Source organism: Cryptomeria japonica, chromosome 2 (genome assembly GCF_030272615.1).
Source record: "Cryptomeria japonica chromosome 2, Sugi_1.0, whole genome shotgun sequence".
NCBI lineage: Eukaryota > Viridiplantae > Streptophyta > Pinopsida > Cupressales > Cupressaceae > Cryptomeria > Cryptomeria japonica.
Genome location: NC_081406.1, coordinates 137,816,116 through 137,960,294, shown reverse-complemented (window position 1 = coordinate 137,960,294; position 144,179 = coordinate 137,816,116). Strand labels below are relative to the sequence as shown.

Sequence of the window (144,179 nt, the reverse complement as noted above, 5' to 3'; positions counted from 1 at the left end):
ACATGGGAAGACCAATGATGAAATCAATGAATATAGTATCCTACTTCCACTTTGGTATAGCATGAGACTGGAGTAACCCACCAAGATGGTAGTGCTCCGCCTTGACTCTCTGACACTCAAGGCATCAGGCTACTAACTCAATGATTAGCTGCCGCATACCTGGCCAATGATATAACTGCCTCAAATTTGCATGCATCTTCTTAACCCTGGGATGCACTACATAAGAAGCTTTGTGAGCCTCCATGACAATTAACTCTCGCAATCCCCCGGAGAAGGTACATAGCTGCGCCCTCTATGGCATAATAGTCCATTGGAATCTAAAGAGTAATCCACATACTTCCCCTCCAGGGTCTCCTGAGATCGAATCCTCTGACAAACCTCTATATACCATCCATCCTCTGGCAACCACTGTAATATATGGTCTCTCAAATCTATGCTCATAGATATGGAGTATACCTCATGTCGTCTCCTACTCAAGGCATTTGCGACTACATTCTCCTTCCCTTTGATGTAAATTTTTTAAAGTTTAATGATTAAATTTAAATCAAGAGGTAATTTAAATGTAGAGGAAAATTTAAATCAAGAGGTAAATTAAAAGGGTTATTGATGGAGTTGTTTTAAAATGCTCTAATAATTAATATTAATACATTGAAATCATGTTAATATTGAATTGATAGATTTAAGAATTAATTAAGTTATAAATGAAGGGGTTATAATATCAATGTATTGGGGAATACTTGATATTCCTTTACTTGGATGAATAATTATTGAATCAAGAAAGTATATTAATGTCTATGTAGTAGAAGTTGATCTAAATAAGTATTATAGTTCACAACAAAAATTGAAAGGGACATTTGAGTGAATTTATTATTGTCCTTATTAAAATTAAAATTGTCCTGCTTGATAATAGGAGTTATCATAATTGTTACGCAAGTAATATTCTAATTCTATCATCTAGGAGTTTTATCGAAACCTAAGGCTTCTAGTTAAATCTTAATTCATTGCTCACTTTTGATAACCCATTTTAATGTCATTTAAGTTTTCATTTGGGACAACTAGTAAGTTGTCACAACTAAGTAAGCATAGGTTGCATAAAATTAAGTGTTCAAAAAAAAAAATTGTTGATTGTGTTTTTGCCCAAAAAAATCTGGGCATGACAGGAATCCACAAAGTGGCCCATAAGGCTTTTTTTTCTTTTTTTTGTACTAAAATCGGATATCCGATTTTAGTGTATAAATTTGTGGTCCCCAAAATTTTTCCCGTTGCTGCCTTTTATTTACTGAACTGCCACATTAATGGTGATGGGAGAAATCCGATATTGAATTTTATTAGTCATATTTTAGAGAGAGGGGGAGAGAGGGAGGAGAGAGAGAGAGAGAGAGAGAGAGAGAGAGAGAGAGAGAGAGAGAGAGAGAGAGAGAGAGAGAGAGAGAGAGGTAGAAAGAAATAGTGAGTGAGAGAGAGAGAGAGAGAGAGGAGGAGGGAGAGAGTGATGGAAATGGGTATGGGATAGACTAATCTAGTCTATGCTCTTTGATCCTTTCCTTGGATCACCAGGTGTTCTAACCACCCCCCTAGGGTCTCTAGGACTTCCCTTGCTTGTGGAATCCCCTGACCTTGCCCAATCCACCCACCAAGAACTTGCAATACTTCTCCTAAGGTCTCCCCTACTCATGAGATTCAAAAGAATTCTTATTTAGGCTCATAAGGGTTTGGCTTATCCTACACCTTCTTAGGTCCTACCAAGGTTAGGATAGGTTCTAGGAATGGTTTTCCAACCATTCATGTACCCCCAAGTGATTTAAGCCTCCCTATCTATTACCAATCTCACCATTTTGTCTCTATCTTGCAAAATAGGGCTACAAGGAATGAGCCCAATTAGGCCTCCATTCCGGACTTTTAGGGCTTCCTCTTGCAAACGATGACCCAACTTGTGAAACTCCCCAAAAGGATTGATGTTCAATTGGAAAAAGCTCAAATATTTTCTAGGTTTTAGGCCTCCAAGTGTCTGTACACTACCTTGGGTGAATTTTGGGGTTTTTAAGAGTTCTTAAGAGGGTTTTTAGGCCTACCAAGGTCACAGTGAAGGTTTAGTGTTTCTACAACCTTGTCTGGATTGATGGAAGCTCCTCCTTCTCACCAATGGTGCTCCACACATCCCTCTACAACTCCTCCAAAGGGTGCATCCTCCTCTGACCTTCCTTGCTTTCACAGACCTCTGCAACCTTAACCCTTCCTAGCCGGGCATTGTCCAGTCTCACCTAGGAGTGAGTCTTTGGATGGCTTCCCTACATCTTCAAGGGCCCTACTTGCTCTGAAGTAATGTACAGGGTCTGCACTCCTATTCCCCATGGTTTCATGGTGATTCTACAATGGGGATAGGAGTTGTTAACCCATTGACACAAAATAGTCCAAAACTGGACAGTGAATGAGTGTTTTACAAGATAATTATAAAAGACTCAAGACCTGCACAACACACTATAACTAATTGCTCAAAATGGAAGAGTAAACACAACACAAATTTTTCAACATAGTTTAGTCTGCAAATCAATCCATTATCACCCTGTGATGCTCCATTTGTGCCGACTGGCAACAAAATCACAGTCACAGTCAAGGTCTCTTTTCTTGGGCCGTACAAAAACTAACATTTGACCCATCATTTTAGGGTTTGTAACTATTTATAGAATCCTTTCCTTAGTTTGTGTACCACAATTAGGGTTCTCCATGCTAAGCTAAGGTTTTTGACCTATTAGGTGGAAAAGTTGCTTGACAACTTTGAAAAGTTGTCATGCAACTTTTTGCAACTTTTGAGCAACTTTTGCAAAGTTGCTTTTCTTGACTCCTAGGCCTACATTGGGCTATCCTATGGACACTACCATTCTAGAAGGACCCCAAACTCATCAATGGCACACATAACCTCTCCTCCACAAGAAATGAGAACCTAGGACCTAAATTAGGACCTAATTAAGACTAATGAGCTCATGGCTCTTATTACATTTACAATGGCTTCTTAAAGAAGCAAAACACTAACAAAAACCAAAAGGAGGAAGACCTTGGAAGGGTGCTCCTGTAGCATACTCCCCCTCTACACAAAATTAAAGAACTAAGGGAGAAATGAGAGCTGGGTCAATACCCAATTTCTTGAACCTGCCCTCTTCAACCCAAGTGGCTTTAGACTCAGGTTGACCTGCCCACTTCACCAAGTGTTCCATATAGACCTAGTGTCTAGTAGACTTTTTCACCCTTGACTCCAAGATCTCCTCTGCTATGGGTTGCTTCACTTGAGGTAAAGCATTCACATCCAAGTCTTGTAGTACCTTGGCTTGATTCTCAGTTTGTCTTTCTATTTCACCCTTGTATAGTATCAAGTCAACAACATTAAAGACTGGTGATATAGCCAAATCTGAAGCAAGATCAACCTTGTAGGTGTTTTCACAATATTTTGACAGAATCCTACAAGGTCCTACCCTCTTCATTTGCAGTTTAGTAGGCTTGCCACTTTGCATTCTAGCTTTGCTCAGATGGACCATCACATGGTCACCCACTTTAAATTGAACCTCTCTCCTTTTCTCATCCATTTTAGCTTTCAGTTTTTGAGTAGACTCTAGGATGGCTCTCTTCACCTGTTCTTGGACCTCCTTGATGGTTTGAGTGAAGTCCTCTGCTTGGCCACTCTTCATCTCCATGGAACCAAGTTCCCTTAGTTCACACACTCCCCTTGAATGTCTACCATAGACAACCTCAAAAGGACTCCTTCCAGTTGTCCTATTTACACTATCATTATAGGCATAATCTGCTTGTGGAAAGACTAGATCCCATGTCTGCCCATACTCCTTGGTTAGAAACCTCAACAAGTTGCCTAACACCCTATTAATGACTTTAGTTTGACCATCAGTTTGTAGATGGTAAGTTGAGCTAAATGATAAATTAGTCCCTAATCTTTTCCATAAGGTTTGCTAAAAATGGCCCATGAACTTGTTGTCCCTATCTAAAACAATACTCAGTGGGAGTCCATGAATCCTTACAATCTCCTTAAAGAAGAGATGCGCAATGTCATGCCCAACCTTTGGGCACGAATGGAATAATTTTTTTTTTTAAAATACTTAACTAATTAACGGCTTACTTAACTAATTTAATACAGCTTGGACTGGTCATAACTATATTTGTGTAGAACGGGTAATTAAATTTCATTGGGTAACAAGGTTTACTAAGTTATCAATGAGCTAATATTTCTCCAAAAGGGGAAATCACTAGGCTTCATCAATAAATAATTAAAATCTCAAGTATAACGAAACAGTCTCAATTTAAATGATCTAAATATTTTATTATCTTTCTTAACCACCTAGGTACTTAAATTTAGTTGACCTCATTATGAAAACACCTTATTAAAAATGAAAACCTCGTGAAATAAAAATACTTGATAACCTTAGACTTAATTGGCCCTCTTGGCCCTACAAATATTTTTGTGTTTACACCCCTTTCTTCTTAAAATCTAATCTACCTAAATATTCAAAATCTTCTTATTAAAATTCTTCTTCATTCATTAATAATTTAAAAAGGAAAAATAACATTACTTAATTCTAAAATCAAATATATGATTCCAATTAAATAAAGGAGTTAAACCTCTCAAGGAATTAAATCCTCTTTTATATATAAACAGTTAATTAAGGGCTCATAAGATTGTTTAAATGAAAAAGATGTTTATAATTTGTTTTACTAACTATCCCCTTCCCCCCCCCCCCACACACACATCTCCTAGTTTAAAACCTAAATATGTTTGCCCTAACCCGAAAATAGGGTTAGGGCATATGTGAACAACATTCTTACCATTTTGTGTGTGTGGGTTGTGTGTTTGAAAACCCTTCTTTTTTTCTTTGTTTCTTTTATTTACTTGTGAGTGTGTGCAGGTGAAGGGGAGTCGGCTGCCATGAGAGGCAGCGCACAGGGCGGACCGAATGCCAAACGCCCCTTTATTTTCTTGCAAGTTTTAAACTGGTATTGAGCGAAGATTTAAGTTTTTTTTTGTTCTTTTTACACGGCGAATAGGGGGTGAGCGGAGCGGAGCGGTGGGGGGAAATGCCCGCAGCGCAGGGCACCGCCGGCTGCGGACGGCGCCGCCCGCAGGTTGCGGCTCCCGCAGGCTGCGGACGTCGCCGCCCGCAGTCTGCGGGTATCACAGGCTGTGGCCGCCGCCGCCCGGGTGCCACGGCCCCCGCGATAACAACGCACAGTCTCTTTTTTTTTGTTAAACGTTTTTTTTGTGTTTATTTCATTTTTTAAGCAAAGTTAAAGCATTCGAAATTTTATAATATGTTTTTTTTTTTAATAACATTTATATAAATATATATATATATATATATATATATTTATATGTATATATAGTTTGGTAAAATAAAATGCATAAAGTTTTCTGTTTGAAACTGGCAGATTTCTCATAAAAGGGATATATATATATAATAAGGATATATATATATATATATATATCCTTATTATATATATATATTGAAAGACTTAGCATTATATCAGTCCCCTCTCTTTTTTTTTTTGTATTTTCAGAGTTGTAAATATTCTCTTTTTTTTTTTTAACCAGATTTTTAAAAGGAAATGAATAATATATATATATATATATATATATATATATATATATATATATATATATATATATATATATATATATATATATATATTTGTGTATTACCATCTTCACTTATTTAAGTATCCTTTGAAAACATGTAGGACCTTATGATTTTTATTGCAGATTGAGTAATGAAGAAAAACATATTTTTTTTTGTAGGCAAATAAACTAAGACTAAATGCTAATCCTTTGGAAAGAAATAGACTACAAATACTAAGATTTCATTTTCTGCAAATAATGGGGAATAAATGACTGTTTTTAATTAAATTTACAGCAGCATATTCAACTTAAAGAAATATGGAGTAACATCTAACTTGAAAATTTTAGTTTACTCAAAAGTGCATATATTTCTCCTTTTTTTTAATGTAAAACATGAAGATCTAGATGCAAACTAACATTTTCTTTTTCTTTTGCAAAACTACCAAAGTAGGGAAAAACATGTGTATTCATTGGCAAATGTAGATACAAAATAGATATGGATACAAAGGAGTATAAAAAAAAACTCAACAATGTTTCTTTTCTTCCCATGGTAACATGAATGTAATGCAACACTTTCTTTCCTTGAAAGTAAATACAACAAAAGCTCACATTAATTCTTTTATACAAACTTCAACTCTAAATCTACCCCTTTCTCTTTTTTTTTTAAAAACTCTTTTCTGCAACACAAAAAAAACAGCAACTTAGTTCTTCAATCCTTCTTTTCCCATCCCATGCAACCTGCAATAAAACACATCTTGGACCATGGAGAGCTCACCTCCCAGCCTAGGCTTACTAGAAGCCACCCCCGAGCTTGGAGAACCAAGCACTAGACGGGTTACAAACAAGCAACTCCACAACAAACATAAGAAGACGCTCACATACAAGTTTCCCATCCCAAGCTACACTTTCACCACATTCATGGTGACTCTTCCATGGGTGGAAGTGGACCAAGTACCTATGGGGAGATTTGCAAGCCAAATACAACACAAGCCACCTCATGGTAATACAAATGCAACAAAATACTTCCACAATCCTTATGCCCCCCAAAAAGGCTCAAGGCCATATTTACTCCCCTTATGACCCCCAAATGCGTACACAAGGCTATGCAACAAGGGCCACAAAGGACACCCTTGAGATCACTCTCCATAAGGAGAGCCTCTCACCCAAGGCTGTCATACTCCTTCCACCCCAAGATCTTCCTACCCTCCCAAGAGCTCCCAAGAGTAGGAGATCTTGGACACTCCCAAAAACAACAAGAAACACAAAACAAAACACATAGAAAAGAAAACTACACATTCTTTACTTCAACAAAAACTTCATAAAACACTTTCTTTACAAGCAACTCTTTTCTACTACAAAACAACATAAACTAACTCATACAACATAAACAAGAGGAGATAAGAAGAAACCAACCTTATTCTGCCAATAGGTATGCTAAAATTAGTTGGGGATGAGCTGCCCAATTCCACACAAACTTTTCTCCAAATTCCTCCAAAAATTCTATTCTCCTACTAAATTTTCAAATCAAAGCATAATCTCCAAAAATGGAGAGTGGGTGATTACTCACTAAGTCTCCAAATTCTTGCCTAAGAAGGCCTCTCACACACTTCCCAACCCCTTGGGTGAGGTGTGAGTTCCCATTGGTTGCCCTTCCCAAACTCTTACACATTACCAAAATTGGAAAGGGAAAAGGTGGAAGAAGATGGGGAAGAGGGTTTGACATCAAAAGAGAAGGTTGTCTATCCTAGGAGGAACCTTCTAAGTTGAATTTTCGTTCATCTTGGAAATATCATTTTTTGAAGTGACTACATAGTCACATGGGAGAAGCCACATGTTTCAAAATACCCCTAACCCATAGGTATACCCTTTGGACCTTTGGAAAAGCCTTAAAAATTACCCTAGGAGTCCATTAAACCCTTTGGAAACCCAACTGAAGTTTACCTACGGGTCAAACTTGAATTGACCACTCCCAAGACTCCCTACCCAAGGCAAGTTTGGGACCACACTCATGTTTTTGAATGGCTTTGGTAGAAACAAAACTCCCTCCAAGAGACAAGTCACAAATAAATGACACTAATCAGCACATGTGTCAAGTGACACAATAAAAATACAATATAAAAATCACACATGGAATTTGTCTCTTGTAGGTTTACACATATACATATAAATAAATTTTTAACACTCAAGCATTATACACTTCACAAATAAAATACATTACAATGGGGTGTTGTCTCTCCAAATAGACAACTCCCGACTTAACAAACGCACAATGGTCTAGGCTTGGTTCTCCATATAAATTCCATGGTCACATGGATAATTTTCCTGCGCATCTCAATTAACACATTAGTAATTCCAAATAATCACATTTATACATAATCAAATACATGGATTCCATTGCACATCAAACACTCATACATTTGGCAACAATAATTCAATATCTCATTTGTTTCACATTCAATTTCACATAAGCAATTAACATGATTTCCCAAAATTGAACCACTCATAAATAAGTATCATTTTTCTATCATCAAAATGAAGTCCTGCAAATTTCCAATAATGACATTCACCATCATAATGTAATTCTATTCTACTAACATATCTAAAGTTTCATAATCATCATGCGTGAAATAAAGCATCAACATATGTCAGTGTGATCCAAATCATGGAATCATATAAGTTCTAAGTCCATAAAGCATAAAATAAAGCATCCATAATAGTCTCAATATGCAAATAACTGAAAATGTCAAACTGAATCGGGGTAGGGCCTCACACGCAACATAGCTAGCATCATGAGTAGTTTTACATGGAATGAAATGGCTCATCTTAGAAAACCTGTCTACTACCACATAGATGCTATCCATACCTGTCTTTGTCTTGGGGAGTCCTACTATAAAGTCCATGCTCACACACTCCCAAGGCCTATTTGGGACTGGTAATGGTTGATAGAGACCTGCATTACTTGATCCTCCTTTTTCCCTTTGACACACACCACATTGCTCCACATACTTTCTCACATCTCTTGGCAACTTAGGCCAATAGTAGTACCTCTGTACTAGATCCAAAGTTTTGTTGACTCCAAAGTGTCCACTTAGACTACCATTGTGTTTTTCTTGGATGAGGTTTTCTCTCATGGATCCTCTAGGCACACATAACTGATTACCTTTGAACAAGAGACCACCTTGAAGAGTGTATTCTGCATACTCACCATGAAAATGATTCTCAAACTCCTTGCAAACCTTGTAGGCTGATGAAAAGTCTTCATATACTTCATAGAGGTCCTTGAAACCTTCTATTCCTATGCTCTACAATTGTAACTCTTGGACAGTCAACAACTTCCTGCTTAAAGCATCTACCACCTTGTTGAGTTGCCCCTTTTTGTGTTTGATGGTGAAGGTGAAGGATTGGAGGTATTCCATCCATTTCAAATGTCTATTGCTAAGCTTCTCTTGAGTGTTAATGTAACTCAAAGCCTGGTTATCTGTGAACACCACAAATTCCTTTGGGAGTAGGTAATGCCTCCACTTTTTGAAAGACTGAACTAGTGCATACAACTCTAGGTCATAGGCTGAGTACTTCTTCTTTGCCTCATTAAGCTTCTCACTGAAAAATGCCATAGGCCTTCCCTCTTGACTCAAAACACCCCCTACTGCAATGCCACTTGCATCACATTCCAATGTAAATAGCTTGTCAAAAGTAGGTAAGAGTAGGATGGGTTTTGTGGCTACTTCTTGCTTCAATAATTGGAATGCTTTATCAGCCTGTTCAGTCCACTTGAATTTGGTTTTTAGGCCTCCTTTTATGGTGTCAAGTACTGGTGCACATATGCCACTGAAGTTCCTCACAAAATTTCTATAAAATTGGGCTAAACCATGGAAACTCCTAACTTCAGTCCCTGTTTTAGGAGTAGGCCAATTCAAGATTGCCTCCACTTTGCTTGGATTCATTTTCAAGGTTCCCTTAGACACCACAAATCCCAAGTAGACCAACTCTTGCTTCAAAAAGTCACACTTCTCTAAGTTGATTGCCAACTTCTCTTCATGCAACCTCTCTAGGACTAACCTCAGATGTTCTAGGTGCTCCTCTTTGGTTCTGCTATAGATGAGTATGTCATCTAAGTACACCACCATAAACCTACCTGTGAAGTCTTTCAACACCTTATTCATCAACCTCATGAAGGTTATTGGGGCATTAGTAAGTCCAAATGGCATTACAAGCCATTCATACAACCCTTCTGTGGTGTTAAAAGTGGTCTTCCACTCATCACCCTCCTTAATTCTAATCTGGTGATAACCACTTTTGAGGTCCAACTTGGTAAAATACATGGCACCTCCTAAATAGTCCATCAAATCCTTTATTCTAGGAATAGGAAATATGTACCTTATGGTGATCCTATTGATTGCCCTTGAATCAGTGCAAAGTCTCCACTTGCCTCCCTTATTTGATGCAAGCACTACCGAGACTGCACATGGGCTGATGCTCTTCTTGATCATTCCTTGATCCAACAACTCCTGCACTTGCCTTGCCACCTCCTTTTTTTCATTAGGAGTGAGCTTATATGTAGCTTTATTGGGTAGGGATGCATTGGGAACAAAGTCTATTTGATGGCTTATAGACCTTCTTGGTGGAAGTGTTGTAGGTGCTCCATCACTCACTATGTCCTTATACTCTTGCAACATTTGCTTCACCTCCTTGGGTACCTCTGTCTGCAACTTGTCTTCCTCCTCCTTTGGCTTCACAGAGATGGCACACCTCACTATCTTCTCCTCATGTAGCAAGTATAAGAACTCTTTACCAGTAGTCAGTAAGACACTAGGTGTTATTGAGGTTCCCTCATCATTCTCTGTCAGAGACTGAATCTTAAAGGTTTTGCTATCCTTCTTGAAGGAAATGGAGTTCTCCTCTCCATCATAGATCACCTTCCTATCAAATTTCCAGGGTCTACCTAGCAGTAGATGACAGGCATCCATGGGTAACACATCACAAAGGATCTTATCCTTGTATCCTCCAATATAGAACTCCACCCAAGTCTGTTCATTAACAAGCACACTCTGCTCTTGATTCAACCATGTCACCTTGTAAGGGCTAGTGTGGGGTATCCTTGTGAGTTTCAACTTCTTGGCTGCCTCATCTGACATGATGTTATCAGTTGACCCTGAATCAACTATCACCTTGCAAACTTTACCAAGGATCTTGAATCTCACCCTAAACAATGCTCTCCTATGCTTAGGTTCATCCTTAATTGGCTGTCTTATCAAGACTCTATTGAACATCAGATTTTCTCCAATCTCTAATTCAATATGGTCCACCTCAAGTGTCTTGTTGCTTGATGTTTCTTCATGAGCATAAGCAACCCTCTTTCCACTATTTGATGAGGTAGGCTTGTTAGGACATCTATAGGCCGGGTGTCCCAATTGATGACAATTGTAGCATTTCATGGTTGCAAAGTAGGAGTTACCCTTGCCCCTCTACCCCTACTTGGACCCCCTTATGCACCTCTTCCTCTAGTATGGCCTCCTCTAAGATTGGTTTCACTACTATGTTCAGTCAACTTGGACTCTCCTTGATTCCTATGCTCATTTTCTTTGCTTTGGTAACCACCTCAGTGATTCATTTGATCTCTACCTCTACCTCTACCCCTGTTGTTAGAGTCTCCTTTCCTTTTGTTCCTCTCTTCTACCTTAGCAGCAAGCTGATGACACTTTTGAATAGTGGTAGGAGTCCATAGGCTTATCTCCTCTTGGATGTTCCACTTTAGACCACTTAGATACCTAGCCACCTTGATAGATTCCTCTTCTTGGACTTTTGATCTAAGACAAAGCTTTTGAAACTCCTTTGTGTAGGAGGTCACATCAAGGTCTTTTTGCTTCAATCCCTATCTCTTCTTATGAAGTTGGACTTCATAATCCTCTGGTTAGTAGTTCTCCTTGATCTTACTCACCATGACCTTCCAATTTGCAATAGGTAGCTTCCCCATGCTAACTCTCTCTTCTTGCAGATACTTCCACCATGTCAAGGCTGCTCCCCTTAGTCTTGATTTGGCAACCTTAACCTTTTGAGCTTCTATCACACCTTCACACTCAAAGTGGTTCTCCATACCCTCAATCCATTCCATGATAGTGTCAATGTCCATCCTTCCACTGAAATGTGGCAATCCTTCAAAAGCTTTGGTATTCAAAGCCTTAATGGCCTTTACAAAAGGTTCTTCATTGATCAAGGGGTCTGGTTCAGGTATAATGTCATCTATGTCAATAGTTTTCTTACCTTTATCCTTCGTGTCCTCACCCCAGGGTCCATGTGCCCTCTGATCAACCACTTCTTGCAGCTTGTCCCTTATCTCACTCATAGCTTCTTCAAGGAGTCTATTTTTCTCCTTCTACTCTTCCACCTCCCTACCCAGCTCTGCATTAGTGACCATTATGTTCACCCCTACTGATTCACTAGAATATAGAGACATGCATGGTCCACCAAATCTTTAACTAGTTCTGATCCCAATCTAATGGAAATGGGTATGGGATAGACTAATCTAGTCTATGCTCTTTGATCCTTTCCTTGGATCACCAGATGTTCTAACCACCCCCCTAGGGTCTCTAGGACTTCCCTTGCTTGTGGAATCCCCTGACCTTGCCCAATCCACCCACCAAGAACTTTCAATACTTCTCCTAAGGTCTCCCCTACTCATGAGATTCAAAAGAACCCTTATTTAGGCTCATAAGGGTTTGGCTTATCCTACACCTTCTTATGTCCTAGCAAGGTTAGGATAGGTTCTAGGATGGTTTTCCAACCATTCCTATACCCGCAAGTGATTTAGGCCTCCCTATCTATTATCGATCTCACCATTTTGTCTCTATCCTGCAAAATAGGGCTACAAGGAATGAGCCCAATTAGGCCTCCATTCCGGACTTTTAGGGCTCCCTCTTGCAAACGATGACCCAACTTGTGAAACTCCCCAAAAGGACTATTGTTCAATTGGAAAAATCTCAAAGATTTTCTAGGTTTTAGGCCTCCAAGTGTCCGTACACTGCCCTGGGTGAATTTTGGGGTTTTTAAGAGTTCTTAAGAGGGTTTTTAGGCCTACCAGGGTCACAGTGAAGGTTTAGTGTTTCTACAACCTTGTCTGGATTGGTGGACCTCTGCAACCTTAACCCTTCCTAGTCGGGCACTGTCCAGTCTCGCCTAGGAGTGGGTCTTTGGATGGCTTCCCTACATCTTCAAGGGTCCTTCTTGCTCTGAAGTAATGTACAGGGTCTGCACTCCTATTCCCCATGGTTTCATGGTGATTCCACAATGGGGATAGGAGTTGTTAACCCATTGACACAAAATAGTCCAAAACTGGACAGTGAATGAGTGTCCTACAAGATATTTACAAAAGACTCAAGACTTGCACAACACACTAGAACTAATTGCTCAAAATGGAAGAGTAAACACAACACAAATTTTTCAACATAGTTTAGTCTGCAAATCAATCCATTATCACCCTGTGATGCTCCATTTGTGCCGACTGGCAACAAAATCACAGTCACAGTTAAGGTCTCTTTTCTTGGGCCATACGAAAACTAACATTTGACCCATCATTTTAGGGTTTGTAACTATTTATAGCATCCTTTCCTTGGTCTGTGTGCCATAATTAGGGTTCTCCACGCTAAGCTAAGGTTTTTGACTTATTAGGTGGAAAAGTTGCTTGACAACTTTGAAAAGTTGTCATGCAACTTTTTGCAACTTTTGAGCAACTTTTGCAAAGTTGCTTTTCTTGACTCCTAGGCCTACATTGGGCTATCCTATGGACACTACCATGCTAGAAGGACCCCAAACTCATCAATGGCACACATAACCTCTCCTCCACAAGAAATGAGAACCTAGGACCTAAATTAGGACCTAATTAAGACTAATGAGCTCATGGCTTTTATTACATTTACAATGGCTTCTTAAAGAAGCAAAACACCAACAAAAACCAAAAGGAGGATGACCTTGGAAGGGTTCTCTTGCACCAGAGAGAGAGAGAGAAAGAGAGAGAGAGAGATTATGGGAGAGGGAGAGGGAGAAAGAGAGGAGGAGAGAGAGGGAGAGAGAGAGAGGGGGAGAGAGAGAGAGAAAGAGAGATTAGGGGAGAGGGAGAGAGAGAGAGAGAGAGAGAGAGAGAGAGAGAGAGAGGAGGGTCATATGGTGTCCTATGAACCCTTATGACCTCTTAGGACACCATATGACCCCTAATGACCCCATATTGGGTCGCTTTGGGTCGTGTGGTGTCTTACAACCCCTTAGGACAACATATGACCCGTAACACACAATTTGGTGTCTTAAGGGGTCATATGGTGTCCTAGGACACCATATGACGCCTATGGACACCATATGACCCCTAATGACACCATATGGTGTCATAAGGGGTCGTATGTTGTCCTTAAGGGTCATATTGTGTCCCATGAACCCTTATGACCCATTAGGATGCCATATGACTCATTATGACACCATATTGGGTCACTTTGGGTCCTAGGTGTCTTAATCTCTCTCTGTCCCCTAATCTCTCTCTCCCTCTCCTTCTCTCTCTCTCCCCTAATATCTCTCTATCCCTCTCCCCTAATCTCTCCATCTATGTCTCTCTCCCCTAATGTCTCTCTATGTCTCTCTCTCCCTTCCCCCTCCCCATCTTTGTCTCTGTCTGTCTGTCTGTCTCTCTCTCTCTCTCTCTCTCCCCTAATCTATCTATCTCTCTCTCTCTCTCTCCCCTAATCTATCTCTCTCTCTCTCTCTCTCTCTCTCTCTCTCTCTCTCTCTCTCTCTCTCTCCTAAGCTCTCTCTATCCCTCCCCCCTCCCTCCCCCTCTCTCTCTCTCTCCCCCCACTCCCCCCTCTCCCTCTCCCTCTCCCTAATATCATATACTAATTTATTTATAAATTAATAAATTAATATATTAATAAACAAATCTAGTTAGAGAATTTACTGATTAAAATCAGATATCCAATATAATCAGATATCCGATATAATCGGATATCTGATTTTTGTAGTAAAATTTTCAAATTTCAAATTTCGGCTTGGGTATGCTTTGGTATTTGGCTTGGAAGTGACAAGCCTGGAAAGTCAACTAAAAAAACGTGTTTTTCAGTATTCCTTGATTTTTCAGACTTTACACTGGTGGCTGACAACTTTTTTTGTAGCCAAAATTGATAAAACGAAAAGGGTTTTTTAAGGACATTCCCAGCTTTCCAACAATATAAGGCTTGTCTTATTTTAACTTTAATAAATAATTATTATTTATTTTCTAATTGAATTCTAACAATAGTCCTGATTGATATACTGATTGAAAAACACTCATAACTTTCAAATGGTATAACATTTTTTGAATCTGAAACATGCATCACATCCTGTGCTTCGTCTACTATAGGGAAAAAAATTTTAAAAAAAAAATTCATAAGGTTTTGACCAAGTTAAGGTGGTCAGACGTAGGAGTTTCTGAATTTCTGAAAAGCTGTAGTAAAAAATTCATAAATAATTATTTACTTTATAAAAAAATTAAAAAAATGTGTGTCACATCCGGACATGAGTCTAATACTTATAATATATATATTATAAAAAAATATTATGATTTGATTGTGATTAGGGTGGTCAGACATACATGTACTTCTTTTTTTTTCCTGAAATTTTAGTACCACTGCATTGAAATTTGAAATTTTCATCAAATAGGATTTTTTTTTTCCAAAAAACAACTAGTAGCTTAGAAACTACATTAAATTTTCTATATATTCTCTTCTTACATATTTTAAAAATAATGTTCACAACCTATTCAAATTTTCATGTCAAGTTGCATAACTCTGATTTTCTGAAATTTCATTGCCACTTAAGGGCCTGTTTTGGCACACCATGATCCCGCACATACCCAGTTTACCCTTTGTAGATGCAATCATTTGTAAGAATGTTTGTTTCCAAGCTTCAACAAATTTGTCCTTAGCCTCAATTATTGAAATTTTGAGCAAAGAATCATAGTGCTTAAGAATGAAATCAATTAAATCTTGTAGTTTACTGGATGAGGTTGCACTCTCCTGTCCCTAGAATTTAGGTACCAATTGGTTCAAAACTTCAAAAATGTGCTTAATCAACTCCTTATCCTTAGATTTGTCCTGGGCCAACTCATCAGTTTCTTGGGCCTGGAGTGCTATTGTAGCCAAAAATTTCTGTAGCGGGGACATCTTATGGTAAGGTTTGTCAAAACTCATGGAAAGTTATGAAAAATTACCTTTGGCAATGGATGTAGTGTCAATTGCCATTCTGGTAGGAAGATCTATAACAATTTTCTTCCCTTTGTCTGTCAAATATTTCTTATCCATTGAATCCTTTGTTTTCTATGCATCAGTGGCTCTACCACTTGGTGTCTTATACTTATCATGTACATCCTCATCGGCTTTATTGTCAATACCCTTAGCTATATCTTCCTTTGTACCCTTTTCTTTCTCATTAACCTCTATATCCTGTACATTAACTGCCAATGTATCCTCTGCTAAAAAAATTAACTCACTAGCCGATACAGTGGTATCTAGTGGAGTGCTAGCCGGTTGATCTCCTTTTTATCCTTTTCATAAAATTTATTAAAGAATGTAGAAATGTTCTCTAAATTTCCATCATTAATTATTTGATCAATAATTTCTTGAGGACGTCATTTCTTCTTATTGATTCTTCTTTTGGTGTCTAGTTTATCCTGCTCATCTGACTTAGGGTTTTGTTTATGTACAATGTGATTTTAGGTTTTTGACAAGGCTCCTTTGCTGATTTTGCTTTTCGTTCTTCCTTCTTCTCTCGTACTACCCTTGCAAAAATGCCTTTGTTCTTTACAGTAACCTTGATTTATTCATATGATTCGATCTCCTATAAAGAAACTATCATATACTATCACATTGCCTTTTATTTTCTCTTTACTTGCTCAATCAGCTTAGGACTGACAGGCTCAATAGATGATGCTTCCGATTTCTTGGAAGATAGAGTATGTACTAGGACCACATTGGGTATGGCTTGAGCTTCCTTCTTGGCTTCCCTCTCTTCCTTTCTTTTCTGTTTCATTTCTTCTCTTCTCTGGGCTTCAATAATTTTAACTTATTCTTCTATCTTTTCTCTATCATGCCCTTCACTTATTAAGGTCTCAGCTACAACCTTGGTCATTTTCTTTCTGATAGCTAGTGCAACCTATTCATGGTGAACATTTAGACCTTTCTCCTGGGTTGTGCCAAATTTCTCCTCTTTTTCATCAACTGGTGCTCATAGTAGATGTTGAGAATAAACATCTAGCGTGGCCTCATTCACCTCGTAAACCATAGGCATAATCCAGACTGTCCTGGGTTGGACTGCTTCCATCATGCATTCATCCTTATTCACCATAAAACATATTATATATGTATAATTTTCTACTATGGATTTAGGAATCCTAGACTTATTCTTCATTTCCTCCTAAAAGGTTTTGAAAAATGCCCATGAATTTTCCTTTTTTAGCTTATCCCCTTGACTATCCAAAATTTGGGTTATTGGGGCGGCTACCATGCAATCAAAAGCCCATTATATCTTCCCATGATTGGGAATAGTACCGAAAAAGTAGAATACTAGGCAAATGACAAAAGAACCATACCATAAGATGTTTTTCTTATCTTGCTTGAGTTTTTCAAGGTTTGACATCAACTCCTTTAGCATCACACCACAAAGATTGTAGTGTGTATCCTCCTTGACCATTTGGTGAGCAATAAAAATGTTGTTACCGGAGACATAGTTCAGTCAGTTTGACTGGTAATCTTTGTATCTGATTACCATGGCAGCAAATTTTACATCAATTTATTTAACATCATCAACTCTCATCGAATGACCATCAAAATTTTCACTGGTGTGTTTGCAAAGTTTGGAGTTTGAGAGTTTTCACCTAGGGCGAGATAGACCTCCAATCTTGTGCAGGTAAGTGCTGTTCTTGATCACTTCCTCCATGATTTTATAGGGCTGGTCCAGCCAGATAAATTCACCATGAATGCGGCTCAGAATGTAATGAACCCATTCTGCTTCATCAAATGATGGAAAATCCATGAATTGAGTGAAACCCTTCCTCTGCAAGTGGGATTTCATCTGGTTATTTGTAATGAGGTTTTTAGTGAAAATGCGGGATAACTCATAATCTCCAAGCTCCTCGATGTCGTAATGAATGTATGTCCTAATGTCTTCATTGTGAAGAACACCATGGTAAATGCTCGAGAAGGCTTCCAAAGGTTCATCCAAAAGAGATTTGAAGGGGTTCTTTTTGAATTTAGGACGAGGGCAGTTCTTGATTTCCACCACCAAAGGAATATCGACGTTGGATGAAGAAGCCATGATCAAAGAAGTGTCGAAACTAGGGTTTCTGCTAATGGTAAATACCTCAAGAAACTGCTGGAAGATGAAATTGCTTTTGATAGAAAATGCTCGCACAAATTGCCTTGAACTCTTGAATGCTCTAGAAGTCACTCTTCTGAATGCTTGATCGTTGTGTGAAGAAAATGACTTAACTTTCCCCTTTTTATCATCGTTAACCTTAATTTTTACTACCATAAATACTACCAGGAAGTTTTACCAGGTCACCTAGTCTATGAGTAAGTTCCGGTAAACACTTGAAATTTCCTGAGTATCCGTCCACAATCAGAATTCTCTGAGTACAGATCCAGTTCAGGGTATTTTCATGATTTTCCTACCCCTAAGGCAGAGTGCCTTAGTTACCGGTTGTTCTTGCTTTCGGTGCAGGACCTGATGACTCTATTGGGCATTCTGCTAGTTGTGTATCTGATCTTCTTACCCATCTTTTCTCATGTTGTTTTCTGATATCTTCCATCTTTGCCTTTCATTTCTCATCTGCATTTCCATTAGTTACTGATGGGTTATTACTTCTGTAGTATTTAGCATTATATCAAATTTTGTTGCATGCATAACAAACAATATTTTTCTTCTGAATTGCTTTGTTAAACCCTTGATTTCCTTTTTATCTGCATTGGTTGGCTATATGTCCAAATCTGCTACATGCATGACATCTTACATTTTCAAGCCGGTGAATGATGAATTGTTATAATTATTTCCATTTCTGCACTGACTTGCCATATGACCATATTTATTACAAACAAAGCATGTACCATTGAATTTGTGAGTATTAGGCTATCTTACTGTTGATTTCTAGTTTTGGTTGTTGGCATGATTCTTCTTCTGACCGGATAATTGATCTTGTTGTGTAGTACCAAAGCTTTCTTTTTCTTCATAACCAAGACCTCTCTTGTCATTAGCATTTATCTGACTCTTCAGTAATTCATCAATTTTTTTAGAGTCATCTTTAAACTTGTCCTTGTACTCATTTGCAGTGACTAAGTCATCTCTCATGATTATAATCTATCTCTCAAGTTCTCGTTCATTGTTCTAGGACTGGGTCAACTCAAGTTTTAGCATGTCATTCTCATGTGTCAATCTATTGCATTCATCAGATCTACCCTTCAATGCTTGAGCTAGGTTTTATTCATTCTTCTTTCTATCTTCAATCTCCTTGCACATTCTCATGGTTAGGGCTTGCATCTCATTCTTCAAGATATTGTTCTCCTGATTGAGTTTCTGACATTGATCCTCTATAGCATCTTTCTCATCATTATTTTAATTTTTTAGTTGATCACAGAGTTCCTTCCTCTTAGCTTGAACAACTAAGAGCTTTCCTTGCAATGAAATGATGTGTTCCTTGTCTTGCATTAGTTCATTCTTCAATTTACTATTTTTCATCTGCTCATTATTAAGATCCTCAAGAGCAAGTTGAATTTGTTGTTACAGACCAGTTTCCATTGATTCCAAATTCCAGATCTTCCTTGAGTTATTAAACTTCTTCCGAGGAACTAGCTCTGATACTAATTGTTTGAATCCAAGAACACTAAGAGGAGGGGGTGAATCAATGTTCTACCAGTAATATTAATTTTGAACTTATTGCTTCTGAACTAGTTAATAGTAAACAAAGTTAAAGTGCATAAAAAAAATAACACATAAAGAAGCAACACCATAACACCAATATTTATATGTGGAAAACCCTACAAATAGAAAAACCACCGTGGGGCTAATACCCACAATATCTATATACTTGATCAAGGTATACAAATATTACATTGAGCGGATTGCACATGCAATTAGGCCAACTACCTAGAGCTCACTGCTCAAATAGAAGTCTCATTGACTTACACAGTATTACAAGATCATTACAAACAAAAATGAACTTATAATATGCATCTAACCATGCTGGACAAGTTCTGGTTTAAGCTTTGTTAACACTTATTGCATATCGATTTTGTTGACGCTTTTCTTCTACCCTATTCTGCTACCGGTTTAGACTGTGCACATGAAACTAAACATAAAATTTTCCTTTCACTGACCAAAAAACATATCATCGATCTTTGAAAGATTCACAACCAAAATCACATCCCAAAACTTATGTAATCCATCGCTAAAAGATCTCCTTAAATACCATTCTAACTTTTTACCATGTTGGCTTCAATGAAGAATATAATCCTATTGGTTGTCAGGTCATAATGTATTTCATACTTAATCCTGATAACCATGTCATCCTTCACATGTTAGCAAAATTCCTTGACAAAAATTATGGGGTCCAGAAGATCTCTTAGCTGAGTCCTATCCATAATCAAGTTTCAAATACACATTACTAGAGAGATGACTTAACTGGTTGTGAAGAAAAGTGAATACTAGTTGAGTTTAGTGAATATTGGTTAACCCAATCAAAGCAAAATCATATTAATTAACCTTGATAAAGAATATCAACACTTGGATATTAATATCAATCACCTGAAGATGAGTTGTCATCAATGACAACCCAAAATGTGTTAGACAGTTCAAATAACCAGAGGACAACAGAGAGGGGTGGGGTGAATAAGTTGTCAACATATTACTAGAACCTTAAGCAATTAAAACTTTATTACTAGAATCTGAAAGAGTAATATTGGAATGCATAAACCAAATACGGAAATAGTAGATATACCAATTGAGCTCAAGCAATAATCAGAGAATAAATAACATCCACAAGACACCAAAATTTGTACATGGAAAACCAAGTAAAGATAAAAACCATGGTGGGAAGCCTACTCACAGTCAAATAATACTTCTCCAGTAAGTATGTGATTACAATTGAGGGGCCTGCACTTGTAGGAAAGCCAACTGCCTGGAGCACACTGCTCATAGCAAAAGGAGCCTCATTGACTGCATAGAAATACAGGAAACAATCCGGAAGACTAAATCATCTTAAATAAACCCAACTTGATCTCCAATGATTGACCAAGTCCTTTTCCTGAATGATTATTACATTATTCACACAGACAATCTCATAATCCCATAACCCATATATGATCTACAATGAGATCTTACATCTATATATACAGACCCTTGACCATAAACAATTAGGTCGGCCACTAGACTATAAACCAATTACATAATTATAGAAAATGTTGGCCTTAGACAAAAGAAATAATATCCAACACATAAGACATCCCAGAAACACATCAAGAGGACCAATCCACATGTCACATTAAGCCGAATCATAACCTAGATATACCGAGACCCAATTTAGGTCCAAACATGTTGAAGCAATAATTCCAATCAGCCAAGCCTCGAATACACCATCAATATCCTGAAGCTTCACTAGAAGCTGCACCCACATCACTTATGCATATCACCAAAGAGCTTCAACAATTCTCTATCGGTGAAACCCTCACGGGAACAACAAACCAATCTTGCTAGCATACATGAAAGCATCCAATCAGCAAATCAAAACCAAATGATTGAGCATGAGTCAGAGTAGCATTTATACTGGAGCATATCAGATCATCATGATCTAATCCAACCAAAAACCAAACAACCTATCGGGATTATAAAGATATCAATAAAGCAACCAAAATAGCTAGTGTTGACATCAATGAAAAAACATCAAAGCAACAAATAATCAATTCCACCAAATTGCCAACAATCTCCCCCTTTGGAATTGATGGCAACACTAGATGTGAAAAACATTCAAGTGCCAAGAAATGGCAAACAAGTCTCTCCCAATGGAATACATCCAAAAGACTCTCCAAGATAATATGACAATGAAGTTCTGAACCAAAAACTCCCCATGTGAATGATATCTCAGTAAAGCTCTTTAAGCTCTATTTTTCACAAATATCTACCTCCCTCTTTGACATCAATGCCAGAGATTTGACAAAAATATCAAAGAAAAATATATAAACCACTGAATCACAAGGCTAACTACTCCCCCTGAGTAGTAGCATCCCCAAATCAGTTTGCAATTAGTATCTCTGATAATGCATACATGATTGATGCCAAACCACATCAATCGAGTCTCTACCGAAGGGGTATAAACTCCCAATCTATCTTTGAAGTACTCAAATGATTCCTTAGGCAAAGATTTAGTGAAGATATCTACAATCATCTCTTTAGTGTTCTCATAAACTAGTCTAACTTCATTTCCTTCCACCTTTTCCTTCAAAAAGTTGTACTTGATAGATATGTGCTTTGTCTTAGAATGAAATACCGGATTCTTTAATATATCTATTGGAAACCAATAACAATGAGAGGGGGGGTGAATCATTTTTATACTAGAATGATTAATTTTAGCCTTATTAAAACATGCATACACCAACTGGTAAACTGGTACATACAGAATTGGAAGAAGTAAAGTAACCTATAAACCAATCACATGGTGGGAATTGTGACCCACAATATCAATCCACTAGCAATATGAAGAGGTATTACAAAATATGAGGGGCCTACACTTGCAAGAAGGCTTACACCCTAGAGCACACTGCTCAATCACAAAAGAAGCCTCAGTGACTACATGAAAATCTAGACTACAATCCAGAGAAGTGTGAACTGTTAAGATAGCATCGTGTTTGCCAGAATATAGTCTAGTTTATGATCTGTTTGTTCCAGTCAGAAAACCCTAAACCCTTTACTAGAATAACCCTTATTTGAATTTCCTTACATACATAATCTCTCTGATATATTTCACATCATATTACATTCGCATATCCATAATCTCTTATTTCATGTCCATATTAAAATGATCTAATCCAACTGACCTATATACCCTATACAATTTATCATGCCTTATGTCGGTTTACAAAGATATATACAATATCAAATTACATGTTGGTCAGATAACATAAATGCATAAATATTAAGACCAATTGTCAATGCTGGATCCAAGAGATGTCGGCCTCCAATACAAATAACCTTTTACTAAACCATGTCGACCTGCATTGTTGGTAACCAAAGAAATCCTTTTGTCCTGCTGGTGCCAGTGTCATATCTATGAAGTGTCTATCGGTACACAGCTGAAACAAAAACATGAAGCTAGAACACAATACCATGTTTCCATCAATGATAACATAGTGAAACCAACCAATTGAGTGTCAACTGCAAACAGTATCAATAGCAGTAGAGTTATCACTATGAATAACTACTGGTTAATTACAATCTACCTTTATATACTTTGGCATTTGCTTCATCCATAGAACTTGTGTATAGTTAGTAGTAACTGCAACATACTCAACTTCAATAGTAGATAAAGAGGTACATTACTTCTTCTTGTTGATCCATGAAACAAGTTTCTTTCTAAGAAAGAAAGCTCCACCATATGTACTTTTCCAGTCATCAACATCTCTAGCCCAATCAACATCTCTACATACACATAAAGTAAAGTCATCATCCTTAAGGTGCTACAAACCATATTTTGATGTACCTTGTAAGTGCCAACCTTGCATACCAAGCTCTAGGTGCCTGTTTTAATCCATTTAAATATTTTCTTAACCTACAAACCATGTTTGTATCATCTGATAGTGAAAACCTGCTAGGTTTCTTACTATAAACTTCCTCTTCAAGATATCCATTTAGAAAAGCACACTTAACTTCCATCTGATAAACCTTGTAGTTCTTATGTGCAACATAAAAAATAAAAAATCTCACAGCTTCAATCCTAGCTACTGGTGAAAAGGTTTCATCATAATTAATTCCCTCCTTCTGAGAATATCCTTTACAAACCAATCTAGCTTTATTCCTTACAACTTGTCCATCTTCATTTAATTTATTCCTAAAAACCCATTTAGTTCCAATAATATTTTTATTTTTAGGTCGGGGAACTAAAGTACATGTGTTATTATTTTCTATCTGATCTAATTCTTCTTCCATAGCTTTCATCCAACATTCATCTTTACATGCTTCAATTACTGATACCAGTTCAATTCGAGAAATTAAACATACCTCATTAGCTGCCAACCTCCTTCTTGTCATCACTCCTTTATTCTTATCTCCAATGATATGATCTTCTGAATGAGTCAACCTCAAATACCTAGGAGTCTTTTGGTTTTCTGTTTATCTACTCTGTTCTTCAGTTACTATTGAATTTTCTGATAGTGCCATAGTAAGTGGTTCAACATTCTATTCTAGTGTAGGTGCTACTAATTCAGTTATGATCATTTCCACTGCCAGTTCCTTCTCATAAGCTCTTAGTTGACTTCTATTATGCTCATCTACCTTGACATTAGTGCTCTCCATAGTTCTCTGCAATTTTTTGTTATAACATCTATATGTTTTGCTTTCATTAGAATAACCAAGAAATATTCCTTCATCAAATCTAGAATCAAACTTTCCAATGGAATCATCTCTTTTGATATAGAATTTACTACCAAAGATTTTGAAATACTTTACTATCAGTGTATGACCAAACCATAACTCATAAGGTGTCTTACGAGTTTCTCCTTTGATATGAGTTCCATTGAATGTGTATACCGTCGTGCTCACAACTTCTCTCCAATAGAAATGAGGCAGATTAGCTTCCACCATCATAGTTCTAGCTACATCCAAGATAGTTCTATTTTTCCTTTCCACAACTCCATTTTGCTAAGGCGTCTAGGGTTCAGACAACTATCTCCTTATCCCATTCTTCTCATAATAGCTGTTAAATTCACCGGATGTGAACTATCCACCATGATCTGATCTTAAACATTTAATCTTCAAACCTATCTCTGTCTCAACTTTAACTTTAAAGATTTTGAACTTTTCAAAATCCTCAAATTTCTCTGTAAGAAAAGTAATCCACATCATTCTATAACAGTCATCAATGATTAGCATAAAATATCTATCACCTTGAAAACTTTTGATTCTAGTAGGGCCACACAAATCAATATGAATAAGAACAAGAACATCATTAGATTTGTCTTGTATACTCCTAAAATAAGTTCTGACTTGTTTACCCATTTGAAATTATTTACATACCGGATTATAGGGCTTCACAATCTTAGGTATATCTCTAACTACCTTAGTTGAACTGATCTTCACAATGAAATCAAAATTCACATGACATGACCTTTTATGCCATAGCCAACTCTCATCAATTTGTGCAATCAAACATGTCTTCTCACTAGAATTCAAATGAAATATTACCTTTTGTCTGTGTACCGATTTCAGTCTCCAAACTAGATCTGTTAATGATTTTTCATTTTCCATCCTTGAACTATAATTGAAATCCCTTATCCACCAATTGTCATAAACTCAAAATATTATGCCTTAAACCTTCAACATAATAAAGATTGTCAGTATTACTCTTACCATCCAATGATATCATTCCTTTTCCTTTGATCATACATGCTTTGTCATCTCCAAATATAACCAGACTGCCATCAAATTCTTGCAAAGATAGAAACTTTCCTTTATTTCTAGTTATATGATGTGAACAACCATTGTCAATTACCCATTCATCCTTGTCTTCAATTTTAGCAGCAAGTGCCTTGTCTTCATGTACATGCTCTTCTAGTACTGAAACATCTTCCTTGATAGCCAGGAACACCCATTCCTTCCTGTTAACATTTTTTCGGAGTTGTCCGCAGGTGGCATTTTTTATCTTTTGTTGGTCCCGCCCGTTTTGTTTTTTCATCTTTCCCTCTCGCATGCATCAAGTGAGATAGATGTCAGCTCGGTGGGGGTTCTGGTCGCTCGCCTTTATTTTTTCACTTTTGCAATAGCGTCGAGCTACCACGTGGCATGAGTTCTCATGACATGACATCCCTCTCGGTCCCACCACCCATCGTTTTTTATCGCTACTCTCTTGTCGTGTGTTTGTAGAGGTTAGCAGAGCATCATAGGACTAACAACTTCAGGGGCAGTTTGTCTGGTATGGCCTGTAGGCATGCCATGACATGTGTAATGGAAAGGCGCTGGAATCTGAAAGTTTGTTAGTGAGCTTGAGGCTCTATTTTTGTTAGTTTTTTCCCTGTTGAAGGGGTTCAGAACTTTTAAGAAAAATAATTAAGTTTTCTTAGTAGAAATTTTCAGCCTTTTGAGTTGTTATTGTTTTCTGAAAGAGATTAATTAGATTGTGCCTTTGGCCTTTGTGATCTCTCTTTTCGGTATACTCTGATGGTTTTTTCTATGCTTTCTATTAGGATTTCAATAACTTTGGAAATATATATCTAAGATTTTGTCGATTAAACTATGTTTTGCACTTGTTATCTGGTAGATGCATGATGGATATTTCTTTATGTTGCAAGCAAATTTGATTGTATCTTAGTTGTGTTTCTGATTCAGATATATAAATATTGAATGGGCTCAAAGACCATATGTATTTGGGTTTTTGTATACTCATGTCTTCTTAGAAAATTCTTTGGCGCATCGCCTTAGTAGTTTAGTTTTATTGTTTGGATTGTTTCCTTCTTTTCCCTTTTCTCAAAACCACAAGGAAGAGTTGTCTTCTCAATCCTAGAGGTCATTCAATGAACCCTACGCAACTGGTCCCCCATCACTGAATTTCCCATAAGGCTGTTTGTTTTCCAAGGTAAAATTGAGAGTCAACAGTTCTTTTTCTGACACTCTCGGTGGAACACTTCTCGAAATTCAAGCCAGTATATGAGCCACAGACCTGTTACTAGAAGCTAGACAACTTTAAATCCTAGTTTTCTCTTTCCACCCTTCGTTAGCGTTTGTTAATCTGTTTTCTCCTCTTCTCAGAATCCTCCTAGTTCTTCTGCGGTCGTTCCCATTATAGTAATGGCTCAAATTCCACCTAGAAATTTTGTGACATGGGATAACGGAATTCCTCTCATTCCTCTAGTCTTACCTGCCATATGGGCCCACCAAATACCCTCTGTTGTGCTGAAAGCAGTTCCTAAGTTTACTAGAGAATGTTCTAAAACTCCTAGAGAGCACTTGCAAGATATAACCAACATCTACACAGTCCATAGTATAATTGAACAAAATGTATCTTTGAGACTGCTCGTGGCATCTTTTAAAGGAAGAGCTCTAAACTGGTACAAATCCCTCACTCTGAATTCTATAGGCAACTGGGATCAGCTAGGCGACCATTTTTTCCAGAGATTCTCTGACAAAGAAGATAGGTCATCTTTGATGCATCAGTTGATTACGATAAAGAGAGCCCCACAAGAAGCATTAACAAAGTTCAATTTGCATTTTTAGAGGACTTGGGAGTGAATACCTCTATCCGCTCATCCTCCCACCGACATGGTGTTTGTTTTCTATCTAAAGGCTTTCAACTCTGACATATCAGTGATGATTCAATCTTTAGGGGGTAATACTCTCCCTCAAGATTTCGACTTAGCCATCTCCATAGAAAATAACCTAATTGATGCAGGGAAGCTATTGCCATAACTGCTTATGCCTATCTTTTCAGATCTATCCGATCAGCCAAATAGCCTAAGTGCCTCAGAACTAGCTATTGCCAGTTCATCCGCTCCCCAATCTATGTACACCTACCCCAGACCCCAACAAGCAAATCTTTAGCTATAGAGGTTAGTGATATGAAAAGTTTGCTAAGATCCTTTTCAAACGAAATAGTCAATATGAAAAAATCTCAAATCCCACCAACTAGACCCCCTTTCCAACAAAATTATCAATCTAATAAACCTTCTTACTAACAAAACTAGTATGCGAACAATAAAGGTTCTCCAAATCAATCAACTAGTCAGATAGTTCCCATGCCCAATCCATTGCAAGCGGTCTACCCTAGCACTAGTAAAGAGTTGACAATGGGACAAAATAATTTGGCGGACGATACCAACTCTTGGTGTTTTCCTTGTAATAGTGCACACACTTTGAGAAATTTTTTGATAGGTAATCTACAACAAAATCTTGCAGAGCAGCATTGCCAAGGCATGGTGACTGATGACTCATCCTATGCGGCCCCTAGCATGGGTAATTCATCTTTCATTGCATAGATGCAAGGCACGTCGATGGTGCAGGAAGTAAAAATAGCCCCAGATCATGCACTTTTCTCTTGGATGGAAGAAGAGGATGTTGTGATGACTAATAATGTGACCTCATCAGGCTCAGGGGCTCCTCAAGTACAATTAGATTATAATCTTAGATCAAAGAGGTACTTTACAGGAGAAAATGTAAACATGCAAGGGAAGTTCTTTGTTGACAAAGTTCCCGAGCAACTCGTAGCCGCTGTTACTTATCTAAGGAAGGATTTTATTCCTTATAAGCCTAGAGAAACAAAGGTGTTGTTGCCATCATTGTTGGACGTGGTGGAGTTGTTAAGGAAAGCCCCGACTAACGTATCTTTATGATATCTTCTCTCTATCCCAGAGAGAAGGAGTCATTTGAAGAAAGCCTTGTCTGAGGAGGTTAAACCCCCTATTGGGAAAGCTGCTACTTCTCTGGCGGTTAGTGGACAAGCTTCTCAGCCTCCCGTTTATAGATCATATTCACCAGTGGCATTGACAAATCAAGACATTCTGCTGAAATCAAAATCAGAAGGTAGGCCTAAGCCCAAGCCTTTTTATTTGACCCTCATAGTAGGGGATAAGCTGCTACATAACTCTATGATAGACTCTAGTGCTAGCACTACCATCATGCCTAAGCAAATCGCTGAGGTGTTGAATATTAAGTATGAGCCACTAAATCATGGTGTCATGTAGTTAGATGGAAAGAAGGTATAGACCATGGGCCTCATTAAAAATCTTTCGCTAACGTTGTTCGCATGTCCTAGCATCACAGTGTCTCAAGAAATAGTGGTTATCGACATTCCTCCTGTTTTTGGCCTTTGCCTCTCTAGAGATTTTACTGCTAAGATAGGAGATTACCAGTCCTTAGACTAGTCTTGCCTTATCCTCTATAGAAAGTGAGGCACCAAGCTCAAAATCCTCTCAGAACCCCTCCATGTTGAACATGTTCCAGATCAAGCTATGCTCAATTTTGAGCCTACTCACACTTCAATCTTTGGCGAAGAAAGAAAGATGGTAGAATTCATTGAGGATGAAGAAATAACAGGAGAGAACTCTCCAGGACAGGATGTTTTTTCTTGAAGAATTCATTAACTCTGACCCATATTCAAATTATCACGCCACTGGTCTTGGTACTTACTGCATTTTTGATGAAGGTCGAGTTATCCCAAAACTAGTTAAAGATCCCTTTACCCAAGAAGATTTATCCTTTATACTCTGGACCCTGCATTTTGATGGTGCAAGATGCAAAGTAGGCTCAAGCACTAGGATTTTTTTTAATTCACCTTTGGGTGAACAGATTCTAAAGTCTTTTTGCTTATAGTTTGCATGTTCCAACAATGAAGCGGAATACGAAGGACCGATTCAGGGCTTGATGTTGGTAGAAAAGATGGGTATAAAGAAATTGAAAGTTCTGGGTGACTCTAAACTTGTCGTCAATTAGATTCAGGGAATCTCCAACACAAAACATGTCTGTATGAGGTCTTACCACCATAGAGCTTGGGATTTGATCAAAAGCTTCGATTCTTTCAACCTCCAAAGAATCCCCTGCAAGGAAAACGCATCCACTGACTGGATGGCCACTAGTGGGTCGCATTTTGATCCCACTGTGGATTTTCTAGTCAACCCCCAAGTGATTGGCATCATCGTCTGACTAGCTATCCCTGATAATGATACCCACTGGTAGGTTTTTGAGAGTGATGAGCAAATTTCTTTGTTCATTCAGAACACAGGAGAATTTATGGATCAGTTACCGCCTAAGGTTAAAGAAGCTTACAGGGATCAAATCATACAGTTGAAGTCAAATAAGCTCCCTAATGGGTTAATCAACTTAGAAAACCTTTTCGACCATGATGATGCTAAAAGTGATAAGTGGAAGCTTATGACTGATAAAGGAGACTATACCAAAATGTCGGTAGGTTATGGTAGGATCCTCAAAGTTAGAGAGGATATTTGCCCCCAAGACCGAAAGAATTTGGCTCAATACTGCGATAAATATGAGGGTGTGCTAGCATGATCTTATGAGGATTTGAAAGGATACAATCCTGATATCATTCAGCATACTATCAGACTCACCGATGGAGCCAAACTAGTCTGGCAGAAGAAGAGACCTGTTAATCTAAAATTTGAGTTACTGATGGCCCAAGAATTAAGAAAGTTGATAGAATCAAGAATAATCTATCCTATCAAACATAGTACATGGGTATCCAATCTGGTGCCCGTGAGAAAAAAGAATGGAGATATCCGGCTATGCATGGATTTTAAGGACTTAAACCAAGCATCCTTAAAAGATTACTAGACTTTGCCATCAATGAAATAGTTGTTAAGCACAGTGGTAGGATCAGAAATGTTCTCAATGCTAGATGGTTTTTCAAGTTACAATCAGGTTCTGGTAAAAGGGGAACACTAGCATAAGATGACCTTTATGACCAAATGGGGAACGTTCACCTATCAAAAAATGCCATTCGGTGTCGAATGCCAACGCAAATTTTCAAAGGGCCATGGCCTGGCCTTGAAGGAGATTATTAACAAAATGATCCTTATATATTTGGATGACCTCACTATGTTTTCAAAGAAAAAAGAAGACATTTTGATCATTTGGAGTTGATTTTCCAAAAGTGTTTAGAGTTTGGAATTTCTTTGAACCCGAAGAAGTGTATTTTTGGCATCCCACAAGGCAAATTGCTTGGGCATATTGTATCCAAGGAAGGAGTCTCCATCGATCCTGATCAGGTCAAGGTGATAAAACAACTTCCCCTTCCTATCAATAAGAAGGGAGTCCAGTCTTTCCTGGGCAAGGTTAACTTTATTAGCCGCTTTATTTTGGATTTTATAGGAATGGTGAGGCCCATCACCCTGATGCTTAAAAAAGAAATACATTTCAAATGGACTTTAGATGGAAAGGATGCCTTTGAGAAAATCAAAGAAGCTATTTGCTCAGCTCCTGTGCTATCCAATCTCATTATGATTAAAGACTTCATTATGTATGTTTTCTCTAGCCCCTATAGTATTGCTATGGTCCTAACCCAAAAAGAGGCGGAGATAAGGGGTGAGCACCCTATAGATTTTCACTCCAAGACTCTAAAGGAATATGAGGCTAGGTACAAATTCATCGAAAAATAAGCTCTGGCTGTAGTCAAGGGCCTTAAAAAGTGTAGGCATTTCATTGCCTACAACAAGACCATGGTGTATGTTGCTCATCCTTCAGTCAAAGAGTATATCATGAAGGGTAACGTCATTGAGAAGAGGGAAAATTGGATCACCAAAATCTTGGAGTATGACGTTGATGTCAGACCTACCAAGATAGTCTATGGCAAACATTTGTGTGAGTACTTAGCACAGGATCTCGGACCCGAGACCCTGAGGTAGCCACAAACGAATCTGTTATGGTCACTTCAGAACCAGCGGAAGCATACTGATTGGAGGAGCGGAAACATTTCATGAAGATAGGAAATTTTCCTGAGGGTCTCCCCTGGGGAAAAAGGAGGTTCTATAGGTTGCAGAATAGTGGCTTCCGATTGATAGCCGAAGTCCTTTTTAAAAGGAATTTTGACAAAGTCTTGCTCCACTATGTGAATCAAAGCCAAGCTGACAATATTTTACATCAATTTCATTACGGTTCATCAGGAGGTCACTTCTCGACACTAACTACCATTATCAAAATCACACATGCTGGATATTTCTTGTCATCTATGTTTAAGGAGGCACACACCATGGTAAGAATGTGCAAGGAATGCTAGTATTATACTGGCAAATGCAGGAAAGCGGCAATGCCACTTCAACCCATAGTGGTGGAGGAACCCTTTGCACAATGGGGACTCGACTTCATAGGAATGATCAACCCCCCAAGCTCAGCTAGGCACAAGTGGATCTTAACGACCACGAGTTATTTCACTCGATGGTCTGAGGCCGTCCCTTTAAAAAAAAATTCTGTGTCCAAACTCTTAGCTTTCCTAGAAGATCTAGTATGTCATTATGGTCCCGCAAAGACCATAGTTGTAGATAATGCACGTGCATTCGTAGGCTCACGACTCACCCAGTTCACCCTCGGCAAAGGTATTTATCTAAAAACCTCCTCAAACTATTATCCGCAAGGAAATGGACTCGCTAAGTCCACTAACAAGAATCTCGTCAGACTCATCAAACAGATAGGCTCAGAACACAAAAGGGAATGGCATCAACATTTGAGGAGCGCATTATGGGCAGACTGGATAACACTGAAGTAGGTTTTTAAGACCTCCCTGTATAAACTAGTCTATGAGAAGGACACATTGTTCCCCATATCCCTGGAAATCCCAGCCTTGCAACTACTTAAGTCTTTCAAAGTCGCGGAGAATGACCCCATGGACGTGAGGTTAGCTGAAATCATGGAATTGGAGGAAGAAAGAGAAGTTACGTTCACCTATCTCCAGACACATCGGCAAACCATCAAAAAGTGGTTTGACAATCAAAAAAGTAGAACTCCGCAATTCCACACTAGTACATTCAGAGCTGATTTCCGATGGCCGTTTGTCGGATTTTCGATGAATTTTTGTCAGAGTGTCAACAAAATCCACCATCAAAAACTCGGCATCAGATTAGTCGACAATGCCATGCCCGTCGAAAATTCAACAATCCAATAGACTCTACCGACAGTCAAAGAAGTCGTCGGTCGAAAGCTTGGCATTCGTCGTAATTCTGACGATGATCATTTTTATAAAAAAAATAAATATAAAAGAGCCATCGAAGGAAGGAAGTTATTTCAATTTGTTTTAAATCCTAAGGGGTTCAGGGTTTAGGTTTTAAGTCGCTTCAATACCTGAGAAAAGCCCTTTTGGTTTCTAATTTGGCATTACTATATTCACTTAAGTGATGGGTCCATTTATCATAAAAGTGTTCTCCCCTTGTCATTTACCTAAGCAGTCCCTTTAAATATTTTATTCTTGCTCACTTTTAATTTGCCTTTTCTAATGTCCATTGGGCCTTATAAGTATCATGCGATTTTTTGTTGATTTGACGACCCACGTTGATTCACGACCAAAAAGTGCTTGAAACTTAGTTTCCACGAAGTAGTGAAAGGCGAAGGTGGACCCGGCATATAGGTTTGGACCAAAGCTAAACACCGATCAAGTTTCATCTAATTGGATGGACAACGTGGTTTCGTGAGATCAAGCTGAACGTGTTTTAAGCTTCGCAAAGTGCCGAAAGGGTTTGGCGGGTCCCAGATTTAAGCGGTCTTCTTTGGTTAAAGAATGATCAGGTTGGAAAAAGATCAATGGCTTCTCGTTGTTTCGTGGCCGGGAGATGCACGAGCTATACCTTCAATGAAATAGCAAAAAGGTGGAGGGTCCCGCTAATAGTGGTAGTAAATGTGGTAACCCCAGTTGGCGATGACATGGCGGTGACAAGGCCCTGAGTTGGCGATATGTAGTGGGTCTAGGCAAGGTTGTCATAAAAAGAGTAAACAATGAGCAAGTTATTGAGATCTAACAGCTCGCGTGAATTCGCGAAGATAAGATGCTAGCAAGTTAGTCATTGTGAAGTGGTGAAAAGGCCGATGGGCCCAAGGGACAAGCATGGCATGAAGTTAAAAGCAAATCGGGTCTGTTTTGATCTAATCGTTCTCATGGTTTCATGGCTGCAAGACAAATGAAGAATAATGTTCATGAAGTTGTGAAAGATAGGTGGAAATCACATGGAGGAGTGATGTGGCATAACAGCTACCGCCTTTTGTAGAGCTTGGAAAAAGATCAATGGCTTCTCGTTGTTTCGAGGAGATGCATGAGCTATACCTTCAATGAAATAGCGAAAAGGTACAGGGTCCCGCTAAGAGTGGTAGTAAATGTGGTAACCCCAATTGGCAATGACATGGTGGTGACAAGGCACTCAGTTGGTGGTATGCAATGGGTCTGAGCAAGGTTGTCATAAAAACAGTAAACAACGAGAAAGTTCTTGAGATCTAATGACTCGCGTGAATTCGTGAAGATAAGATGCTAGCAAGTTAGTCATTGCGAAGTAGCGAAAAGGATGATGGGCCCAAGGGACAGGCATGGCATGAAGTTAAAAGTAGATTAGGTCTGTTTTGATCTAACGGTTGAAGAATAATGTTCACGAAGTCGTGAAAGACAAGTGGAAATCACACGGAGGAGTGACGTGACACATGGTTTAAAAAAATGGTTGAGGGCCTGCCTAGGTGTAACCGGCAGTTATGTGGGAATAGTAAAAGGGAACACATGGCGGATTAAGGGTGGAACCAAAAGGAGTTTCCAGGGCTAATGGCCAACTGCCATGTGGCATTTATTAACTGGATAACAAGTGGGGTAAGTAATTCCTGGATAAAAGGCCTGCTTAAAAGGCATTCATCTCAAGATTGATCCAATGCTTCTCATTGTTTCATGACCCGAAGATGCCCGCAACTTAACCTCAGCGAAATGGAAAAAATCATTAGCCGTCAAGATGAGGCGTGGTTAGTTAAAAGGATTGACGGTCTTAGTTGGAGTTAACGGCCAAGTGATTTGAGTTTGATCTAATGCTTGGCATGGCCTCGCAAAGGGAAAGTGCATGACTGTTAAACTCTGTGAAGTGGTGAAAAGGAGGTAGGGCCTGACACTAAATCAAAGAGATTAAATAGAGATAAAGGTGATGTAAGTTCTTGAGATCCAACGACCAGTGTTGTTTCACGAAAGAAAAGAGCACGGGTTTTATGTTCTACTAAGTAGTGAAAAAGCGAAATAGAGGAAAGACTTAGAGAAATTATGACCCGTTGGAGCCAGTTTTGAATTCAATTTGGCGAATTTAATTCTGAAAAGAAAGCTGAAGCATGCGGAGTTAATTTCTAAAAAATTAAATGCCAACTTGCCCTTTTCATTTTGCATCCACTTGATTACTAAGTATTGTTTCATTGAAGTTTGTTGTAGAGTGATTGTCTTTAGGCGAATAATCAGGTTTCTTGTGCTTTTCTTAATAACTCTTGGTTTGTTCTCAAATACTGCTATGTGAGTTACTTCATTAGAGGTTTGTGCTAGCTTCTAGTGGTATAATTGTTTGACCAGAATGGCACCTAGAAGAAAATTTACAGGGAAAGTGAATTACGAGGACCAAAATATCTGTGATGATTTTTTAGAGCAATTAACCATGTCCACCAATGCTGGGGCTAAGGCCAAAGAGCAAGTACCTAAGAACCCTCGTCTAAAAATTGGAGATGGCCTTTATGATAAGGGTAATTGGTTGAGGGACCCTGAAATAGGATTGTCAGGCTTAAAACTCTTCAAAGTCGGTTTTGGGCAGAGGAATTCCCTAGCTCCTTTGAATGGCATATGGGAGCAGGATGTAGGAAAGCTTGTGGTCCTAGGTGTTTTTATAGATGTAGATGTGTTAGCCCTGATTGCATAGAATTATGACTCTGTGATAAGATGCATCAGGAACATAAAGGGATCAGCCTTGATTGAGATAAATGAAGATGAATTCAGGAAAGTATTTAAACTCAGTGAGTCCTCCAATTTGTTATAACCTATTGACTTTGAGTCGTTAGCCCAGGTTTACAACACACAAAGGGATCATCTTTGAAGTGACCCATTGAAAGAATTATTTGTAAAGATAGGGGGGTTAATAGTTGTAGGCCCCAGCACAATGGAACCATTCTCTTTCAACCTATTCACTCTGAGAGCTAAGGGTATGTATTGGGCATTATGCTAGATTTTTGGAGAGGATGCTGAAAAGAATATGCCAACCCATTATATGTTAATGATTGCACAAATTCTAAACCCCTCCCTAGCAATAACATTTGATTATGCCTCATACCTTGCTAATGCAATTCATAAAGGGCTAGTAGGAATCAAAAATGGTAAGGTGGATAGGCCATTTGGATGGTACTCCATGTTAATGCATATGTTCCTATTCAAAGGGGCTGATTATTTTGGAAAGGAGATGGACCTGATTAAGGTCAAGGATAAAGAGGAGATGCCAGTGCAATTGTGGAGTACTGTTCTATCTTGGGATAGAGAAGATGGAAGTTATTTAAAGTTTGATAGATACTTTGCATCTAAAATTAGGATTCTTCTATGCAGAGAAAACCCTAGAATTCCTAAGGCTCTTTTGGAGTTTCTCAGACCAAAGGAGTTTGCAAAGGATATCAAGATTGTTCACAATTGGGGAGACATATATTTGTACCCTGTGTCTACTATTTTTAGAGTGTTTGGAGTTAGAGGCACCCCCTTTTTACTACCCTATCAGGTCCCATTAAAGATAGGGATTGCAGAAGTCCTGAGACAAATTGGGGGAGTACAAGAAGCAGAGCTAACCAATAGAGGTAAAGGGACTATTTTCCCAACTATTACCATGGCTCACCATTTTGTGATCACTAAGGGTGGATGCAGATTTTTTGAAGAATTCTTTAAGCCATATAGGCTGTCTACTGCAGTGTCAAGATGTGTAGACCTCAAGGATTTTTTCAATGGCATGTTCAAAAAAAGAGCAGTGTACAGAGGTAGGCCACATCAATTTCAGTTCCCAGAAGATCTGATTAGAAATGAATTCATCTTAGATGAGCAAGAACTGAGGAAGGAGAAGTGGGTGGCATATAAGAAAGCCCTTGATTTTATCCATCAATTTGACACTGGCTATGACCCCCTTTCTAGCTTCAATCCATTTGAGGAGAAAATAAAATTCCTAATTCTTTATTTTGAAGATCTCATGCAGACCTTAAAAGAAAAGAGGGAGGCCATAATGAAAAATGAGCCTGATAAGGCTAAGAAGGTATTGGCTAAGCCTGCCTTTGCTAGAGATATCCCACGTGGTGACTATGTAATGCACAAAAGTTCAAAGTACACTGTGATAATGCTAGTGATAGGTGAGCCTTCCACTTCAAAAGGGAAGAGGAAAATTGAAGATGTCATTGACATCCATGATTCCCCTAAGAAGAAGAGAGTGGGAAAGGAAATTGAAACTGATGAGCCTCAATATTCTCCATCTCAGTCTCCTATCCACATTGGAGATGAACAAGCTGTGGCTGAACAATTATTGCAGTTAGGGAGTCTCGGTGAGATTGCCTATACCTATGAGGAGACACAAGAGGGGATGCCCAAAGAGCCACCTAATGCTGAAATGGATTTGATTGATGGTGAGTTAAAGGGCCAAGAAATGGACCTTACTGTTAAGCAAGCTAGTGAAGAATTCCTAGCTGACAGTAATTTTGTCATATCAGGAGCTTTCATATAGTTTCTATGGAAGAAAAATATTGATCAATTCAAGACTAGATGTGAATAGAGGAAAAGTGAACAACCTCTTAAAAATATAACTCAGGTAGAAGAAGAGGTTAAGCAAGAAATGATGGAGGAGTTCAAAGCAATCACCCTTGAGAAAGGAAGACAAATGGTAGCAAAGGCTGGTGTGTTGATTCTCCCTGAATGGGATATAGCTGATTCCTTAGTGCTTGATGCAGTGAGGAAAGAAACAAAGCCTATGGAAGGAGTGACATTCAACAAAGATAATGCTGCTCTTGTCATGTGGTCTTTAAAGAAGGATGAAAACAAAAGAAGGAAGGATGCATCAGATTCTAGCCTCTTAGGAGGCATGATAGTTAAAAGAGTTCAAGACACAGGGGTAGTGGAAGCTGCAAGCACAGTCCTAGAGACTTCAAAATTCAATGTTGCAGTGGCAGAGAAAGAGGCACAAGAAAAGGCTAATCTCCAATTGAAGCTGGAGACTATTTTAAAATCTTACAATGATGCTAAAGAAGGAATAGCCAATAGAGACAACATAATTGCTAGACTCCAGAGTCAACTGGCAGGTCAATATCATCCTGGTGAATCTTATACACTCATGATAGCCTCCTCTCCAGCAAGACCCCCTCCTACTAGTCCCATCATTGAATGTCCCCCTTCTCCTATGCCTTCTAGTTCCCAATTACCTGAAAATGTTGAACATGAGTTGGAAAAATTGAAACAAGCTCAGACATTGTATGAAAAAAAATATGAGGAGAAGGTGAAAGCCACCATCTTGAAGTTTGCTGACTCAGTCAAAACATCCAATGTATACATAAATATGAAGAGGATTCTTGATATTTTGATCAAATTGAGAGAAGAAGAAGCCACTTTGGAACCAGTCCTGAATAAGTGGGTCCCTACAGGTAAAGAGTTAGAGCTCATGTGTTCTTCCCATGTAGATGCAAAAGAGAATGACAATCTAAGGTCCACATGTGAGTTTATAAAAGAGATGAATATTCTTTCATTGGAAGGAGCATGTATAAAAAGAAAAGCCCAACTTTATAGGAAAGAATATTCAAATCATAAATTTGAAATGTTTCCAAGAGGTTTCATTGGTCCTGTTTAGCTAAAGGAAGAGAAGACTTGGTTAAAGGAGGTAGACCATAATTTGTCCCTAAGGATCAATCAGATTATTAGTACTGATGACACATCCTTATTTGTCCAAACAATTGAGGAAATTGAAAAAGTGAAATCTCATTATGGTTTCATAGAAACAGAGATTGGGCATGTATGAGTCACTTGGAAGCGACTAGAAGACATGAAACAGAAGATTGCTATTTTTACTTGGCCTAGTGATGATGTGTATCAGGAGTGGAAAGATAAGTATATGGGACAAAAAGAAGATTCTCGGGAGCAGTTACAGGCGGTTGCAACAGAACAACAAGTAGAGGAAGCTGCAGATGCTGAAAAGGACTTATAACCGCTTCTTGAAAATGACCAGTTGTTTGTAAAAAACTTTCTTTTGAAGGGTCCAAAGCTTGTATGCATCCATACTATTATAAATGGATACCAGGACTCCTAAAAAAATGATCGCAAGTAATTGTAAGAAAACGTTGCAGAAATTTATCTAAGTTTTTTTCTAGTCTTATGGAGAATACTCTGAGTTTTGTAATATTTTCTCAAAATTAATATCAATATACAAACTAGAAATAGTGTATATACATAAATGTGCATAGTAGTCATAGTGCAAGTCATGTCAAATTTGCAACTCAATACAATAAATAATCTTAGTTTGTAGCCCTATAGCATCATAATGCAGTCCTTGACCAAGTATGCATACAAGAAACATCTAGTTCTATTAAGGCACAAGCATCAAAGTCAGAGGTTATAACAACTAGTGAAAAACATCAAGAACAAAAAGTTTAGTCTCAATAATTAGGAGTTGTAATAAAAAAAACTTACAAGGATGAGGCATATTCATAACATTTGTAGTCCCACCTTGGATATCAACACTAGAAGCAACTCATATTGTTCGTGTATAGACAAGACAATATGGGAGTTCATTATACCCAACAACTCATGGTGTTGTTGTTCATGTTGGCTCTGTTGGACCCTGCAATTAAGATTCAATATACATTATTCAATAAGATTAACTGTGTAACATAATGAAATATTGAAAAGTGTGTTACCTTGTTGAGCTTCACTTGGTTTCGAGAATAGTTTAATATTCTCTACTTAACAGGGCCAACCACATGAAGGTGGACGCTCATTTGGCCCCTCCCCCCCCCCCTAACATCACTCTAAATTCCCTGTTAACATCTTATAACATTCATTCATTAATTCTTTCTACCATTAATAAAATATAGCATTCATTCATTAATATCACATAACGTTCATTAACACATAACATTGATTAACATTAATTAACATGCAACATTCATCAATATTAATTAACACATATCATCCATAACCATTAATTAGCACATAATTACATTCACTAACACATAAAAATCAGTCATTATCAAATAAGTTAGATTACAATCATTTCTTTCTTTGTTTTTTCTTTGAAGCTATGAAAAGACTAAGTGGAACATCAGTGTCTTCATCATTTCCCCCCTTTGCAGATGTTCCACCAACTGCTTGTGATCTCAATGTATGCCTAGTCCTATACTGAGGACGAGGACACTGAAGCGAAGGGGGGTCCTCTACAATAACAAAGAAATGGGTTAAATTCAAAACAAAAAAATTATTATTGTTACAAGTATTTCATTAATTTAGAGAACATAATTGTTGTGCTCTTTACTTGATGGGGCCACATCATTTTGTGTAGCCTCAACCTCAACATGCTAAACACCATAGTCCTCTTCACCTGAGTGGGGAACATCATGTTCTTCAGGTTGTGTACCTAGATCATGCTCCACTTGCTCACCACTGACTACATGCTCTAAAATATTAACAAGAAAGGTTACATTAATTACTACTCTAATTACAAATTAAGATGTTTAACTGTATTAATAGCTAAATAAATCAATTTGAATAGCAAATGAATACCTCCACTACTGGGATGCACATCCAGACCTTCATGTGCAGGTGGTGTTTCACAATTAGCAGGCTGCATTTCAATGACATGCACATTGTTATCATTGCTTGCTTATTCAAAACAAATATAGTCACTTTATATTGGAACTCAACATCAATTAGATTATTGGTAAAGTATTAAATTTGAAACAACTTACATTTACCATATTTACTTGTGTGACGGATGCACTCGAATGTTGTGTATGCCCACTCAATTCTCGTAGCCGATCAGCCACGACTGAATAGCCTTGCTGGTAGCAATTCTCTTGTCATCTTCTGTGGGTGCTCTATTGAATTCAGAGCCCTGCATTTTTGCTTGGTACCGTGAATTTTGCTTGCATTGTTTGATAAAAAAAAACATTTGCAATTTATTAATATTTTGAGACAATATGGGAGTTTACATGAGATACTTACAATTCGTGCAACAAGTTTCATGTAACCACTAGAGCCAAGTTTGTGTTGCCCGTGCTTTTCTTGCCTTGCCTTGGTTGCCTTTGACGTGTCACTTAGTCTATAAAAAGTTTGAAATATGTTAGATTATATAAATATAAAGAGTAATTAATTAGTACATAATTACATTCTTAATAGTATCTTGTACCTTCTTCTAGCGTCTACTGGTGTATTTCCTTTTTTTCTTTCAATTCTCTCCTTGGAATCCAAAATCAGGTCCTTCCACTCCCTCTCTAGAATCATGGGGGGATGCTCGTACTTTAGGTTCCTCTCCAAACGGGTCTTGTATTGGTCCCTCACATACTTTAGATATGTGCCAGATTTTTCAAGGAGCTTGGTTTTGTCAAAGGTGTCATTTCCAAACCACTCAACCATTTGGTTTGTCAATTCATCTTTTAACCTTTTTTCTTGGTCATTCCACCTTTTAAAGCAAAAACAAACCTGTTAGATTTAGAAATGAACTGAAGCTACATTTATTACACTTCAAGAAATGGATCAAAGGAAAAGTATTCTAGCAATGATATGAAATCAAAAGTGGATAAGGGTTAGTTCATATATGATGTACCACCTTTTACGTATGGTGGGCCCAAATATCTGCAATGCAATGTCACTAAGCTATTTATAGAAAATATCATTGCCTGCAAAAAATTCATGGGATCAATATTAGTCCAAAATGAGTGATCATAAAGTAAATTACAATTAGAGTATATATAATAATAATTTTAAAGTACCTGGAACCTTTTGTATCTTTAAGGGAAGCATTTCTTTGTCACTCACCACGAATGTGGCCTGCAATGTTCCCGTACTAGCAATACGAGAAGATCTAGGAAATGATGCTATGTTATCAGCAATAGTTGCCTCTGGCACATCCTCACGTTCATCTCCTCCTGCAAAAAATGAATCCACTATGAAATGGCATTACAATTCAAGAAAGAATGCTTGAAGGGAAATAAACACATGACAGAAGATAGAGCAAAAGAGGGATCTACCAACAGTGGGTGGGCCAATATGACGTGCACTAGAGGATGTCTGCATGCTACGTGTTGCCGACATTGCAGTCAACAATACAGGTGAGGGTGAGCTCCGATGAGGCGGCGTTGGCATTTGGATAGTAACATTGACAACACCTAAAGAATATTACATTAAATATATCAAACATTAAATATATGAAAAGTGCAAGAATTGTAAACAAGGATGAACCTTTATTTTGAAAATTGACAGTATCAAGTATGATGTGTTTTGGGTACTCAGAGTGATAAGCCAAGCAAGTGATAATACAAGAAAATCATCATCACCTGATCTTGCAACACCTTGATCCTAGGAACAACTTTCATGAGGGGGGATAAATTGCTGTAAAAACAATACGTACATATTTTAGTTAATGACATAAAAAGAGAATAAAATATAAACCATTATTGAACTTTTTTTATAATTAAAGCTTTTATTACTACTTACTTGCAAGTTTTCTGCTATCTTATATAATAATTCCACCCTCTGTCATATCTCATTAGTGGTAGGATGCATGGCTGCCAAAGCAACAATCTCTTTTCTAATTTTTATAAGAGACATTTTAAAGAATTTCACAAGGTCTGTGGGATCTTCAGGGTCAGCATTGCTTAACCCTAATGATTCCACATCCATAGAAAGGTGCTCAAGTACTGCAACTCCCTTTCCCTTTCCCTGAACATCCGTCTGTGTCAAGAATATCATTAACAATTACAAAATTAGTATAGATCACTAAAAATAAGAACATAATAATGTAACAGTTTGCTTCTACCTAATTTGTACAATTAATGAGGTTTACCTACTTGGTAGAAGTGTCGCAAGGTACATCTCTGTCTGCAATATGTGATGGATCCATGTCGGCCTGTGACAAAGAAAAAATATAAAAAAATGTTAGCAAAATTACATCATACACAACATGAACAACATGAACTTTGTAGACAAAAAGAGTATTAAATAATAAAAAGATGTTGTCATCAAAATCAATGTAAATTTTGTAATTCCTTACCTTTAATTTATGTAGACTATGCAGGATCCTCAACTAAATGGTCACATAAATAGTCACATAGTTAATAAACAATCCAATTTCCATAAATAAACATAGTTTAAAAATTGTCACATAAATAGTCGCACCCCCTATCTCCATCTCCATATTAAAAGGTGCATCATGAATTAATTATGTAATGGCATTAGAATTCAAAACAGAATGAATTAATTATGTAAAAAAACTTCTATCAAGAAGTCAATATTCAATAGATAATATACTAATCGCATTCCTCATACATTTCATTCCTCATCATCATGAACATCAAGGTCATCATCGCCATCATCATCATCATCATCATCATCATCATCATCATCATCATCATCATCATCATCATCATCATCATCATCATCATCATCATCATCATCATCATCATCATCATCATCATCATCATCATCATCATCATCATCATCATCGTCGTTGTCATCATCATCATCGTCGTCATCATCATCATCATCATCAACATCTTCGCCATCATCATCACCATCATCACCATCACCGTCATCATCATCATCATCATCATTATCACCATCTTCTTCTTTTGTTTGTTCTTCTTCATCATCATTGTGAAACTATCGATCGTGATCATCATCCACTTCATCTTCTACTTCTTCGGTATCTTCTTCTTCCATCACATTATACTTTATCGGCCTTCCTCTTGGATCATGTCTAACAACAAATGACCAACCCGGTTTATGTGGAACCTCTGAGTAAAATACTTGCTCACATTGGCTTGGAAGAACATAGGGCTCATCCCCAACTGGTTCAAATGATCTTGTATTTAGCATTATAAAATCATTATCATGTTCAATAATAGTTCTATTAGGATCATTTTTATTCAATCGTAGCCTGTACCATTTGACAATGAACAAAACTAATTTGAAGGAATTAAAGTCACACTCAAGTATATCATCCAAAATGCCATCGTATCAATTTTGAGACTATTGAGGATGAATGTCATTTCTCAATGAAATATTTGTCACCTCAAAGACTGCAGTGATGCCAGAATCACAAGTTTTCTTCAAGTCATCCAACTTTTTTATGTTAAATTTATGACCATTGCAACACATAGCATTGTGGTGTTTGACCTGCGATATGTCAAACATGTAAAATTTATTGCATTGTGAGTTGATAAACATATGGGTGATTAATAAATTTATACGTACCTGTTTATCTCTTAAACCATATGCTGAATCAATTTCCCTTTGCGTAACATTGGAATCTCCATTATGATGTGCTTCTTTAACCAATGAAGCCACACCTTCCTATGTTGACATGCATCCAGAATGTTGACAACGTTCAATCCATACCATCATCCAATCAAGATTGTTTGCAATATACAAATGTAGTGCATCCCACTCTTGACCAACTGTACAAAAAATAAATAGACATCTTACAATTGATTTATTTTGAAGATTAAAAATTAATTAATTACAATAACATCTTATAATTACCTCTCACTTTCCTCAATCAGCCTTTCCCCATCAAGTACTCCCCTTCGAATTTGTTAATGGTGTTGGGATCCCAAATGCGATCCATGTGGATATTTGCTGCAAACTTAGGAAGATATTCAGAAATGTACACCATAGTCTGGTATACCATATATCCCTCCACCATAGAACCCTCAGGATGTGCTCTTTGTCGAACCAAAGCCTTCAAAAATTTCAAGTGCCTCTCAACCATCCACATTGACCTAGTGTGTATAGGTCCACACAATTCAATCTCCTCAACTTGGTGTATGAGGTAGTGTTCTTGTGCATTGAAAAAAGATGGAGGTAGACACTTTTGCATTTCACACATTAAATGAGGAATTTTTCTCTTCCAATATTTTATATCATCTTTATGGATTTCTTTACATGACAACCACCTACAAGGTATTCAAGATGCAAAAAAATATATTACATAAGAAGTAAAACAAATCCCAACAAATATCACTACTTACCTTATGTATTTTCCAAGATCATATATGACTTTCTTGACATTATTGTCGAAGTCGTCTGGGAGAGATAGAGGTAGAACGTACTACAACAATTATAAAATTATCTTTTCAATTTTTTGTAACATAATGAAAAGTACACATATGCTCAGTACTTAAATACATACTAAAAACACAAGAACATGAATTACCTTAATGAAGGTATGCCAATCATGCATTTTCATCCCTGGCCCAAATTCACTTTTCTTTGATATGAGATTGTTTATGTTCGCAGCAAATCCTGTGGGAAATCGAATTTTTCGTATGACTTCTTTTATAGCATTGCTTTGCTGGTCCGTTAATAACCAAGGAAGCTCACTTATATTAATCTGGTCTCAATGGCTATTTGATTGAATGACATTTATCATTGCATGATTGGAATCTTGAATGTCACTACATATTTTGACAATTTTTTCTTTGTCATGCCTTCCATCCAATATTTTCCATAATGTCTCCATTATATTCTTTCCAATATGCATACTATCAAACAAATGAACAATTTGTAACTGCTTGTAGTAGGGTAACCTACTAAATTATCGGGGATAACTTTTTATTCCCTTAGGAAGGTGGTCATTTATGCCTTCACGACCTTCATGATCATCAATCACATCATTAGTAAACAAAACAAAATAGAAAAGATGTTTTATGACAAACCAATAGATGGAATGGCATTACCTTGACGATTAATTCTATTATATTCCAACTTCCACAGGTGAGGTGTCACTCTTCGTGGCTTTGATGTATTCTCTTCTTTCCCATTGAAAAGATGTTTTTCAGTATTTCGATACTTATGATTTTTGTGGAGAAAGTGCCTATACTCATCAAACACCTGCTTTCCTAAACTTTTTGAATGATGAGATTTCATCTTTGGACCACAAATAGGATATGCAAATTTTCCCTTTGTTTGAAGACCTACAAGATAATGTATAATTGGATTAAATATGATATTTTTTTGAATTATAATGTTCATGCACAACTTAAACACTATAACATACCACAAAAATGTGTTAGCCCCGGGGCATCGTGTATTGTCCATAGAAGCATCGCACGGAATTGAAATTGTCTTTGTCCTATTGGTCTAGAGACGTCATACATAGTGACACCATTCCATAACTCCAACAACTCATCAATAAGAGGCTCGATATATACATTCATATCTTTAACTTGGTACTTACCTAATCGAATGAACAAAAACATTACATAATTATTATGACCATTTTACTGCAATATTTATAATTAAATTTAGACGACTATATTTAAATGATAAAATACCTGGAACAATCATTGCCAACACTATGTGCTCCCTCTTTATTGACATCCATGGAGGAATGTTATTGTTGATAACAAGAATAGGCCACACTGAGTAAACAGATCTCATCTCTCCAAATGGATTGACACCATCCGCTGCCAATGAAAGCCTGAGATTACGAGGTTCTTCTTTAAAGTGTGGCCACTTTTCCTCTATGTCCATAAATGTTGAACCATCCACAGGCATTCGAATAATGTCATCTCAACTTCTATTGCATGCATGGTAATCCATAAATTGTGCCAAGCTAGTGCACTTGAATAATCGTTGCATATGTGGAATAATGGGAATATAGTGAAGAACCTTGCGAGGAACCCTTTTTGTTATTTGATCTGTTCAATATCTACTGATATGAAATTTAGGGCATTCAGTTTGAAATTCATGTTGTTTGTGATATATAATATGATCATTGGGACAAGCATCTATTGCTTGATACTCCATTCCAATATCTTTCATAACGGCAAATAATTCTCGGTATGAGCGACGTAGAATATTTGATGGTGGTAACAAAAACTCACCTATCAATCTACAGCAACAAAATATAATTTGTTATAATAAATAATATTAATGGTATAGCATGATTCACAGTTTATTATGACATATATGACATGCCTTAACATACGAGACATTGTTATGTTGGATAAACCATTCATAACCTTCAAGTTCACCAACAACAATACAGTGGAGAGAAGAGTTGCCTGCGAGCCTTCATAAAGGGCCTCAGATGCCTTCTCAAGTAGAGGGACATCATGAACAACATCAAGGTCATCTTCATCATCATGATCAGCTGCGCGAGTACTAAATGAGTCATGGATCAATGTATTTGTACCATCATCTTCAATTGTGTTTTTTGGCTCATGATCATCATCTTCCATGGGATCATTATCTTCAGCTTCGATATTCACACCTCCATGTTCATCCACTTTGAAAACCATATTCTTAGGGTTGTGTTGATCCATACCATGTGCTTCGGGGTGCTCGACCTATATAAAATTGATATACATAAATAAATTGTGATCATGATCTCATCATCACGTGATTTAGTATGTATATAAATTGTCAAAATGATATAATGAAAAACTTACCAATGGATGATAATCATGTCCACCTTTAATGTGACCATGCAGCCTACAATGTTTCTTTGTTGTTTTGATTAGAAGTCTTCTAGTCTTTAACCCCTTACAAATTTTGCATGGACAATAACATTTTCCATCACCTTTTCTTTTCAAGTTAGACCACAATCTAGCAATTGTCTCCTTATTTTGTTGTTCGTTGATATTGTTTGACATGGTCTTTCTTCACAGGCAAGAAAATAGAAATTATTGTTTGACATGGTCTTTCCCTCAGGAGCTGGTAGATCCTGCTTCCATACTTTAATTCTATTTTCTCAAAGGACAATCCTAAAAATCCATGCATTGCAAACAAATTTTTACACCTTTGTTGGTTGTGGTGGCGTCACAGAGAGTTTACATCAATAAATGAAGAACATGCCAATGCTTTTAATGCAGCAGTAGAAGTATATCTCTTATTCAATATCTCTAGTGAAACCCCCATGATCTTTTGTTGGAGTAGAATTTGTTATATTCTAGAAAGGGTCTTGTCCTTTGTTGATGGGATATTCATCTACCTCAAGAAATAATTGTTCTTTTCTCCAACAAGAAGTGGAACTAAATGAAGATCTAGCACCATGAAATTAATCCTCAAAAGGATTACTATAGTTAGTTTTGGTAGATAATGATCTGGGTAAAATACTAATGTGGCTTTACGAAACATTATGTACTAGCTTAGCATACTCTAACAAATTTGGTGCAACATGCTACATCCAATTAAGTCTCCATCGGTATCTCTATTGTGTTTATGGATTGGGATTCAATGTACTCTTTTTATACACAGATTTTACTTTCAACTGAGGAGGTTTATATGTACTTACTTGTCTTTCAATTGTATCCCTATTTTAAGAATTTCTTCTATCAACAAATCATTTGTTGTAAGTTGTACAAGTGGAAGCTTGAACATGCCTTCCATGCTAGCCTTGTTGATACGTTCAACACCATCTTGTGCAACAAATCTTTAGAACTCCATTTTTTCAAATTGAAGAGTGAGTAGTAGGGACAATCTAGGACACTTACAGAGGTTTTGCAAGAGAGATAAATAGACCTAAATATTATGGCTTAATAATGATCAATAGGTAAACAGATAAGAAACTCTCAATATCAAAATGACTTTCTCAATTGTCTTTACTAGAAATGGATAGATCTGCTAATAATGGTTTTATGACTGTATGTCAACTTTAGACTCAATCCAAGAAGATCTATAACTAATATGCGATATCTAGATTTATGATCTCTATAATATAACAATCCCATAATTATGTTTCCACGCATCTATACCACAACACAAACATCATGCTAGTGTTCAGCCATAGCAATTGATATCCTAATTATAGAATGTGAAATATGCACATAACTATGAATAAAGATTAAGAAAAACAAAGTAAGATGCTTATTGCAAACATAAATGACTAATGAACAAGAATTGAATTCATTGTAGATAGTTTTGAATATCAAATTCACTTATTTGTGTGCATTTAGTAACTCATGTACTTGTGGCCAACCATTTATCTCTTTCATAAATTAAACACTTATTAATAACATTAAATGGCTAAGTAATTATGTTTTAGTTGAAATTGAAAATAAAATATTTTATTTCAGGACAGCTCACACTATTACCCTATCATATTTTAGACTCTCGGTTTTGTTAGTAGTGGTCTGATGTCTTTGGAGCTGATCATTGCATTTCTTTAGTTATGTTTGCCAGCCTACTCCCAGCCTGTGCCAAAATGGGAGCTTTGGAACAGGGTATGGACATCCATCAAAGCATAAAAGATAGAGGAATTTTGTCAGATGTAGTTGCAACTACACAAAATGGATTTGTTGAGAAGGCTTTAGAAAATTTCAAGCAAATGCAATCGGTAGGTGTAAAGCCAAATTCCATGACCATTGCTACTATCCTCCCTGCCTGTGCCGAAATGGGAGATTTGGAACAGGGTATGGACATTCATCGAAGCATAAAGGATAGAGAAATTTTGTTAGATGTTGTAGTTGTAACTACCTTGGTAGACATGTATGCAAAATGTGGAAGCATAGATAAGGCATGTGAACTATTTGATAGAATGCCTGAAAGAAATGTTGTCTTGTGGACTGCAACGATTGCTGGCTATGCACAAAATGGATTTGTCGAAAAGGCTTTAGACACTTTCAAGCAAATGAAATTGGAAGGCATAAAGCCAAATTGCACAACCTTTGCCAGCATCCTCCCTTCCTGTGCAAAAATGGGAGCTTTGGAACAGGGTATGGACATCCATCAAGGCATAATGGATAGAGGAATTTTGTTAGGTGTTGTACTTGCAAATGCCCTGCTTGACATGAATGCAAAATGTAGAAACATGGACAAGGCTCGTGAATTGTTTGATACGATGCCGCAAAGAGATGTGATCTCATGTGAACAAGCAACACCCACGTATACGAGAGGAAGGGATTGCTGATACAAAATTGAACGCTCACTCCTCAATCACAGTTCTATGGTTTTATGAGATTAAACTAGGACAATTAACCACCACATGTATATTTTTTGCAACATGAAATTAAAAACTAGGGCAGTTTGAATCTACCTCCTGTGTGGGATTTCCTTCAACGTGGGTTTGATGTTCTGGGGGGTTGAAGTCGCCATGGACGCCTACGCGGGATTGCAATTCACAAATGAATTCCCTACCTCTTTTTTTATTTTGTAATGGCTGCTATCGTCAGAATTACAATGAACTCGAGCACTTTTTTGAAAAAAAGAAAATTCTCATTGCTAATGCCTTCTTTGTCAAAACCAAATGGGTAATTGTTGTCGGAATTACGATGAATGCGGGCATTTTTTAAAAAAAATAATCAAATTTGGCCACAATATACCTTCTCCATTGGAAACCTCAGTCAAAAATCTAGTCCAAATGTATTAGTGCCAACAGGGCAACCTGGTCCTAAAGTTCAATGAAAGGGCCGCCAAACTCGACCAACATGCTAAATTTGACGGGTTATGGGAGGGTCCTTTCTGTATAGTGAGTTGCAAAGGTTACAATTCTTTCAATCTAGAGGATATGCAAGGGGACCTTCATACGATCCCAGTCAACGGGTTCCACCTAAAACCTTTTCATTTGCTTTGTGCCTCTAATGTACATAATGTAAATAGTGCTCTTGTGTGCTTTTATTTATTTTATTGCTTTCTCCTAGGGTAAAGTTGCCAATTCAAATATGCCATTATTAAGGAAAAGAGAGAGAATTTCAAATATGTCATTATTAAGGAAAAAGGAGAGATTATCATATTTCGAATAAGTCTACAGAGATTTATAAAATATAGAGGTGCCTCTGGCAACATTTGTCAAAATAAAAACAAGATAAGTGGAGGCTATCTCTAACAAGAAGCAGGAGAAGAGAAGTGGAGGCTATGATGTAGTAGAGCCATCTTCATCATCTTGCTCCCCCATGAGGAAATCAAAGTCTTCAATATCATCTGTTGCATCATCCCCTTCTGACCACTCATGATCTGAAGCAATTCTAGACTCTTCAGCCATGATCACGAGGACCAGGTCAAGAGGAATGTCTAGCATAAAAACCCATGGGAATATGTAGTCCATGAAGTCAGTGTACCATTCGGTACCATCTGGAACAAGGATGATCAGGTAGATTTGAAGGAGGAACTCCACAGTAAGCTCCATCCAAAAGCAATGAGAAGATAGTGACATAGTCTGTAGTCCATCGACAAGCAGATGCCTGGTCACCTCTTCTCCAGATGTGATGAACCTCTATAGGTCCGATGCTAGAGGTAAACCCCTGAAAGGAATGTAGTATGCTATGACCTCTTCCAAACCTCTGAGATAATCTCTTGGGAAGAGAGCTCTCATAAGCTTTGTGGCCTCGTACCCACCAATTCTAGCATCTAGCAGGGAAGCTACGAAAGGCGAGTAAATGTTTGAATTTACTCGGTAGTGATCTACATTATCCATGAAGTCCTCACCAAGAACCCATTTAATGGCAGCGATGATCAAAGGATTCTTCCTCCTCATCATCCTCTGCAGCCTCTGGTCGGAAATGTTGCCAAGGAAAGCAACTTGCGCCTTACTGCTGACAAGCCTAACAGGGGTATCCATCTTTGAAAAACCTCATCGTTGAAGTTGATGATGTAAACAAGAATGTCCGGAAAGACATATTTATAAAAATTCTCAGCTCTAGGTGACGACTAATGACAATGCCAGTGCTCCTGATCTCCAACACACTTGCCATTCTACATCAATTTGCATAAGTGAAATGATACCTACTGGTAGGTTTTTAAAAAATGACGAGCTCCCCGACCGGTACCTCGACTGAAATGGACATATCCCTGAGTGCCACGCATTTTGTTAAGGTACATCATTTTTAAACAGAAGTCCCTACAGGACTGCCTCACCTTGTGGCAACCTGGTTGGCGCAAGATTTTCTTCATTAAGGGAGAAGTCCTTCATACAAGAAAATTGTCTCAAGTGGTTTCGACTAATGACGGACAGCACAAGCATTCTCTTGGGAATCGTAAATGGTGGTGCTCATCCTCCTCATGGTTATTCTCAACCTTAAAAAATGAGTTGGCATACGTGCAAAACGGGTGTTCATCTTTAAGTACTTTTCCTTCATGGCGATCTAGGCATGCCATGCATTAAAGAAAGAAGGCCGTTGGATTTTCTTTCATTTTATTGGCCTTTCCTAGCTAGAGCTAGGTGAAGAATTGAGAAACAAATTTTCACAGTAAAAGATGGAAGCAAAAGCTACCTCTTCGGCCCCTTCTTAGGGAGGATTATGGGTTGATGTATTTGGAAAACTTTCATATGCCTCTCATTATTTTCTGCCCAAGAAAAAATATCCGAGGACCAAGGTTAAACCAAAGATAGTTATTTGCAATACCGTAGTAGTGATAGATCCTTTCAAAGATGTCATGGAACTAGAACTCCACAAGAAGCCTAAGAACCTAAGTGAGGCTACATGCAATAGGATGATTCACCATAGAGCAGAGCCACCTTCTACGACAACCCACTTCTGGCCAAGTGGTGCTCCCCAATTCATAGTCCCAATGGTCTCGCACTGTCTAGAGCTTGTGACGGCGATCGCCAATGGTTTCAACCCCATTTCCTATTCTATCAGTGGGTCTTGTTTAAGGATGGTCATATCACTGGATGCCATAAGGGACATGATGTACTGTCCTATTTTTGAAGCAATGGAGGTCTTCTTTGATGCTAACATGGAGGAATACTAGAGCTCGAGAAGAGATATAGTCTCTTTCTACAACGACGCCTTGAATCGAAGCTAGTCAGTCGGTCTCCCCAAGCTACCCTTGTCCTATAGTGATTTAAGGCATGAAGACCTTAAAGACATTTCATCCATTCTCGCCTGGTTGTGCGGTCATGAAAATGGCCGGGAGATTATGGCTGCTATGATGGGTTTTCTATTTAAATGCAAAAAATAGAAAGAGACTTTCCATTTTGACTTCTTTGTCCTAATAGCCAGAGAAATGATAAAGAAGTCATTTAAGTTCCACCAGTTTTGGCATTTTAAGTTCTCCTCAGTTTTGGTTCACCTACTCCAGCATCAGAACAAAGTTTTCTTCAGCTAGTTTATGAAACTAGTTAGCTGCAATGAATCAGGAAAATGAACGTTAGTTTTAGTCTGGATGCCCATTCTATTGTCCTCCTTTGATGCTTACCAGTTTTCTGATTGCTTCCTAACTCCCACCTTAAAGGATTTTAGCACCATTCCCAGTGAGCCACTTTCTCGCTTTTCATAGGTCCAGATGAACTGGATGTATAATGAATGACCCCCATGTGACTAGCTCATAAGTAGCGATTTCTCTTTTGTTTGAGTGCATGGTTTCTTTGAGGAGCCTTTCCATTTGCCCACTTCTGTTATAGAGAGGACTCTTGCTCTTGAGATTGTTCGACAGCTAGTAAGGGTGGAGAGAGCTATAGGGTCTAGAAAGCACGACACCTCAATCACGGAAGACAACAAGGCTATCGGTCCCATCACCCTAATTCAGAGAAATATCATAGAGAACATTCTCACATCAAAGCTGGTGTAGCTTGGGTTGTTGGTGATTGACGAATTTTGGAGTTATGACCTAGATGGGTGCCAATTCTACAGAAAGAATGCAGTTAAGCATGAGCCGCGGAGCATAATGGAAAGGTGCACTAATCCATAGGTGGATAACCCAAGCTTGTATGTAGGTCTCAATGATTTTCTCATGCTCAAGTGCCACCCCAGTTGAGCTTTTACTCTATTTTACAAAGGTACAACCCCGCAAAGCCCATTCCTCAGGCCATGCGTGAGACCATGGTGGCAAATGCTTGGCCATGGAGAAAGCAGGAGGATTTCTGGATTTACCGGCACGAAGTAAGTCGGCCTAGAGTGAACATTGCAAATGCTCCTTTGGATGAGCGTTTTGATCTTGAATGGTGCCAGTGAAATGAATCTGATGAGGGGATAGGCGATAGCTCACCATGTGGGCATTCATCTCCCAAGGTTTCTCAACAATGGGATATTGAGATTATAAGTATTGAAGAGAAGGACAGTGAACCTAATACTTTCCTCCCTCTCGGCGTTTCTGCTCGTAGGCCCCACACCCAGGTGGTTAAAAGATAAGTTGAGAAGAAGCTTTAGGAAGGCCCTCCTAGAAAAAAGTAGTTTCTGAGTTTTGAAATGAAGAGTTCATCCTCTCAAGTCCCAGACAATCCCTCAGACCCTTCACAGTTGATGACTTGCATGATTCAAGTATGCTCTTCCTTACCATTTTCCTCTGCTCAAGTTGATATTTTTTTTGCTTCCCATTTCACAGAAATGCATACTAAGATTCCCACCACCCTTACCCTAGCACCAACTAGGACACCAGTTGGCCCACATGATGAATTTCAGCAGGTTTCAATCCTGCTTCAAGCCCCAACCCTTATGCCCGTAGCCTTTTCCACCCAAATGTCTGAAACTGCCACCATCTCACGCAACCTTGCTTTTGGAGAGTCCACTCCTCCCCCAAATGTTGGAGCAACGTCTATCGATCCATTTTTCTCAGGAGCCTCCCCTTTTATCTCATTATTTTCTCTCACCACACTGTTGTGCCCTATCCAGACCACTTTTGGTGGTCCCATTTCCCAGTTTCCCTTTGCAATTCCCCTGGTGTTGCATTTGCAGGTCAAGCCATTGCCAACCCAGATGACTACCAATAGCAAGTTACTTATTTCAAGACCACCTGTATTGGAAAAACTGGTTAAAAAAAAGAAAAAGAAGGTACCAAGCCAGCCCGTCCACACCTGCAAACTCATTTCAGTGAGGAGAAGGATGGTCTTTTCTTTGCAACTATGTTCCCCAAGGTTAACAAACCAGAGTCTGAAATGAGGCCCAATGATTATGCTCTACATGCTATCGGTGTTAACCTCTTGAATTCTACGACATTCGATAAGGTCAAAATGATGGAGGAAACATCAAAAGCTATCTCTTTAGATTTCATCAAAAAGAGTTGGTTCTTGGACAAAGCACAAGCAGAGAATGTTAAACTCTGAGAATCTTTGACCTAGCAGAGAAGAGAAGACAAAGCTCAAAGTGTTGAGATCAATCATTTGCAGGGATTACTGACACAGGCCAATGCTGAAAAAGGGAAGTTGCGATCTGCCCTCAATAATATAAGTTCACAGTTGAAAGGTCAGGGGGCAACCAAAAATGTGGCCTTGAAAGAATTATAGGAGAGAGATTAAGAAATTCAGCAGCTAAAAGCAGCTTCTAGAGATGCCATGCAAATGCAGGCACAACTGCGTGAGGAGATCCACCTAAAAGAGGAATATGCTCGATAATTGAGAGATGCCCAAGTTATGCTCTCGGAAGACAAATCAAAGTTTGAAGTAGAGTTGCGCAAAAATGGGATTATCCTAGAGCTAGCCGAGAAGAAATTGCAAGATATGGATGTTTTGTTGTGTCAAGAATAGGATTGTGTTGCGCAACTCTGACAAATGATGCAAGTTGGAAATGCAAGGATCCTCGCGTTGGAAAGCCAAGTGGTCACCAAAAAAAATAAGTGTAGAGAGCTGCAAGGTGAAGTAGAGACAAAGGATGAGGAGGTCTCACGATTGCCAAATATTCCTCCCCTCGTTGAGAATTCTCAAGACTTTTCCCCTATTTTAACAGATTTATATGTTTCTCATTGGGCAACGGTAAAATAGTACTGCCCTTTGCTGCAACCTGTGCTAAGATTCCTTAGTGAGGCACAATCCCTCTATGCCAAGGCCAATACCCTCATTAACAATTCTATGCTTGTCATTGGTCTTAAACTTCTAGTGGCCTAGGATCTTATCCATTTGCTGTACTCTACTCGAGATGAAGAATTAAGGGAAAAGGAGATTGCGGACCGTCGGCAATTGATCAAGAGGATGAATGTTTTCATCAACTGGCATAGGGTAGTCATGCAGGCTTCGATAGCTCTTGCACCCCTACAGTTTTCAGCTCCAGACATCAAGCAACGTATAGAGAGGTTTGTTTCATTGGGTCTGCCTTCTCTTATTCCCACGGATGGTACTGTGTTAGTAATTGATCAAATATTAAGATAGGTTGAGCATTTACAACAAGATAGAACTTTCCTGCAACGCCTAGGCAATCCTATTTTGATGGATTAGGTTGAACATCTTTTACACCCTCTGGCCCCAACTCTTTTCTCTCCTAAAACTAGTTTAGGATGAACCTACACCCTTGCCTTTTGACGAAGTGATTTGTTTGGATCATCATTTCCAGAATTTAGAGGCGTAGGTTTTACCCCCAAGGATGAATGGTTGCCATTATAGCAGGCCTTCGATCTGCTCCATCCTGTTTCAACATGAGGCTTGGTCTGCAAAACCAAAGTTTTTGGGTTCTAGCTTTCTGCAGACAAAATTCCCCTTTTAGTCACCAAGAAATGTTAACATTATTTCGTAGTTGTACGTGGGTGGCATTTTCTATCTTTTGGTGGTCCCACCCTTTTTGTTTTTTTAGCTTTCACTCTCACATGCATCAGGTGAGATAGATGTTGGCTCGATGAGGGTTCTGGTTGCTCGCCTTTCATTTTCACTTTTGCAATAGCGTCGAGCTACCACGTGGCATGGGTTCTCATGACATGGTATCCCTCTCGGTCCCACCGCCTACCATTTTTTTATCGTGACTCTCTTGTGTGCATTTGTAGAGGTTAGCAGAGCATCATGGGACTAACAACTTCAAGGGCAGTTTGTCTGGTATGGCCTGTAGGCATGCCACAACATGTGTAATGGAAAGGCGGTGGAATCCAAAAGTTTGTTAGTGAGCCTGAGGCTCTATTTATGTTAGTTTTTTCCCTGTTGAAGGGGTTTAGAACTTTTAAGAAAAAGAATTAAGTTTTCTTAGTAGAAATTTTTGGCCTTTTGAGCTATTACTGTTTTCTGAAAGAGATTAATCAGATTGTGCCTTCGGCCTTTGTGATCTCTCTTTTCAGTATACTTTGATGGTTTTTTCTATGCTTTCTATTGGGATTTCAATAACTTTGGAAATATATATTTAAGATTCTGGCAATTAAACTATGTTTTGCACTTGTTATCTGGTAGATGCATGATGGATATTTCTTTATGTTGCAAGGAAATTTGATTGTGTTTTAGTTGTGTTTCTGATTCAGCCATATAAATATTGAATGGGCTCAAAGACCATATGTATTTGGGTTTTTGTATACTCATGTCTTCTTAGAAAATGCTCTAGTGCATCACCTCAGTAGTTTAGTTTTATTGTTTTGAGTGTTTCCTTCTTTTCCCTTTTCTCAAAACAACAAGGAAGAGTCAGCTTCTCAATCCCAGAGGTCATTCAGTGAACCCTGCGCAACTGGTCCCCCATCACTAAATTTCCCATAAGGTTGTTTGTTTTCCAAGGTAAAATTTAGAGTCAATACTTCCCATTGTCAGAACCACTAGCAAAGTCTTCTATCAGTTCATCATCAAAATCAATAGTGCCTTCCTCACCCGCTATGTAGAATGATTTGTCTCTATTTTTCCTATACTTATACTTGTTCTGATATCCAGGGTTAGGCTTAAAAGATCTTCTAAGTCTTTCTTCAAATCTTGAATTCCTTTCAAGACATCTAGATGCAAAATGGCTAGTCTTATTACATGCAAAACATTTAAAAGGTGCTTTTCCTTCATAGTTACTTCCTACTAGTCCTTTAGGTACTCTTCTAGCACATAGTGCTTCAAGTTGCTCAAAATCATCATTTTCTCTCTTCATATCATCCAATTCCTCGCATATAAAGCTTTCCAATATTGCTTACCAGTTGTTGATACAGATGCATGAAAAGAAGGTTCACTCATCACAACTCTAGAAGGTCCAAATTCTTCAAGCTCAAAAGAAGATAATGTACCAACCAAGGTATCTCTATTGACAAATGTATTAGCCATTGTTCTCAACTCATTAATAGCAGTAGCCTTCATCTTAAAAGCTGCTGGTAGGGATCTCAAAACTTTAGAAACAATTTCATCTTCACTCAGAGTTCCACCACAACATTGAATTCTCATAACAATCTCATTTACCCTTTCCATGAATGCAGTAGTCCTTTCATCTTCTTCAATCTTTAGGTTTTCATATCTCACCCAGTAACCATCAAGTTTAGAAATCTTCACTATAGGATCACCTTCATTAAGAGTCTCCAACTTATCCCATATAGCCTTTCTAGATGATTTGTTAGTCAATCCCATTATTTGTTGATCAAAAAGTGCACACAAGAGGGCTTCTCTTGCTTTAAAATTTCTCAAGCTCCTTATCCAAGTTTTTTGGAGGAGGATTTCCAGATGTCAGATTATGAGATGTAACACCATTATGTGTGATCTCCCAGATCTCATTGCCAAGACATCTCAGATGAGTCTCCATCTGAATCTTATGTATTGTCTACTTTATTCCATCAAGCCTAGGGATATCTCTTCAAAAGATAGCTCTAGATGAAATGGATGAACTTGAACTATTAGTCGCCATAGGATCTTCCTCAAGTGGTTAAGGTTTCTGCAGAGAGTGTAATGCCTCGTCAGGAACCCTAAAGGAAAAACATGATAATCTATGAAACTAAGGGTGAAATAATTTTTTTTTTTAAAAAAAAAAATTAAGTGCATGAATTTAAACCCTAGCACACCTAATAACATAGCGGAAGTCTAACAGCTGAAATTCCTAAGGGCTACCAACGAATATTACTTCGTAAATTAAATATTTAAGATAAAATTTCCATAATGAAAGAATCTAAAATACTTCAAGTAATCATATATTATATACAACAGAATTAAGTAATTGAAGTAGCATACATTAAAATATTTCTTTGCTTTCAATATTCAAAAATACATGTTTTCAAAAAGAAATTACATCATGAGCTAAAATGATACAAAATGAAAGTTACATATAGTTTCTTTTCAAACCTCTAGTTTTCAACTGAATAATGGATAGGAACAAGAGTCGGTACATGAATCACGATCCAAGAACATCGGCGAAGTCCTCCCTCGCCTGAAGATACATACCAGAACATCCGATGGGAAGTGACACTACCACCCAACCATGTGATTCCGAAAGGAAACCACCCCACCGTGCTGGAGATAGTAGATAACCCTCAAGCAAGCAAAATGAAACAAGAACGAAAGGACTACAAGACTCCACTTACAATCATGTGACCCAACTCACAAAACACTAGTGACTCTAAGGAGAAAGTGTCATCACATGTCTTACGGTGGATACCATGGTACAGCCTCCATAGGTCTTGGCCCCCATCCTGGGTTATCCTGGTAACCTCTCCCGAACCTCCGATTCCAACTAAGACTCATGCGGACCTTACCAATCCTCTCACGAAGACAAGGTGGTAAGTTTTCCATTCCAGGCCTTCTCACTACATTATGAGTCCTGTACTAGCACTCACCTATGTGCGAGGCACATTGTTTTATTTAACTTTTATTCTACCCTTCCCTAGTCATTTATTAGATTTTCACTTTCTTAACCAACTTCCAACAGGTTATCCTGTCACCACTTTGGGCACGGCCCCCGCTCGAAAGCCACTCTCTCTCTTAGGACACTATGGGTTAGTTCTTATCTACAGAACTCTATGGTGACATAGACAGCCATTCCCAATCTTGACCTACCTCGAATGAAAGATACATAATTAATAACCTAAGGTTGACCATTACGAACAACTCACAGTGGCTCATCTCCTTAAGGTTATACATCTAAATAACTGGCCAAGACACAGTACACAAGACATACTGACAACATGACTTAATGTACTTAGTTGTGACCACCATATGAAACAAGGTAATCTTACGTACCAACACCTGTCACAAAATTAACTTGCAACATGAATATACGTTGTCAAGACACGAAGAACAATATGGTTGGTATAACACATAATTTTACACTTATTGACAAGTTTAAGAGTTCAATTACTCTTGTTAACTACTATAGGTACGCCACCTTAATAATTTCCGTTTATACAATAGACGATGATTAAAATAGATATATATATTTCATCAAGGAAGTCTTACAATAAGACATAATACATTTCTTCATAGAATAATGTCTTTATTTTTTTTATTTTTTTTTTTTATTTTCTTTACACTAGAGTGTTACATCATTCTTCTGGAAAATATGGAGAAGTGCACTCATCAGACTCTACATGATCTAAAGGAGTATATCCTTCAGATTTGCTTTCACTCAGGGGAAAGTACCCCACAGACTCATTATCACTTAAGGGGGTATACCCCTCCGACGAGTCAGAACTTATAGCTATCGGCTTTTCTGGCGAGCACTCTAGCTTAGGTTCTTTCCCTTTTCCAATAGTAACTTCTTTAGTTGGACTCTGAGTAGGACCTTTATCAATCTCTTTTCTCTCTTCAGGAGTTGGGTTGTCCTCCACAATAGGCTTGACAAGTGTCAAAGAATCTTTCTTGACTTTTAAGTAGTGAGCATAACCTGCTACGGATTTGCGAGCTGTCTATTTGACTCGCACCATCTCTGTAACGTATCAATAGTAAACTATTACTTCCCTGACTCTCCTAGAGCAACGTCTAATAAATCTTAATAACTAGGTTTTGAACGCAACCATACATTTCTTCCATATAATAACAAGTGTGAAATTTGAACTTAAACACTATTCCACTTCTATAGTCATAACGTATTCACAACTTCTATTATATGATTTTATTTAACAATCCCTAACGATAAATAAAACATAACCATAACTATTTCATAAGAAAGACAATAACATGACATATAACAGAGATTGTAAATATTAATGAACGTAAACTAAGAAATTCCTGACCTATTTGAAGTGTTGATCAATATGCAAGACCTTAACGCCCTCTTGCTGATAAATGCGCCTTGCTTGCGATCCTTTTCACCAATACTTTCCAACTCTATCAAAGAATCAGACAAACAACTCTCTTGATACTATCAAACACTATCCTTTCTAAACAACTCTCTCTTGATATTATAAAAACACTATTCTTTCTAAACAACTCTCTTGATACTATAAAAACACTATCCTCTCTAACTCTATTCTCCTTTCTACTATCCACCGTCCTTCCTTGGATGCCACAAAATGACTTCTCTCCCTTTCCTCTCTACTCACACCCTTATTTATACTAAAAATTACTCATCGCTCCTCCTAAATCTGGGGCTTAAGTAATAGTTATTAACTAAGAGTCTTTTACCTCCAACTCTTCTTGCTCCTCCACGTAAGGAGTCCATCTCCAGTTAACTGCAGTTCTTTGTGCTCCTTGATCATGGATATAACAACTATCGGCTGGGTGGAGAGATCGATTCATTACTTCAATCCTGATGTGTTTGCAAACAGTGACTTGTGCGTTTAATCTGCCAGGTCTGGAGTCAATTAAGGTTTATGATCCAGTCTTCACCTTACGTGCCAGTCCATTCTCCTCCTAAACCGGCCAATCTACAGTTGAAGGAAATGGATTGCAGCTCGTGGAAGAGTTCGGACGTGGAGAAGTGTTTGTTTATCACTTTGGACTGCTAGAGGTGTCATTCATTACTCGCTGACTGAAGTGTAAATGCAGGAAACCTCACCTCGCTGGCTGGCTGCAGTGTTTATGGCAGAAGAGGGAGACGTGGTATGTGAAGGAGGAGGGTAGTCGGTGGTAATACCGACCCCTCCCTATATTAAGGGGGGTGGTCGATATTACCATCGACCACCATTGACCAAACTATGATCTTTAACCCCCGCCACCTCCTATAAAGTCGACTCTGATTTATTTGTTTGCTTTAATATAATTTTGTTATTATGTTTTAATAATTAATTAATAACCTTAAATTTAATATTTAAACATTAATCTTCATAGCAAATTTACTTTTAAATATATAAATATATACTTTAATTTCAAATGCTTATAACTAGTGATTTTTTTTTTTTCATATGGATTTATATTCGAACAATCGAATTATATATATATATATATATATATATATATATATAAAACTCGTTCGAAAAGGTTATTAAATATAATATATTTATAATTCCTAACTTTATACATGCATAATCCAGAAACACAATAACCCGATGGGCGATATCAACTACTGATAATATGATCACCTTATCTTAACTCCAATAACTACTTATAAGTGACTATTGCCTTTCGAGTATATTATGTCCTTACATATATTCAAACGATCGAATTGCAACCATCGAGCTAACAAGTTGATAAAATTCATATCAACTCATACCAAGATATTAATTCGTCCTTTATAAACAATATTAAGTCACTAGATCACTTGATTCTTTTTCCTCCAATTACCAAAACTACTCTTTACTCTTATAGACGTAATAAATGTAACAATTACCAATTACATACAAAAATTGGGAACACTGGACACGCAAACTGAGCAAGCATCATGCGACTTTTATAAAGATCAAACAATAAAATATGAAGACCAAACCAATTGATAGAACGACTAACTGAAGGCACTCACCCGAGTGTAACTGACTAAAAATAGGGTCAACTACTATCTCCTTCACTTCCATCAGAAAATATAAGGCACGCTCAGACCTGTGTAGCTAGGTGGAGACGATACCCCGTACCTACCCGGTACTTGTACCTGCAACATCCTGCATCACCGACCACACATGCATATATACATATATAGAAATTTTAACATACACATCGATGAAGGAGATTCATGACATTCCCTGTCTCACCGAGATGAGTGAAGGAAAAACATCCCCATGCATCCCATACACTCGCAGATACACAACACACAGTGCATAGATGAAGTAAAGCGTCAATACATAGCAATGAACCGTATAATGCCATAAAACATAAGTACATAAATACTGCAAATAAATCATATGTCTCATAATTAGATAAAACATGGAACAATGTTGTACAATTCTAAATAACCAATGATAATGTATCCACTGAGAATAATAAGAACAAAATATCAGTTCAAACGAGTAAGGGTACTACAAAGAGGACCAAAGCTCTGATACCAATTGTTATACAATTAAGAGAACCAGAAGACAACTAAGAGGTGGGGGTTGAATCCGTTTTTCAATAGATTACCATAACCTTAAGCAATTAAAACTTTAATACCAGAACCTAAAAGAATAATACCGGAATGCATAAACCAAATAAAAAAATAGTAGATATACCAATTGAGCTCAAGCAATAATTACAGAATAAATAGCATCCACAAGACACCAAGATTTGTACGTGTAAAATCCGGTAAAGGGAAAAACCATGGTGAGAAGCCTAGCCACAATTAGATAATACCTCTGTAGTAAGTATGTGATTACAATTAAGGGGCCCACACTTCCAGGAAGTCCAATAGCCTAGAGCACACTGTTCATCACAAAAGGAGCCTCATTGACTACATAAAAATCCAGACAACAATCCAAAAGAATGAATGAACTGCAATGATAGCATCTCCTATGCCCAAGTACAGTTCCGATTAAGCTCAATACCAAAAGACTAAATCCTCTTACATAAACTCAACTTGATCTCCAAGGATCGAACAAATCCTCTATCTAAATGATTATTACATTATTCGTACAGACAATCTCATAATCCCATAACCCATATATGGTCTACAATGAGATTTACATTTATATATACAGACCCTCGACTATAAACAATTATGTCGGCCACCAGACAATAAACCAATTACATAAATAATAAACATGTCAGCCTTAGACGAAACAAATAATATCCAACACATAAGAAATCCCAAAAACACATCAAGACGACCAATCCACACATTACATTAAGCCAGACCATAACCTAGATATACTGTGACCCAATTTAGGTCCACACATACTAAATAAATGATCCCAATCAGCCAAGCCTCAAACATAATCACCATCAACATCTTGAAACTTTACTAGAAGCTGCACCCACATCACTTATGCATATCACCAAAGATCTTCAACAAGGCTTTACCGGTGAAACCCTCCCCTAAACAACAAACCAAGCTTGCCAACATACAGGAAAGAATTCGATCACCAAATCAAAACCAAATTACTGAGCATGAATCAGGGTAGCATGCGTAAGACGATTCCATAAGCCAAACATATAGAAGCATATCGGATCATCATGATCTAATCCAACCAGAAACCAAACAACCTACCGGGATCAAAAGGATACCAGAAAAGCAACCAAAATAGCTAGTGTTGACATCAATGACAAAACATCAATGAAATACATAATAAATTCCACCAAATTGCAACCCTTACCGGATGAGTGTCAATTGCTAACACCCCAAAACTAAAACCAATTTCCACGTGGTTGATCAAACACCAAAATATGGCTAGGCATAATAAAAAAACCCAAGCCGACCAAAGTAACATGAGAGCTCAAATTACACAGGAAAAAGAATAATAATAAAATAAATAAATAGGTATAGACTAGGAATTAATGAAAATAAAAAATGTTGATAAATACCCAACCTATCTAGACAACAATGAGAAAAACCGACCTAGAAATGCTACATTCCAAGATCTGAAAACAACCTCTACAAGTTCAAACCAAATCTCCAATCCTTTGTCCAATCCATCCTCCAATATGCTCCAATTTTCCCCAATTTTCTAACTCTCACCCAGACAACCCTTCCTCTGCCAAAATTTTCCAAAAAATCGCTAAAAAGAAAAAACAGGAAAAAATCCCCTCTGCTGGAATTTTCTAGAATTCAAATATTTCCTTCCATAATTCCTCCTCTCGTGAAATGGAAGCTTCCTCCTTAAATTATTACATCCACAATAGTTTAATATTTATTTCTATTTTTTTATTATTATTTAATAATTTTTTATTATTATATTATATTTATTTAGTTTTCATTATATTTTTTAATTTTTATTATATTTATTTAGTTAATTGGAACAATAATATCAATTTGTTAATTAATTAATAAGTTAAAACTATACAAACACATACACACACACACATATATTATTAAATTTTTTATACACACAAACATAAGATTAAATTATTACAAGTTCAATACAACCTTATGATAAATATTTTCTAATTAAAATTTATCAAAACAATATGGCAAAATAACCAATAAGCAACACAAACACATACCCATAAACAACATGACCAAGGTCATCAAATCTACCTATGTGGCATTTCGATCAGGTAGACACTAGACAAGAGACACTTCTCTAATACCAAGTAATGGCTAAGGGTTTGAAAGATGAGCCTTATGTTATCTCCCGCAACTTCCATCAGGGTTATGTAGGCATGCTCAGACCTATGAAACTAGGTGGAGTCGATACCTCATACCTGCAACCTTGCATAACACCAAATGTTTGCAAATACATATACATATATAAAAACACTCAAATAGGTGAAAGAGAATCACAACATCACATATTTCTCACAAGTGAGTGATATGCCATCATCCCATTCACCTCCATACAATCATAGAAGGTATATAACATATAGATATTATTGAACATCATATTCATTTAACACAATCGTGAAGTAAAGGTTATCACAACACACAACATCATATTCCAAAATAGTAAATCACACCTACTAAATAACATGTAATCATGAATGAATTGGCATAAAACTCTAACATCATGATCTTGTCCTAAATATCTCATGATCCACTTTAGGAGCATAATGTATTAAATAATATCATAAAATATCTCAATCAAGAGGAATTCCATCATCAATAAGGAAGTCAAAACCACACATGAGATTCATTAGCATCTAACATAACTATCATAAGAATGATTCCTAAAGGATATTCAAATCTCTTTTTGTGATTGAATAAATTTTTACCCTTCTTTTAATTAAAAAGGTAATTCTAAAATGATTATAACTGAATTTTATAAAATAATAAATTACTTTGTCAAAACATTTATTGATATCACTAAATATAATTTCCAATAAAATTGATGACATACTTATAGGTTACTAATTCTACCAATATTAATTGAGGAAATTCATGCACCATCTTCAAGGCTGAGAGACGAGTAATCCTCCATGATTTGTACTTACACCTAAAATTCCCTTCCATATTAGCGAATACAACAAGAAATCAGAAACCCTATTCCACTAATGAGGAATATGAGTAAATGAGAGAGAATTGAAACAATAAGAAATCTAATGAATTTGGGCAACCAAGGATGAAAGTTGCCAACAAGAGCTCGTAGAATATGGATTCGAAAGGAAAGAGACCAAACTCAATGAATCAAGCTCACAATATCATGATTTCAATTTAAGACAAGAGCTCATTGTAAGGCAAATAAGAGAGCTTGAGCTTCCATCTCATTGTCTGTCCCAAAACCTATTCCCACTGTAAAAAGGAATTGCATAGCACCAGTATGGTCCCTACCAACACCTCCAATTCCTACAGATCTAGGATTTCCATGAGAGGACCCATCGGTGTTGATCTTAAGAACATTGTGAGGAAGAAGACTCTAGTGCCCATACCTGTTAATCCAAGAGGATGAATGGTGGAGAAAAGATCAAGAGTGAGAAGAATTTTTATGAAGAATATTTTCTAACTGCAACTGTTGAATCACCGTAATATCAACAGGGGTTAAATCCTCATCAAAAGAGAACCTAGCCATAAGAGTCTCCTGCAGTGAATTCAAAATTTTGTACGAAACATAATCAATAAGGTAACTTGATAATAAAATTTAGGAATAGATAAGTGTGTAACCCGATAATAAAATTTAGGAATAGATAAATTACGAGATATATATTAGTTTAGAGACTATGCTTCTAATAGGAGATATAAGAATGGTGACCATAGTTACATAAGAGAAGGATATAATAGAGATAGAAGACATAAAGGATAAAGGAGACGTAAGAAATGTACATTGCATATTGAGATAATAATATAAAGAGATCTATTTTACTATTCTAATATTGTGTTTTGTTTCAAAGAATTATTTAGGTTCAAGTTGTTCTTTTGTTTATCTATGATTATATTATATATATAGACTATTTTTTTGACTATATTATTGGTTGAAAACCTAGTAGACATTATTGAGTGTGTTTTGTTTCAAAGAATTATTTAGGTTCAAGTTGTTATTTTGTTTATCTGTGATTATATTATTTTGGTAATGCATTATCTCATTAGCAAGGTTAAATATTTATGGTTATAAATATGAGATTTGTGATTCCTTAGTGAATAGTAATTTGTATGGTTACATATTAGAATGCCCTCCATGCATTAATTTTGAAGGTTTACCAATTAAGCCTCTCATTATGAGTATAATGGCTTTGATTTTTGAATTTTCTTTAATGGTTTTGATGATGAAAATATTGATATAGTATTTAAAATATTTTTATTTCTATTATTGTTTTATTTTTCACCCTAACTTAGTATGGGTGGTGAATGTCTTGTTAAGCAAAATTGTATATTTTTGCTTTATTCCCTAGCTCAATTTAGGTGGAGGATAGTTCTTAAATAAATTATGTTATTATAATATGTGTTGGATGTTTAATTATATAGTGAGAAGACTATATCAATATTATATGACACCAAATTAACATATTTTTATTGATTAAATTAGTTAGCATTAAGGTAACATGTTTGTATTAGAGTAGGAGAAATTGGGCATCCCTATTTAGGATAGATACACATTGGAATCAATTTCTCTACTTATGCCTTGCACATCCGAAGATCACTCTACCCTTAAGTAAAATTGCACAAGAAATTAAAATTCTCTTCTTGCCACACACTCATCACAAGCTCTAGTGCTCTTCTCGACATAGGGTCCACATTCTATATTATACATTAGTGATCACCCTCTGGCACTAGATATGGGAAGTTCTCTATATGAATGTCTATGGCATATGGTGTGCAACCTATTCCACTTTGTGAGGTGTTCTTTATTCATTGTTATTCTTAGATTTATTTCTCATGTGAGTTAGTTGTTATATTCATACAATACATAGTTGGGAGTTGATATCTTGGTACATCATGAGTCATTTAAGAGTGTTCTCTAAGGTGGAATTATATTGTGATATTTGTATTAAAACCAAAAAATATCAGAGAGTAGAATGGAAGATAGGAACGACATAATATTTCAATATATTATCATTAATAGATTACACATATACAAAAAATTGTAAAATAGGTCTATAGTTCTTATTTTAATCATATTCAATAGTACATTATCATTTGGATTCCTATTTGATTTTTTTCTCTTGCTTGAAGGATTATATAAAATTGTGAAATCTTATTAATAAGACATTTTTCTAAAGATATTCAAATACACACACACACATGTATATGCATATGTATGTATATATATATATATATATATATATATATATATATATATATATATATATATATATATATATATACGTATATGTATATGTATATGTATATGTATATCTATATGTATATGTATATGTGTATGTATATGTGTATGTGTATATGTATATGTATTTCTATTTTCTTCCTATATGCAAGTTATATGCATATTATGTAATTTACAGTAATGATTAAGATAATGTACCTAGCCCTAGTAGGAATGATTGAGGGGTCTCAATGATTATCTAATCGGTAAATGATATCTTTAGTTCATTTCTTACTTTACTTGAGATTGTTATTTTAGGGCAAGAATTAGGGTATTGGAAAAGGTGAAATTACAACCATAAGAAATTTTACAATCTATATATGTGGATGATCATACAATAGTGGGTTACAATAGGAGATCGAGGACATGTTCATCTAAACTCTTCATCTACAGACAACTTGTAGAATGCCTTGGAATTGACCACCATTTCCAAATTGAAATAAAAGGAGGTCTTGACTATGTTTACAGGTTTTCTTGTTTCTTCAAGTTAATAGTTACAACTACATTGTAGAGTATATTTGTAATAATATTTGTAAATTTTTTTTGAATAGCAGGTATTGGGATAATATGAATGGTATTGGGTGTGGTAGAGAGAGCCCTTGCACAGATCTGAACACCATAGCCTTGGGTTTTCAAATTATTCGCCTAAATAGATATGGTGTCTCTTTAGGTGATATATGAAATCACTAAATATGAAAACATTTACATTAAATATGTTTGGAAAATGGTAACATAACTATAATCATTGTTTTGTTCGAATATATTATTTTGAAAAGGGTAGAGGGTCATTGTTATAATTTAACTTTCAGTTTTGGTTTCAATCTTATAAATTGAATTTATAAATAAAATCAATTTTATATCTCTAGAAATACCAAGCATTAATATTAGATATACTTTAGGTTATATTAACAAGGATGAAGTTGTTTCTAATTTAATATCATAATAGACATGTTGCAGAATTTAAATATAAAGATGGACAATTATTGTACTCAAACAATCAATCAAATGAGAAGGAGATTAGAAGCATTTTAAATTTATTTAGAGCTTCACTCATTGCATTTCCTCATGAAGAAGCTTTGGATGATGTCAAAGCCTTTTCTATTACATTTTTAAAACAAGCTCTACCAGTGATTAATAATACTAATCTTTCAAAAGAGGTATCTAGACTCATTAATAAAGAGATAAACTTTAATCTAGAGTATGGTTAGCACACCAATATGCCTAGGTTGGAAGCAAGGACTTATATTGACATATATGGAGATGCAAAGAACACAAAAAAGTAATTTTTATAGCTTGTAGCATATATATCTCTTCCTTATTCAAAACCTTAAAAAGTTTACATAAAAGATATTTTTTATTTAAATAAAACATAAAATTGGATGTTTTGAGTATGCTTGAATATCTTTCTATTTCATTTTTCCTCTCCTTGTAATTCTTTTTCATCCTAATGATGAATCACATACTGTGAATTGAAACGTTGATGGGAAAAAAATACAAACAATCGAATCCAAAAAAATTCAAAAGAATATCTTTAAAATATTTTAACACTATAACTTTGGAATTCCTGTAGTATTTTCAGTTCAAAGTTTTTATAACTAGCAAATTTGGACTTCAATATGCTCTAGTCAATGCAACAACAAGAGATTCAAATTCTCTCAAGGTAATTTTTTTCTGGTTATGCAAGATATTCTCTTAGTCTGAAGCTTAAATGATCTAAAATATACTCTATAGTTGAATAATTATAAAATCGTGTTAATTGACCAATGTGTCTACATTTTAGATGGTGGATAGAGTCTGGTCTAGCTAAACTAGAGTTCTCTCCCCTTCGTCATGTGGAATATTACTTCTCCGTAGCTACAGTATGTGTTGAGACTACATACTCAAATTTTAGAATTTGGTTTGCAAAGATGTCCACATTTGCCACAATTTTGGATGATATTTAGGACACTTATGGAAATTTAGATGAAATTAAACTCTTCACACAATCCATTAAGAGGTATGTATTTAATTATATTGGTGAATTTGGATGAGTTAAAGGAAGATAGTAAAAGGTATGCATGCTAAAAACATAGTTATTTTATGTAGACACCATGGTGTCCATCTAAACAACTAATAGATTGATGAAAACATATCATATTTTTTTTTAAATAAACATTAATTGATCTAGCTTTCCACATTTCTTATATAATTTCCAAAACATATTTCTTTAGACATCAATAATGTAAATGTTGTTCAATTTACAATTCAATATGCAAGATGTATTCTAATTTGTATTCTCTATATCTATGTATTATCTATCTTTATTATAAATCTGACTATCTTCTTTGTTTGACAGGTGAGAGAAGTATTTATCGATTTCAATATCCTCTTCACAAATATCAATTGATATATATATGCAAGAGGGGAGGATCAAGCAGTGCCTTGACCGGTCATGTCTTATGGACATGACCGATCAAGACACTACTTGATCGCACCCTTTGATATATACTATCAATCAGTGTTTATTTAATTACCAGCCTGATACTAATCGGGTTCCACGTAACTTAGTGTACATAGCAATTGGTATTCATGATGTATGCCAAACAGTGTTTGTGTGGCATATTAACTGATGTAAATTGGTGTCTAAGTTAACCGACATTGATCACTAACTAAAGGTTATATATGTCAAGCGGTGCATACTTTGCCACTCGATAACAACTCGATAATCATTAATTGTTAATTGCTGGGAACATATCCGATATAAATCAGAATACATGGTTAACCCAATAACCATTGGTGATCACCGATATGCCATGCTATAATATGATTATCGATATTGATCAACTAAGTAGATTTGATATATAAATGAGGAATGATTATCAAATGAAATAGCTTGAAGTTTTCTTGATGGTTTATTGATAGGATAAATGATTGAATGAGAGACTTAATTTATCTCTCATTCAATCATTTATCTTACTGAAGCTACCATGCATTAACACTCCCTCTTAGCTAGGTAAGATAAATGAGAGCAGTGTATCAAGCAATACAATTCAAATGATAGTCAACATTCTTTACACAATCTAACTTTCTAGGAAATCATATCACCTAATCACATGATATGAAGTATCACCTAAACATGTGATACAAAATGTCCATCACATCAATCTTGTGATGATAGGATATCACCTTAGCATGTGATATCAGTATTGCCTAAGCACACAATACTTAAGGATAATCATATGAGAAAATATTCAATTCTCATCTTTATCCAAGTTGTGGTAGGTGCACTAACATCTCATATAAATATTTTACCACAACACAATCACGGCTAATCCATGACACACCAGAGATCCTACATGATAACTGGTTTGGACATTATAAGATCCTCACCTTATAATGTCTCCATACAAGTGTTCATTATCTTGAGAGATCGTCACCTCTTAGATATGAACCTAGGGGATAAAATTCAAAGTGTCCTATCATGACAAAGAAGTTTACACATTAAAAATCTTATTGATATGTTAATACAGATTACAAAGAAAATTACCTTTCTATCATACCTAAACCTTCTCTGAAGTGATCAACCTTCACTCTGGAAAGAGATTTGGTCAGAATATCTGTCATTTGATCTCTTGTACAAACATATTCTAATTGAATCACATTTCTATCTATCATATCTCACACATAGTGGTATGGGATCTCAATATGCTTGGATCTATCATGGAACACTCGATTAACTAAAAATTTTATGCAGATCTAATTGTCCCAATGTATAATAGTGGGTTTCATAGGTTCTCCAAACAACCCCACAAGCAACTTCCTAAGCCATACTACCTCTCAAGCAGCCATAGAAGTTGCAATGTATTCTGCCTCGGTGGAGCTTTGAGCTATAGAGGACTGCTTCCTGCTAATCCAAGATATCATGGTTGAACCTAGACTGAAGCAACACCCTAAAGTGCTTTTTTCGTCAGTTACACTTCCATCCCAATCTGAATCAGTAAACTGATGTAGGTTTATATCAACTTTCTCATATTTGAGACCACGGTCTAGGGTACCTTGTAGATATCTCATGATGTACTTTACTGCAACTAGGTTTATCTCATTAGGTTCACACATGAACTAACTTAAGGCATTAACTGCATAATAGATATTTGGCCTTGTATTCACCAGGTACATCAGGGACCTAATCATCTGTCTATATTGAGTAGAGTATGTGGGTTGTGACTTTGGTGCTTGTTAGGTACCGGAGACAACTAAGAGGGGTGGGGAGGGGGGGCGTGAATCAATTGTCCAATAAATTCAAACCAAAATTAACTTAACCAAAACTTAATTCTTAATACCGGTAAACCAAACTTTATGCCAGTAGACAGTTTATCAGTTAATTGCAGTACCGGTAAAGATTAATGCATGAAACAAAAAGACAATGACATCCACAACACATAACACCAATATTTGTACATGGAAACCTTGTAAGGGGAAAAACCATAGTGGGAAACCTTACCCACGATTAGATGATACTACTGCAGATAGTATGTGTGTACAATATGGGGTCTGCACATGCAGAAAGGCCAAGCGCCTAGAGCTCACTGCTCAATCACAAATGAGAGTCACATTGACTAAAGTTGGATGATAAAATCCAATGACAATGTACTACTCAAAATAGCATCTTCTTATGCTGGATTCAGTATTGGTTTAGCTCTGATATGCCTTCTTCAAACCTTCCTTCAATCTTGAACGATGTCTATGTGTATGTCTCTGCTAATATTCACATATACCTTATTACAATTTATTCCTTGCATATTGATCTCACAAATGAGACCTTACATTTATACCATAACCTAAGACCAATTGAGTAGGTCGGCTCACTAAAAGATATTACAATAAAATCAATTACAAATGAAACAATATTCGATGCATGATGTGGGCTTAATGCATTTACAATAACAACAAATCATCTCCATGACGTGTCATGCTGATCTGGAATAGATAAGTCTGTCGGTGTATATCCTGGACCTATTTGCCGGTAACAACAAATATGAAAACTCAAATATACTAATGAACAAATAACCAAGACAAAGTATCCAAATGATGTCTTCGACATAACCAAGTATTCTCCAAGTGATTCCAAGTGTCGGTGAGTAATATATCCTATCGATGAGCCAAATACCAGTGATTGTGCATAAGTCACTTGCTTGCCGGTGAACATAACCAAATCTCCAAGTTCTGACAAGTAATGATAAGTGTTGACATCAATGACAAAACCATATCAACATATCCAAAATACCAACAATCTCCCCCTTGGCATTGATGGCAACACACGATGGAAAAACCATCAAAGTGCCAAAACAGAAATGCCAAAAACCAAAAACCAACAATCTCCCAAAGAGATCATAACCAGAAATCATAATATCTCTCCAAAGTAATAATCTCTCCCCCTAGGAATAATATGTGTTTTCAAAAGTGTTTTTCCATATCTATCTCTCCCCCTTTGACATCAAATGCCAAAGCAATACAAAAAATAGGTTCAAATACAAAATACCAACTCAGTACAAAATACCAACTACTCCCCCTGAGAAGTAGTTCTCCTCATCAAAGATGGAATACAATATTTCTTTGTTAATTATGTCGCTTGATGACAAACATCAACTGTCTAAGTCTCTACCAGTGGGGGTATAACCCCAAGCTGATCTCTGAGATATTTAAAAGTCTCTTTAGGAAAAGGATTAGTAAAAATATCTGCAATCTGCTCTTTAGTATTCACATAAACCAACTTCACTTCTTTTACTTCAACATTCTCTTTTAGAAAATTCAATTTGATAGAAACATGTTTAGTTTTAGAATGTAGTACCGGATTCTTAGATATATCAATTGTTGTTGCATTATCACAGTAAATAGTTATAGGTTTCTTGCATTTTACCTTTATGTCCTTCAACATTTTCTTAAGACATAATACTTGTGTGCAATTAGTTGCTGCTGCAACATATTCTAATTTTGTTGTTGATAAAGATGTGCAACTTTGTTTCTTACTCAACCAAGAAATTAATCTGCTACCAAGAAAAAATGCTCCTCCGATGGTTCTTTTTCTGTCATCTACATCTCCTGTCCAGTTTGCATCTGTGTATGCACATAATTCAAAGTTTTCATCTCTAGGATACCATAAGTCAAGATTTGTAGTGCCTTGTAAGTAGCGAAAAATCCTTTTTACTATTGATTCATGATTTTCTTTAGGATTACTCTGAAATATTGAAACAATACATATTGTATTCATAATATCATGTCTTGTTTGTGTCAAATACAGTAAACCTCCTATCATAGACTTGTACCTAGTTGGATTAACAGGTATTAATTCATCCCTTAGTGATAATTTGTCAGTTGTAGTCATAGTTGTGCTTACCGGTTTAGAGTTATCCATTCCAAATTTCTTTAGTAACTCCTTCAAGTACTTAGTTTGACTCGAGAATATACCTTTATCAGTCTGTGAAATCTGCAATCCTAAAAAGAATTTTATCTCTCCAGTCATAGACATTTCAAATTCTTGTTGCATTTAATTAGAAAAGTCTTTACATAATCCATCTTCACCTTCAAAGATTATATCATCAACAAAAACTTCTATAACCAAGATGTCATCATTAGTCACTTTGTAGTACAAGTTGTTGTCGGCATTACCTTTAGAAAAGCCAATCTTCAAAAGATATTTATCCAATCTAGCATACCAATCTCTTGGAGCTTGCTTCAATCCATACAAAGCTTTCCTTAACCTGCAAACCATATCTTTGTCATCTGCCAAAGAAAATCCATCAGGTTGTTCAATATAAACTTCTTCTTCAAGATCTCCATTCATAAATGCACATTTAATATCCATTTGATATACTTTATAGTTCTTGTGTGCTGCAAAAGCCAAGAATAATCTGATTGCCTCAATTCTAGCTATCGGTGCAAAGGTTTCATTATAATCAATTCCTTCTTTCTGTGAATATCCCTTACACACTAGTCTTACTTTGTTTCTGATTACCTTACCATATTCATTAAGTTTGTTTTTGAATACCCATTTTGTTCCAATTACATTTTTGTCTTTAGGCCAGAGAACTAATGTCCATGTGTTATTCTTTTCAATTTGTTCTAATTCTTCTTCCATAGCTTTAATCTAGTGTTTATCTTCACATGCCTCATTAACTAATGCTAGTTCAATTTGAGAAATAAGACATACCTCTTCATTTCCCAGTCTTCCTCTAGTCATAAATCCTTGATATTTGTTCCCAATTATCTAATCTTCAGAGTGGTTCAATCTTACATACCAGGGTGTCTTTGTTTGCTACTGTTCCTTAGTTACTGTGGAATTTTCAGATGATACCAGTGTAACTGGGTCTTCATTCTGTACCGATGTGGGTTCATTTGTCAGTATCTCTATTGCCGGTTCAGAGTCTAAATACCTTGAAGTTCCTCTAAATTGTTCATCAATCTTCACATTTGTACTCTCAACAATTTTCTGCAATCTCTTGTTAAAACATCTATATGTCATGCTCTTAGATGAATAACTAAGAAATATTCCTTCATCACTTCTAGGATCAAATTTTCCAATATACTCATCTCTTCTAATATAGCATTTGCTTCCAAATATTCTAAAATATTTAAGAGTAGGAGTAATGCCAAACCATAGTTCATGAGGGGTCTTATCGGTTTCACCTTTGATGTGAACTTTGTTGAATGTGTAGACCGTTGTACTTACTGCCTCTCTCCAATATACATGTGGTAGATTTGCTTCTGATAACATACTTCTAGATGCATCCAGGATAGTTCTATTTTTCCTTTCTACAACTCCATTTTGCTGAGGTGTTCGGGGTGTTGATAACTATCTTCTGATCCCATTCACTTCACATAATGTATTAAATTCCTTAGATGTGAATTCACCTCCTTGATTTGATCTCAAACATTTAATTCTCTTACCGGTTTCATTTTATACCATTTCCTTGAATAGTTTGAATTTCCCAAGTGCTTCTAATTTCTCCCTGAGAAAAGTAACCCAACATATTCTAGAATAGTCATCAATGATTAGCATAAAATATATATCTCCTTGTAAGCTTCTAGTTCTTGCTAGACCACATAAATCAGTTTTAATTAAGTCAAGAGCATTATTGGATTTTTCTAGAATATTCTTAAAAGATGCTCTAACTTTCTTTCCAAATTGACATTCCTTACATACCAGATTGTGAGGTTTAACAATTCTAGGAAAATCCCTTACTACTTTAGTTGTATTGATTTTCACAATGCAATCAAAATTTACATGACAGAGTCTCTTATGCAATAACCAACTTTCATCAATATGTGCAATCAAGCATGTCTTTTCACTATTATTCAAATGAAAGATATTACCTCTAGTTCGAGTATCGATCACAATTTCCAAACCAGTTCTGTTCATGATTTTGAATTTACCATTCTTGAATTGTAACTGAAATCCTTTTTCAACTAATTGACCAACACTCAAAAGATTATGCTTTAAAACCTCAACATAGTAAACATTATCAATATTGTGCTTACCATCAAAATATATAGTGCCTTTTCCTTTGATCAAACAAGATTTATCATCTCCAAATCTCACTAGACCTCCATTGTATTCCTGAAAGTTTAAGAATTTACTTTTATCACCAGTCATATGATGTGAACATCCTGAATAAATGATCCATTCATCCTTATCTTCAATTTTAGCTGTCAGGGCCTTTTCTACGGGTTGAACAGTAGGTGTCGGTTGATCTTCTGTTATAACAACAAAAACCCATCCATATCAAAATCATCAGTGACTCCTTCATCAGCAAGATAACAAGATTTGTCTCTATTCTTCTTGAATATGTATCTCTGATATTCAGGGTTAGGCTTGTATGTTCTTCTAGCTTCTTCTTGCAATCATGCATGTCTTTTAGGACACCTTGATGCCATATGACAAATCTTATTGCAGTTAAAACATTTAAAGGGTGCTTTACCTTCATACTTACTTCCAACAAGACCTTTAGGCATTTTCCTTGCAAATAGTGCTTCAAGTTCTTCAAGTTCTTCATTTGCTCTCCAACTTTCTTCAAGCTCTCTTGCATAAAAGGCTTTCCAATCAGATTTGTCAAATGATGATGATGATACAGATGATGTTGATGCCTTAAAAGCCAAGTCTGTCTTTATAGTAGCAACAAGACCAAATTCCTTAATTTCAAAAGTTGAAAGTTTTAATGTATCTCTAGTTACTGATGTATTAGGCATTTCTCTTAATTCATTTATAGTAGTAACTTTCATTTTATATGCCGGTGGAAATCCTCTTAAAACTTTTGAAACAATTTCATCTTCACTTAAGGTTCCTCCACAACATTTAATACCCAAAACAATTTCATTTACTCTTTCTCTAAAAGCAGAAATCCTTTCATCTTCTTCCATTTTCATATTTTCATACCTGACCCAGAAGCTTTCAAGTTTTACAATTTTGACTGTGGAATCTCCTTCATTCAATGTTTCCAAATGGTCCCAAATAGCTTTAGTAGTAGACCTATCTGACAGTCCCATGAATTGCTGATCTGACAATGTGCTCAAAAGTGCTTCTCTTGCTTTGCAATCATTTTCCTCATCTTTGGCTATATTTGGTGGATTAGGCTGACCTTAAGTAGGAGCATTATAACCATTCTTTGTAACTTCTCGGATGTCCTTTCCAATGCAATTCAAGTGATTCTCCATCCTGATCTTCCATATGCCATAGTTGGTTCCATCAAGTTTAGGATTGTCTGATAGTTCTAATACTTAATGTGAAGTACAGATGCCAATAGCTAATAATATGAGAGGAGGGGGGGTGAATCATAAAAACTTAAACTTCCATAACATCAATAGATTCAACCTCGGTAACTTATACTTCAACAGCTTAACCAAAACTGCTAAACATGCAAGCTCATAAACACATAATCATCATAACACTCATAACGCTAGATTTAACATGGAAACCCAAATAGGGAAAAACCACTGTGGGATTTCGGACCCCCTAAGAAATATACTCTTCTAGAGTATGCTCAGTTAAAAGAAAATCCTGTTAAAGATTACAAACACATTGCTAGATGTGACCCGGTTAAGGGATTTCCCTCAGACCTGTTAGGATATTCACTTTGTTAGAAGTGACCTTGTCAAAGGATTTCAAACACTCATTTAGAATGTTACCTTGCTAGAGGGTTTACATATAAGACTGTTAAGTCCACTCGGTTAAGAGATTTTCTGTCACTTACAAAATAATAGTAATAAAAATCTATCTGCAACTTCACATCTAAAATGCTAAAGAAAATTATTATTTGCTCAAAACAATCTAGTCATAGGACTTATCTTGTCCCTCTACTGGGCTCTCTACTCTGTTATTCAAACAAGTCTTCAAGCTTTTGTTCTCGGTAATCACTATGCAGCATCCATGTGCATACACTTGCCCACATATATTGTTTATTAACAATTTCTTATTTATAAACAATTGCTAACCGCTTAATCTCCTTGATCACATTTCCCATGATCAATCTTAGCCATCAGATCTTCAAACTTGACCAGGTTCAATGTATCCTTCGATCTGAAAATGTTTTACCTTACCTCAGGACTTGCATTGCCTTCTTGGAACTTGCATAAGGTTATTGCAGTTCAATCTACACTGTAGATCTTCCTGCCGATTTTTCTTTACCATAGATCCTTAACAAACTTCATGCGCGGCATTCCAATCATTTATACATCTCCAGCTAATCATTGTCCTTCATTAAATAATGCTTTTATCCATCCCATGTGCACTGTCATAACTCGGTTGCAACTTGGTAAATACTAAACTTTACTCGGTAGACATTCCGGCTTCATTAACCGATATCGATAACCTTAGGGTTTACCGACTAGGTTCCTCAGGGTTTACTGACTAGGTTCTTTGCTCGGTAACATAGTATAGTATAAACCCTACAATCAATCAACATATGTAGAATATCAAAACAATCTAAACATCATGATCTCATCATTTTCTAACTCGGTAATAGTTGAACATTGAATAACTTATTCCTCCCTTTATTCATCACATTCTTTTTGTGTCTTTTATCGACATCTTAATTCTCTTCTAATCAATCTTCTCAAGATATGGCAACATCATACTGAATCAGATAATCAATTTCTTGACATCAATGACAAAATAATGTTATAAAGATAGTTATCATCCTTCTTCAGTTATATCAATAATCTCCAACAACCTTCTCAATATCCTTATTGAATATCAACAATCTCCTAATATTGAAATGCCAATAATCTTTCTTACTGTAATGCCAACAATCTCCCCCTTTGGCATTGATGGAAAAACCAACTTTTAAATGGTAATACCAACAAGATATTCAAATTGATTCGGATTCAAATTGTTGTTAGACTTCTCCTATTATCCTTGAGCTATTAAAATCTTCTGAAGTCTTCTTCCTTCTTCATTAGGCTTCTGAGTTGTTGACTTGCATTTAGTCTTCTCCATTTTTGCAATCTTCTCCCCCTATCATTAATCTTCTTTTATTTTCATCATTCAGGGCTTTACCATTCAGTCAACCATTTAGTCTTCCAGCCAAACCATTTATAGTCTTCTCCTGCTTTGACAATAATGCCAAAAAAGTAAAAAGAACTAAATCATGATTGCTTCCTCTGTGAAGTGATTTGCCTTGCTGTGTAACATCTTAGTCTCAGTCAGATCAACTTGTCTCTATTCAAAATTTCCTACACAACTTTAGAAAACCTTCTAAAGTGCATAAATCAACATCAATCCACACATAATATTCTATAGATTCATCGAATTGATGCTTTCACTGAACTCGGTCAGTGAGTAGAAGATAGGGGTAGGACCCCTAACTTGCTTCTGAGATACTCAAAAGTGTCCCTTGGCAATGGCTTTGTGAAGATATCTGCTAATTGCTCTTTTGAACTGATATATTCTTGCACAACTTTCTTCTCTTGAACTTCTTCTCTAAGATAATGATACTTTATAGATATATGCTTTGTCTTAGAGTGCATCACTGGATTCTTTGAAATGTTAATGTCACTAGTATTATCACAGAATATAGTTACTGGCTTGGTAACTTTCTCATTTATACCTTCCAACAATTGTTTTATCCATGCTATATTGGTACAGTTGAATGCTACAACAACGTATTCAGCTTCTGTTGTTGACTATGAAATACATCTTTGTTTCTTGCTAAGCCAACTTACAAGTCTTTCTCCTAAAAAGAAAGCTCCACCACTTGTTCTTTTACTGTCATCTATGTTGTCTGCCCAATCAGCATCAGTATAAAATTTTAAATCAAAATTATTCCTCTTTTCATATACTAAGCCATAATCTTCAGTGCCTCTCAAGTATCTGAAAATTCTCTTGATTGTTGTCATATGTGTCTCCTTGGGATTTGCAAAGAATCTTGCTACAATACCTACTGCATGTGCTATATTTGGTCTACTATGCACAACATATTGTAATTTTCCAATCATAGATCAGTAAAGTGTCTCATCAACAGATGCAGATTCATCATTCTTTGATAATTTACAGTTAGTAGTCATAGGAGTACTTACTAGTTTAGAATCCTCCATTCCAAATTTCTTCAAGATTTCCTTTATGTACTTGGATTGAGTAATGAAAATCTCATCTTTCATTTGCAATATCTGTAAACCTATAAAATACTTTATCTCACTGATTAGTGACATCTCAAATTCTTTGCACATTTCATTTTCAAAATTCTTGCATAAGGAGTCGTTACCACAAAATATAATGTCATTAACAAATATGGCTGAGATCAGTATTCCATTGTCCTCGTCTTTCTTCATGCACATATTTTTGTTTACACTTGTCCTTATAAAACCAATCTTGATTAACTAAAAGTGCAGTCTTTCATACCATGCTCTAGGTGCTTGTTTCAGACCATATAAAGCTTTGTTCAATTTGCATATTGTTAGGCCCAATATGGAAAGCTAATGTACTGAGAGGGGAGGGGTGAATCAGTACTCCAAAACTTTTCTTTTATAATAACCTTACTGTTATGCATAAATAGAATAGTGCAGTAACATAAAATAAAGTTAAAACAAATAGATAACAATCATACATGATTCACTCCATACAGAGAAACTCTTGGTTAGACAGAAAAACTATGTTGGGGATGGCACCCACAACTTCACTACTGCAATAATAAAGATGCTCGGTTAGAGCTACATGTTTAGCTATTTATGATAGCTTACCCTGTTAGGAGTAATAAGATCTATTAGATCTACCTTGCTAAAGGATTTCACAATATTATTCTGAATGCTGCACTTGGTTAGAGGCTTTACAATTTATAGACTTGGTTAGAGTCTTTTACCCTGTTAAAGGTTTCTCTTTCAACTTCACAATATTACAATAAAATCATTACAAACATCTGAAATGTTATAGCAGATTCTATGTGCTCAGAATAAGATTACCTTGCTTATAGCATACCTCAGTAACCCATATAGTAACTCGGTAAACCCTTATGTTTACTTTGTTCTTTGACTGTTCTCTGAAAACCTTCTCGATGACCTTTGTGTCTCTGTAACAGTCTTCCTTCATACATATATGCACACACCTTGTTCTTAATCCATGTTATATAAATAGATCTCTTAAAATGGTGATCCAATTCATTGCTTTGATCTTACAAACAAGATTCCTCAAATGAATAACTAAACAAAATATTTCATTGGTTAGATTGTCCTTGTAATCACACACAATCTTCTAGTGCAATTTCCAATGTAATAATGGTTCGATGTGCCTCGATCTTGTAACATGTTTTCATATGCATGTCCAGGTTCAATGTATCTAGTAACACATTTCACTTGGTGAGTATCAACTTGGTGTGTTAACTTTACTGCTCAGTAGTCTCAAAAAGATACTCGGTAGACAGCTTCGATGTATACTGTGTTCTGTGACTGCTTTCTTCTGTAACCAACTAGACTGTGCATACTGACTTCTCTGTTTATACTGACTGCATGATTTGGTAGTGCTAACCAACTAGAATATATAGTATGACTTTGAATGTATAAAAACTGATGGCAACTTGATAAGTAGTAACAATCTCCCCTTTTGACATTAGTTGAGATGTTTGACAAAAACTACTTTCAAAGTCATAACTCAAAAATCTATATACTTTGCAAAATGACTAGACTTGAAAATATATACAATAGTCAATGAAATAGTATATGCAGATATACTCCACTTATCATTATTCTATATATTACTCGGATTTTGCATGCTCGGTTCTATTTTGTGCTTGTGTGCTCTGCTAGCTCTACATGCTCTGCTTGGTATACTCCCCTGTATACAATACTCAAAACTGTATTACCAAAACTGTATTAGTCTCCAAATATAGTATATTACTCCCCTTATGCAGTATCCTTATGTAGTATTACTCCCCTTTTTTGACAAACATCAAAAACTTAATTTCCATCCGGGGGTGGTAACTGATCAAAAATAGATTTATACTTGTTCCGGGCATCGGTGAGTGTGACTGAGAGTGCATCCTTTACACTTTCCATTAAAGAAGTTTATGCTTGAATATCAGCCAATAGTGATATTAAGCTATCAAGAGTGCTTCCCTCGTGTGTAGTAGAAAGGCATGTAGCCCGGTGAATCTACTCTTGAATTGATGAGAGATGAGGAAGGAATAATGTCTGGAGGGTCATTATATCCATCCTAATCTTATGCTCTTCATTTCTGAGTTCTAACTGTTGAGCCATGAGCTATTGAAGCTTGGTATAAAAATTCTGAATTGAATTAGGCTCGGTGGTCAACTTAGTTGAGAGATTGGTGATCTTTTTCTCAATTGCATCAGTTTTATTCTTGATATCTTTAATGAATAAGGAAAATGTACAAAGTTTTTGAAATAAATAAAGAATATGCTTGAGTTGAGGGGACAACTCAGCAATGAATTTGACAAGCTGTACTTTTCCTATAGTGAGACCTTTTTGTACCTCTTCTGTCATCTTTGCAGTAAGCTCTTTATCTTTTAGCTTGCTCAAGTACTCAGATGCATCAACTCCAGATGTTTCTATTTGAGTAAGGAGTTCATCCAGTTGAATGTGGATGGCTACATCGGTTGACACTATTGCTGAAGGTAGCATATCTGTTAGTAGTGTCTTCACTTTCTATAGTACTTTATTCTTCTTTTGAATGGCCAATTGTTTTTCTTGTTCGGACTTTACTTTGCATAGTTCATCGAAATCAGTAAAATGCTTGCCCCTTTAATTTTGAAATATCCACATTGGGCAACACTATCAGTTTAGTTAAATCAACTTTGAAACTATGCTTTCTCACCTTCTTCTCTTTACCTTTGGTCGGTTGCACTAAGACAAGTTCTTGTGAGGCTTGCTGACCCTCGGTAGGTTGCTCGATAGATGCAACACTTTGGCCGGTTCCTGTAGCCGTTGTGGTGTCCTTGGGTGTCTCGGTACTAGGGGTCTTAGTTGTAACATTTTCAGTGCTTGACGGTGCTTGAGACGTCTGATCTTTAGTAGTATCTTCTACTGCTTCAGACTTGTGACCTTTGGTGCCTTATTCTATATCCTTAAGAGCTTCGGTAGAGACAGGTGGCTTGACTGGCAGATAAGGCTGAACTTGTTCTAAGATAGATTCACTAGATACAAGTTTTGCATAGGTAGTGCCTTCTATCATTTCCTGCTCCGGTGCTTCTGCATCCATGACATCTTCATCAATTTGAATAGTGTCAGCTGGGTCTTGCTTGGTAGCATCAGGACCTTGCTCGGTGACATCAAGATCATGCTCAGTGACATCAACAATTTCAATTTGAGATTGTTCATCGACATCCTTTCGTTTGAAGATATCTAGCCATTTGGCTTTTGTCTCATTTTCTACATCAATGTATAGCCCATTCATCAATTTTAAGGCTCTTTGTTTGACAAGAAATTTAGAATTGCATGTTGTCAAATGCTCCTTTATTTCTGCTACAGACATATCAAGAAATAGATGGACTAGACTTCTTTCTCTAATTTGTTTCTTTGAGTCCATTGCATATTTCCATCCGTTATCAATATGTAAGTATAATTCACTCGGAAGTGACTTTACTAGTTCTAATGGAGCTAGCCGAAACTTTAGAAGTGTGCAAATGATAGCTTCTTCAATTTGTTGCTTCTCATCATTATTCCTAGTCTCATACTTGACATATCTAAATCCTGCAAATCCACCATATTCTTTAAGATTGGCACAAAAGTTTTCAACACTATGAATATTTACCTTCTTGCTTTTTACAATCTGAAATTTGTTTGCATCATCGGATTTTGTATCACTAGACTCTTTTGCCAAAATGAGTCTCCGAGTAGATTTCTTGTAGGTTTTGGTTACCTTGGGAACATTAACACTCTTTTGTTTCTTACTCGGTGATGCAACTAATGCTCTAGTGTTGGGTCTCTTTGTTGGTGGAGTCGGTAGGGCCTTTGAAATGTCCCATTTCTTTCTTTTCAAAACTTTACCCTTAGGCAACTCAGTACTTAATGTTATTGCTGCCTCTTGAGCTTCTGATTCCTCTTCGGTAATGGCAAGAGTGCCTTTGATAGGTGTAGAGGAGGATTCTTCTCCGAATTTCTCAGATAAAAACTTTATCATCTTTGTAGCCTTTCTTGTAGCTTTAGGTACTACAATGCTCATTTTCACTTTTTCTTTAACTTCTTCATAAGCTCCATATCTCAGTTCGGTAGCATGCCTTGGCAATGAAAGATAGGCATCAATTTGCTATTGTGTAATATCATAGTCAATCTCATAACCCATAGGTGGCAAAGATTAAGTCCTTGGTTCAACAACATTCATATAACAGTAATCGGTGTCTACCTCAAAACATATATCATCCTTATATTTCTCTACCAGCTGTGGTGGAATCTGGTACATGTTGTGCATCTTCTCTTGAAATTTGCTGAAATAGTCATCCATGATATCATTAAAATTATCTCCCAATTTCTTGATAAAATCATTGATTTGATGGGTGATAGGTCGGTGTAGCTCCCAAACTACTTTACCGACTGAGGGAAAGAACTTTTCAAAGTAGAAAAACATGCATACAAGAAGTGAACCAAACTTCAGTGTATTTGCTGAGTTGTTCTTCTTTGGCTTCCTTATTGTGTTCAGGTTCTCAAACAAGTTCTTCAGTAGCACTTCACATAAATCTACTTTCATTCCCTTTTTCACTATTTTATAGGCTAAGTCAACTACTGCACATGGTATACTATTTTCCCTTGCTGATTGGAAGAAACAGTAACCAATTACTCTAATTGTAAACTTAAGTTCTGCATCAGTGACATTGTTCAACTTTAGTCCTCGGTAATCAGATTCTACTCCAGTTAGACTGATTAACTCCTTCTGTGATATAATTTTCTATGCTCGTGCATGATCATAGATAGGATACCCGGTGATCACATGAATGATTTCCTTAGTGATTTTGAATGGTTGCTCCTCTAGCCACATAAAATCATCATGAACTCTGCTTAAAACAAACTTAACCCACTGGGGTTTGAACACACGGGGATAGGCTAGGGCTTCAGTTAATCCCTTGATTTTGATATGCTCGTACTTGCTATCCATTTTCCCATCGGTACAAAGTTCATCATATGTGTCACTAATCTCAACATGACCGAGTTCTTCAACACGACATTTGGTGAAGAATCTAACATCTTCGACTAACAAGACTCGATCAAGGATGAGTGAAAATGCAATTTTGTCATCCAGTTCAAAGGCGACTTTAGGAGTCAAAGAGTACTTCAGCGAGGGCTTCTCCACATTCTTGACAACTATGGGATCTTGGATCTTGGGCGCCATTGTAGATTTTAGGTAAAAACTTAGCAAACTATCCTTAGGGTTTGACAGTTTACAAACGACTGACGCTTCACACTTGGTAGATAATAGCAATTGACAAGATCAGAAACCAGCTTAACAATGTGATGAGATTTGATGTAAATACCTTGAAATTTGCTCTGAATGAAGTTTGATTGCCTTGATTTGCTCTACTCTGCTCTCTTGAAAACTTTGGTGAATGAAAATGACTGCAAAAATACCTTTAAGTACACAAAATACCTTATCGGGCTCTGTGCGGGTTAGGTCAAAACATTAAATGTACTCAGTTTATCTTTAACCAATTTACTCATTTTTTTTCGTTTTAACCGAGTAACCAAATTTCCTTCATTTACCAACTTTACAGGCTTCCTGTATACACCAACTTGACAGGTTTCCTGTAAAGTACTTTTGATAGATTTTCAAACTTACTAATGCATCTTAACTATGTAGATTTTGAATTTTGTACATAATAGAATAGGAACTGTTATGATTTAACCTTTAGAGAATGCAGTCCCTTCATACCTTTGCTGATTAATTTGGAATAGGTGCACCTAACCCAGTAGGTAAGGTTCTTTCTTCATTTGACATGATTTCCTTCTTTTTCCAAATCATCTTAAATTTTTCTTTTATCTCTTTAGTGTCTCTTCTAGGTTGATCTCTGCAATCTCCAACTAAGTGTCCAACTTTGTGACAGTGAAAACATGCCATACCAAGATTTTTCCATGATCTTCGGTTGTTCATTCCAAACCTTATAAAATAGTTGGCACTAATATGTCCATATCTTCCACAACATTCACACCATATCCTTGTATTGTAATCCCATGGTACTATTGCATATTGTTGGTAAGGATCTATGTGAGTTCGGTAACCTCTAGTGTTTCCTCGGTGTGCACACCGCATGTGATTCTTTTGCTTAAACCAGCATTTCTCGATACTATGTCCATATCTATTGCAGTTTTTACAAAACCCTTTGAATTTTGCCTTCTAATAGTTGTTAATAGACTTTGTCCTACATTGATTAGATGTGTGACCATATTTATTGCAATTGTAACAATATCCATTGGACTTAGTGATATTCGGTTGCTTACCTTTTCTAATCTAGCATATGTTGGTAGTGTGACCTTGATTTCCATGGTAGTAGCAAATAGGCTTCTTCCTTTTGATGTTATTCTTGTTTCCAGCTTGCTTTGATGATTCTCCTCTCTCGGTAGTATGAATTCCTTTTTCAGTAGAGTCTTTTCCTTTGTAACTGAGTCCTACATCTTTGTTGGGTCTTCTTGTATTCAGTTGCTCATCCAACATCTTTGATGCATCATAACTCTTCTTCAATGTTTCTTTGGATTTCTTCTCTATTTCAAGTTCATCAGTCAACCTTGATACTCCAAGTTTTAATGCTTGATTTTCATCATTCTTTAGAATTGCTTCATGATGTGCATAACCTAGTTGATTTGTCATATTTTGTTGAATCCCAGTCAACCTTATGATTTCATCATTCTTTTCAGATACTAAGACTTCAAGTTGTTGTTTCTCTCTTTGCAGATCTCTTGCTTTATCCTCAGCTGTCCTCAATGCATCTAGATTTTCAGTCGTCTGTGTACTGAAATTTTCATGTTCTCTTTTCATTGCTTTTAGTTGATCAGCCAATGCTTTGTTCTTTTCTTTCTCTCCAGTGTCTTCAGATATACTATTCTTAGATGATGTCTCAATTTTTTCCACTAACTCTTGAGAATCATGCAAGTCATCAGATAATATTCTTCTTACTTTCAGAGATTTTTGCATTTGCCTTTGCATGTCTGCAATCACTTGGTTTGCATGATCCAGCTCTTCTTGCAGACACACAATCCTCTGAGATTGTTTATAGCCTTCCATTGATAAGATCTTTCTCTTTAGGTAGTTAAACCCTTTTCCAAGATTGAAGCTCTGATACCAATTGTTAGGCCCAATATGGAAAGCTAATGTACTGAGAGGGGAGGGGTGAATCAGTACTACAAAACTTTTCTTTTATAATAACCTTACTATTATGTATAAATAGAATAGTGCAATAACATGAAATAAAGTTAAAACAAATAGATAACAATCATACACGATTCACTCCATAACACATATATTTTGGTTACGCAGAAACTCTTGGTTAGAGAGAAAAATTGTGGTGGGGATGGCACCCACAACTTCACTACTGCAATAATAAAGATGCTCGGTTAGAGCTACATGTTTAGCTATTTCTAATAGCTTACCCTGTTAGGAGTAACAAGATCTATTAGATCTACCTTGCTAAAGGATTTCACAACATTATTCTGAATGCTACACCTAGTTAGAGGCTTTACAATTTATAGAATTGGTTAGAGTCTTTTACCCTGTTAAAGGTTTCTCTTTCAACTTCACAATATTACAATAAAATCATTACAAACATCTGCAACTTTACATCTAAAATGTTATCGCAGATTCTATGTGCTCAGAATAAGATTACCTTGCTTATAGCATACCTTGGTAACCCATATAGTAACTCAGTAAACCCTTATGTTTACTCTGTTCTTCGACTGTTCTCTGAAAACCTTCTCAATGACCTCTGTGTCTCTGTAAGAGTCTTCCTTCATACATATATGCACACACCTTGTTCTTAATCCATGCTGTATAAATAGATCTCTTAAAACAGTGATCCAATTCATTGCTTCGATCTTACAAACAAAATTCCTTGAATGAATAACTAAACAAAATATTTCATTGGTTAGATTGTCCTTGTAATCACACACAATCTTCTAGTGCAATTTCCAATGTAATAATGGTTAGATGTGCCTCGATCTTGTAACACGTTTCAAATGCATGTCCACGTTCAATTTATCTGGTAACACATTTCACTCGGTGAATATCAACTCGGTGTGTTAACTTTACTGCTCGGTAGTCTCAAAAAGATACTCGGTAGACAGCTTCAGTGTATATTGTGTTCTGTGACTGCTTTCTTCTGTAACCGACTAGACTGTGCATACCAACTTCTCTGTTTATACTGACTGCATGATTCGGTAGTGCTAACCAACTAGAATATATAGTATGACTTTGAATATATAAAAACTAATGGCAACTTGATAAGTAGTAACACATACCTGATCTTTACTGTTGTCTTCAACAAATCCTTTAGGTTGTTCAATGTAAACTTCTTCTTCTAGTATACCATTCAAAAATGCAGATTTGACATCCATTTGATATACCTTGAAATTTTTGAAAGCAGCATATGCCAACAATGTTCTTACTCCCTCAAGTCTAGCCACAGGTGCAAAAGTCTCCCCATAATCTATTCCTTCTTCTTGAGCATAACCTTTGCAAAATAGTCTTTCTTTGTTGCGAATAACCTCACCTTTCTCATTTAGCTTGTTTCTAAAAATTCACTTTGTACCGATTACATTTTTGTCCTTTGGTATTGGGATTAGTGTCCATGTGTCATTCTTCTTGATTTGATCAATCTCTTCTATTATAGCATTTACCCAATCTTCACTGTTAAATGCCTCTTTCACTATTCTCGGTTCAAATTTAGATATTAGACATGTGTTCTATCTCATCTTGTTCCTTGTCATCACTAGATCATCCTTATCTCCTATAATTTGACTTGATGCATGATGTCTTCTAACATACTTGGCTAGTATAGGCTCGGTAGGCTCTGTATGATCTTCTTCATCACTCGGTAACTGGACATTATCTTCATTTTCTTCAGCAGCTTTCTCGGTAGGACTTCTTAGTTGAACATAAACAAATTCTTCATAATCTTCTAGTTCTTTGGAATTTCCTTCATCATTTCTTTCTACAAATTGATCAATTTTCACATTTGCAGTTTCCACTATTTTGTTAGATGATTTGATCAGACATTTAAATGCTTTACTTCTAGAAGAATAACCAAGAAATGTTCCTTCTTCACTTTTCTGATCAAATTTTCCATTTCTGTCATCTTTGTGAACATAGCATCTACTTCCAAAGATTTTAAAGTAACTTACATTAGGTTTCTTGTCATACCATATCTCATAAGGTGTCTTCATAGTTCCTTTCTTCAATTGAACTCGGTTCAGGGTGTAAACTGTAGTGCTGATTGCTTCTCTCCAAAATGTTTGAGGTGCCCTCTTTTCTATCATCAGGGTTCTTGCACAATCCACAATTGATCTATTTCTTCTCTTGGCTATCCCATTTTGCTGAGGTGTTCTCAGTGCAGACACTTGCCTCTTTATACCATGATCATTGTAGAATAAGTTAAATTCATCAGAAGTGAATTCTCCTCTATCAGATCTAAGACATTTTAGTTGTCTTCTTGTTTCATTTTCAACTCTTGCCTTGTACCATTTGAACATTTGAAAAGCTTCCGATTTCTCTTTTAAAAACATGACTGACATCATTCTTGAGTAATCATCCACAAATAATATGAAATATTTATCACCATAATAACTTTGAACTTTCATAGGACCACAAAGATTAGTATGTACTAGATCTAAAATTCCTTTAGAAGTGTAGGACTTACTTGTAAAGCTTGATCTTGTCATCTTACCCATCTGGCATCCTCGGCACATAGCATTCTCAGGTTTTTCAAGACTCGATAGACCTCTTACTCGGTGCTTATTACTTATTTTGATCAGATTATCAAAATTTACATGACAAAACCTTTTACGCCATAACCAGGTATCATCTATCTTTGCATAAAGACACTTGTTCCTAGTTGAGTCAAGATGAAATGTATTACCTTTTGTTTGTATCTCGGTAGCAGCTAACTTTCCATGCTTGTCATGAACTTTGACAATTCCTTTCTAAAATCTATTCGGTATCCTGTATTGTTTCACTGTGCTACACTCAACAAATTATATTTCAAACCTTCAACCCAGTATACATCATCACATTTAGCATTGTCAAGAAGTGTTATAGATCCTTTACCTTTCATCGGACATGGTGCATCATTACCAAATCTTACATAGCCTCCATCATAGTCTTCTAATTTAACAAACTTGTGTTTATCACTTGTCCTATGATGTGAGCATCCACTATCTATCATCTAAGAATCATTATTATTTATGTGAGATATTAGGGCTTTTTCTTCATACCTTTCTTCATCAGATCCATCCTTAATATCCACATAAACAACTTCCTCAGTATCAGTTTCATCAGATTCATCATCATTGGATTCCTCATCTGCTATTAGAAATGTCTTTCTATCTCTCCTTCTGAAGTCTCGATGTCCTCTGTATTGGTTATCTTTCTTCCTATTGTCTCGGTATTCTCTCTTTTCACTAGATTCCTTGTCAGGGCAGTTAGAAGCCATATGTCCTATTTTATCACAATTGAAACATTTTAAAGGTAGCTTTCCTTTATACTTACCTTTTCCTCTCGGTAACCTTCTGGCTAATAATGCTTCAAATTCTTCTTGCTTCTTGATTTCCTCATACAATTTGTGCACTTTTTCCATGTTCTTGCGAAATCTTTCACTTGCTCCACTATGATCTCCTTCAGAGTACTTACTTATTCTATCATTGTAATCATCAAATTCACCAATATGAAAAGAACTGAATGCAGATTCTACTTTATTTACCAAAGACCCACTGTTATCAAAATTACTTAACTCAAATGCATGTAGCTTACCAATAGTAGCATCTAAATATACTGACATGTTAGGTACAAACCTCAACTCATTGATTGTAGAGACTCGAATAGCATAAGCTAGTAGAAGGGTTTTCAACAACTTGTTATATCCTTTTCTTCAATAGTTCCACCTGCTCCTTTAATTTGATTGACAATCTCCTTTAGTCTTGTATTGTATTGGGTTATGTTCTCACCTTCATTCATTTTCATGGATTCAAGTTGTCCTCTTAGACTATCTACTTTTTCTCTTTGAACATGTTCATCACCTCCATACACAGATATGAGCTTAGTCCACATTGCTTTTGCATCATTACAACCTTCTAGATCATTAAACTCTGAGTCAGTCAATGCTGATGTAATTTCAATCATAGCTTGAATATGTTCTTGCTTTGCCTTTATCTCTTCCAAGGTCATAGGGTTGGTGCTCGGTGCAATGTAATCATTCTCAAGATAATATGTTGCATATTCTCCAATTCCTGATAAATGTAGCTTCATCCTTTTCTGCCATGTGGAGAAACTTGACTTGTTTAGCTTCAGTGCATCCCTTTTATACATCTTTGGATCTTTGCCTCAAGTACCTTTAAACTTTTCTTCCAGAGTCCAGAGCTCTGATACCAATTGATAGTTTTGATACTTAATGTAAAGTACAGATGCCAATAGCTAATAAGATGAGAGGGGGGGGTGAATCATACAAATTTAAACTTCCATAACATCAATAGATTCAACCTCAGTAACTTATACTTCAACAACTTAACCAAAACTACTAAACATGCAAACTCATAAACACATAATCATCATAACCCTCATAACACCAGATTTAACGTGGAAACCCAAATAGGGAAAAACCACTATGGGATTTCAGACCCACTAAGAAATATACTCCTCTAGAGTATGCTCGGTTAAAAGAAAATCCTGTTAAAGATTATAAACACATTGCTAGATGTGACCCGATTAAGGGATTTCCCTCAGATCTGTTAGGATCTTCACTTTGTTAGAAGTGACCTTGTCAAAGGATTTCAAACACTCATTTAAAATGTTACCTTACTAGAGGGTTTACATATAAGACTGTTAAGTCCACTCAGTTGAGTGATTTTTTGTCACTTACAAAATAACAGTAATAAAAATCTATCTGCAACTTCACATCTAAAATGCTAAAGCAGATTCTTATTTGCTCAAAACAATCTAGTCATAGGACTTATCTTGTCCCTCTGTTGGGCTCTCTACTCTATTATTCAAATAGGTCTTCAAGCTTCTATGCTTGGTAATCACTATGCAGCATCCCTGTGTATACACCTGCCCACATACATTGTTTATTAACAATTTCTTATTTATAAACAATTGCTAACCGCTTAATCTCCTTGATCACATTTCCCATGATCAATCTTAGCCATTAGATCTTCAAACTTGACCAAGTTCAATGTATCCTTCGATCTGAAAACATTTTACCTTACCTCGGGACTTGCATTCCCTTCTTGGAACTTGCATAAGGTTATTGCGGTTCAATTTGCACTGTAGATCTTCCTGTCAATTTTCCTTTTCCATAGATCCTTAACAAACCTCATGTGTGGCATTCCAATCATTTATACATCTCCAGCTAATAATTGTCCTTCATTAAATAATTCTTTTATCCATCCCATGCACACTGTCATAACTCGGTTGCAACTTGGTAAATACTAAACTTTACTCGGTAGACATTCCACCTTCATTAACCGATATCGATAACCTTAGGGTTTACCAACTAAGTTCCTTAGGGTTTATTGACTAGGTTCTTTGCTCAGTGACATAGTATAGTATAAACCTTACAATCAATCAACATATGTAGAATATCAAAACAATCTAAACATTATGATCTCATCATTGTCTAACTCGATAATAGTTGCCCATTGAATAACTTATTCCTCCCTTTATTCATCACATTCTTTCTGTGTCTTTTATCAACATCCTAATTCTCTTCTAATCAATCTTCTCAAGATATGGCAACATCATACTGAATCAGATAATCAATTTCTTGACATAAATAACAAAATAATGTTATAAAGATAGTTATCATCCTTCTTCAGTTATATCAATAATCTCCAACAACCTTCTCAATATCCTTACTGAATATCAACAATCTCCTGATATTGCAATGTCAACAATCTTTCTTACTGTAATGCCAACACTGTCCTTCCTGAAATAGTTTGAAGATATTGGATCTCCTCAAGCTGTTAAACTTCTACAAAAAGATGACTAAGCTCTGATACCAATAGTTAGGTCCCAGAGACAACTAAGATGGGGGGGGGGGGGGGGGGGGGGGTGAATCAGTTGTCCAATAAATTCAAACCCAAATTAACAACCAAAACTTAATGCTTAATACCGGTAAACCAAACTTTACGCCATTAAATAGTTTATCAGTTAATTGCAGTATCGGTAAAGACTAATGCATGAAACAAAAAGACAATGACATCCACAACACATAACACCAATATTTGTACGTGGAAACCCTGTAAGGGGAAAAACCATGGTGGGAAACCTTACCCACAATCAGATGATACTACTGCAGGTAGTATGTGTGTACAATATGGGGTTTGCACAAGCAGAAAGGCCAAGCACCTAGAGCTCACTGCTCAATCGCAAATGAGAGTCACACTGACTACAGTTGGATGATTAAATCTAATGACAATGTACTGCTCAAAATAGCATCTTCTTATGCTGGATTCAGTACCGATTTAGCTTTGATATGCCTTCTTCAAACCTTCCTTCAATCTTGAATGATGTCTGCATGTATGGATATGCTAATATTCGCATATACCTTATTACAATCTCTCCCTTGCATATTGATCTCACAAATGAGACCTTACATTTATACTATAAACTAAGACCAATTGAGTAGGTTGACTCACTAAAAGATATTACAATAAAATCAATTACAAATGAAACAATATATGATGCATGATATCGGCTCAATGCATTTACAATAACAACAAATCATCTCCATGATGTGTCGTGCTGATCTGGAATAGATAATCCCGTCAGTGTATAACCTAGACGTATTTGCCAGTAACAACAAATATGCAAACTTGAATATACTAATGAACAAATCATCATGACAAAGTATCAAAATGATGTCTCCAACATAACCAAGTATTCTGCAAGTGATTCCAAGTGCTAGTGAACAATATATCTTGCCGGTGAACCAAATACTGGTGACTGTGCATAAGTCACTTGCTTGCTGATGAACATAACCAAATCTCCAAGTGTTGACAAGTAATGATAAGTGTTGACATCAATGACAAAACCATATCAACATATCCAAAATACCAACACTATTGCTTCTTTAAGTTTATCTAAATTGGTTTCCATAGGAGAGGCCATGGGCCTATAGTTTAGCATTCCGAATCTCTTCAAAATATATAAGGTATACTTCCACTAGTTTAGTATAATGTTGTCAGAATTTTGCCATACTTCCAATACTAGGAAGTAATGAAGGAGTCCTAATTCCTTCATATCAAATTCTTTGGATAGATCTTTCTTGCATTGATCTATAAGATGATCATTTCTTGTGATTAATAGGTCATCAACATATAAAATCAACATTAGCATATCACCTTTATTTATTTTGTAGTAGAGATTAGGATCTGCATCATTTTTAGAGAAGCCTAGTCCTAAGAGATAGGTGTCAATTCTTTCATACCAGGCCTCAGGAGCTTGTTTAAGCCCATAGAGAGCTTTCTTGAGTCTACATACATGAGACACTGCATTATAAATTTCAAACCCTTCAAGTTTTCATACCAGGCCTCAGGAGCTTGTTTAAGCCCATAGAGAGCTTTCTTGAGTCTACATACATGAGACTCTACTTTATAAATTTCAAACCCTTCAAGTTGCTCTAGGTAGACTTCTTCTAAGATCTCACCATTTAGAAATGTTGTCTTAACATCCATCTGGTGTACCTTCCACCCCTTAGTTGCTGGAATGTCTAATACAACTCTTACTAATGTATATTTGGCAACAGGTGCAAAAGTTTTTTCATAATCTATTCCTTCCCTTTGTGCGAAACCTCTAGCTACAAATCTAGCCTTGTGTTTTTCAATACTACCATCTACAACATGTTTGATCTTAAAAATCCATTTAGATGAAACAACAGATTTCTCAGTTGGCCTAGGAACAATCTCCCAAACATCATTTTTCATAATGGACTGATACTCTTTAGACATGGCATCCTTCCATACTTGATGTTCAAGAGCCTCTTATACATTGTTTGGTTCAACTTTAGAGAGATCATTCATAAGGGAAACATAGCTAGTAAATTTGTTAGGCCTTTTGCTTTCCTTGAAGGTCCCTGAAGGAGCAACAAACATCTGAGCTTCTACTATAGTCTTGGTGGCCCATAGTGGTCTTTTCTTGAGGTTTTCTCTAGGTGGACTTTAAATTTCACTTATAGTTTCCTCAGGATTCTCTCTCTGAAGCTCAGGAGTAGGGTCTCTATCTATACTAGGGGTGGGGATATAAACTTCAAGGTCTAGAGAGCTTTGGACTCTTTTGAATGCTAAGATCACATCCCTACTTAGTTCAATATTCTTTTGACCAGGTATATAGATCCTGTAAGCTTTGGAGGTTTCACTATATCCTACAAAGATTCCCCTTTTTCCAGAAGGCTCTAATTTTAATCTTTTCTCCTTAGGTACATGAATATAGACAGGGCATCCAAATATCCTAAGATGGCTAATATCAAGTTTTGATTTAGTAAAGACTTCCTCAAGGGTCTTATCTTCAAGACGAGAGTGGGGACATTTGTTTTGAATATATACAATAGTGCTAGTTGCTTCTGCCCAAAGATTGACATTTAGATTCTAATCAAGAATCATAGCTTTGGCAGCTTCAATGATTGTCCTATTTTTCCTTTCAGCTATCCCATTTTGTTGAGGGTTATAAGGTATTGTTAACTCCCTCTTAATCCTTGAATTTTTACAAAACTCTTTAAATAATTATGATGTGTATTCCCCCCCATTATCAATTCTTAGGGTTTTAATTTTATTTCCTGAGTAGTTCCCTGTTAGTGATTTGAATTCTTTAAACCTATTAAGGATCTCTTCTGATTCTTTACATTTCAGAAAGTAGATCCAAGTTTTCCTAGAGTAGTCATCAACAAATATTACATAATACAAAAATCCCCCCAATGAACGTACGGACATAGGTCCACATACATCAAAATGAATTAACTCTAAAAGTTTACTTGTTTTCCTAGTACTGTTCTAAAAAGCACCCTTAGGATTTTTACCTAGGGCATATCCTGTGCATGCCCCTGAATGATATTGCTTTAACTTAGGTAAACCTGTGACAAGGTCTCCCTTTGATGATAAAGCTCTAAAATTTAGGTGGCCTAGTCTTCTATGACAAACTTCATTAGCATCTGTAGTTTCATGAATTAGGGCTAAGTTGGGATCTATGCATAGCTCATACAAGTAGCCTTATCTTTGACCAATTGTTTTATCTTTCCTGATGGATGAGTTATTTGGCCAAGCAAATACTTTGTTGTCCATGAAGGTTACTTTGTATCCATTTTCCTCCAGTGCTGATATTGAGACTAGATTTATTTTGATGCCTGGAACATATAGTAGTCCTCTAAGTTGTAATGATACACCCAACTTTAGTTTGATGGTGTAGGTTCCAACTCCTTTGACTAGAAGTGTAGAGTCATCTCCGATAGTTACTTCCTCATCATTCTCCTCTTTCATGGAGTCTAGTACTTCTCTGAATCCTATAATGTGTCTGGATAAGCCACTGTCGATCACCTAAGAGTTCACTTTGTTTGATGCTTGGTTTTTGAGTGTTGAATAGAGTACATACTTTTCGGAGTCCTCTCCCCTTTTAGATTTTCCTATTTTGGCAAATGTGGCTTGCTTAGCTCTTTCTAGACATTTGGCAACATAGTGCCCAAATTTGTCACATTTGTAACATTGAATCCAAGAAAGGTCCTTCTTGAAGGTGTTCTTGCCATGACAACTTTTTCTCTTCCTGAATTGCTTCTGCTTGCTTTTCTTGTTTGAGTTCATATTTAGAACTTGAAGATCTTCATCTATATTTTTCTGTTTGATCCCTTTCTTATTTTGCCTTGATTCCTCTTGGAGATAGTCAGCCTTTAGCCTATTAAATTTTGGGAATTCATCCCTTGCACTGATGCCTTGGAGGAATGTTTCCCATATGCTAGGCAACCCATCTAGAGCAATGAGGATTAATTCTTTGATTTGGATCTCAAATCCAAGGGTTTCCAGTTCATCCCTTAGGGCAGTTATTCACATGAAGTAGGCATTGACTAATTCTCCTTTTATCATGGCTATGTGATTTATTTCTCTTTTTAAAGCCAAGGTTCTACTGGCATTAGATATCTCAAAAGCATCTTCAAGTGCTTTTAAAATGTTGAAGGTTGTTTCATGTTTCCTTATGATGGGCATAATATTGTTTCTTACCCCATCAACTATGATTTTAATAGCCTTTTCATTTCCTTCTCTCCAGTTTGCTTTGTCAGCTTCAGTCTCAGGTTCTGTAGTTTCAATCTTTACAAATGATTCGACTTTATTTTCTTTTAGAATCATTTGAATTCTGAATTTCCATATGGAGAAGTCATCACCTCCTCTGAGTCTATCTTCAAATCTCATAGCGCTAGCCATTGAGAGAATAGTGATGTTGAATATATGCTTGATTTGAATTTTTATGTAAAATTGAACAACCTCAGGTTCAATTTAACTATAGCTCTGATACCATGTAAATGTTGTTCAATATGTAAGATGTATTCTAATTTGTATTCTCTATATCTATGTATTATCTATCTTTATTATAAATCTGACTATGTTCTTTGTTTGGTAGGTGAGAGGAGTATTTATTGATTCCAATATCCTCTTCATAAATATCAATTGATATATATATGCAAGAGGGGAGGATCAAGCAGTGCCTTGACCAGTCATGTCCATACATGACCGATCAAGACACTACTTGATCGCACCCTTTGATATATACTATCAATCGGTGTTTATTTAATTACCAGCCCGATACTAATCGGGTTCCATGTAACTTAGTGTACATACCAATTGGTATTCATGATGTATACCAAATGGTGTTTGCGTGACATATTAACCGATGTAAATTGGTGTCTAAGTTAACCGACATCGATCACTAACTAAAGGTTATATATGTCAAGCAGTGCATACTTTGCCACCCGATAGCAACTCGATAATCATTATTTGTTAATTGTCGGGAACATATCCGATATAAATCTGAATACATGGTTAACCTGATAACCATCGATGATCACCAATATGCCATGCTATAATATGATTATCGATATTGATCGACTAAGTAGATTTGATATATAAATGAGGAATGATTATGAAATGAAATAGCTTGAAGTTTTAATGATGGTTTATCGATAGGATAAATTATTGAATGAGAGACTTCATTTATCTCTCATTCAATCATTTATCTTACCGAAGCTACCATGCATTAACAAATAATATACAAAATAATATTTTGATGTATTGATAGATAGAAGGATAGGCATGCATTATGGTAACATATTATCTTATTCTTTCTGAAAGGTGGGATTTAGCATCCATGGAAGGACTTCCAAAATTTATGAGAGTAGCATTCAAGGCCTTTGATGAGGGTGTGAGGGACATGGCTCGATAGGCTGAAAGAGGTCAAGGCAAAGACACACTTGACTATGGATGTAAATTTGTATGAATTTATGCTTACTTGTTGATATGTGTAAATAATATTATACTAATATAGAATGTATCAACATGAAACTTCATTCTACTAAGATATTTATTTCACTAATTTTTTTGATATTAAATGCATCTTCATTACTACTTATATCTCATTTATAATTCATTAAAAGTATAAATCGCTATAAAAAGGGAAATATTTTTAAATGTGCTTTTTAAATTTTAAAAGGAAATAAATTATAACATAATTTATGTATACCATTTTGATTATTTTTTGAATTATTGACCTTTTCTTTCCTCATATGTAAAGAGAATGCTTTGATGTATTAGCTAATTATATATATATATATATATATATATATATATATATAAAACAAAAGTGGCAAGCCACTGATATATATATATATATATATATATATATATATATATATATATATATATATATATATATATATATATATATATATATATATATTAATAAGATAACCGATTCAAGAGATCAATAGGGAAAGAATCAGGAAGAAAACCCTATATCCTTGCTCAGATACAATGAACAAAGAGGAAAATAGGCTTTGAGAAGGGCCCCCCCAAAGATCTGAAGAGAGAGATAGGACCTACCCATAGAAACAGCCTCTTAGAGGCAAAATTTAGAGTAGCAGGTTGGGACAAGTCCAGAAGAAACCTTAAAAAGCAACCCCCACAACTGGTTATCATGAAGACTTAGAAAGCGAAATTCTGGTTGTCGAAACACTGTATAGCTGCCATGACTAGTTACCAGTTGTGTTAAACCGGAACTTTTATATCGGTATGTTGTCCTCTTCACCGATTCATAAAAAGGCCTCCATTATCAGTACTAGGCGGCAGGCTAAGAAGATGACTCCGCTACCGGTTCTATTATACCAATGGAAATAAATAAATAGACCAACACCAATAATAACAAGGAGCAGCCGAAAAATTTCGGGTCATACCGATTGCCATTAGATTTTCTTACACATCAAAATGGAGCCAGAATTACTTTACTTGTCCATGGCTGCATCCTCCTGGGTTTGAATTTCAGGGGCATCGAAAGAGGACTGAGAGGAGGTAGCCCATCCCAAGGCCTCATCCTGCACTAGTGCGTTGAGGTCTCGAACCCTATCTATAACTCCTCCCCTTTCCACCGGTTGTGAAATCAGCATACTGGGATCAACATTTTCTATTTCCACGATCACCATGAGAGCCCCAACTTAGATTCTGACTCTGTGCACAATATGCTCATCCAATTGTCTACCAAATTGTTGTAGGCCCTTCTTCACATGGTGGAAATTTTGCCGTTCAAGGGTATGCTTTATTTGGTCATAAAGCACCATGTAAGCATGGCTAGATTGAATAAAGTGTCATGGAAAAAGGTCCCCAAGGAGAGTTGAACCCTGCCATAGATTATAATTTACCAGGGCTTCATGGAACAAGGCCGGTGCAAGCACATCATGTCTTACCAACTTAAAGGATACTAGTTCAAGCAGAGGAATCGATTGCAAGAGATCCAGAGCATTGGACATAAAAGATCTGAGAAGTTGATAGGGATAAATAATTCTTTTGGCTTGAGGGGACAAAATCTCCTCACCAATGAAATCTTTGACAACTCTTCTTAGTTGTGGGTTGTGCAAAAGAAAAATTTGGTCGAGGTACCTGTCATTGATGTGTCCATGAAAATCCATCGAGGGTTCTAAAATTTGCACTGGAACCCGGTTGTTCTATGGCATATACTCCGAATGAATTTTCCTACACCCTTCGCAAGAGCCATTCTCCATATTGCAAAGCACTGACATACTTCAAAAACAAAAAAAATTCAAAAATTTCTGTTGAGAACTGTGTATATAAAAGTAGACAGGTTTCCATTTATAAAAAAAATTAACATCTCGAAGTGCAATAATTAATCGGACTTTAAAATCAAGTTCACAAGTTCTTGCATTAATTTGTGACCATAATGCAGTCAGGAGGATGTGTGAGAGGCAAAAATCTATTTTGCCCCGTGTGAAGTGACATCACAAAAATCCCAAATTACTCGCACTACTCTTTCATTCATACCATCCACAAACTACATTTAAATGCATAAATGATAGTGTCCTGTCAGTCATCATGTTTGCAGGCTTCAGGTTAAATGCCTGCATGCGAGTACTTATTAAGTAATAATTTGTGATTAGAGTGATATACTTTCCTTTTGAACCGATTCAAGCAATTTGGGAAAAGAAGATAGTTTAGTGGGAAATGCAACCGACTCAACTGAAATGCCATCGTAGCCCATATTTGCTAACATGTCAGCAATGGAGTTGCCCTCTATTAATGTGTGGCTGACAATGTAATCTAAAAAGTGTCAAGTAAATCCAAGGTATGCTTTAAAACATACGATAGGTGCCAAGTCTTAGATCTTTTTGAGGTAATTGAATTAATAATAACTAATGAATCCTCTTCTATATGTATGTTGGAGAAACCACACTTCCTTGCTAACACTAGGCCAGCTAGTAAGGCATTTGCCTCCACCAAGTTATTTGTACCCAGAGGAATGGGTGAAGCTTGGAAAGCACACATTTTGCCAAATTGATCTTGAATGCAAACTCCAATCCCCGACTTCCTTGGGTTTTCACGGGAAGAGCCATCGAAGTTGATCTTAAAGAAATTAGGTGCTAGGGGTACCCATTTTATGGAAGACCTATCTCTCACATGGGCTAAGGACCAATTTGGGGGAATCCCTATTAGAAAAATAATACCATTCCATGATTTTGCAATTACCTTATCCCACAAGGTGAATGACTGGATGTCCTTGGAATTAGTGAGAGAAGAATTTATAATTTCTACAATCGAATTTTCCAAATTGATCAAAACTTGATCCAGAGAAGAGGATGTTATTCTGAAAATTCTTTTGTTCCTCTCCCACCAAATGGCCCAAATAATATGAGCAAGAGAACATTTCCAAATGTCTGAGAAAGTTGATGAAAAAAATAAAAGAGGCCAAGAGTTAAACATATCCCATAGTGATTTCGGGAAGGGCATCATAACTTGGAGTTTATTCATGATGAAGAACCAACATTGGGAGGCAAAGGTAAAGTGTAAAAATAAATGATCAACTGTTTCTTCCTCTAAGCCATAAAATACACAATTAAAAGCTTGTGAAATGCTCAATTTTACTAGTCTATCTATTGTTAGGATTCTTTTGTTCAACGTTAACCATGCAAAACAACCTGCTTTTGGTAGAACAATGTCATTCCAACAGAATGAGTATGTCTGACTACTTACCTTACTGCTGCAACCCTGTTGTAAGGCTTTGTAACCTTCTTTAACAGAATATTGCCCTGATTTAGAAGCTTCCCAAATTAACACATCTTCTTTGTTACACATGAGAACTGTCGTATTCAATAAGATAGTTTCCAAGGAGGAAGATTGCTAGGTGGATATTGGGAGAAGAGTGGGATCCTTCTAGGTTATTTTTCTTGAAAATATTTCTACAATAGACACATAGTCACTCAATTTTGTACCCCAATGAGCTATAGCTATATTCATAGTATCTTCCATATTATCCATTTGAGCAATTAGAGGATGCCCACACCATGAGTCTGTCTAGAAGTTAGCATTGAGACCATTATTGATTTCTCATGAAACATACTTAGATATTAGATTTCTTGAATCCATCATAAAATTCCAAATAGCAGACCCCTTTAGAGGATCCAAAATTATCAATACTCTAGATGGTTGAGTGTTGTCCAAATATTTAGCTTGCATAATCTGGCACCATTTGGAAACAAGATTAGTGTACATTTTCCAAATCAGTTTCCCTCCAAGAGCCTTGTTGCGATGCTTTAGATTATGAATACCAACTCCGCCTTGGGATTTTTGACATGACATATTTTCAAGAGAGGCTAAGGGGATTTTCCTTTCATTTGTCATATTACTATTTCATAGAATATCTCTAACAAGTTTCTACAATTGTTGAATGACAGATGAGGGAGCTTTGAGAACAGACATGTAATAGTTTGGTATTGTTGTTAACACTGACTTAATAATAAGAATTCGACTTGATAGTGAAAGCCACCTTACTTTCCAAGCTGAAATTTGCACCTTGATTCTACCAATAACAGCAGACCAATAAGAAGATTTGTTTGTTCCCATAAAAAAAGGGGATGCCAAGGTAAGAAGATAGCAATTGATCCATTGGGAAGCCCAAAGTCTTGGATATTCTTAGTGACAAGATTGAAGCTCTATTGAAGATGAAAATCTTAGACTTAGCAGCATTAATTTTCTAGCCTGAAGCAGAAGAATAGATTTCCAATGTTTACCTGATGAGCCTGGCTTCTTTTAGAGAAGACCTACCAAATAACAATGTATCATCAACAAAAAGAGAGTAAATTATTGCTATTGAAGTACCTGGAAGACTGACACCAAGCCAAAGCCCTTTTGAAGATTGAAAATTTATGTATCTGCTAAAGGCATTTGCCATGAGAATAAAGAGAAAAGGTGATAAAGGGTCGCCTTGTCTTATTCCCTGTGTACCCTAAAAAAACCCCGAGGGATGTCCATTTATTAGAATAGAAAAATGTGCACCTGAGACACAAGTTTTGATCCATTTTCACCATTTGTCTAAGAAGCCAAATTTAGATAATACCTTAAAGAGAAAATCCCACTTAACCCAGTCATATGCTTTCATCATATCAAGTTTGACAACAAAATTTGCTTGTTGGTTTTCATGGATAGAGTGTAAAACCTCATGTGCTACTAGGGCTCCTTCCATAGTCTCCCTACCTGGGACAAAGCCCCCTTGTTCTTGCGAGATGATCCTAGGTATGAGATAATGCATTTTGAGGTAAATGGCCTTAGTTAAAATCTTGTAGATTGTGTTATAGAGTGAAATAGGTCCGAACTCTGTGAATGTTGATGGAGAAGGTGTTTTTGGGATGAGAACAATATTTGTTGCATTAAAACTTTTTAGCATTGCTCCCCTTTTCTAGGATTCTTCCATTACCACTAAAAGGTCAAAACCAATCACATCCCAACACTTTTGGAAAAAGAGGGCAGTGAACCCATTCGGACCTGGTGCTTTATCTGGGGAAAGGGAGAATACCACTTTGTGGACTTCCTTTAGAGTGAAAGAGGCGAGTAGGACTTTGTTATCCTGGTCGAAGATCAGAGGAGGGACAGATTACAGTAGAAGCTCATCATTATCCTTCAAAGAAAGATCTAAATTAGAAGGTGTAGGGGCTAATAGGTTCTTGAAGAACTTTAATCCTTCATCTTGAATGTCTACTAAATTATTAATCAATACCCCTATGTCTACATGCCTGATTGAGAATATAACATTTGATGCTTTTCTTTATTTTGTGGATTCATGAAATTATTTTGTGTTCTTACCTCCCTGCTTCAGCCAGAGCTCTCTTGATTTATGTGTCCTATATTCTTCTTCTCTCTTACAAGCTTCTTCCCACTCACTTTGAAGACCCTTCTATGTAGAATGCAGGAGCTGATCCAATCCTTGGAAATTATATTTTGGTTAACTTCTTCCAGTTGTTGTGCAATGATATTTTTTTGAGCAAAATCATTCTTAAAGACTTTTCTATTCCACTCCTTAGCCTAAACCTTAATAAACTGAAGTTTCTTAAAAAAATGGAACATCTTTGTTCCACTACATGCAGGGGTGGATACCCACCATTGTCTTAATAAAGCCTGAAAGTGTGGATATCTAAACCACATGCACTCAAACTTGAAAGAAGAACCAAAAAATGGCACGGGGTTCTATTTGCCATTCAAGGATAATTTGAACTGGGAAATGGTCTGATTTTGAAATAGGAAGAATGTCTGAATAATAACTGACCTGATTAAGGTGCCATTCCAAGGGAATGAAAAACCTGTCGAGTCCCTCTGCAATCTGAAGGAAGCCTAATCTCCTGTTATTCCAAGTGAAGAGACCATTATTGGGAATCACATCCAATAAGTTGTTTTCTATGGTGAAACTTAAAAAATCCCGCATAGTTCGTGGGGGTGGGTAGATTCCTCCTTGTTTCTCCTTATGAGACAAGATTGCATTACAATCTCCCCTGATGATAAAATTTATAATAATTTATATTATTATTGGTAGACTTAATCTTTTATTTTAATATGATTTATGTTTCTATAATTTTGATTTTTATAAATTCCTAACCATATATTTTGATGTAGCAAATGATAGTTTTCTTTGAGTTTCATATTGATTATAGAATTTAGGTGTATAGAACATAAGATTTACAATAAAAATAAATTAGCACATATGCATGACCTATACAGATGTAATTGATTAAAACATAGAATTAAATGAAACCAACCAAAGTAAGGAAAACACCCATCCCATCTCTAAGAAGATGCTAGTACACTAGGAGTAGGTAAACACCAATATTCACTAGGTTAGTAATCAAATCAAAAAAATAATCTTTGAAATGACTTTACATATTCCCATGATAACTTCTCATAAGGAATATAATGAGGAAGTAATCCATCCCCTCCACTAATCCCCTCCACTAAGCAGCTAACAAGAAACAAATCCAATTGTGTGATTGCCTCCATTAGTCATAACATGATTGTAGCATTCCTTGATTAATATACTGCTAAGTGTGAAAGTAACACTTCCTAGTATCACTTCTTAGCTTTTTGACTATATCGTACAAGCACATAAATATTCTAATTTAATTTTATTCATAAATAAATACATATAGAAATAAAGAAAAATAAGAATGTAAGAAATTTTATTGTGAAAATAAAAGCTAGAGAATTCATAGTAAACATAGCATAATCTCTATCCTTTTATAGTTTAAAAAATATATAATCTATTTATAAATTATAAATTATAACAATGTAAGTAGGCCATGGTCATGTATATCTATATCAGTAGACCATTAGTAAAGTAACCTTATATTAGATGGATTAAATACATAGTAAATACACTTCAAATCAATCTCTAAAACGTGGGCAAGTCCAAGATAGGTTTTTTAATAAATCCAAGTCTTAGTAAGCTATATAACTATCATCACCCAAACCAATTTTTTTATATTTTTATATTTTAAGCTATATCTCTTAATGGACTAGAAACCAAGAAATATAAGAAATCTTAGTATTAGGATGGCTCAAAAAGATCTTTATTTTATGAACCCAAGTGAAAAAGAGGCATTTATTTTACATTAGCCCCAACTTATAAAGGATGTAGAAATAATGATCAAGAATATTTAGAAAAAGGATCATGATATATTTCCTAGATTTAGTGTTAAAATTCTACAATTACTGTAAAAATAATTCTAATGTTTTATTTCAAAAATAATCTCTAAACACTTTATCAAAAATATATTTCAAAATAAATATTTAATTTTGGACTAGAATAATTAATACACTTAATTTAGGATCTATAATTAGTATCTGATTAAAAAAACATGTTTCTATATTTCAGCATTTTGTTTCTTCTACATCTTAGTAATCCTAGCATACAAGGTGGAATTATTAATTCATATTATGCACCTTAATATAAGAATATTAGTTATAGTGCTAATAAAAATGATTTTTGACATGTTAACCAAATATTCGAAGCTATTATGAATGTGTTATTTGAAAGACAAATGCGATAAAGTTCCAATCATCAGCAACGATCATGCATATGCGCTATCAAGAGGTGTTCAAATTTTATACAAAGAAAGAGATGGATTTAGTATCTCAAGCATTGAGATAAATAATCTTATTAGCAAAACCATGATGAACCTATACTTATGTGACTTTTTAGATAGGTTATATTTAAATTAACAAGAATCACTTTTTAATAGGCCATCTCTTTGTGTCTATGGTGGTTGGTTGGTTATGGTGTACATCTAGGTAGTTTCGGCTATTGGTTATATCTTTAGTCCTTTTAGTGTTTAGTGGTATTTTTCTATGTTATGTTTTGGACTCTTTTTGCTAGGTGTGCACTTCTCATGCACCCTAGGTGATGCTTTGTAGTTGATATGTAAAGGTACGAGCCTATCCAAATTTTTATTAATGAAAACAAGAGTGGTATCCTTTTATATACAGGATCTATAATAATGAATCTAATTTACTAATTTTCTATGTAAACAGTAGTTGTACACAATTGTGTAATACTAAAATTTGAAAGTTTTCTTGAAAATAAAATATACTCACAATTTTTATAGGTATACTTTTCATGTTATTGGTATCTCATTCATAGTTTTGTTTGAATATGTGTGGATATGATTAAAATTGGCTTCTCATAATATTTATATTCGTAGGACATTTTAAATCATATATAGATTTAAAATAATATATATTAATGTCACATCCCCACTTTCACCACATCTATTTGATATGCAATAAATTATTATTTTATTGGAGCTCCAAGATAAGAATATTAATAATGGTATACAAAAATACTGTAAATATTGATTTGCCATATGCAAGTCCATATCAGTCATTGGATTGAAGTCCTATAAATTGGAGTTAAGAGAAATATCATCCTTGCTCAAAATAATACTATTAGAGAGCTAATGAAATTGGTACCTGGTAAGCATAAAGTGAACTGGAAATGAAATTGAAGGAAGCAATGGAAAATTAAATAAACGTGTAGGAAAGAACATCAAAACTTGAAGACAAATAGTGTTTAGAAAAAATAATATAAGGATTTGTAAAAAATGAAAATAGTAGGGATTTGTAGAAAATGTGAGGGTTTGTAAAGCTGAAAAGGAAATGAAGAGGAAGGAAACAATAAAACATAAAATGAACATATTTGAATGAAGAGGAAAACATGAAATGATGAAAACACTAAGGCAAACTTTGAGAAAAGGAAATATAATGAACATACATAGGGTTCAGTACAAATAAAACACTGAAGGTTAGATGAAATAAATAAAACATGACCAATTAAGAAAATGAAGGCTTTAATTTGTTATGCTAATGGGAACAAAATGAAAAACTGTAAGTATTGGGTGAAGGGAACTAAATAAAACATTACAATGTAAAATGGTAAGGGTAAGTGTAAACTATATAGGCAATCAAAATGAAGGAAACAATGGAACATGAAATTAACATGTTGTAAAGAACATCAAAACTTGATAATAGATAGGGTTTACAAAAATGAAGATAACATTTGTCATGAACATTTCACTAGAACAATGACAGTTTAAGACACTAAATACACCATGGGTAAGTAAGAAGAATGAACTCTATAAAACGGAAAGTAATTGATGAAGAGAACTAAATAAAGGAAAAGGAAATGAAGTGAAAAATCAACCATGATGATGAAAAGTAGTAAGGGTTTGAGGGGAAAGAAAGGGTTTAAAAATAAGAGAAGTTATAAATTGGAAGAAAATAAATACTTAGATGGTTGTGTCTTCTTTGAATTGTTCGATGCCTTTTGTGTCTTCTTTGTGACTCCAATAATCTAATTTCATTTCTGGTGCAGGGGAACCTCATGACTAAGATAATCAGGGCAATGAAGGGATCACACATGAGAATGTGATCTTACAATCTATGTAATATGATAGTTTAGTTTGTTTGATTTTTGTAATAAACCCCACTTTGTCACCGAATGACATGGATTTGGCAAGTTGATAAGCCACCATGGGCATATGGGCCTAGGGGTATTTAGTGAGTATTTTCTAGGTTTTCATGTGTTGTAGATTTATTATGAAGGTTTAAGACATGTTGGAACAACTCTAGGTATGTGGACTTAACATGTGTCAAAGTTGCTAAACCATGACAACTTTTGGTTACAAAGAGCAACTTCTTTCCAACAGTCACCGAAGTTAAAAAGGTGGTTAATAACCATTTATTAAGTTATAAAATGTCATTCCCAATCATCATTGAGGAGGGAGAATCTTTTTGTAAACAATTGGCATCATTGGAGCAATAAAATTTTGAGAATTTCCTGCAATTTTGTTATTTTGCATGGTGTACCGTACTGTATGAACATTTTGGAATTAGGAAAATGGTGGGATGTGTTAGAGTGGCCAATAAAATTTCATATGAATCAAGTCTAAGGTCCTAATTCACCAAGAAAAGGGAGAAACCTACAAATTTCTGGAAGTAGTCTAGATTTGACAGTTTTACCTAGGGTTTCACAAAGAAATGACCTCATCTTGCTGATTCTTCATTGGTGGTCCATGGATCTGGAGGAGATGCAACTATGGCCAATTTATTTTAAGTTTTTGAAATCCTTTTGCAAGTTAGGACCGGTTGGAGCAAGGGTTTGATGCATTAAGGTGGGCAACTCCATGTGGCCACCGTGCAAGTGCAAGCAAATAGGTCTCGCTTCAGGTGTTAGGGGTTTGATAATTGTCAAAAAATTAGGAATTGGTGGATTTACCATGTCCTAAGAGTGTTCCTTGTGTTGGGCTGACAAGATAGGGCTTGTGCCTATCCTCTCCTTTGTAAAATAGGCCCAATTGGGGCAATTAGGTCTCCTAACGAAGATAGGGTTTGGACCATTTTATTCCCAAACTTCTAGAACCCTTTTGACATGTTTTGTAACTCATTAAAGGGTATCCAAATCTGGAATTATTTGTCTAGGTATTTTGGAGAAATAAGGAGTTAATTATGGAAAACCGGTCTGGCAGGGCTACTAGGATTAGTAGGCCTTATTGCAGCAATTGTCACAAACCATTAGAGGGAACCTAAATTGGTGATTGAAAAGAGTCTTCCTGACCTAGGGGACTTCAACCCAAGACCTAGATAAGCACTGATGAATTGGAGAGAGGACCAAACCTTGATGGGCTATGGGGTCCTTAAGAATCACTAGAAGACATTGTGAAACACTCAAGGTAAGTGACCTTGTGGGAAATAATTTAGGAAAGTAAGGATGTGGGACTTGTCAAATTGATCTTTCTATACCCATAAGAGTCTTTTGTGATTGCTAGATTCCTTGGTTTGTTCTTGGATTGGAGGAACCTATTCAATACCTACACTAGGGCTCTGCATCAATTTCTCTTTGTATGATTTAAATGTAATACTTGTTTGTGTGGCCTCTTTAATGTCTATACCCTTTCCATTTCAAATTTTGATTCCGGATTTCATTTGTAGTGCCCATTTGATATCGCCATTTATGTTTGAGTTGATTGTTTTTTAATGGAAAATGATGGCCTTACACAATTTTTGAATTGTGGATGCAAGTGGGAGAGGTGGTGAAGTGACCAGTAGATGTGCATTGAGGTGACTAGTTGGTGTGTTGTAGAGCTAGACAGATGGGACAAAGAGCTCAAAAATATGTGGACTTGGTCATCTTATCCTAGACAGATGTGGTCTTAGTTGTAGGGTGTAGTTACCTATGGTCACCCTCTTTTGTGTCAATGGTTGTTTACGTAGTAGTCTATTTTTGGGACTTTGGGCTATAAGTAGGGTTGTAGGCCTCAAATGAGCATAAATCTTATCCTTACATTTTGCTCATGTGGGCATGCATAAGTTCTGCATGGGGCCCACTGTTGCGCACATCAGAATTTGTCATTGTTATGAACAACTAGTGAATGATATATCCGTACTTGTTTGACTCCTTTGTTTGGTACTTAATATATATATATTTCAATCAAACTTTAATTGGAATGTGGCCAAATTAATGCTAATTCATTATTGGGTTTTTAAAAAATGGGTATTTGTCAAAATTTGGACATATACTAGGTTATTGGAGGTGCCTTAATGGGACCCTAACCATCCACATACTATATAATGTTTAGGTCCCCATACACATATTGACACCTCTCCCCTATATATGTATTTTTGGTAATTATCAATTTTAAAATAAGAAAAATGTTAAACAACTATCAAATGTGAAGGACACATGAATCTTTAAACAAATTAATATACCAAAGATTTTTATAGTTTTTTTCTTAAACTATACTTGATTGATAGTTGTGGAAAGATGGTAAGAGGCTATCACATGGGTTGTCTTGCTTTTCCAAGACATGTCAAATTAGAGGCTGCTCGAATCTTATTGGAGATAAGGAAATAATTTAGAGGAAAAAAAGAGTAGGTATAATGGGACCACTTCCTATTATAGACTACTAGAACTTTATTAAAGATATAAGAAAATGAGAATTTATGAAGAAAAGAAGAACAGGTACAATGGGACTGCCTACGCATGAATCTAAATGCTCATACGCCCTCAGAAATCATCATTTCATTTTTTTTTGGTCTCGAAGTTGGATATTTCAACGACTCATTTTCTTCCTATCAAGTCATGTGAATTTTCTCTAACATTTTAAGCATGCTTGTCCATCAAGCAATGTGGAAATAGATGAATATGACGAAACAATGTCGATTCGATGATTGTTTGATAAGAATATTAATAATGGTATACAGAAATATTATAAATCTTGATACTGCCATATGCAAGTTCATATTAGCCATTGGATTGAAGTCCTATAAATTGGAATGGTTGGAAAGATTCACCATAATTTTGTGTAAATCACACTGTATAAAACATATGTCAAATGATTAGTTTGATATCACAACCTTCCTCATAAAGTTATAGAGATATTCAAACCCCAACAAAAGTGTATTCTTGAATTTATGTTGTTATATGATTGTGATAGGGTTGCATTATAAATATAAAGTTATAATTTAAAATACACATTGTGTTTTGCAACCCACTCAAACTTAGTTGTGATATTCAGCATGCCTGTATTATCTAAAGAGGAAGGTTGTGATATCCAAACATCTATTTGAGATAACATAAACAAGAGGTTAGTGACTTTGTGTTACACTTGCAATTGATATTAATAAATAATAGAATAATCTTGTAAAAAAATATCATATTAGAAAACACAATGTGTTTTTTAATATGCTCTAAATTTATAATTTAACTCAAGATAAATGATATGGAGTAAGTCTATCTCACCATTGCAAACAAGTTGCCTTTCAAAGGAGTATTAATTAAATCACAAACCAATGTATTAAGAAAGCAAGCAAAAGAAGATAAATGATAAAACATGGAATAATCTTTCAAAAAGCATATTGTGTAAGAAAACACCATGTGGTTTTAATGTGCACTATACATACATTTTAAGTCAGAATAGAAGACATCAAGTAAGTATATGTCACCATTGTGAAGAAATAAAACTGCAGCCAATATTAGTCAATGATGCAAATTTACATCAATCATCAAAATCCAACATCATTATTTAATCTTATGAAATATCATAAAATGAAGTTTTTGAGTGTGATGGACTGAAGAGTAGACATTTGAAACTATACAAACTTATTTGTAATATCTAACATGCATTTTTTACCTAAAGAGGAAGGTTGTGATATCCAAATATCTATTTGAGTCTAGCATCAAATGAGAATGAAAAGACATCTTCTCAACCATGCACTAAGCTTCTACAAGTTGCACAACACAATGGGTTTTTCAACAGGTGCAACTTCATATATACAATGAAGTCCTATTGGAACCCTATAGCAATATAAAATAAGGAATATAATTTTTTGGGGTGAACATACCTCTATTACCTAAAGATGAAGGGTGTGATATCCAGCCTTTGATTTGAGATAACATCAAACGAGGAGAAAAAGTACATCTTACCAACCATGAACTATGTTTGTTTGTGTTGAAAAACATGATGTGTAGTTCGACCAATAACTTCATATTTACAATAAAATCTTGTCGAGGTGCACATACCTCTTTTTTCTAAAGAGAAAGGTTGAGATATCCAACCTTTAATTTGAGATAACATCAAATGAGTAGAAAAATTATATTTTACCAATGAAAAACTAAGTTTGTGTGATTTGAAAAACAAGATGTATAGTTCAACCTAGAACTTCAAATTTGCAATGAAATCCTATTGATGTCCACATACCTCTTTTACCTGAAGAGGAAGGTTGTGATATCAAACATGTAATTTAAGATAACATAGAATGAGAATATTTATAGAGGTTTAGTGCCACTATCTTTTATAATAGTTCATAGATTAGTAAATTGTTCTTGTACCATAAATATGATATCAAACACATTCCATGATGCATTCAATAGATTCACCTTAACTCTATCATTTATTTGAGATATGTATAATGTCATATAATATAGTGTTTACTTGATTTTGTTGGTCCATTGACTTTTTATATTGTTGATAAAAAATCCTCCTTTCATTTTGATTTGAAGGATGCTCATGTCCGTTTGCAAAGCTCCAATCTTGGCACAAGTAGGGATGATGTTGGAAAAGTATTCTAATAATTTTTTTTTGTCTTTGTAATTTTGATGTAATTTTATCACAAACCTACAAAAACATGAAACAAGGAATACACTTTTGTTGGGGTGCACAAACTTGTATTACCTAAAGAGGAATGTTATGGTGTCCAACCATTCATTTGAGATAACATCAAATGAGTTAACATATAAAAAAAACTATGAAGCCTTTGTTATCATTTTACTTGTGTAGACATTTTAAATTTAATTACACATTTCTTGCATCTAGGTGTTCATAATTCGGATCATGATATATTTTATATTGAAATTCATGAGCACTTTGTATCTCTCATGAATATTTCTCATTCTACCTAGACTTTAATTTAGTATGTATTATATTTTTAGTAGTATGTGTTTCTTTTTTCTTTAAAAGTATCTCCTAGTCATCTTCATGTTCATATGTCTATTCTAACATTCATGATTCCATCTTAGCCTTCTAATAGATTCCTAGAAATCATCTTGCCTTTGTGCATTTCTTTTAGAGAAGTGAGTCATCTAGTTCTTATCATAAATTTAGATCACTCAATAGATTTTGAAATTTTAACTCATTATATTATTTGACAAATGTTTCACATCTCCTAATACTTGTTATATATCTAAAATATCTCTTTCTTATTATTAGACCTAAGATTTGTTATCACTAAGATTTATTTTCTTACTTCCATCCATTTTATTCATTTTTTTATAAACAAGGCTATACAAATTTTACTTAAAAATATAACACTACAATATTAATAAAATACTATGGGATCACACCCTTAAAGATTAAGTGAAAGCAACTCATAACTAAAGAAAGAGTTCAAATGACCAAGCCCAAACATAACACACTAAAGCAACTAATGCAACACCAATAAGAGAGGGCTCTTTATCATCAAGTTATTTTATTCATGTTTTATGTCCAAACAAAATTCTAATCTTAAAGTATTTACAAATGTTGACCAAAGCATTGTAATTCACTAAGTCAAATGTCTATGCATTTTTGCATTAGTGGAAAAAAAATCTAAATTTGATATATTCCTCCTATCTATATTCTAGAATTATGATATCAAGTTCTTCATAGGCATGTATAAGGTTTTTAATAAAGATAGTGAATTGAACAAGGTTTTTAAACAAGATAGTGAATTGAATATCAAAAAAGGATTGGTAGTTTATTTTTCAAATATTAGAGATGCACATGTGATAATTATTGGTTGGAAAGTATTAATGACAAAAATTATTTTCGATATTCATCTTCTTGTAACAAATAATAATATATATATTCATAATTAAAATAATTATGTGCATTAAATCAATTAATTACATGTATCATTATAATTATAGCATAGAGTACTAACACCTTAAGCAATTATAATGAAACATTTCATATCAAATTACTAATTGCTAAATCTTTAATAATATCATATAACTACAAGATTAACAATGCTATAAATCATAATATTTGATTCTGAATTCTAATACAACAATTGATATAAGACATGTAATAAGGCAAGAGTTAAACATACACGAGTAGTTCTCATTTAAAATAATTAGGATAAAATAGAATTACATCACGACTAATAATATTTATGCCAAAAATTTAAGTGGATAAAAAGAAATTAAAAAGAGGCTTAATTTTTTTAACAAAAAAATTATGCAAATTAAAACAAATATTATAATTGATATTTATTTTTGAATGTAATATTTATTAAATATTTTATTTAAAATGTTTCGTTTATATATAAATCAGGAATCAGAACACATTTGCATATTATTAAGAAGTGTAATTTATAATTAGGTTGGTCTGTTAATTATCATTTCATTCTCTTTTCTATCATACATTTTGGGGAAAAAGTATTTTAGCTCCACAGCCAAGGGCAACAATATTATTGACCACAAATTTCATGAGCCCAGTCTCATACAGATCTTTAACAACCTCCAGTAAGCATTCTTGTTGGAGATTCTTCCTTTGTTGTCCATCCCCATCACTTTTTGGAGATTTTATTCCGGCAACCCACATCCGACAGATGGAATTGCAGCAATAGCGGGAGGAATCCAAAACAAATATTTTAGAAATTATGTTTGGGCGGGAGGAGGAGGGGAGTTTTAGAATTCAAAGCATCTGATTTTGTCAGTTGTCACTCTCTCCATCTACTTTGTCAGTTGTCTTCCGACTAATTTTAAATTGGGTGTTGTAATCTTCAACCCAATTATTAAACATGATTAATGCGAAATATTAAAAAATGCATAAGATATATATATATTTTTGGGGTAATTATCAATTTAGAAATTAAAAAAATGTTAAACAACTATCAAATGTGAACAAATGGATATACCAAAAAATTTTACAATTATTTTCTTGAGCTATACTTGATTGATAGTTGATAGTTGTGGAAAGATGACAAGAGGCTATTAGATGGGTTGTCTTGCTTTTTCAAGACTTGTCAAATTAGAGGCTGCTAGAATCTTATTAGAGATAAGGAAATAATTTGGAGGAAAAGAAGAGTGGTATAATGGGACCACTTCCCATTATAGACTACTAGAATTTTATTAAAGATATAAGAAAATGAGAATTTATGAAGAGAAGAAGAACATGTATGATGGGATCACACGCACATGAATCTAAACACTCATATGCCCTCAGAAAGCATCATTTCGTATTTTTTGTCTCCAAGTTGGATATTTCAACGACTCATTTTCTTCCTATCAAGTCATTTGAATTTTCTCTATTTTTTAAAGCACGCTTGTCCATCAATCAATGTGGAAACTATTGAATATGACGAAACAACGTCTATTTGATATGCAACAAATTATTATTTTATTGGAGCTCCAAGATAAGAATATTAATAATGGTATACAAAAAAACTATAAATATTGATATTGCCATATGCAAGTTCATATCAGTCATTGGATTGAAGTCCTATAAATTGGAGTTAAGAGAAATATCATCCTTGCTCAAAAGAATACAATTAGAGAGCCAATGAAATTGGTACCTAGTAAGCATAAAGTGATTTGGAAATGAAATTGAGGGAAGCAATGGAAAATTAAATAAATGTGTAGGAAAGAACATCAAAACTTGAAGACAAATAGTGTTTAAAAAAATTAATATAAGGGTTTGTAAAAAATGAAAACAGTAGGGGTTTGCAAAAAATATGAGGGTTTGTAAAATTGAAAAGGAAATGAAGAGGAAGGAAACAATAGAATATCAAATGAACATATTTGAATGAAGAGGAAAACATGAAATAATGAAAACAGTAAGGGAAACTTTGAGAAAAGGAAATATAATGAACATACATAGGGTTCAGTACAAACGAAACACTGAAGGTTAGATGCAATAAATAAAACATGACCAATTAAGAAAATGAAGGCCTTAATTTGTTATGCTGATGGGAACAAAATGAAAAACTGTAAGTATTGGGTGAAGGGAACTAAATAAAACATTATGATGTAAAATGGTAAGGGTCAGTGTAAACTGTACAGGAAATCAAAATGAAGGAAACAATGGAACATGAAATTAACGTGTTGGAAAGAACATCAAAACTTGACAACAGATAGGGTTTACAAAAATGAAGATAACATTTGTCATCAACATTTCACTGGAACAATGAGGGTTTAAGGCACTAAATAAACCATGGGTAAGTAAGAAGAATGAATATTGCAAAACATAAAGTAATGGATGAAGGGAACTAAATAAAACAAAAGGAAATGAAGCAAAAAATCAACCATGACGATGAAAATAGTAAGGTTTAAAAGAAAAGAAAGGGTTTAACAATAAAAGTAGTTATAAATTGGAAGAAAATAAATACTTGGATGGTTGTTGTGTCTTCTTCGAATTGTTCAATGCCTTTAGTGTCTTGTTTGCGACTCAAATGATATAATTTCATTTCTCTTTGTATGATTTAAATGTAATACTTGTTTGTGTGGCCTCTTTAATGTCTATACCCTTGCCATTTCAAATTTTGGATCCGGATTGCATTTACAGTGCCCATTTGATATCGTCATTTATGTTTGAGTTGATTGTTTTTTAATGGAAAATGGTGGCCTTACACAATTTTTGAATTGTAGATGTAGGTGGGAGAGGTGGTGAAGTGACCAGTAGATGTGCATTGAGGTGACTAGTTGGTGTGCTGTAAAGCTAGACAGATGGGACAAAAAGCTCAAAATTGTGTGGACTTGGTCATCTTATCATAGACAGATGTGGTCTTAATTGTAGGGTGTAGTTACCTATGGTGACCCTCTTTTGTGTCGATGGTTTTTTATGTAGAAATCTATTTTTGGGACTTTGGGTTGTAAGTAGGGTGGCAGGCCTCAAATGAGCATAAATATTATCCTTACATTTGGTTCATGTGGGTAGGCATAAGTTCTGCATGGGGTGCATTGTTGTGCATGTCAGAATTTGTCATTGTTATGAACAACTAGTGAATGATATAGCCGTACTTGTTTGACTCCTTTGTTTGGTACTTAATATTTTCATTATATATATATATATATATATATATATATATATATATATATATTATTGGGTTTTAAAAAATTAAGTACAAAATTTGGACATGTATTGTGTGATCAGAGGCACCTCAATGGGACCCTAACCACCCACATACCATAGCATGTTTAGGACCCATGCACGTATTGACACCCAACCCGAGGTTGCTTGTCCCGTGTTCGTGTTTCCCTCCTGCAAAACTCTAGTGGGGTTTCTTCCGGTCAGCCCTCTTCCCCGTCTCTGTTTCTTAGGCCTACCCGAGAATAAGCAAAAGGAGGGTGCCCCCTCTTTGTTTCTTAGGCGGGTTGACTCCTTGTCCTTGCCCAAAGGTAAGTGGACCCGGTTGCTGCGCTCCGTTGATTGCATTTTGGAATAAGAACTGCCTGGTGTGTTTTCTAGCCCCTTCGATTCCCCCCGGGCCATAGAATTGTAGGGGGCGTCTTTCAGCAGATGATAACTACAACCTTTTAGTTCTAAAGCTTCCAATAGTAGAAGAGGGGGCAATCGACTCTTGCCCATCCATACACAATGGTTAGGTAAAGGCTGACCAAGTCAATCCATAATAGTTCTATTCCGTTCCTGGGAAATGTGGTTACTCATCAGTGTGGTTCCCCAATACGTTCTTATTCCTCTGGGCCAATTCGGGAACAGAACCGGAACAATCATTATAGCATACTTAACTCCTCTGGCCAAACAACTATCAAATGTGAAGGATTCATGAATCTTTGAACAAATTAATATACCAAAGATTTTTACAATTATTTTCTTGAACTATACTTGATTGATAGTTGTTGACAGATGGCAAGAGGCTATCACATGGGTTGTCTTGCTTTTTCAAGACATGTCAAAATAGAGGCTGCTAGAATCTTATTGGAGATAAAGGAAATAATTTAGAGGAAAAAAAGAGTAGGTATAATGGGACCACTTCCTATTATAGACTACTAGAACTTTATTAAAGATATAAGAAAATGATAATTAGCCGATAGGCTTTTGTTATAAGTGAACTTGCTCCACTACATCTTCCTCGAATAGTTGTCTCACGCCTGAATACAATGTGGTAGACTATAATGCTATAATGTGCCGGAAAATAATAGATATTTGTTATGAGGATAAAAAACAAGTTTACAAAAGCTGTTAGAAGTTAATTAAAAAACGAATAACCAAAAGTGACAGCAATGAGTAGAAGTCCGTTAAACTTAACAGTCATACAAAAATTAAGATTGCTTACAAAACCCTCCAACAACAGGGAAACTAGTTAAATCTGCTATGTTTTCTTTTTCAACCGCTATGTGTGGCAAGTCATAAGTACACCGTCGCACAAAAAAACACTTTGGATTAGCCTTTGAACGATCTGAATACCTTGTTCTATGGTACCCATTTTGGTTTCTTCAGTATTACGTATAATTTATGAGTTAATCTATTATTAAAGAAGGTATTTTATCTTCCATCTTCTGTACATAAAGATTAATGAATGATGCATTAGATTGCTATGATTTTGTATACAATAATACATCAAAACTTCTCACAAATTTTTTTTGTTGTCTATTTGAATTACAATTTCCATTCGATGAGTGGTTGTGTCAAGTTATGAGATATTCATGAATAATTGAATTAAATTGTGTTAGGTTGAATATATGTATACAATTACCTCTCAATTCTTCAGAAAATTTCCTCTTCTTGTTTGCAGTCCCACTCTTCAACTGCACGGCCCTTAACTTTTCTTACCTAGGCAGCCCTTTCCCTCACTCATCTGGCCACTACCGCCTACTACGGTGCCTTCCAATCACTTATCTTAAATCTGCCACTTTTTTCAATTGTGACCTTTGGCGTTTCAAATGCTCTCTCCGTTTCAACTACCGCCGCTTGGAAGCCAAAATGATAGAGAGAGAAGTGGAACACAAAGAAGGAATAGGTGAGGTTTTGAAGATGTCCAATAACAATTGCTAGGCTAGTCTACCTTCAATGCCAGCTAATCTTATTCACACCAAGACAATGATATACAATAAAGCGGTTATGAAAATAACAATTTGATTACTCCAACCTCAAAGTTCTGTCCATTAATCCTTTGCGCATAGTATCCTGCCAAAAGAAATTGAATCGATAGTTTGGAGAAAGTCTTGCATTTATTCGAAAGTTCCTTAAGCCCTTCTTTATCTGCATCCATTTGGTGCATATCCCCATTTCTAAGCCCTCATTTTTTCACAGGCAGGCATAATGTAACTGGTAGAAACAAAACGGTGGAATTTGGCTTTACAATTGTCAATACTATTTGCTTGAATTTCTAAAGCCTTGTCGACAAGTCTATTTTTTTGCAGAGCTCAAACTTCTTACAAGAGATGTGGGTCAAATGTGTTGACCCCATTTTGACCTTGATGCCAAAAAGTGTGCATCGTGACTAAACTTAATCATGGTTCATTTTGACTCTTATCCGTCAGAAGTGATTGCATGGCAGTAAAAGGTGAGTGAATAGGTTGTTTGACTAAGCATTTAAAACATTTGGATATTATGATCCACGTGGGAGGCATTGTGCTATGTATTTGAAATGAAGTTCATTTTTATTCACGGACGATAAAAGTCTTGGTTAAGTTTGAAAAGAAAGAAAGGCTATATCTTTTTCTATGTTTCTTCCATACCTCAAACCCTAGCCGCCGCCATGAACTATTCTGTGATTGCAGAGCTTATCTTTGAGGCACTTGTGGGTTTTCTGCTATGCAACTCAGTTCAAGCTATCTTTTGGTGGTATTTTCAGCTCTATTTCTTGGGATAGTGTTAATTTTTGTGGGATTTTCTACAGTCCTCTTCAGGTGATTCTTGGTTAACAATGACAAGTAATATCTTCTACATTTCATTGTCTATTTCGTTTATTTCACAAAGGCAGTGCAAAGAACAAAATGAAGAAAGTTTACAGTTACTCTTTGGTGGTTTTCCGAATCTGTTATCCATGCTTACTTACATTTCTGTTATGATCAGTTATTCTGTTTCCTTCCGCATTTTGGAAATTAGAATGGAAGTGTTTGTTAAGAGTAATCATTATTTGCAATATCATCTTTCAAATGTATACAGAGCATTTACATTTCTTTTAACAAACAACAAAATAGTTGGTATAACTGTGTGATCTATTTTCAGTTGTATTTAGTTTTAACCCTAACGCAGGTTTGAAAACCCTACTTAAAGGGTTTCTCATGAAGGCTTATGGTGATATAAAATCTGTGTGATTTTCTTGAAAGGCAGAGAGTGAGAGAGAAAAATAAAAAACATTTTTCAGCATTATTAAGACCGAAAGTATTTATCAGAAATATTCTTGTATGCATTGATATACACACAGAAAACAATGTGTTTTAGATTCAGAGATTGAGATTAAATTTACTTTCTCTATTTGAAGTTGAAAAAGACTTCCTTATAGTTGGAACAATATTTTATAGTGCTCATTTTTTTCTCATTCCAACCATTGATATCCTTGCGATTATAATATTTTGTAATTTCAAGGCTGCCATTGATTGAAACTTGAGATTGTAGAGGAACAGGGGTTGGTGCTCGTTGAACAATGTACAGGGTTGGTGCTCTTTGAAATAAGAAAAGGAATCATTTGGAGAGTGGTTTTTCAGGGTTTTCCACTCATGAAATCTTTGTGGCATGTGTCAAATGTGTTTTATATGTTCCATTAGTTGATCAACTCTGATACTTTCAGTTATCCTATTTATTATGTGTTTATCTGTTGCACATTTTATTTTGTTCTTAAAATCAAGTCAGGAACTTTATCTATTTTCAATTAGATCATTATTGCATATTAAGTCAAGAAGTTTAGCACAAAAGGATTACTCAATCAGTTAATATTGAATAATCTGCAATGAATGCTTGCATAAAGGTTTTGTGTATAATTTGTATCTCTGAAGAAACTTTTGCGTTTTGGTCATAAAGTATAACTTATCATATAGTGAGTCAAAATTTTAGAGACTCTGATTCACCCCCCCCCCTCTCATAGTCTACCCACTTCCAACAAGTGGTATCAGAGTGTAGGGTCCCTCCATATAGGTCTATCCTAGGGATTGTTCCTGGTCTTTTGGAAGTTTTTTCATGTGTCAAACTCAAGAAGGTGCTTCACTTTCAAGAGCTCCTCTTTTTGATGGAGCTGATTATGTGTTCTAGAAGATTAGGATGGAAACTTATCTCATTTCAGTTGATCTTAATCTGTGGAACATTGTGACCACAAAATATATAGTTCCTACCACTATTCCTACTGACCCTGATGATAAAACCAAATATGAGTTAAATGCCAGAGCTAAGCATGCTCTCTTATGTGGTCTTACTAAAGATGTCTTTGTTAAAGTCATGCATTGCTCTTCTACTTATGATATTTGGAAAAAACTTGAAACTATTTATCAAGGGGATGCTACGGTTAAGGAGTCTAAAATTCTCACTCTCAAAAATCAGTTTGAATCCTTGAGAAAGAAAGAAGATGAAACAGTAGCAAGCTATTTTCTTAGAGTTGATGAAATAGTAAATTCTAGAAAGGGTCTTGGTGAAAATGTTGAGGAAAAGGAAGTTGTTAATAAGGTGATTAGAACCTTGTTGCCCAATTTTGAAACTAAGGTTTCAACCTTAGAAGAAAAGAAAAGCTTTTCTACTATGACACTAGATAACCTACAAAGCATTCTTACTACCTATGAGATGAGGATAGGTAATAATCCTTCTTCTTCAAAAGAAACAACTTTTAAAGTAGAGAAGAAAGAAGAACTTGATAGTGAATTTGAACTTTTAGATGCTATAGAAGCCCTTCTTGTTAGAAAATTGAAAAATAAATATAAGAGTAAATTACCTTTTAAGTGGTTTAATTGTGGCAAAGCTGAACACTTTGCTGCTCAATGTCCTCTAAGTGATCAAAATAGTGAAGAGGAAAAACCAGAAAATTTTACAAAAAGAAAATGTGGAATCCTAAAAAGAAATTCAATACCTTCAAGAAAAAGAAAAGTCTCTTTACTAAAGAAGACTCTGGAGATGAATCGAACGATTCACCTTGTGAAGGTGATGAAACTCTGTTTATGGCAGACATAGAAGATGTAACTAGTAAAACAGAAAATAAATTTGATGATTTGGATCAAGGAGAAATTGATCTTGAAGGAGAGTTGCTTTGTGCTCTAAAAGAAATTAAAAGCTTAAAGAAGCTTGTCGCTTCACATGAAAGTTCAAATCAGATTCTACAAGTCGAGTTGAATGATGCAAACTTAGTGATCTCAAACTTGAAGTCTCTTCTTGAAGAAAGAGAAAAGAAAATTGAAACATTAGAACAACAGTCCACAAAACTTCAAAAAAAGGTTGAACAGTATGAAAGTACAATGCATCTAAATGATATCTTGAGCAAGCAAAAGTTGCATAAAGATTTAGCTGGTATAGGTTTTGATAAAGCTAAATCATCAAAGCTGAACACCAAGCCTGTAACTAGAAAATCATTTCAGACTTGCAACAGAACAACACCTTTTAGGTTTGGTTTCTTTCATGGATATTGTTTCTATTGCAATAGGTTTGGTCATAAGGTTAACACTTGCAAATTTCTGCAACAAAGAACTCCTATGTTTGGACACAATCAAGCCCATGGCTTTCCAAACACAGTGAAGTGCAATAAGTGTAACATCTTTGGACATACTACTACACAGTGCAAATAAAGTATGGAAACCTAAGCTTGTATGTAGTATTGAGCAGTCAATGATAGTGTAAACTGCATTTCTCTCAAATAAGAAATAATTATGGGTGTTGGACAGTGGCTATTCACACCATATGACATGGGATAGAAATAAATTTCTGCATCTTGAAGATTTTAATGGTGGCTTTGTACGATTTGGGGATAATTCAGGAGCTTATGTACAAGGTAAAGGTACATTACTGCTAAATAATGATACTCCTATTCATGATGTGTATTTTGTTGAAGGATTAAAGCACAATCTATTGAGTGTTAGTCAAATTTGTGATAGTAGTTATAGTGTATCTTTTAGCTCTCAAGACTGTACAATCAAAAATAAATCTAGTAAAATTGTTGCTGCTAGTCTAAGAACAATTGGCAATGTTTACAATTTTCTTGATTCCACTGATTATGAGAATAATGAAGGCATTTTGTCTTATGGGTCAAATAGAAGAAAAATGGTTATGGCATAATGCCTAGGACATATAAACTTTGACAATCTAGTTAGGATCAGTAAAAATTAGAATGTCAAAGGTTTACCTATTTTGAGCAAACCATTCAACTTAGTTTGTAAAGAGTTTTTAAAAGGTAAGAAAACAAAAGTGTCTTTCAAATCTAAAGAACATTCTTCTACAAGACCATTACAACTTGTACACACAGACTTATGTGGCCCTACAAGGACACAATCAATAAATGGTGAAAAATATTTTATGCTTTTTGTTGATGACTATACCAGAATGGTATGGGTTACTTTTCTCAAACACAAATCTGAAACATTTGATAGATTTAAGATTTTCAAAAAAATGGTTGAACGAGAATCTAATCTAAAATTAAAATGCTTAAGATTGGATAAGGGTGGTGAGCTTAATTCACAGGATTTCATTGATTACTATGGAAAACATGGCATTAAAAGACAATATGTTGTTGCTCATACACCTCAACAGAATGGAGTGGTTGAGAGAAAAATAGAATAGTCAAAGAAATGGCTCACACAATGCTCAATGGGGCAAATATGCCAAACAGGTATTGGAAAGAAGCTGTACACACAGCTGTTTACATTTTGAATCATGTGCAAATCAGGGTAAAATCTACCTTTACTCCTTATGAAATCTGGTATGGAAAAGTTGCTTCTATTAAATATTTCAAGATTTTTGGTGCCAAATGTTATATAAAAAGAGATGAAGAAAATCTAGGAAACTTTGATGCCAAAACTAATGAGGCTATCTTTCTTGGATACTCTACTCATAGAAAAGCCTATAGATGTTTCAATAATAGATTGAACAAAATTGTTGAAACAATAAATATGAGATTTGATTAACAATTTTTGTTAAGTAATGATTTGCAGGATGTTGAGGAAGAGGAAGATACTTTAACAAAGCTTGATCAAGTTCCTAAACCCATAGAAACAAAAAAGAAAAATGAAATATGTTCATCAAGTTCTGATGAAGAAAATACAAAGAGTTCAAATGCAGAGACAGGTATTCCCCATTACACACCTCCAAAAATCATAACAAAAAGACATCCTCAAAGTCAGGTTATTGGCAATATAGATGCAGGTATTTTGACTAGAAGAAGGGCAAAAACAACTGAATAGGCAAATGGTTGAGCATTATTGTTTGGTAACTTATTTCGAACCCAAAAATGTTTCTGATGCTTTATCTGATGAATGTTGGTTGAATGCAATGAAAGATGAAATCAGTCAAATAGAGAAAAATCAAACTTGGGAGTTAGTGCCTAGGCCAGATGATAAAAATGTGATAGGAGGCAAATGGGTCTTAAGAAATAAGCTTGATGAATCTATAAGGGTTGTTAGAAACAAAGCTCATTTTTTTTGTAAGGGTTATGCTTAGCAGGAAATAATAGACTTTGGTGAAACATTCGCACTTGTAGCTAGATTAGAATCAATCAAAATCTTTCTTGCATACTCTTGCTATAAAACTTTAAAGTTTACCAAATGGATGCCAACACTTCCTTTCTGAATGGTTATCTTGATGAAGAAGTTTATATGGAACAACCGAAAGGTTTTGAAGTTACAAATAAACCTAATTATGTATATAGGTTAAAGAAAGAACTCTATGGCCTTAAACAGGCTCCAAGAGCTTGGTACTCTAGACTAGATAACCATCTTACAACAAATGGATTTACTAAAGGTAATGTAGATAGCAACTTATATGTTAAAGTCAAAGGTAATGATATCTTAGTGGTTGAGATATATGTAGATGATATTATTTTTGGCTGTAATAATGATTCCTTATCCAAAAAGTTCTCTAAAATCATGGAATCTAAGTTTGAAATGTCTATGTTGGGGGAACTGACATTCTTTCTTGGTCTTCAAGTGATACAACTTCAGCAAGGTATCTTCTTGTCACAAACCAAATATGTAAAAGACATGATTAGAAGATTTAATACAACAGACTGTAAACCAATCAACACTCCAATGGAGACAGGTTGTAAGTTGACCAAATCTGATGGCTCACCTGAAGTAAACCAATCAGAGTATAGGTCAATGATTGGAAGTCTATTATATTTGACTGCATCTCGACCAGATTTAATGTTTGCAACATGTCTAGTCTCACACTTTCAATCTGCACCTAAACAATCTCTTTTGAATGTTGTAAAATGGATCTTTAGATATATTCAAGGCACACTAGATTATGGTCTTTGGTATCCTCGCAATAATGATTTCACTCTTGTTGGTTTCACTGATTCTGATTGGGCTGGCTGTCTAGATGATCATAAAAGCACTAGTGGAGTTGCCTTCTTTCTTGGTGATTGTCTTGTTGCCTGACATAGTAAAAACAAAGATTGCATCAATCCGTCCACCACAACGTTTGAATACATTGCAACCACTGCATGCTGTACACAACTGATATGGATGTCTCATCAAATTACTGATATGGGCATTTATGTAGCTAAACCTATTTCAATTTATTGTGACAATACAAGTGCAATTAATCTTTCTAAAAATCTAGTTATGCACTCTCGCACTAAACATGTTGCCATCAAACTCCATTTTCTATGAGACCGAGTGTTGGCTAATGAGTTTCAGTTAGTATTTGTACCTTCACAAGCCCAAGTTGCTAATATATTTACAAAATCTCTATCTAAAGACACATTTGAAAGGCTCCGAGATAGGTTGGGAGTTCTCTCTCAATCTTCTCTTCTCAGATCCTGCACATATTAAGGGGGAGCATAGCTCTCCATAAGAAGCACTTTGTTGCTTTGTCCCTTTGTCCTTGAGACAAAAAGGGGGAGAAACATTGTTATCTTGACAGTATTCTGCATTGGTATCTTGGCAGTTTTGGTAGCTTGACAGTATTGGTATCTTGACAGTAATCTGCATTGGTTGACAATAATCTGTTTTGGCATCTTGACATGTTTTGGCATATTGATATTATTGGCTATCCTATATATTGCAGTCTTGTAACATTGACATGTTGTGGCATATTGATATTATTCATTGACATATCTTGGCAGATTGATATTGCTATTTTGCAAAGATTGCTTTGGTTCTTGACAGTCAGATATTTTGGTGTTGGTATCTTGTCTACTGATCTTGACAGTGATCTTGGCATTTTTTTTCTTGACTTGGCATCGATATTCGATACTATGGTCATACTTGATACTGCATATTTGACAGGCTTTATTATTTGACAGGCTTTATTATTTAATAGGCTTTATTATTGGCAGTGGTTATAAAGTGATATATTACTGTGGCATACTTTTATCAACAGGTCATTGTTGGCATGGTTTTTGCCATCAAGGACAAAGTGGGAGTTTGTTGACCCCATTTTGACCTTGATGCCAAAAAGTATGCATCGTGGCTAAACTTAATCATGGTTCATTTTGAATCTTATCCATCATAAGTGGTTGCATGGCAGTAAAAGGTGAGTGAACAGGTTGTTTGACTAAGCACTTAAAATGCTTGGATATTATTATCCACGTGGGAGGCATTGTGTTATGGATTTGAAATGAAGTTCATTTTTATTCACGGACGCTAAAAGTCTTGGTTAAGTTTGAAAAGAAATAAAGGCTTTATCTTTTTCTGTGTTTCTTCCACACCTCAAACCCTAGCTGTCGTCGTGAACTATTCTGTGATTGCAAAGCTTATCTTTGAGGCTGCACTTGTGGGTTTTCTGCTATGTTAAACATCTCAGTTCAAGCTATCTTTTGGTGGTATTTTCGGCTTTGTTTCTTGGGATAATGTGATTTTTTGTGGGATTTACTACAGTCCTCTTCAGGTGATTCTTGGTTAACAATGACAGGTAATATCTTCTACATTTCATTGTCTATTTCGTTTATTTCACAAAGGCAGTGCAAAGAACAAAATGGGGAAAGTTTACAGTTACTCTTTGGTGGTTTTCCGAATCTGTTATCCACGCTTGCTTACATTTCTATTATGATCGTTTATTTTGTTTCCTTCCGCATTTTGGAAATCAGAATGCTAGTGTTTGTTAAGAGTAATCATTATTTACAATATCCTCTTTCAAATGTATACAGAGCATTTACATTTCTTTTAACAAAACAACAAAACAGTTGGTATAACTATGTGATCCGTTTTCAGTTGTATTTAGTTTTAACCCTAACGCAGGTTTGAAAACCCCACTTAAAGGGTTTCTCATGAAGACTTATGGTGATATAAAATTTGTGTGATTTTCTTGAAAGGCAGAGAGTGTGAGAGAAAAAAATAGCATTTTTCAACATTATTAAGACTGAACGTATTTATCAGAAATATTCTTGTATGCATGGATATACACACAGAAAACAATGTGTTTCTGATTCAGAGATTGAGATTAAATTTACTCTTTTTGTTTGAAGTTGAAAAAGACTTCCTTATAGTTGGAACAATATTTTATAGTGCTCAATTTTTTCTCGCTCCAACCATTGATAACCTTGTGATTACAATACTCTGTAATTTCAAGGCTGCCATTGATTGAAACTTGAGATTGTAGAGGAACAGGGGTTGGTGCTCCTTGAACAATGTACAGGGTTGGTTCTCTTTGAAATAATAAAAGGAATCATTTGGCAAGTTGTTTTTCTACCCCAAGAGGGTTTTCCACTCATGAAATCTTTGTGTCATGTGTCAAATGTGTTTTATATGTTCCATTAGTTGATCAGCGCTGATACTTTCAGTTATCCTGTTTATTATGTGTTTATCTATTGCTCATTTTATTGTGTTCTTAAAATCAAGTCAGGAACTTTATCTATTTTCAGTTAGATCATTATTGCATATTAAGTCAATAAGTTTAGCACAAAAGGATTACTCAATCAGTTAATATTGAATAATCTGAAATGAATGCTTGCATAAAGATTTTGTGTATAATTCACATCTCTGAAGAAACTTTTATATTTTGGTCATAAAGTATAACTTATCATATAATGAGTCAAAATTTTATAGACTCTGAATCACCCCCTCTCAAAGTCTACCCACTTCCAACAAAATGACCATGTCTCAAAGATATATTCACAACCCATCCTTGACAAAATGTCTTCTAGGTTTATTACAGTCACTATCTTTTTAATGGTTTCTAGCACTTACTAGGTTTATTACAGTCACTATCTTTTTAATGGTTTCTAGCACTTACTTCAGGTTCTGTACATAACTCTCATTGCACTATTTCTACTTTATTTCCTAGGGCTGTCATGCTTTCTCACTGTGTATTCATGGAAGACATATTGTCATAATTCTTCCTGTAAACTTCATGACCCTTCATATCATCATTGTCACATATCAACGATATGGCTTTTCTCCTATCGGCTAAGGGGTGCAAGTACTAGTTTATGAAGAAAAGAAGAACAGGTACGATGGGACTGCCCGCGCATGAGACTCATTTTCTTCCTATCAAGTCATCTAAATTTTCTCTAACTTTTTAAGCACGCTTGTCCGTCAAGCAATGTGGAAACAGATGAATATGACGAAACGTCTATTCGATGATTATTTGATTGGAGTGCCAAGATAAGAATATTAATAATGGTATACGGAAATATTATAAATCTTGATACTGCCATAGGCAAGTTCATATTAGCCGTTGGATTGAAGTCCTATAAATTGGAATGGTTGGCAATCCTCACCATAACATAGAGAAAAATCCTCCTCGCTCAAAAGAATACTACAGCTATGGGTTACATGTATGTTTGGACAGAGGTTACATATGGCTCATAAGCACCCTTCTATTCGCCATAACAGTACACAGCTAGATCAAATTCCTATGACTATGGCGTTTATTACCACTGATGAAAAAGGCATCACAAGGCGCATTGGGAATCATCACCCCAACTTGTGGGATCATGATTTCTTACAATCTCTCCCTAGATCTTATGACGTATATTACTTTACTATGCTTAAGTTTCTTAAGAGTTATCTTGCTGTTAAGTCTTCATTTGTTTTTGTCTTACTGCTTTTAATGATCTGTGCAGACTCCCCGTTATGGTGAACGTGCTGAGAAGCTGATTAAGGAGATAAAGGGCATGATCAATGTCATTCATTAAACTCTTCATCTGCAGATGATCTCTATAAACGTCTTTCAATGGTGGATGATGTACAACGCCTTGGAATTGATGACCGCCATTTCCAGACTGAAGTAAAAGCAGCTCTTGACTATGTTTACAGGTTTTCTTGTTTCTTCAAGTGAATACTTACAACTACATTGTAGTGTGTATTTCTAATAATAGCTAAGAATTGTTTGAATAGCAGGTATTGGGATGATATGAATGGGATTGGGTGTGGTAGAGAGAGTCGTTGCGTGGATCTGAACACCACAGCCTTGGGTTTTCGAATTCTTCGCCTGCACAGATATGGCGTGTCTAGTTCAGGTGATATATGGAATCACTAAATCTGAAAACATTTACATTAAAGATATTAGGAAAATGGTAAGATAACTATAATCATTGTTTTGTTCGAATATATTATTTTGGAAAGGGTAAAGGGTCACTATTATAATTAAACTATGAGTTTGGTTTCAATCTTATAAATTGAATTTCTAAAATAAAATAAAATTTCTTAGAAGTACCAAGCATTAATATTAGATATACTTTAGGTTATATTAACAATGGATGAAGTTGCTTCTAACTTAATATTGTAGCAGTTACATCACTTCAAAGATAAGGATCGACAACTGTTGTATTCAAACAATCAATCAAATGAGAAAGAGTTTAGAAGCATTCTAAATTTATTTAGAGCTTTAACCATTGCATTTCCTGGGGAACAAGCTTTGGATGATGCCAAAGCCTTTTCTACTACATATTTAAAACGAGTTCTTTCAAACATTAATAATACTAATCTTTCAAAAGAGGTATCATCCAGTCCCATTAAAAAAAATTTCATATTGGTCTTATGTGTTGGTGCCCAAAACCACAGATTGGAAAACCCAAAGACTTGCCAATTCCTTAGGAAATCCAATCAGCCTTGGCCAACGAACAGGGATGGTCGAAGACCAAATCCCTCTGCACTTCAGGCTCCACAAGACCTAGGCAGGTGTACCCTTCCCTCTCAAGCACAAAAGAGTTATTTAAATGTGGATTTAAGCCTCTAAGCAAGTTTACACAACTAGCAAATTAATGTTCTGCAACTATGCTATATCATGTGCTTTAGCTGAATACTTTGAAAACTAAAAACTGAATATGAATAAAAGTGTATGTTAAAGATATTGTATATTGAAAATGAAATGCTTTCAGGACTTGAATGAAATCTGCAAGGATTAGTTCAAATAGGATATGGAAGAATGTTTCTCTGTCAAGGACCTTGAATGCATACAGATCAGGACCTTAAAAGATAAACAACATACCAGTGCCTCTTATCCAAGGGTATATATGACACTTTGTTGACAGAAAATTCTATCAAACTCAAGAGACAATTTCTCATCAACTATGAAGGCTTAGTATGTGTTACACAAACAATAAGAACCAAATCTTTCATTTAATGCAACAACATGTGACTCACATCATAGAAAATCTATTAAACAGATTTATCAAGAGGACAAAGATAATCATCAACACAAGAATGTACGCAATATTTGAAAAGAGACAGTGAACCTTGTATAAATTGATCTTTCAGAAAATAATTGCACACATAAGCTGCACTTATAGATACTCCATTACACAATGATTGCTCAAAATGATACTTCCATTCCTATAGACTTCTCCAATACAAACATCCCATAGCCCCTACTAGCAGCATGATAGATTGTGAATTGTCCTTCGATTGTTCAAATTCAAAACTTTTTTCCGACGCATTTTTATGTCAGGGTCAGTCAGGAAACAATTAAAAAGTATATCAAAACTTCTCTGATCCTTGTGAAATCGCTCAAGGTCACAATCCCATATACCAACAAACATTTCACCAACCGATTTCTTGAGATCATTACTGAGTGCAAATATTTTGATTACCAAAGTTGACAAATTTTCATTTCTAAAAATTTCACTGGTGTAAACATTTGAAAGTTGCTTTTGAGCCTGCTTTCAAAAACATATCAGATGGGTTGATGAAGGTTTGAAACCTGAAACATAACTTCATTTTCATACATAGAATCACAAAAACCAATTCATCTGATAAGAAATCTATCCAGCTAAAAGATAATAAACTCCAAAAAGAGCTCCTGACCAATGTTGTCATCCTGCAACAACAAATCTATACAAACTTCATTTGGTTTTAGCCAATGAAAAATAGTAAATAGATTCACAGTACTTTGAAATCTGGAACATGGCTTCATTGAGATGCAAATAATATAAGCAAAAAATTAGTTTGACCTGAGGGCTTAACGGAAAAGAGCTATCAATGCCTAAATATGACCTTTCTGATAAAATTTCAATTCATAACTTATATGTTCTAAGAAAGTGCACATAAATTAGCCTCAAGAGAAATAGAAATTGTAATTGAGAGGATCTACAATTTGGCAAAGAACATACTTATGATATACAAAACACATATGAACACTTAAATTGACATAATAATGCTTAGGTGAGAAGAAATCATGATTCGAAAAGACGTACCTGGAATGATTTCGCCTTTGCAACCATATACATACCTGGAAATCGACCACCTTGTTCATGCATCAAAGTAGGTTGCAGGGAACTCAGAGTGAATAGATACTTGATCTAAATAATTGCAGAGAGAGATTTGCTTCCTAGTATGAATCTGGAACTTTAATTTTAAGGGTCCAACACTATGAACCCATTTATCAATTAAGATTATAATTTATGTGATGCAACATATAAAGTTCAATCTAGAGTATGGTTGGTACACCAATGTGACTAGGTTGGATGCAAGGACTTATATTGACATATATGGAGATGCCAAGAACACATAAAAGTAGTTTTTATAGCTTGTAGCATATTTATCTCTTCCAAATTCAAAACCTTAAAAAGTTTACATAAAAGATTTTATTTTATTTTAATAAAACATAAAATTGAATGTTTTGAGTATGCTTGAATATCTTTAAAATATTCTAACATTATAACTTTGGAATTGGTGTAGTATTTTTAACTCAAAGCTTTTAGAACTAGCAAAGTTGGACTTCAATATGCTCCAGTCAATGCAGCAACAAGAGGTTCAAATTCTCTCAAGGTAAGTTTTTTTTGTTATGCAAGATACTCTCTTAGTTTGAAGCTTAAATGATCTAAAATATACTCTATAGTTGAATAATTAGAAAATCATGTTAATTTACCAATGTGTCTGCATTTTAGACAGTGGATAGAGTCTGGTCTAGCTAAACTAGAGTTTTCTCACCATTGCCATGTGGAATATTACTTTTGGGCAGCTGGAGTATGTGCTGAACCTAAATACTCAAATTTTAGAATTGGATTTGCAAAGATGTGCACACTTGCCACTATTTTGGATGATATTTATGACACTTATGGAACTTTAGAGAAACTTAACTCTTCACACAAGCCATTAAGAGGTATGTATTTACTTATATTGATGAATTTGGATGAGTTAAAGGAAGATAGTAATACATATGCATGCTAAAAACATAGTTATTTTATGTAGAGGCCATGATGTCCATCTAACCAACTAATAGATTTATTAAAACATATCATATTTTTAATTAAATTGATAGATAGAAAGATATACATAAGTTGATCTAGCTTTCCATATTTTTTATGTACTTTCCAAAACATATTTCTTTAGACATCAATAATAGTAAAAAAATTAATATTTTTATGTATTGATAGATAGAAAGATAGACATGCGTTATGGTAACAAATTATCTTATTCTTTATGAAAGGTGGGATTTAGCATCCTTGGAAGGACCTCTAGAATTTATGAAAGTAGCATTCAAGGCCTTTGATGAGGGTGTGAGGTATTGGAGTTGAGAAAATACAACACCATAGGAGCCCAAATGATCTATGCAAGCTGAAAAACCTATTACAAGGAGAAGCAAGGAAGCAAATCATAGAAGGAACAAAAACACAAGAAAAATATGCTCCAAAAATGTATTGTCAATAATAATCCTTCTTCATACAATGAAAAGAAAGAACTCAACCTTTAATAGGTCAAGAAACCCTAAAAGGGAAAACCTAGGTTTGCACATAATAATTAATTATATGCACCTAAAGTTAGCTTAAGTGTAAAAGAGATAAAGGGAACTTAAATAATTAAACATATATTGTTTAATTAATCAAGTAAATACCCGAATACTCTAACACCTCCCCTTAAGATAGACTTAGGGAGAAGCTAAAACCTAAAACAGCTACTGAAAGCAATAAAGATGGGTCCCAACAACAAGGCCTGATCAGGTACCCAAATACAATAAAATCTCTATGAACTGGAGAAATAGAGAAAACCACATGGGAACAAAACTCTACTCCAAAAAGAGATGGAAAAGAACACCACTGAAGCATGAAGAACTTACAAACTCTGTCAAAGAATAACTGTTGATCTGAAGAACCTCCACTGAAATAGAACATGACCAGGTAGAGAAGACTATAATCTGTATGAGTGCCCTCAAATAACACTACTCAAATCAGAAGGAAAACAAGGCAAACAATTGAAATCGAAGATACAGATGGCATGAAAACACCAAATCCTGAAGAACTGATCAATCAAACCACGGAAGCATTAGAACCAACAGGATAAACCTCCTCATAATGCAGAAGTGGGAGAGGGATAGGAACACTGAAAAGGACAGCCAAGAAGAACTGCATGACGAAGAACCAGAAACATCAAAGGTGCTGAGACAAGTACATGGTGTCATGGAAGGAACACTCACTTGACACACATCATGAGGTGAATGTCATGGAAGGAACACTCATTGGACAAAGGCAGATGGCAAACAAGGCAAACATCAACCCCCTCATGGCACTTTATCAATAGTGCATGTACAACAAGGCACAAGATGTGCATGATCCCAAGTAAATAATGCATGATGGCACTTTATCTTAGTGCATTTGCATAAATATAATACTACAATGATAAGAAGACTGGAAATAGAAACGAGAACCAAAATAGAGACATCCTACATAGAGAAGAGATCCCGGGACCTGAAACAACCAAGATATCCACCAGAGTGCTGAAAATAAAAAAATTGAATAAAATATGCCTAGAGCAAAAAGAAAGTATACAACACACGCTTTCCAAAAATATAAAGTTTTCAAAAAACGGAGTTCAGATGCTCATTCTATGTCTCCTGGAGTGCAAAAATAAGATCTCACTTTGACTATAAAAAACACATAGTCAAACAGCAAAATTGGAAAAAATTACCAACATGACGAGGTCGGGCTTGGAATCAGCTTTCCAACGCCTATTCGTTTTCAAAAAAATGACTCCGTATGCCCAAGATATGGCCAAAAAACCAAACCCCCCCCTAAAAGAGACAAAAAAGGAGGTCTGGTGGTTGTTCGAGCGAAGGAGGCCAGGGAGCGGCGCTCCAGTGGCACACGGGTGGAAGGGAAGTGGTAGGCCAGTAGCCAGGCGAGGAAACCAGTAGGTGGAGCTGGTCGGGCGCTGGAGCCGGCTGGGCAGTCGAGCGGCAGAGGAGGCCGGGCCGAGCGGGGGCCGCTGGGGCAGTGGGGCCAGCAGCTGCGGCGAGGGTAGGGGGCTGCAAGCGGCGGCGGCTGGCGGTGCCGGAAGGGCTGCTAGGTGGCTTTCGGGGAATGGAAAGGAGGGGACCGGCTGGGACGGTGAGAAGGGGCCGGCCTTGAAAAGTGTCATGGTTCGTACTTACATCGGTAGGGGTCCCACTGTACCCTGCGTATCGTGGGAGCCCCAAAAATTAAAAAAAAATTTAATGCCTTTTTCCTTTTGATTTTTTTAAAGATTTTTTTGATAAAAAAAATCAAAATCCAGCCTGCATGCCATAAAAAGGCAAAATATTTTTTTTATTTTTTATTTAAATTTTTTTTTTCTCAAACTGCGTGCCAGGGCCATACGACCTAGATCTGGAGAAAAAAATACTCCCAGAGGCTCAAGAACCAAAATAGGTCAAATTTTATATGACCATAGGGGTTTTCGAGCCTTCTGAGCACTATGGTGAGGTCTATTTATGCCCAAAGTGCTCATAAAAAATGTCAAACCCTAGGTACATAAAAAATTCCTGAAACCCCAAATCTGCTTCCAAAGCAAAAATTCTCAAAACAAGAACAAGTAGTTGCAGATCTGAAGCTCTGATACCATATTGGAGTTGAGAAAATACAACACCACAGGAGCCCAAATGATCTCTGTAAGTTGAAAAACCTATTACAAGGAGAAGCAAGGAAGCAAATCACAGAAGGAACAAAAACACAGGAAAAATATGCTCCAAAAATGTATTGTCAATAATAATCCTTCTTCATACAATGAAAAGAAAGAACTCAACCTTTAATAGGTCAAGAAATCCTAAAAGGGAAAACCTAGGTTTGCACATAATAATTAATTAAAATAATTAATTATATGCACCTAAAGTTAGCTTAAGTGTAAAAGAGATAAAGGGAACTTAAATAATTAAACAAATATTGTTTAATTAATCAAGTAAATACCCGAATACTCTAACATGAGGGACATGGCTTGACAGGTTGAAAGAGCTCAAGGCAGGGACACACTTGACTATGCATGTAAAGCTGTATGAATTTATACTTACTTTTTTATATGTGTAATTAATATTATACTAATAGAGAATATATCAACACGAAACTTAATTCTACTAAGATATTCATTTCACTAAATTTTTTGATCTTGAATGCATCTTCATTACTACTTATATCTCATTTATAATTCATTAAAAGTATAAATCACTATAAAACGAGAAACATTTTAAAATATGCTTTTTAAATTTAAAAAGGAAATAAATTATATCATAATCTATGTATACTATTCTAAATTTTTTTGAAATATTGACCTCTTCTATCCTCGTATGTAAAGAGAATGCTTTGATATATTAATTAATTATATTTTCTAATAGAAATTTATATTAATATAAAAAAATATTTTTAACTTATTTATACGATGTTAGTAAAAGCTCATTTTATTCATATTATTATTAGTAGACTTAATCCTTTATTTTAATATGATTTATCTTTCTATAATTTTTTATTTTATATAAATTCCTAACCATATATTTTCATTTAGCAAATGATGGTTAGTAATCAAACCAAAAACAATCCTTGAAATATCATGAGGAAGTAATCTAGCCCCTCCACTAAGGAGGTAATAAGAAACAAATCCAATTGTGTGATTGCCTCCATCGTAGTTGTAACATGATGGTAGCATTCCTTGATTAATATTCTAGTGAAAGTAACTCTTCCTAGTAACACTTCTTAGCTTTTTGACTATATCTTATCAACACATAAATATCTCTAATTTAATTTTATTCATATATGAGTACATAAGAAAATTTTATTGTGAAAATAAAACCTAGAGAATTCACATTGAACATAACATAATCTCTATCTTTTTTGTTAGAAATTAAAAATTGTAACAATATAACTAGGCCATGGTCATGTATTTCTAGACATGTAGACCATTAGTAAAGTAATCCTATATTAGATGGATTAAATACATAATGAATACACTTCAAATCATTCTCTAAAATGTGGGCAAGCCCAAAATAGTTTTTTTAATAAATCCAAGTCTTAGTAAGCTATATAATTATAATCTCCCAAACCAATTTTTATATTTTTATATTTTTATATTAAGCTAAATCTCTTAATGGACTAGAAACCAAATAATATAAGAAATCTTAGGATAGCTCATATGAAACCAAGTGAAAAAGAGGAATTTATTTTTAAAAAAGGTTCATGGTATATTTCCTAGATTTAATGTTAAAATTCTATAATTACTCAATATATTAAAATACAAATAATTCCAGTGTTTTATTTGAAAATAATCTGATTGCACTTTATCAAAAAAATATTCCAAATTAACTATTTAATTTTATAGTAGAATAATAAATACATTTAATTTAAGATTTATAATTAGTATTTGAATAAAAAAATAGGTTTCTATATTTTAAAACATTTTGTTTCTTATGCATCTTTACATCTTAGTAATCCTAGCACACAAGGTGGAATAATTAATTCAGATTATGCACCTTAATATTTAATATTGAAGAATATTAGCTATAGTGCTAATAAAAATGAATTTTGACATTTTAACCAAAATATTGAAAGCTATTATGAATATGTAATAGATATTTTTAGTTTTTATATTTTAATATATATTTAATAAATATAGATATAAATAATATTAATATGTTGGTTTTCTTTAACATTGTGAGGGTTTTAATTTTACCTTTTCTAAGTTGTATGGATACTTGACTGAAAATCACTTGGAAACTTATTTTAAGTACTTTTCATTATTAGTTTATTTATATTGAAGTATTAATATTAACTTGAAATATCGCTTACATACAGTGGGAAGTTTACATAGATTCTTATATGCAAAAAGTAACTTGGCTTTTTATGGGGTATATACCATCTTTGGAAAAATATTTAGAGAATGGAAAAGTAAGCTTTGCGTATCGTGTTGTGACCTTGCAACCTATCCTATCATTAAATGTGCCCATTTCTGATGATATTTAAAAAAAATGATTATCCATCAAAGTTTAATGATCTTTTATGCTTAACCACTAGACTAAGAGGTGACACAAAGACTTTCAAGGTATGTTTCAAATTTAGATAATTCAAAATTTTAAATATGGTGTTTATTCATTCATATGATCATTTAATTTGATTTAAAGGTAGTTATTTTAAAATTTTACAAAAGTATAATGGTATTATGAAGGCTGAGGCAGATTGTGGAGAAGTGGTATCATGTATAACTTGTTATTTGAAAGACAATCCTAGATCTACAAAGGAGGATGCATTGGAGTATGTCAATTCTTTGATCAATGAAAAACTCAAAGAATTAAATTGGGAATACTTAAAACCTAATAATGTTCCGATAATCAGCAAAGATCATGCATATGCGCTATCAAAAGGTGTTCAACTTTTCTACAAAGAAAGAGATGGATTTAGTGTCTCAAGCATTGATATAAAGAGTCTTATTAGCAAAACCATAATTGAACCTATACTTATGTGACTTTTTAGTTAGGTTTTATATAAATTAACAAGAATGAATTTTTAGTAGGTCATATCTTTGTGTCTATAATGGTTGGTTGGTTCTTGTGTAGGTGTAGGTAGTTTCGGCTACTGGTTATGTCTTTAGTCCTTTTTGTGTTTAGTGGTCTTTTGTTATGCTATGTTTTGGACTCCTTTTGCTAGGTGTACACTCCTCATGCGCCCTAGGTGGCACATTTTAGTGGATATGTAAAGGTACGAGCCTATCCCGCTTTTTATTAATCGAAACAAGAATGATATCCTTTTATATACATGATCTATAATAATCAATCTATTTTACTAATTCTTTATGTGCACGATGGTTGTACACAATTGTGTGATACTAAAATTCGAAAGTTTTCTTGAAAATAAAATATACTCACAATTTTTTATGGATATATTTTTCATGTTATTGGCATCTCATTCATAATTTCATTTGAATATGTGTACATATGATTAAAATTGATTTACTATAATATTTATATTCGAAAAATATTTTAAATCATATATAGATTTAAAATATTATATATTAATGTCACATCCCCACTTTCACCACTTGCACTGTGAACAAATACAAAAGAAAAGAAATAATTAAATAACAAAAGGGCATTCAAGAGAACAAGGACAAGCTGACAAGAGGTATGGGTCTCTACATATGATTATAGAACATGAAAGGGAGATGGGCAAAAATTAATAAGAATGGTTCAAGTAGGGATGGCTTAAACAGCACACACTAAGCGTTGACTGTGCTTAGGTGGCTGGTGGGCTCTCTTCAACCATCCCATTTGCCGTTCACAAGCTCCATTTTCATTGGCTTTCGAGCCCACGTAAATTTTAAATTTTTTTGAATGGGTTTATCTTGCCGCCCATATTACGTTCATATGCCAAACAACTTTCTAGACCAAACCGTTTTATGCGTACTCCCGGCCTGTGCCAAAAATGACAGCTTTGGAACAAGGTATGGGCAATCCTCAGGATATGCTCTGGTAGACATGTGTGCAAAATGTGGAAGAAAAGACAATGCATCTGAACTGTTTGTGGGATATGCACAGAACCCTGGTCTCTTTGAATGCTACGATTGCAGGATATGCACAGAATGCGTTTGTTGAAAAAACTTCAGAAACCTTCAAGAGGATCTAATCGACTGCAATCTTTGCTAGCATCCTCCCTGCTTTTGTCAAAATGGGAGCTTTGGAACAAGGTTTGGTTATCCACCACAGGTGAAAGGTAAGGACTTTTATGGGATATTGTAGTTGCAACGACTTTGTTATACATGTATGCAAAATGCCTAAAACAATGTGGTCTCATGAATGCAATGTCTGTTGGATATGCACAAAATGAATTTTTCAAGGATGCTCTTTAAATGTATTTGAATTAGTGAAGCAATTTAGAACATATTCTAAAACTAAACTTCGTGTTAAATGTGCATGCAGCTAGGTAGGTTTAGAGAATGTGGGTTGTACATATTTTAATCACATGGGTAACCTTTACTACGTTAAATTTTCAATTGATCATTATGTATGTGCTTGAACTACTTGCTTGTGTTGCCTACCTTGAGGACAACTTTAGCTTTATCAAAAATATGTCAATTAAGCCTGAGGTGGATGTGTGGATCTGTTTTCTCTTGTCGTCTGCAAATCACATATGAATATAGGTTTAGGAGTCTTTCAACAATGATTTTAAGAAATATTTGACAAATGTTCTTTATACCTTGAAACATCACCTCTAATTTTAGATAAAATCAAGGAACCTTTTGTTGATGTTGGTCCTTTTAAGCCTTTATTTGGCATACCATTCTTATTGAAAGGACTCTAATGTGCTTCTCATTTTTTTTAGTTTGATTTTGTTGCCTATGAAGCCTCTTATTGACATTTGATAAAAAAAATTATGTTTTTGTCCTTATATTTATGTGATATCTGACTTACCCCTTTCTAGGTGATGTTGGGTTCTATATTAGGAAGTGCAAATTTATCAAAGGCAAATGCTTCCTTTCTTAATAGAACTAGGTTTTGGCTACTATCCATAACCAATCTAAGAAATCTGTCAATAGACATCCTTATCAAAAAATGTTCTTGTAGCATTTTGTCTTTCATAATACTTGTCACATGCCTAAATATCTTAACCTATATAAATTTATAAGTGTTAGAGGTGATTGTGTCAATTGGTAGCCTTTATTAGGCTCAAAGGTTTCTTATTGCCAATATTCCCCCTCCATTCCTTGAAACCAAACATTTACATTTATTTTTTAAGACCTTTGATTATTTTAGTCATTTAGACTCCTCATTACCTATGTACTTTATCATCAATTTTCCTATTCTTTTGCTCACTACTTTACCTTTGGCACTAGGATTTATGTCTCCATCTATTTATGTACCTATTAAGTTAAAAGACTAATCCATAAGCCTCAATATTCTCCATTTACAATTTCCATTATTTCTCTCCTTTAGCATTGGGTATTCACCATCCTTAATTCCTAATTTGACGATTCACTTTTCCTTTAAGTCTTAAAAACTTGGGTTTGTTTATTTTCCCTACTCATTTTTCTCAACCCACTTACCATCTCACTTCCTTATACTTGTAGGATTACTCATCCCATCATACCCAAAAGGTATAAAGTATGTGGTAAAGCCAATCTTTAAACCTTGAAAGTCTTCCACCTTATTTCCCTTGCTATTTTTCCTTCTAGTAGTAGATACACCACATTAATAATCCCTATCTCATTTCCATTCACCTAATGTATGAACAAAAAATAAACAAAATATGGAAGATGACAAAAACTAAGGAGGACTCAATAGAATATCATGACCAATGATTCAAAAGTGTGGTAAGAAAGATATGAGATACCTTGACATAAAAGAAATGAATTGATTGTTTTATTTAAGGGTTAAGCTCTCATATTATAGTAGAAATAGATGAGAAGGTTTTCTCTTGATACAAGGATGCATTACAATTGATTACCGTAATAGAATCATAGTCAGAGATAAGGGAGAATGATGTAGTAGGAAAGCATGAAATCTCTCTAACTTTTATCTTTTGATTGATTGCATACCTTGTTCCAAGGGTCCATTTTGGCATGGTAAGGAGGATTTTGGAAAAGGTTGTGGATTGTGCTTTTACACCTACAAATTGTATTTTATTGAAAATTTTCGAAGCCTATTCAACAAATCCCTTTTGTGTATATCCTACAACCATGTCATTCTATGAGATCAAATTTCTTTGAGGCATCCTATAGAATATTTTGTGTGCCTATATATGTATCCACATTTTACATAAATGTCTACCAAGGAATTTCCAAATGTTATTTAAATAATCACATTCCTGTTATGCTTTGATGGAGGCCAATACCCTAGTACAAAGCTCCTATTTTTGCATAGACTAGGATTGCACTAGAAAATACAAATTGATCAAGGGTTGAGATGAAACATTAGAATGCAGAGAAAATGAAGTTAATAATGTCAAAAATAACTAGAATGTATAAAAAAAGAAATGAAATGGTTTTAAATTATATTAAAATATGGAGAATAAGAAATTGACCAAAAAAGTATTGAAGTATTGAGAAAGAGGAGTTTGATAATATTGTATAAACAATTCTTAACTTATATATTCACCTCGTTAAAAAAAAAAAAAAAACCATAAATTTCTTATTCTCCAATATAATAAGAAAACTCTTATTTTACCCTTATACATATCTATATATTGATAAACATGAGTAACATCTACCATCTCTAAGATTCGAGGAAATTTAAAGAATGACAAAAATATATGAAACCTAAATAAGAGAAAAACCATCAATCCAAATCAAATTGAAGGAGTTTGAAGACGAAGTGACTAATTGCAAGATAGGGATATCCAATTCATAATATGCCAATGATGGTTAACTATGATAGCAAGAATGCTAGAAGATGAGATAGAGATTGAAGTGTCAAATAATAGAAGTCACCAACCCTCAAGAAACAATAATTCCCTTATTAATACATCATTTATGGGCACCAACCCAAAGGAAACTACAATTCCTTAATTTGAGATCCAACTCAACACAAGAGAGGCACTAACCTTTTACAAATCAAGAGGCACCTACCTTAGAACTAATTACATCCCCTATCTGAGATAGGATTAGAATGATATCAAATAGGACCTTTGTGATTCTACTTTGTCATTTTGACACTCTCTAGTCCACTTGCTACTTTGCACTACACATACCACCTCTATACTGAAAGATAGATCAAGACTCGCATGGATAGAACCACAAAGCAATTTAATTTGTCATGGATAACCTTAGGTAGATCCACATATTCACTCATACAAAAAGAAAGGAAATTGATCTTCTTTAAATACATTTTTTTTCAATTCTAGATATGATCCTTATATTGGCTTAGATGCAATAAAATTATCACAAACAATGTCTTCTATGCACTACAATAATCGTATTCGATCAGAGGATAGCCCATTTTTTATTTGATCAAATATTTTATTACAGTAGCTCAAGAACAATGATGAGTTTGAATTTGAGCATGAGTTTCCTTATGCGCAAGAACTGCTTGATAACTAGTGACTCTAATGGCAATTGTTTAGGAGAAGTGACTCTATATTCTAGGTTGTAGATGCAAATGGGAAGTCCATACCATTAAGTATTTGTGATTGCAATTTTTTGTTTATTCTTTTGGTCTTTATATTTATTCTTACCAAACCCTAGGAGTAGATTAGTCTCCAAGTCCAGTAATAGGTGAGTGAACAATAACTTTTATGAAAAATAAAATTTTGGCCAAAGTGTTATATTTGTCACTCTTTAAAGTATGGTTGTGGAATCTTTAATAACCATGAACCCATGAGCTAGTATTTCTTTCAGTCATTGCTTTGTTACATTAGCAATATATTTCATCTCATCAATTTTTAAGGCATCCTCATGAGAGATAATAGTGGGTATAGAAAACAACATTTGGGAATATTGAAGAGGTATGACTCTAGTTGTTTAATATAAGAGGTCAATTGAAGTACTTGTTCTTTTAGCTTATGCTTGGTCTAGTTGCTTATTCATTTTACAAATAATGGAAGTAATGATAGATAGATTATTCTCAATTTATAATTGTCTTATCTTTACTCCAAAATTAACCTTCAACACTTGATAATCAGATGGTTGGAGGTCTCTTTATCTTTATCCATAATTAGAGTGTGCCAATATTTGTATCCTTGACTATGGTGTATTAGTATAAATTAATAAATAACTATATTTTTCTTTGCTTGAGGTGGTTTGTATAACATTGTTGAAATTGTTTACAAATCTATTACTAAAGGTTTGGAAACCCTCTTTATTTTCTTGGTAGTGATATTAGACCGTGTTAAAAATTCAACAAGAGATGAATCAATTTCTTTTGACTCTTTCCCCTACTCTTGGCATCTTGAACATTTTGCACATAAGTTTGT

The 144,179-nt window shown here is 35.4% G+C and overlaps 1 pseudogene; it reads left to right on the top strand.

Moving 5' to 3' along the window:
• The first annotated feature begins 61,023 nt into the window (after nt 1–61,023).
• Nucleotides 61,024–138,741, top strand: LOC131073198 (alpha pinene synthase, chloroplastic-like; annotated as a pseudogene).
• The last annotated feature ends 5,438 nt before the right edge of the window (nt 138,742–144,179 follow it).